Below are 144,179 nucleotides of genomic sequence, written 5' to 3'. Positions count from 1 at the left end.
CAGCTTTTTGTGCCTACCTTCATTCTGCTGCTTGTCTCTTCGCGGCGAGTTCTCAGGCCGGGTCAATAGACAATAGACAATAGGTGCAGGAGGAGGCCATTCAGCCCTTCGAGCCAGCACCGCCATTCAATGTGATCATGGCTGATCATTCTCAATCAGTACCCCGTTCCTGCCTTCTCCCCATACCCCCTGACTCCGCTATCCTTAAGAGCTCTATCTAGCTCTCTCTTGAATGCAGTCAGCGAATTGGCCTCCACTGCCTTCTGAGGCAGAGAATTCCACAGATTCACAACTCTGACTGAAAATGTTTTTCCTCATCTCCGTTCTAAATGGCCTACCCCTTATTCTTAAACTGCGGCCCCTGGTTCTGGACTCCCCCAACATTGGGAACATGTTTCCTGCCTCTAACGTGTCCAACCCCTTAATAATCTTATATGTTTCGATAAGACCTACGCTGCACGCCCTCAATAGCAAGAATATCCTTCCTCAAATTTGGAGACCAAAACTGCGCACAGTACTCCCAGGTGCGGTCTCACTAGGGCCCTGTACAACTGCAGAAGGACCTCTTTGCTCCTATACTCAACTCCTCTTGTTATGAAGGCCAACATTCCATTGGCTTTCCGATCGTCCATTGTTTCGCCTTGTTTTCTGGGAGGAGTTTATTAATTCCCGAGCCCGGCCCATGTTTTTGGTCAGCTTCCCGACCTTGTCCGCCCGCCGTCCGATCCATCGGCTCACCTGGGCTTGAGCCACAGTGGGCGGGAGAGCCCTGAGAATCACACCGGACGGACACCACTTTGAAATTCTTTGTTTTGCGTACCGCACACAAGGTATGCAAAGGGTCGCCACGTAAAGGGCGCCGACAAAGTTACAACAGTATTCAATGTAGACCCCAATAGTTCCCTCTGAGAACGAATAGGGGAGGGGGGGTTGGTTAGGGGGGGGGGTTGGTTGGGGTGGCGGGTTGGTTGGGGGGGGTCCGCCCGTGCGGAGGCAGCCAGGTGATCGGACTGTCGGCGAACCTTTGCAACTTTGTCGGCGCCAGGAACGTGGCGCCTCTTGCGTTCTGCCCAGGTGAGGTCGGCCGTGTGATTTTACCGGGTTGTACGCAAAACAAGGCGTTTCACTATTTTAGGTTTGTAAACTTTAAAGGTGCAGCACGGAAACAGGTCCTTCGGCCCACCGAGTCCGCGCCGACCAGCGATCCCCGTACACTAACTAGCACTATCTACAATCTTTTTGCCGAAGCCAATTAACCTACAAACCCGCACGTCTTTGGAGTGTGGGAGGAAACCGGAGCACCCGGAGAAAACCCACATGGTCACATGGAGAGCGTGCAAACTCCGTACAGACAGCACCCGTAGTCAAGATTGAACCCGGGTCTCTGGTGACAGCTCTGCCGCTGCACCGCCCAATTGGTGCTAGGTATAGGTGACAATAAAGTGTCACTGATATGACCCACTTTTAGCATGTTTAACTCGAAATGAGCTGCTTTGAAGCTGTTCCAAAGACCCCTGTGACAAGTGTATCAACAACAGCCCTTGCATTTGCTCCAGAATTTCGCCGGGACAGAGAGACACTGTTAATTGCAGACTAAGTCATGAAATCCACGTTTGGATTCTCACACCACTTTCCCACAGCTCAAATGTCTGGTGCGGCCGGGAAATTGTAACTATATCTGCAGATTTACCGTGAACTTTGGCATGGTATTTCATTATTTCACAAAAATGGAAAATCAAGAGCGTGTGTTTTCAGTTTAATGTTCTCACAGTCGTAAGCTCCCAAAGTATTAATTGATTGATTGATTGAAGGATACAGTATGGAAACAGGCCATTCGGCCCACTGAGGCCACGCTGACCATCTGTCACCTGTTCACACTTGTTCTGTGTTACCCCACTTCCCACATACTGGGGACAATTTACAGAGGCCAATCAACGAACACATTTGGGATGTGGGTGGAAACCGGAACAGCCGGAGGGAACCCATTTTAATTTAATTAAAAACTAGACCAAGTGGACCCGTTGGGCCCAAACCTCTCCTGCATTGGTGCAGCACCCTCTCCTACCCACTTCCTCCCTCCCTCCCTCCCCCTCCCCACTTCCCCTTCCCCCTCTCCATCCCCTTCAACCCCCCTAATCCACTTTCCTCCCCCCTCCCTCCCTCCCTCCCCCCCACCTCCTTCCCTCCCTCCCTCCCAACTCCCTCCCTCCTCCCTCCCTAGGATAGATTTAAACTTTAAAATGTGAATAACTTAAAAAATATAACACCGATTTCAATAAAACTACTTGCTTTACCATTAAAGAGATGACAGCGAGAAAGGTGGGCCTAAAATTGTCAAGCTATCGTGTACCGTTTTGGTACCGTTTCGATCACAAATAAACAAATAAACGAGAGTTTTAGTATATAGATGTGAAAAAAATCAAAATGTTATTTTAATCAAAATTAAACTTTACTCTCATCACCCCATTATAATGGAGATTTCAAAACTGCTTCAACCCTGTCATACACCTCCACTTTCACTCCCTCCTCCATTTCTCCACTTGACAGCTAAAAACCCTTTCTCCATTCTGAGAAGGAGCTGAGACGTTTCCTGTTTCCCTCTCCACAGATGCTGCCTGACCTGTCGAGCATTTCAGCAGATTGTGCGAGGAAACAAAAGTGGTAGAGGAACCCGGTGGGTCAGGCAGCATCTGTGGAGGGAAAGGATCCTTTCTTTAGACTATGAGAGACTGCATCCGCTTATAGCATCCCCTGATTTATTGAGCAAAGCACGAGTCAAATAAATTGATTCACTTTGTGACAAGCGAGCTTCTTAAAGCCAGGTGGAATTAGACGGTGCATTTTAATTGGTATTTGACTGCTTTCTGCATGTCATCCCTGAATGGAAAATCTACACCGGACAAATGCTGGTGTTTATCTTCAGAACTTTGTGAATCCTTAATGGGCGATTTGACTCTCATTCGAAGCATCACTTGTTGCAGATCAGAAGGAAGCCATTCAAGGCCATTGTGCCCACGTTAGTTTAGTTTAGAGATAAGTGCGGAAGCAGGCCCTTTGCCCCAACTGAGTCCGCGCCGACCAGCGATCCCCAGACACTAGCACTATCCGTCCGACACACTAGGGACAATTTACAATCTTTACCGAAGTCAATTATCCTACAAACTTGTAGACACAAAATGCTGGAGTAATTCAGCAGGTCAGGCTGAGTTTAGTTTTGTTTCGTTTGGAAATACAGAGTGGAAACAGGCCTTTCGGGCCTATCGAGTCTGCACCGACCAGCGATCCCCACTACCCTACACACACTAGGGACATCAACACTACCCTACACACACTAGGGACAATTTTACATTTATACCAAGCCAATTAACCTACAAACCTGTACATCTTTGTGGGAGGAAACTGAAGATCTCGGAGCATTTTGTGTCTATCTTCGGTGTAAACCAGCATCTACAGTTCCTTCCCACACAACCTACAAACCTGCACGTCTTTGGAGTGTGGGAGGAAACCGGAGCTCCTGGAGAAAACCCACGCAGTCAGGGGGAGAACGTACAAATTGTAAAATCGCCCCTGGTGCATAGCATCGTGTTAGTGTACGGGGTGGTCGCTGGTTGGCACGGACTCGGTGGGCCGAAGGGCCTGCTTCCGTGCTGTATTTCTAAAGTCTAAATGAATTTTAAAATTGTTACTATGATCGTGGGCATGAATGGGTTAAAGAAAAGTTGTAATCAGCCTGCATCTCCACAGGCTGAGGGTGCTAAGAGTAGGTGTGGAACTGGGGGACTAGGGGAAGAAGGCTGAGAGGAGCTCTCTTCACAAGTTAATTGCAGTGGAGGGGAATTTCACGGCTGGCCACGCGTGTTAGACATGGAAGTTAAATCACAGCTGGGTCCTGTTCTCTGCCTCTGAAATCCAGTTCCAGTGACTTCCATAAAATTAGGGGGGAAGTGGAGCAAAAAATGTACAGTCACCGCGATTAATGCATGAAACCACAGCTGAATTCACCGCCTCCTAATGGTTGGTTGGAGTGCAGTGATGGTTTAGTTTAGTCTTAGCTTATTGTCGCATGTACCAGCTACAGTGAAGAGGCTTTTATTGCATGCCATCCAGTCAGCGGAAAGACTATGCACGATTGCAGGGCAGGCTAACACTAATTGCTGGAGGGACTCGGTGAGACGGCCGGCACCTGCGGAGAGAATGGACAGGCAACGTTTCGGATTGGGACCCTACCTCAGATTCGAAAATAGTATGGATACTCTGATCAAATTTAGACCAAATGTAACAACATACTAAAAATGCCAAGTATAGTGAACAATTCTCTGTATTCTGTACATGCGAGATGTAAGTGACTTTAGTTTAGTCTAGTTCACAGGGTGGAAACTGGCCCTTCAGCCCCACCGATCACAGGGATGGAGAACTTACAAACTCCATACAGACAGCACCCATAGTCAGGATCGAACCCGGGTCTCTGGCGCTGTCAGGCAGCAACTCTACCGCTGCGCCACCGTGCCGCTCAGGATATGAATCTATGTTCTCTCGATTCTCAGTCCAAGTATCTGAATTGTAGGTCCAGTAACCGATCCATTACCGTTCATGAAGCTGCCCCACAAGTGTTTAGTTTAGTTTAGTTTAGTTTAGTTTAGAGACACAGCATGGAAACAGGCCCCTTGGGCCCACCGATTCCACACCGACCAGCGATCCCTGTACACGAGCACTATCCTACACACACTGGGGACGATTTACAATCTTTATCGAAGCCAATCAACCTACGTCTTTGGAGTGTGGGAGGAAACCGGAGCTTCCTGGTGAAAACCCACACAGATCACGGGGAGAACGTCCAAACTCCGTACAGACAGCACCCGTAGTCAGGATCAAACCCGGGTCGCTGGCGCTGTAAGGCAGCAACTCTACCGCTGCGCCACCGTGCCGCCCCTTGTGTGTCCATGTATACTTCCCGCGGCGAACATGTTCCGCTGAGATACAGTACTTTGCTGAAGTATTATCTTACCACATAACTCCTGTGCGGCAGTCACAACTTCAACTGGGCCTCTGTATTCTGGGTCGAACCACCTGCTCTGAGGATAGTACAGAACATTCCAGAAATTACTTTCTCCATTCAAACATCCTTTCCCAACCAAAGGCTAAATATCCCAGACTGCACACACCCAGAGCTTTGTGTCTAGAGTCAAGAGTGTTTTATTGTCATATGTCCCAGATAGAACAACGACATTCAAACACAAATTAAAATGCAGGACCAAGGAACTGCAGATGCTGGTTTACAAAAAATAGACACAAAGTGCTGGAGTAACTCAGCGGCTCAGGCAGCATCTCTGGAAGATATCTGAGGGATAACTTTTTCACGCAATGGGTGCTGGGTGTACGGAACGAGCTGCCAGAGGAGGTAGTTGAGGCTGGGACTAAAGCAACGTTTAAGAAACATTTAGACAGGTACATGGATAGGACAAGTTTAGAGGGATATGGGCCAAATGCGGGCATAGAAACATAGAAAATAGGTGCAGGAGGAGGCCATTTAGCCCTTCAAGCCAGCACCACCATTCATTGTGATCATGGCTGATCATCTATAATCAATAACCCGTGCCTGCCTTCTCCCCATATCCTTTGATTTCACTAGCCCCTGGAGCTCTATCTAACTCTCTTTTAAATTCATCCAGTGAATTGGCCTCCACTGCCTTCTGTGGCAGAGAATTCCACAAATTCACAACTCTCTGGGCGAAAAAGTTTCTTCTCACCTCAGTTTTAAATGGCCTCCCCTTTATTCTTAGACTGTGGCTCCTGGTTCTGGACTCCCCCAACATTGGGAACATTTTTTCGGCATCTAGCTTGTCTAGTCCTTTTATAATTTTATACGTCTCCATAAGATCCCCTCTCATCCTTCCAAGGTGGGATTAGTGTAGCTGGGTCACGTTGGTTGGCGTGGGCAAGTTGGGCCGAAGGGCCTGTTTCCACGCTGTTTGATTCTATGACTCTATGACATGGAGAGGCGACGTTTCAAGTTGGGACCCTTCTTCAGACTGAAATGCTGGCTGATAGAGTGTGGCACTGTTGTGGGCAGTACAGAAGGAGTGGCACTGTTAAGGGCAGTACTGATATAGTATGGCATTGTTCAGGGCAGTACAGAGAGGGTGGCACTCTCAGGGGCAGTTAGGTTCGCCAACAGTCCCGTATTAGCCGGGACATCCCGTATTTTGGGCTAACTTGGTTTGTCCCGTTCGGGACCGCCCTTGTCCCGTATTAGTAAGGTTGCCAACTTCCTCACTCCCAAAGAAGAGACAAAGGGTGACGTCACCCAGCCAGCGGCCACGTGCTCCCGCTCCACCAATGGCCGCCGCCCAGCCCGGTCTGCCGCCATTGGTGGAGCGGGAGCGCATGGCCGCTGGCTGGGTGAGGTCACGTGGAGCGCGGGGCGGTGACATTAACTTGTCCCGTATTTGGGAGTGAGGAAGTTGGGAGCCCCAGGGGCAGTACTGACATAGGGTGGCACTGTTAGGGGTAGTAGTGATGGAGGTACGCTTGCTTTCATAGGTTGGGGCGTTGAGTGTAAGTGCCAGGGAGTCATGAAGCAGCTTCATGGGACTTTGGTTCGGCTGCATTTGGAATACCGCGTGCAGGTCATAAGTTCACATCCCACACATCCTGGGACAATTCACAATGTTACTGAAGCCAATTAACCTACAAACCTGTTCGTCTTTGGAGCGTTGGGAGGTGACGGGGAGAACGTACAAACTCCGTACAGACAGCACCCGCAGTCAGGATCGAAAGTGGGCCTCTGGCGCTGCGAGGCAGCAACTCTACCGCTGCACCACCGTGCCGCCCTGATGTCTGTGGAAGCTCATTTCTGTGCAGTGAAGTGCGAGCAAGCGTGGACGCATTGATCACGATGAGATGTGGGACTTCAGTGCCTTATACAGTCCCTGGAGACAAAAGCCTTCCATTAGCTCATTCAGCATGTCAGTTTTGTTCTGCTGGTTGGCACGTTGACATTTTATACCGGAGATGGTCGTGTCAGCATCGTTTGGGGGATTTTTTTGGGGATTTAGCCAACCACAGGCTAACGGAAATAAACAAATGAAGATTTCCCCAATAATCTGCGGTGCTGTCGACCCGAAACGTCACCTATTTGTAAGTTCATCAATCATTGGAGCAGAATCAGACCATTCGGTCCATCGCGTTTTCTCCACCATTCATTCATGGCCGGCCCCATAGCAGCAGCGTCCACATTGCGGGGCTGGAAACTGGAAGTGTCCTGAGCTAATTCTGCTACCACCCTCATCTATTGTACAAGTGATGGCTCCCACTGATTGTCGCCTGAAGCTCGAGCCCTTTTCAGGACGGACAATGACAGTGATGTAACATTTGAATGATGGACACGGAAGAAGATGATTCATGGCTGTTCTGTCTTTCCCTCTCAATCCAATTAATTCCCCTGCCTTCTCTCTGTAACCCTTGATACTCTTACTAATCAACTTCCGCTTTAAAAATACCCAACGTCTTTACCTCCACAGCCGTCTGTGGCAAAGAATTCCACAGATTCACCACCCTACTGACTAAAGAAATTCCTCATCTCATTCTTAAAGGTACGTCCTTTTATTCTGAGGCTGTGGCCTCTGGTCCTAGACTCTCCCACTAGTGGAAACACCTTCTCCACATCCACTCTATCCAAGTCTTTCACTCTTCCTTTTCTCCAGAGATGCTGCCTGACCCGCTGAGTTACTCCAGCATTTTGCGCCTATCTTCAGCGTGAATCAGCATCTGCAGTTCCCTCGTGCACAGTCAGTGGTGCTTCCTTTGTGCAGAATGGTATTTGTAAAATGTTTGCTGCAAAATAATATTCGAGCAATACTGGAGCAGGGACATGATTGTACCGACGTGAGTCATACAGTGTGAAAACAGGCCCATTGTCCCAACTTGCCCACACCGAACAACATGTCCCATCTACACTAGTCCCAACTGCCTGCGTTTGGCCCATATCTCTCTAAACCTGTAATAGTTGCAATAGTCCCTGCCTCATCTACCTCCTCTGACAGTTTGTTCCAGCCTTTATGTGGAAAAGTTACCCTTTCAGATTCCTATTAAATCTTTTCCCCTTCACCTCAAACCTATGTCCTCTGGTTCTCGATTTCCCTACTCTGGGCAAGGAACTGTGCGTCTATTCCTCTCATGATTCCTCTGTAAGATCACCCCCTCATCTTCCAGCGCTTCAAAGCACAGAGTCCCAGCCTACTCAACCTCTCCCTCTAGTTCAGACCTTCAGGTCCTGGAAACATCCTCGTAAATCTTCTCTGTACCCTTTCCAACTGGTCAGTCACGAGACTGTGATTGTCACGAGTCACGTCACACCCAGATGTTGCTCCAGAAGATAGAAGTGCTGAAGCAACTCAGTGGGTCAGACAGAACAGGAAAGCAGAGTATTACCTGAATGGTGGCCAATTAGGAAAAGGGGAGATGCAACGTGACCTGGGTGTCATGGTGCACCAGTCATTGAAAGCAAGCGTGCAGGTGCAGCAGGCAGTGAAGAAAGCGAATGGTATGTTAGCATTCATAGCAAGAGGATTTGAGTATAGGAGCAGGGAGGTTCTGCTGCAGTTGTACAGGGCCTTGGTGAGACCGCACCTGGAGTATTGTGTACAGTTTTGGTCTCCTAATTTGAGGAAAGACATTCTAGCCTTAGAGGGAGTACAGAGAAGGTTCACCAGATTGATCCCTGGGATGGCAGGACTTTCATATGAAGAAAGACTGGATAGACTAGGCTTAGACTAGGCTTATCCTAGTCAGATGTGCAGCACTTTGGTCAACGTGGGTTGTTTTTAAATGTGCTATACAAATAAATTGACTTGACTTGACTTGACTATACTCGCTGGAATTTAGAAGACTGAGGGGGGATCTTATAGAAACATATAAAATTTTTAAGGGGTTGGAGAGGCTAGATGCGGGAAGATTGTTCCCGATGTTGGGGAAGTCCAGAACTAGGGGTCACAGCTTAAGGACAAGGGGGAAGTCTTTTAGGACTGAGATGAGAAAACATTTCTTCACACAGAGTGGTGAGTCTGTGGAATTCTCTGCCACAGAAGGTAGTTGAGGCCAGTTCATTGGCTATATTTAAGAGGGAGTTAGATGTGGCCCTTGTAGCTAAAGGGATCAGGGGGTATGGAGAGAAGGCAGGTACAGGTTACTGAGCTGGATTATCAGCCATGATCATATTGAATGGCGGTGCAGGCTCGAAGAGTCGAATGGCCTACTCCTGCACCTATTTTCTATGTTTCTATGTTTCTATGTTAAAAGGCTGGGTGACGATTCAGGTCGGGACCGTTCTCCCAGATGGAGATAGTCGGTGCGATGTCAATGCAGATTATATGAGGATATACAGGTTTAAATGTGACTTTGGAATATGAAGATTAGTGATATTCTGAAGAAGGGTCCTGACCCAAAACGTCACCCATCCATCTCTGGAGAATCAGGATGGGATGACAGGTCTGGTCAGGACCCTTCTTCAGAGGCAGGGTGTCGACCGGAAACATCGCCCATTCTTTTTCTCCAGAGATGCAGCCTGACCCTCTGAGTCTGTACGGAGTCACTCCAGCACTTTGTGTTCTTGACTGAGTTATTTGGTCATTATCTCTGTGCTCTTCAACTGCCTGCAAATTGGCTGTCACATTTCCTGAGCTTCACAACGACTCTACTCCAAAATGCCCAGAAAAGGTTATTAAATGCCTCGAGACGTAGCAAGCAGTATAAATCCGTATCCTTGTTTTCTTTCGAGATGTGAAGCAGATTTGAAGGGAGTAGACACATCTTAGGTGCCCCGGGTCTTATGGTGCTTTGAAAGGACATGTTGGAGAGACCTGATGTTGGACAGAATTTCACAGCAGCGCTGAGGAAACAACACAGTGTCAGAGATGCCAATAATGGAATGTTTTAAGTTTCGTTTAGTTTAGAGATACAGCGCGGAAACAGGCCCTTCGGCCCAATGAGTCCGCACCGACCAGCGATCCCCGCACACTAACACACACACACCAGGGACAATTCACATTTACACCAAGCCAATTAACCAACAAACCTGTACGTCTTTGGAGTGTGGGAGGAAACCGAAGATCTCGGAGGAAATCTGCGCGGTCACGGGGAGAACGTACAAACTCCGTACACACAGCGCCCGTAGTCGGGATCGAACCCGGGTCTCTGGCGCTGTAAGGCAGCAACTCTATCGCTGTGCCATGTTAGTCAAAGTCAAAGTCCCATCCAACCATTCCACTGGACAAAGATCCCACTGCATTACATAACCAAGAGTAGGAGGTTCTTAGATGTCCTAAAAAATATATCCTAATGTCCTAGAAAGGAGACAAGGAGGAATTTCTTTAGTCAGACGGTGGTGAATCTGTGGAATTCATTGCCACAGATGGCTGTGGAGGCCAAGTCAATCGATATTTTTAAGGCAGAGATCGACAGATTCTTGATTAGTAAGAGTGTCAGGGTTTATGGGGAGATGGCAGGAGAATGGGGTTAGGAGGGAGAGATAGATCAGCCATGATTGAGTGGTGGAGTAGACTTGATGGGCCGAATGGCCTAATTCTGCCCCTAGAACTTATGAACATGGAAAAACAAAAGGAATCGCAGGAAAAAAGAAACCCAACATGGGCCCCAAAGCTGAACGCGATACCTTTGCACGAAATGATAATCCAGATACCGATAAACTGCACAATAATTTGTTCCATGTGAAAAGTTTGGAATACACCCAGGAAACTTGGAGTCCTGCTGAAATATATTCCTTACATGGATAAATAAGGATGATTTATTGAGTGCGGGTTGAGAATTGAGCAAAGATTCAAGGCTTGTTTACTTTAGAAGAGAGATGTGACTTCCGGTTATGGAATAAAACTGATAATATCAATCCCTGCAAGTCCTGTTTCCATATTGAGAGATACTAATCCAATAAAATAGGAACTGCAAAATTAGCAATCAAAGTAAGCAAACCTTTTTGTAGTTTAGATTAGATATATAGTATGAAAACAGGCTCTTTGCTCCATCGAGTCCATGCTCACCATCGATCACCCTTTCACACTAATACTATGTGTAGGTAGGAACTGCAGATGCCGGTTTACACCAAAGGTAGACACAAAATGCTGGAGTAACTCAGCGGGACAGGCAGCATCTCTGGAGAGAAGGGGAGAAGGAGTTGGTGATGTTTCAGACTGAAGAAGGGTCTCGACGAAACGTCACCCATTCCTTCTCTCCAGAGATGCCGCCTGTCCCGCTGAGTTACTCCAGCATTTGGTGGGATTACGTAGCTAATACTACGTTATCCCACTTTCTCACCCTCTCCCTACACAGATGCAATTCACAGAGGCCAAATAAGCTACAAACCCGCACATCTTTGGGGTGTGGGGGGGGAAGCCCGAGCACCTGGAGAAAACCCACACAGTCTCAGGATAGTGTGCAAACTCCGCACAGACTGCACCCGAGGTCAGGATCGAACCCGGGCCCCTGGCGCGGTGAGGCAGCAGCTGTACTACTGTGCCACCCCCTAACTGAGGTGGAATCTATTTTCTACATTGAATTGACATGGTTAATTGAATTGAATTAAGAGATACAGCACATAAACAAGTCCTTCTGTTGATTCCTGGGGGTTTTAGGGTGTGTGATTTGAATGCCTATTTAATGCTTCTATTGTTGGACTGTGTTTTGGGGGGTTTTTGGGGTTGGGTAATTTGGGTGCCTGTTTAGTGCTTTTATTGTTGGACTGTGGGTGATTGAATTAACATTTTGTTCAAGATGGCCGCGCCGTTGTGTTTGGCTGCCTGCCACTGTATGTTTCTTTTTTTTTCCTAGTCAGATGTGCAGCACTTTGGTCAACGTGGGTTGTTTTTAAATGTGCTATACAAATAAATTGACTTGACTTGACTTGACTTGACTTGGGATGGCAGGACTTTCATATGAAGAAAGACTGGATAGACTTGGCTAGTACTCGCTGGAATTTAGAAGATTGAGGGGGGATCTTATAGAAACTTACAAAATTCTTAAGGGGTTGGACAGGCTAGATGCAGGAAGATTGTTCCCGATGTTGGGGAAGTCCAGAACAAAGGGTCACAGTTTAAGGATAAGGGGGAAGTCTTTTAGGACCGAGATGAGAAAGTTTTTTTTCACACAGAGAGTGGTGAATCTGTGGAATTCTCTGCCACAGAAGGTAGTTGAGGCCAGTTCATTGGCTATATTTAAGAGGGAGTTAGATGTGGCCCTTGTGGCTAAAGGGATCAGGGGGTATGGAGAGAAGGCAGGTATGGGATACTGAGTTGGATGATCAGCCATGATCATATTGAATGGTGGTGCAGGCTCGAAGGGCCGAATGGCCTACTCCTGCACCTATTTTCTATGTTTCTATGTTTCTGCCCACGCTGACCATCGGTCATCCATTCATACTAGTTATATGTTATTTCACTTTCATGTCCACCCCCTGTACACCAGGGGTAATATAGAGGCCAATTATCCGACAAAGTTGGGCCAAATGACAACAACTTGCACACTTGCAGCCTAAGTTAGTAATCCACGCCAAGGCAATTCACAGCAGGTTTATCAATCAAAACTTGATAACAAGCTACATAAGGATGTGTCACACCTGCTGATCCATTTTGTGCTTTGAGGATGGTGTAGGAACGAATTTCAGAATGATATCTTACCAGCTGAAGACAATCCCCACATTTGGAATGACAATCATGGACTGCTCAGTTTAGTTTACACAGCGAGGAAACAGGCCCTTCGGCCCATCAAGTCCGCGCCGACCAGCGATCCCCGTTACACTAGCTACAATTTACAAGCGTCAATCAGTGGAAGCTGATGGCTGAAGGATAAATATTGGCCAGAGCAATGAGCCAGTGATTTTGATTTACAACGTGTTTTCCAAGGGCCCAGTAGTTAGTAATGTGAATTCTGCTGTTAAATTCACCGGATGAATGTCAAGTTCAGACTAAACATTTTGTGACTTGTACAGATATGCAACATTTTTGGATCGATATTTTAAAAATAATTTCCAAAGTTATCGATAACCAACTGGATTTAGATCCAAAATTAATAATTTTAGGATTATCAGAACACATTACAAACTTTACGTTAAGTCAGAGACGCTTTCTTGACTACAGTTTAATAACTGCGAAAAAATTAATACTTAAATTTTGGAAAAAAACAGTAACCCCCACAATTAAAATGTGGATTACGGAAATGACCGAGACCTTGCATTTGGAAAAAATAAGGTTTGCCTTAATTGACAAACCAGATCTATTTTTTAAAAATATGGTCTCCATTTATTGAATTTTAAAAAAAGTAAATGGGTTTGTCACAAAACTAAAATTTAAAACTAAAGTTAAAACTTGAGTTTAGGGTTGGATGTACGACTATACTCACTAACTCCCGGATCTATCCCCATAATCTTTATGTTTGTGATTCTCTTTTTTCTTTGCTTTCTCTCTATTAGTTTATAGTCTTTTTTTTTCAGTCTCTTTTCATCTTTATTTTTTCTTTAAAAATTTAAAAATTGAAGCTATGTATGAACTCTATAACCAGTTTGTCGTTTATTATTATTTGTACATATGCTTTAAAAAATTTAAATAAAATAAAATAAATAAACATAAATCTAGGAGTTTAGTTTAGTTTAGTTTAGAGATTCAGCGCGGAAACAAGCCCATCGGCCCACCAAGTCTGCTCCGACCAGCGATCCCTGCACATTAACACTATCCTACGCACACCAGGGACAATTTACAATTATACCAAGCCAATTGACCAGCAAACCTGTGCGTCTTTGGAGTGTGGGAGGAAACTGGAGATCCCAGAGAAAACCCACGCAGGTCATGGGGAGAACGTATAAACTCTGACCAGACAGCACCCCATAGTCAGGATCGAACCCGGGTCTCTGGCGCTGTAAGGCAGCAACTCTACCGCTGCGCCACTGTGCAGCTGTACAACAAACGTCCATTTCAAGATGGGCAGTGGTGCATGAATGCAGAGGGGTGGGTGTTCAGGAGCAATTGCATTTGCCTAATTATTGAAAACTTTACAATCAGGCTATTGAGGAGAGACAACTGACTCTTGTGTCAACTCTATTCTGCAAAAGGGTAACTCAGCATTAAATATTCCAGCTTCATTCAAGTCGAGGACAAGCGGCTCCAATTATTCAACAAGTGCAGTGTGTGGGGAGCGACCGGACAATCGGCAGTTCAAGAACACACAGAATTAGTGTTTAATGGTTCAATAACAGCGTCCCTTGTCTTCAGTCAGAGGGCGGTGAATCTGTGGAATTCATTGCCACAGACGGCTGTGGAGGCCAAGTCATTGGATATTTTTTAACAGATTCTTGACTAGTACGGTTGCCCGGGGTGATGGGGAGAAGGCAGGAGAATGGGGTTGAGAGAGGGAGAGATAGTTCAGCCATGGTTGAATGGCGGAGTAGACCTGATGGGCCGAATGGCCTTATTCGGCTCCACGAACTTCTGAACGTGTAGCACGAGACTGTGACTCAATGGCTCACAACATTGCCACCAATGGTGCGTTATTTGCCGCATTTGCAATTGCACCGTGAAATTCTTTTTGCATATTTACGCATGCAGGAGTCGCCATGTTTTGGGGCCGTTTTCCCAACGGCCAAAGTCCAGTCGGCCCCGCGCGCTGGGTCTACTGGAGCGGCGCCCAATCCAGGCGAGCCCCAGGCTCCTGCAGGGCCTTCCTCCGGCCCCTTCATTCGGATAAGTCACGCTCCCCAGAGGGAATCAGTCAGGCTGACACTCCCAGTGAGATAATAGACAATAGGCAATAGACAATAGGTGCAGGAGGAAGCCATTCGGCCCTTCGAGCCAGCACCGCCATTCAATGTGATCATGGCTGATCATTGTCAATCAGTACCCCGTTCCTGCCTTCTCCCCATACCCCCTGACTCCGCTATCCTTAAGATACCCTCACAGAGCTGAGGGAAGGGCTGGTCTTCTGGTCATTAAACGAGATGTTTCCACTCCGTACAAGAGACAACATTGCAGGAAGAGGTACGTGAAGGACGCCACTCATTTACACCTTGAAGAAATCTTTGTCAGGCTCAGACTCCCCCTGCTCAACAGGTCTGCTCACTGGTAAAGTCAAGTCGGGCTGCACGGTGGCGCAGTGGTAGAGACCCGGGTTTGATCCTGACTGCACTCCCTCCCTGTGACCAAGTGGGTTTTCTCTGTGCACTCCGGTTTCTCCCTCATTCCAAAGGACGTGGAGATTTGAAGTCATCTGAAGAAGGGTCCCAACCCGAAACGTCACCAATCCTTTTTCTCCAGAGATGCTGAGTTACTCCAACACTTTGTATTTCTATTTGGTATAAACCAGCATCTGCAGTTTCTTGTTTTTTTACAGGGTTGTAGGTTAATTGGCTTCCGTAAATTGATCCTTGTGTGTAGGATAGAACTAGTGTGTGAGTGATCGCTGGTCGGCATGGGCTCGGTGGGCCGAAGGGCCTGTTTCCATGCTGTATCTCCAAAAAACATATTTAGAGATACACCATCCCCACAAACTAGGGTGGGGACGGAGAGAGAGGAAACCCCGTTCCTGCTTTCTCCCCATATCCCTTGATTCCGTTAGCCCTAAGAGCTAAATCTAACTCCCTCTTGAAAACATCCAGTGAATCGGCCTCCAATGCCTTCTGTGGCACAGAATTGCACCGATTCACAACTCTCTGGGTGAAAAAGATTTTCCTCATCTCAGTCCTAAATGGCCTACTCCTTATTCTTAAACTGTGACCCCCCCGTTTCTGGATTCCCCCAACATCGAGAACATTGTTCCCTGCATCCAGCCTGTCCAAACCCTTAAGAATTGTATATGTTTCTATAAGATCCCCTCTCATCCTTCTAAATTCCATGACTTTCAAGACACAGTAGAAATTCAGGAAAGTGGGGGATAATAACTTGGGATGATAAAAGGCTTTGCTCTCACTGTTCACCTCACCCCGAAACCTCTTGCTGAATTTGATGAGACCACAGAGCATGAGAATGGGCAAATGAAAATCACATGCAAGGATTTTGAAAAAAGGAGATAGTTAGCTCAATGACGTTGTTATCCACACTCCATTTCCCCATTACTTGCTGACAGGAGTTTGCCAGAGGTAAGAGCAAATTGTTATTGATGAGAGAATGGAGAGGAGTTTCTTCGCCTGTCAGCTCCCAGTTCTCAACAGGCTCTGGGAGATAGAGCAGTTCTGGCAGACTGAATGACAGGGCGGCATGGTGGCGCAGCGGTAGAGTACCTGCCTTACAGCGCCAGGCACTCAGCTTCGATCCCCACTAAGGGTGCTTGGTTGTACGGAGTTTGTACGTACTCCCTGTGACCGCGTGGGTTTTCTCCGGGTGCTTCGGTTTCCTCCCACATTCCAAACACAAACAGGTTTGTAGGTTAATTGGCCTTGGTAAAAATTGTCCCTAGTGTGCGTAGGATCATGCTGGTGTGCACAGGGTGATCGCTGGTCGGCATGGACTCGGTGGGCCGAAGGGCCTGTTTCTGTGCTGTAGCTCTAAAATTAAAACATGCCACACCGGGCCAGCACTGATGGCCAGCGCACCCTTGGCAAGACAGTCTCAGCACTGATAGTCAATGTACCCAGTGCCATACAGCACCAATACCTACAGCTATGTATCTGACCAGACAACACCAGTACCAAGTACCCTGCGCCTGCTCCCAGCATCATCAATCCTAACCGTAGATAGACATAAAATGCTGGAGTGACTCAGCAGACAGGCAGCATCACTGGAGAGAAGGAATGCATGACGTTTCCGGTCGAAGCCCTTCTGAAGAAGATCCAGAGATGCTGCCTGTCCTGCTGAGTTACTCCAGCATTTGGTGTCTTTCTTCGATTTAAACCAGCATCTGCAGTTCTTTCCTACACATCAGTACAAACCGTTCCTAGGCAGGAAATGGTTTTGGGTAGACTGATGGGACTGAAGGCTGATAAATCCCCAGGGCCTGATGGTCTGCATCCCAGAGTACTTAAGGAGGTGGCTCTAGAAATAGTGGAAGCATTGGAGATCATTTTTCAATGTTCTATAGATTCAGGATCAGTTCCTGTGGATTGGAGAATAGCAAATGTTATCCCACTTTTTAAGAAAGGAGGGAGAGAGAAAACGGGTAATTATAGACCAGTTAGTCTGACATCAGTGGTGGGGAAAATGCTGGAGTCAATTATAAAAGACGAAATTGCTGAGCATTTGGATAGCAGTAACGGGATCGTTCCGAGTCAGCATGGATTTACGAAGGGGAAATCATGCTTGACAAATCTACTGGAATTTTTTGAGGATGTAACTAGGAAAATTGACAAGGGAGAGTCAGTGGATGTGGTGTACCTCGACTTTCAGAAAGCCTTCGACAAGGTCCCACATAGGAGATTAGTGGGCAAAATTAGGGCACATGGTATTGGGGGTAGGGTACTGACATGGATAGAAAATTGGTTAACAGACAGAAAGCAAAGAGTGGGGATAAATGGGTCCCTTTCGGAATGGCAGGCAGTGACCAGTGGGGTACCGCAAGGTTCGGTGCTGGGACCCCAGCTATTTACGATATACATTAATGACTTAGACGAAGGGATTAAAAGTACCATTAGCAAATTTGCAGATGATACTAAGTTGGGGGGTAGTGTGAATTGTGAGGAAGATGCAATAAGGCTGCAGGGTGACCTGGACAGGTTGTGTGAGTGGGCGGATACATGGCAGATGCAGTTTAATGTAGATAAGTGTGAGGTTATTCACTTTGGAAGTAAGAATAGAAAGGCAGATTATTATCTGAATGGTGTCAAGTTAGGAGGAGGGGGAGTTCAACGAGATCTGGGTGTCCTAGTGCATCAGTCAATGAAAGGAAGCATGCAGGTTCAGCAGGCAGTGAAGAAAGCCAATGGAATGTTGGCCTTCGTAACAAGAGGAGTTGAGTATAGGAGCAAAGAGGTCCTTCTACAGTTGTACCGGGCCCTGGTGAGACCGCACCTGGAGTACTGTGTGCAGTTTTGGTCTCCAAATTTGAGGAAGGATATTCTTGCTATGGAGGGCGTGCAGCGTAGGTTCACTAGATTAATTCCCGGAATGGCGGGACTGTCGTATGTTGAAAGGCTGGAGCGATTGGGCTTGTATACACTGGAATTTAGAAGGATGAGGGGGGATCTTATTGAAACATATAAGATAATTAGGGGATTGGACACATTAGAGGCAGATAACATGTTCCCAATGTTGGGGGAGTCCAGAACAAGGGGCCACAGTTTGAGAATAAGGGGTAGGCCATTTAGAACGGAGATGAGGAAGAACTTTTTCAGTCAGAGGGTGGTGAAGGTGTGGAATTCTCTGCCTCAGAAGGCAGTGGAGGCCAGTTCGTTGGATGCTTTCAAGAGAGACCTGGATAGAGCTCTTAAGGATAGCGGAGTGAGGGGGTATGGGGAGAAGGCAGGAACGGGGTACTGATTGATAGTGATCAGCCATGATCGCATTGAATGGCGGTGCTGGCTCGAAGGGCTGAATGGCCTACTCCTGCACCTATTGTCTATTGTCTATTGTCTATTGTCTCCACTAAAGTAGAATGTTTATCAACACCTGATTTTTTTTTTGTGACTCTTCCTTCCATACAATCATGCTGTATTTACCTTAAAAATCTAAAGCCTTCGGAGTCCAGTGTGGCTGCAATGTGCTTTCTGAATATATTTTGCAACAACTCATTTCAAAAGGAAGGAAACAACAACTTGGGTGCTCCAGCAACTGGGGTAGATGGTAAACACTGGAGGCAGCAAGGTCAGTTGGATTGGAGAAAGATTCTGGGGTAATTTGGGAATGTTAAAAAAAAATGCTCATCTCAATATGGCAAAATGGGAATAAAATTAATTGCACAGTTGATATCCTAAGGTGGCAAAATAGGTACAGGCACAATTTATCAGTTTGGGATAGACACAAAAAGTTGGAGTAACTCAACGGGACGGGTAGCATCTCTGGAAAGGAATGGTGACGTCTCGACCCAAAACGTCACCCATTCCTTCTCTCCAAAGGTGCTGCCTGTCCCGCTGAGTTACTCCAACTTCTTGTGTCTATCTTCGGTTTAAACCAGCCTCTACGGTTCCTTCCTACACTTATCAATTTGGGTCTTAGTTTGGAGATGCAGCATGGAAACATGCCTATCGAGTCCATACTGACCACCAATTACCAATTCACACCAGTTCTATCTTATCCCACTTTCTCATCCACTCCGTACACACAAGGGGCAGAGACCCAGAAACCCACACATCGACATGTGGAGACCTGCAAAGTGCACATGTTTTGGGATGTGGGAGGAAACTGGAGCACCTGGAGGAAACCCACACTGTCACTGGGAAAACATGCAAACTCCACACAGACAGCACCCGAGGTCAGGATTGAACCTGGGTCTCTGGCGCAGTGAGACAGCAGCTCTACCCATTGCGCCACTGTGCCAACTCGTTTGAGAATTGCCAATATCGTAATGTGCAAGGTGGTTATTGGCATCAAAGTAGTTCTCATTTGTGACCATTACAACAATGTACTTCAAAAGTACTTTGAGTCATACAGCATAGATACTGACCATTAGGCCAAACTTGCCCATGCCAACCAAGATGATCCATCTATATTGGTCCCACATCCCTCTGAACCTTTCCAAACCATGTCTTTTAAAATGTTGTTAGAGCACCTGCCTCGTCTATCCCCTCTGGCAGCTAAGTCCATATACACTACTGTGTGTATGAAAATGTTGCCCCCTCAGTTCCCATTAAATCTTTCTCTTCTCACCTTAAACCCATGTACTCTGGTTCTCGATTCCCCAACTCTGAGCAAAAGACTCTCTACCCCTTTCCCCCTATCTATTTTCCTCATGACCTTCTACACCTCTATGAGGTCACCCTCATCCTCCTGCATTCCAAGGAATAAAGTCCTAGTCTGCCCAACCTCTCCCTGTAGCTCAGGCCTTTGAGGCCTGGCAACATCCAATTAAATCTTCTCTGCACTCAATCCAGCTTAACAACATTGTGGAGGCAAGAGCTAGAATGGGGTTCTGCGACTTTATATCATTATTGATGACCGTAGGAATACTCATGTGGAGTATGTGTTGGGTTGAGATATGTGGGATTTTATCTGCGTGCATGGATTGGAGTGCACACGTTTCCTCTGATGCTATTTGCACCATGCGTCTGGCATGGTTTAAGTAGCAGCAGGCACAGGCAACAGGGAAGGGGCAAGTAGCCAGGAAGAGGTTGAACTGGATCCTAACGCGACGGATTGAATCAACTGGCCCTTTGAATGAAATCTCTGGCAGCAACGACACCCTCCATTTGTCACCTCAGTCAACACAGGCACAAAGAGCATGAAAAGCATCTGCTCGGATGTAATGTGAAACAGATTAGGATGACTGCCTGTAATAAATTGACAACTGCAATCAATCACTTCATTGCCGAGAAATTACACTTCGGAAAAAAAAAATGTTGGTCCCAAAGGCCATTTAAGCTTGGCACTTCATCGTTCAGGCACATATGTAACTAAAAGAGACACTCAGGAAGGAGCTGCCTTATCAGTGAGCTGGAGGGTTAATCGTCAACACTGCCAGAGTTTGGGCAAAACTCAAGCCAAGTGCCAGATGAACAGTATTTGGCCCGGGTCCCACTTACAGTCTAGCCATCTTATCCCAAAGGTAGTTGGACTGAAGACGACAGGCTTTTGGTAAGATTTAGCTTCAACAATCCCAGTGTTCTTCGGGCTGTCTTCTATTATTAACACCCCATAAACTTGAACTGTTGCCCACATCCTTATTTGCGCCACAATTGTGTGGGGTACAGGATTTAATCGTTGGCCGACCTTTATTTTCAGTGTGGCAACATTTAGGTTTTAAGATTCTCAAGTTGTTATTAAAACCTTCCACAGCCTCAATCCTCTCTGCCTTCATAACCTGCTGCATCCTTTCAGCATTTGATTACCATTCTTTAGCGTCAGAGTGATATAGAGGAAATAGGCCCTTCTGCCCAACTTGCCCACACCGGCCAACATGTCCCAGCTACACTAGTTTGACCAGCCTGGGTTTGGCCCATATCCCTCCAAACCTGTCCTATCCATGTACCTGCCCAACTGCTTCTTAAATATTCGTATAGTCTCAGTCTCAACTACCTCCTCTGGCAGCTTGTTCTAAGCACCCACCACCCTTTGTGTGAAAAAGTTACCCCTCAGATTCCTATTAAATCTTTTCCCCTTCACCTTAAAGGTGAAAAAGTTACCCCTCAGATTCCTATTAAATCTTTTTCCCTTCACCTTTAAGTCTATGACTCTCAGCTCAGGAATTCTTAACCTAAATATACTGTTCAATCTCGTTTCCCCAAGACCCTCTCTGATACTTCCCATTTTGAATAGGTTTTAGGGCATGTCATGAAGCTGGCTGACAAATTTTGCCTGATAATCCATTGGAAAAATACCATGTCAAAGATGCAATTTAAATACAGATTGCTGTTTCTGCTCTTGGTTCCCATCCACTTAAACCAAAAATGACTGCAAGATTTTAAAAAACAAAACAAGGTCGGCACAGTGGTAGAATTAGGGAAAAAGAAACTGCGGATGCTGGTTTAAATCGAAGGTAGGCACAAAATGCTAGAGTAACTCAGCGGGTCAAGCAGCATCTCAGTCTGAAGAGTCTTGACCCGAAACATCAACCATTCCTTCTCTCCTGAGATGCTGCCTGACCCGCTGAGTTACTCCAGCATTTTGTGCCTACAGTGGTAGAGTTGTTGCTGCTGTGGAGCGCCAGAGCCCCGGATTCGATCCTGACTACTGGTGCTGTCTGCATGGAGTTTGTGTGTTCGTCCTGTGACTGTATCCGTTACCTCCGGGTGCTTCGGTTTCTTCCCACGCTCCAAAGACATACAGGTTTGTAGGTTAATTGGCTTTGGTAAAAATTGTAAATTGTCCCCAGTGGTGTGTGTTGGATAGTGCTAGTTAGTGTACGGGGTGATCGCTGGTTGGCAAGGACTTGGTGAGTCCAATTCTGTACTTCTAGTCTAAATCCTACAGACAATGAATTACATACTAAGAGCCTGGCATAGAATTGGAATTGAAACTCTGGTTGCCCAGTGCCTCTTGTACAAGCAAAGTGAAACTTCAAGCTACAAAGCAATCAATAGTTAAGCATGCTTGCACTGCCAAAGTGAACCAAGACTGCTCACTTTGTACATATATGTGTCTTCATGGAAATATTAAAATACCACAGCCACACCAAAAAGATTGAGGACATTTCCCATTATAATGAAATAATCTTGCAAGGACAGGATGGACGGGTTGAGCAGTGCCAGTAATACACCCCCAAATAACCTGCTCATATGCTGATGCTTGTGTTAAGGAACTTGTTGCAGTAGGCAGAGGCAAAAAGTGGAACTAAAGTTTCCATTGCAGTCTGACCTTTGCAAAAATGTGTTGGAAAGAACTGCAGATGCTGGTCTAAATCGAAGATAGACACAAAATGCTGGAGTAACTCAGCGGGATAGTAACTCATCATCTCCGGGGAGAAGGGATGGGTGACGTTTCGGGTCGAGACTCTTCTTCAGACTCGGACTTTACCAAAAATATATTCAGTTCTGGGTCCTCCGTTCTTGCTCAAGTAACAATTCCATGCATACAAGATTTTCTGTAGAATATAGAAAGTTATTAATAGATAGAGGAAAGTTAGAAATGTGATGCAAGTACACATATTGGATCTTGGCAAGCTCTAAGGTGCATATTTGGAAGAGAAGCAGATATTTGGAAGGCTCCTTCCTGTTCAGTGTTCATCCCTAGGAGATGGTTGCATTTTTCCAGAGTCCTGATCCAATTTTGCAACTTAAGTTTTGTACAATTTGCTTAAGTTCTAAGATGGAGGCAAACTGAAGCTGATTTCTGCCTTGAAGCAACCTGTGATGGCCCTTCTCCAAATGTGGTTTCCGACACGCACTTTTGATCCGATTTGATTTGTAGTTACTTTGACTCTGTGCACCAAAGACACGATTTATGCCCGAGATTGGCATTTTTAGAGGAAAGTATATCGGAAAAACAGTCCAAGTAGATAATGCTCTGAATAGAGATAGGTTAGCTTATCCTTTTTATACGTTACTAGGTCAGAAGACTGACTAGTCATTTCCAGTTGTTTTAGAAGCCCAGGTGTTTTACTGACCTACCTTTAAGTAGTTTAAGCAACTGAATGGCCTCCTCCCGTCTTACCTCCTACACTTGTGCCTCAATACGGACCTGTATCGAGTACCTTGGGGCTCATTTAAAGACGTATGATTCTTGAAGGGTTAACCCACATAGATGCTCCAAATTCAGTGTGACAAGAGCGGTTCAATATAGAGTAAAAGCGTACAGTAAAAAAACCTTCACCTCCAAGTTACTTAAGAGTAGGAAGAGCTAAACAAGACCTTACTTGCACTATGCAAGTAGGACCTTAACTTGCATAGAGAGCATGCAGAAGAGATTTACCAATGGTATGTTGGCATTCATAGCGAGGGGATTTGAGTATAGGAGCAGGGGGGTTCTGCTGCAGTTGTACAGGGCATTGGTGAGACCACACCTGGAGTATTGCCTACAGTTTTGGTCTCCTAATCTGAGGAAAGACATTCTTGCCATAGAGGGAGTACAGAGGTTCACCAGATTGATCCCTGGGATGGCAGGACTTTCATATGAAGAAAGACTGGATAGACTCGGTTTGTACTCGCTGGAATTTAGAAGATTGAGGGGGGATCTTATAGAAACGTACAAAATTCTTAAGGGGTTGGACAGGCTAGATGCAGGAAGATTGTTCCCAATGTTGGGGAAGTCCAGAACAAGGGGTCACAGTTTAAGGATAAGGAGGAAGTCTTTTAGGACCGAGATGAGAACGTTTTTTTTCACACAGAGTGGTGAATCTGGAATTCTCTGCCACAGAAGGTAGTTGAGGCCAGTTCATTGGCTATATTTAAGAGGGAGTTAGATGTGGCCCTTGTGGCTAAAGGGATCAGGGGGTATGGAGAGAAGGCAGGTACGGGATACTGAGTTGGATGATCAGCCATGATCATATTGAATGGCGGTGCAGGCTCGAAGGGCCGAATGGCCTACTCCTGCACCCATTTTCTATGTTTCTATGCTGCCTGGATTAGAGGGTATTACCTATGAGGAGGTTGGACAAACGTGTAATGTATTCTCTGGAGGTTTTTTCATTGGAGGTAGAAGAATCTGACAGAAGTATAAAACTATGAAAGGCATAGATAGAGCAGAAAGTCAGACCCTTTTACCCCAGGATGGAAATGTCAAGAACTATAGCATTAAGAGGGGTAAAATTTAGAGGAGATGCCCAGGGCCAGTGGTTTTTTTAAAAAACAGAGTGATAGGAGTCTGGAATGTGCTGCCAGGGATGGTGGTTGATATGATCATGGCATTTAAGAGGCTTTCCGATAGACACGTGGATATGCCGGGAATAGAGGGATATAGATCACGTGCAGGCAGAGGAGATTAGTTTGACTTGGCATCGGATTCAGCACAGATATTGGAGGGTCGAAGGGCCTGCTCCTGTACTGTTCTAGGCTATACACGGTCTTGGTGGCTAGAGATTCCCAGGATAAATAACAATGCATTGTTTCAAAAGAATGCACCTCTTCAGTGTTTGGTTCAGCCTTGCTTCCCAGTTGCCAGTTCCGCTGCTTCAGTAACATCAGTGCCCATGTGTGAAACAGTGCCCTCCAGTGAGATTGCAGTAATCGTTACATCATGTGAAATTCAGAAGACATTCATATAGATTTATGCCTTTTGTAATGCATGCCCCATCATAATTTACACCAGCCGCCACGCAATATAGAAAACGTTTTTGAAATTATTTCAACACAGCAGGTTCCCACATCCATTATCACAGCTCAAGTTGAATTGCACAGAATAAGTACGGGCCAGAAGTTGAATGTTTTTTTTTTTTGGCGGGGAAGGAAGAATATTGGGTCTAATATCCCACAATATTCAATAATCTCAAGAACTTGCCCAGATCTCTTTTGGTTTAAGAGATCCTTAGGTGAAATTTCTCATCTATCCTGAATTAGTAGCTTCAAGGAGTCAGCCTGACCCAGGGATCTACACAAGGATATACAGGTTTGTAGGTTAATTAGCTTTGGGGAAAAATTGGCCCTCGTGTGTGTTGGATAGCATTTGTGTACGGGGATCGCTGGTCGGCCTGGACTCAGTGGGCCGAAGGACCTGTCTCCACACTGTATTTCTAAACTGAACTAAACTCTAAACAGTCCGTCCACCACACAAATCTCAGGACGCCCTAAAGTACTTTACAACCATTTTCAATGCTGTTGAAATGAGAGGATACATTTTAAGATTAAAATTTTCTTCTCCATTCATCTGAAGCAGCACAAGATTAAACTTCAGTTCAGTGCTGCCATCTTGTGAGGAAAATTGAGCTAGGCTCAAATGATTTAAAATATGAATATTACTTAAGAAAATCAACACTTTACAACAGTTTATCAAATTTGGTTGAGAGGAAAAAATGAAAATTCATTAGGATAATCAGATTTCGACATTTTGAAGTCATAACCTGAAATATTAGCCCTAATAAAGCTTTCAATAGTTTTGCTGGTTGTTATGCAATCTGAAGGTCTCGATTCAAAACGTTACCTATTCCTTTTCTTCAGAGATGCTGCCTGACCCACAGTTACTCCAGCTTTTTGTGTTTATATCCAATCAAAACCATCAGATTTCAAAAGCCTGATTAAGCGAACACACAACCTTTGAATTCTGTGCACATTGGGGAACTCTGACGTCTAAATTCAATTGACCATATTATCAAGGTACCCAATAATGGTAAGATGTGTCAGTTTAGGGACCGAGGGCCTGTATAGGTCTGCATTGAGAATCAAAGGGTTTCAGCTTAGACAAGCAATCTAGGTTCAAGTAATATTTCCCTCAACCAAATCTCATCCAATGGCCATAATTCAATCTCTCCCTTGTGTATATGTGGCATATGGTGCCAGATCCTGAACACTATTGGACTGAGGACCACATTAAAATTACAGCCACCAGCTTTGAATTAAACCCAAGGGCAACGTCGGATTAAATTCCTTTATACAATCCTTTTTAAAGTTACCTTTTTAATGTTTGAAGAAAAATGTCTCAGTCTTCATCGAATAGTTAATAAATCAGAAGACACAAACTGCTGGAGTAACTCAGCGGGACAGGCAGCATCTCTGGAGAGAAGGAATGGGTGATGTTTCGGGTCGACACCCTTCTTCAGACTGAACCGAAACGTCACCCACTCCTTCTCTCCAGAGATGCTGCCTGTCCCTCTGAGTTACTCCAGCATTTTGTGTCTACCTTTGGTGTAAACCAGCATCTGCAGTTTCTTTCTACAAAGTTAATGACCAGAGTTTTTTTAAAACTTTCATTTTCTTCGTCTACACAAAAAATCTCACACTTGCAATGCATTAGAAACGTGGGTGAAGTACATAAGCATTTAGGAATCGGAGAAAAGCAAACCTTGCAACATTAACTTTATTAACATCACTGCAGCTTTAGAGTGATGATTTTGAACGTCCCTTGATGATGACATTTTTTTAAAAAAATCAGTGTCAGTCTCTGTAGAACCTTTTAACCTAACTGGAATTTACAATTTGGCCTATTTAAATAAATTCATTAAATTAGAAACACTATATAAATGCATATATACCCATGTTTTTTTAACCAGTGTATTAAACCATAACAAATTTGGCATGAGGCATAAAGATCAGAATAGATGACAGAAGTTTGGAGTTTAAGCAGAATTTCAATACAAAAAGATAGAGGCAAGAGATTTAAGGATGAATTCCAGAACTTAGGGGACTAGTTATCTGAAAATAGCTGTCATTGCTATTGTAACTAAAATAAGGAAAACACAAGGGCAGCACAGTGGCGCAGCGGTAGAGCTGCTGCCTTACAGCTTGAGACCCGGGTTCACTCCTGAGCTTGCACATTCTCCCTGAGACAGCGTGTTTTCTCCAGATGCTCCAGTTCCCTCACACGTTCCAAAGACGTGCAAGTTTGTAGGTTAATTGACTTCTGTAAATTGTCCCTGGTGTGTAGAACAGCACTAGCGTACTGGACGATCGCTGGTCGGCACGGACTCGGTGGGCCGAAGGGCCCATTTCCACACTGTGTCTTTAATAATAACAAAAATCCAGTATCTGAAAAGTCCAATGACCCTCAAGGCTTAGACTAGAACAAGCTGTGTTGATACAGGCATGGCGGGAAGACCTCAATTTAATTTTTAAATCCTAACCTTATTTTCGAGGCGGAATTAAGGCTAGTAATAATACTAGTAATAAGCATGGAAGGCTTACAAATGTACTCTTGGAAAAAATTTAAGGCACTACATTTTATTGTGAAACACTTTCTCTCAAATTGCTCCTGTCATGGCAAAGTATTGTACTTTTATTCGTCCCGAGACAACCAAAGCTAAAAATGAAAAAAGCTAATTTGTGCTACTGATGCTTACACACTTGTCCCAAAAATCTTGAGCAAAAATTTCACAGGCCATTAACGTTTTTAATAACAGCACTAGTTCAGAAATACCTTGAACTAACAATCGGCAAAAACTCTGATCCGTTTACCATTACACGTGTCCGAGGATGCCTTTGAAACTCATGCTAAGTTCAAGGCTTTGCAGCTGAGAAAGGAGGGGTTTGTATTGTCTGTTGTATAAGAGGACGGGGAGGTGTAAAACAGTGCATGCAGCAGTCTAGTGCCAGGATTTCCCAGTATGAAACATCCTGCCATATCTGCAATGCAACACACTGATCCAAAATGTTAAAGAAACTTAGATTCAAAAGAAAAACAAATGAGACCCAGGAAGCCAATTTAGAGTTGGTTTAGTATAATATATTTCAGCTTTGAGAGAGACATAGAAATCAGCTTTCCACAGTTTTCCTATAAAAGACCCCATTTTCCAAAGCATTATGCACAAAACATTTTAATTAGAATACAATTGTATAGTGAAAGTAAGATGATCCTGCAACATCCCAATATAAAATGGAGTCACAATGACCAAAAGTAGATGTTAACTGTTGGGATAAGTCCATCAAGAACAATATGGACTAAAATGTCAAAAACCAATGAACTATTAGTGCTTGATAGGGAGAAGAGGTGCAATGATAAAAGGCCAATATGTAATCAACTCTTAATTTCACTTGCAACATCTACAACATTGGAAATGTGTCCATGCTTTTTTTTGTATAATCATACAACTAACTCATCATTAAATCCACATTGGCTATAACCACTATGCAAAAAGGTGAAAATACTGTCTGTTCAAGCGATGCACATGGCAAATTTCAGGAACAGTATGTGCAAACGGTCTTCTGAGATCTTTTTAAATTGAAGATATAAAAACGGGTGAAGCCTCTTCAGATATGTTAATTTTCTTTTGAAATTGGAAATGCTGGCACTTTCCAATTAGGCAACAGTTCTTCATACCTGAAAATATAAAAATACAGCTAGTCATTCAGAATCAGACACTCACAAAAACTAAGTTGGATTATTGTTGTAAACATAAACAAGCTGTCTAAACCAGTGTACAACTCATCAATAATTGAACTGCCTCAACAGATGAGAATGCCACAGAAGTGTGAAAACAAGCCACTTTAAAACAATTAACTTTGGCATCTTTATATAAGGTCAGTCCAAGCTGAGACTTTACCCATTCAGAACCAATGTTGACTGTGGATCCAAACTATTAAGAATGCTATCAAATTTCAGTCTACATTGGCACATAATGCTAAAAACTAACTACAAATTGAAGGGAATCAGGTTTAATCAAATAATGGAGGGATACAAATTATATTGTACAGAACCTCTGATCTTGGAAATTGAGCAGATGGATTGCAATGATCACATTCCCACACAAACACTGATCTAGTCATCCATTCAATGCTTGATGCTGCCTTTATAGTTCAGGGTGGCAAGTTTCAAGTTGTAGCAAACACTACCAGTTTTGGGAAGCTAACTTGGCAAACATACGCTTTGCAGCAATTTAAACAGGAAGTTGTTCACAATAATCAGGCCATTTACAGAGTTACTAAAACACAGCCCTGCCTAATCAGACACCATCACCAACCAGCTCAAACAGCATAAATTGGCAAAGAAACAGCAATTAAAACTGCAAAAATGCAAAGTATTATGAGGCCAGAAAAACAGGTTGAAAATTAAAAGGAGCGCAGGGGCGGCTCAGCGTCACAGTGATAGAGCTGCTGCTTTACAGCACCAGATACCTGGGTTCGATCTTGACCACGGGTACTGTCTGTAAGGAGTTTGTACGTTCCCCCTGTAACCGTGCGGGTGCTCCAGTTTCCTCCCACACTCAAGAGATGGTCAGGTTTGTAGGTTAATTGGCTTTGGTAAAAATTGTGAATTGTCCCTAGTGTGTAGGATAGTGTTAGTGTACGGGGGTGTTCTCCGGTCGGCGTGGACTCGGTGGGCCGAGTGGGCCTCTTTTCACGCCATAGCTCTAAAGTAAAGTAAAAGAGTGGATTAGGGTGCATTTAGGGGGTTAGCAAGAAGAGCAGCGCCCCTGATTGAATGAAGATAAATTATTCCCCCACAACCAGATTGTGGATGCCCTACCAGATCTGACAAGCAAATTCCATTCCTCATTTGATTCTGGCAACCTCCTCTTGTGCAAACTCTTAAAAGTCCCAAGCCATTTCAAGGAACTTTACACAAAAATCAATGTTAAAAATCAACTTTACACAAAAAACAGATAAAAGTTTGAGTGAGAGTATTACATTTTTTTTTTTTTAAAGGGTTTGGGTAGGATATTCACCAAAGCTTAAAAATGGCAAGATAGTGTTGCAGCACAAATGGTGAAGCAAAAGGATGAATCGGAAGCCAGGGTTTACAATTTAGATCAAGATAGAGGGCATGTTCTACAGAGACGGGGAGTGGCCCTGGGGAATGCAAAGTAGTCTATTAATGCTGAGCTAATGCACAAAGGTAGTCAGCGATCCTAGGTGACCTCTTTATAGAGAATAAAAGGAGGTTGGTCAAAGAGCCATGGAAAAGTAGAGCAGAGAAGCAACTAATACAGAAATTAGGGTTGCAGCTGATAAGCTGAGGCACAGGTGGAACCAAATGGCATTATGGAGCTAGAAGTCAATATTCATGACAGCAGAATTCTGCGACCAATTTCAGAATACTGTCAGGGATAGGGATAATGTAAATGGATGCTTGATGGTCGCATATCTATCAACAGCCTAACGACCTATTTCCATGATGTGTACTGCTACAATTATGCACAATGGCGGGTGATGGGAAAAAGTAACGTATTAATTCAGAGTTAATGCACTTGACTCTAATTCAGAGTTAACACACTCTTTTACTTTACTTTAGAGATACAGTGTGGAAACAGGCCCTCTGGCCTACCGAGTCCGCGCTGACCACCGATCATCCCCATACATTAGCACTATCCTACGCACTAGGAACAACTTGCAATTTTCACCGAAGTCAATTAACTTACAAAACTGTAGAGTTTGGAGTGATATTTCATGCACCTCCGATGGCGACAAGTGTTGTATACCCACATAATGAATATTCAGCAAGCGTCTAAGAAAGAATTTGAATCAGGGACCAATGATAAGGGTTTATCCTTTCCATTATTAAGCGGGAGGAAAATTCTGCTTATCTAGTATTGGATAATTTAGAAACAGAAGAGGAATCAAGTGATGCCTGTAATGGAGAGGCAAAACTGACGGCAGTCTTCAAGCACAACGGTACAAGATTAAAAGCAGATTTTAAAAAGACCTCGTGAACGGAAGGATTTGCATCTAAAATGGAAGGTTTAGGCTTATTATTGCCACATGTAACGAGGTACAGTGAAAAGCTTTGTATTGCATGCTATCTAATTCGATCGGATAATACTATGCATAGACACAATCTAGCCAAACTCAAGTACATGGGTGGAGCAAAAGGAAAGATAAGGTGTGCAGAATATGGTTGGCAACATTGTAGCCCAACAGTTCGTCTTGCATTGCCACCTTCAGCAAGATGACATTTCAATCACAAACCAATGCAATGAATGACCAACAGATCATACCTGGCTCAGACCTGCTGCACAGCAGAAGTTTAAAGCAGCATACATTGGGATTTCTTCTTTTTACACTTTTCCACTGGCGCTTTCCTATTGATCTGTCTGACCAGGTCATAAAAGATCTGCAGAAAATAGAAAATGTGTTTTACTTAAGCACGCGTACATGCATTATAGGGGAGCACAGAGCACAGTGGTGCAGCCAGTAGAGACTGTCTGAAAACACCAGAGACCTAGGTTCAACCCTGACCCCAAGTACTGCCTACGTAGAATTTGTATGTTCTCCCCATGACCACAAGTGTTTCCATCAGCTGCTCTGGTTTCTTCCTACATCCCAGAGATGTGTGTTATATTAGCCACTTTAATTTGCCCTTAGTCTATAAGTGAATGGTAAAACCTGTTGGGAGTGTAAGGAGAGTTTGTTGACCAAAATACCGTTGGATTGTAGGCTACTCAAACAGAATAAGGTGCTGTTCTTCCAGTCTGCTTGCGACATCATTTGGGCAGTGGAGGATGCCAAGGACAAAGTTGGTTTGGGAATGGAAGTTAAAATGGTTAGCAACTGGGAGCTCCAGCAGGCCCTGGTGGAGCTGGGCAAGTGTTTGTCTATGCTTAGTCTTGTGTTGAAGAGGAGGCCGCACCGGGAGCTCTGTGTACAAGGGACGAGGTTGTTAGTACAACTGAATCTGTCTCACTTGCAAGGGCTGTTGGGGTCCCTGGATGGAAGTGAGAGGGGAGGTATGGAGACATGTTCTGTGGTAGAGGGAGAAAGTATCCGGAGAGGGTGAAAGTTGGGCGGGAAAGTAAAGCAAGGAGTTGTAGGGAGTAGACTCTACAGAAATCGGAAAAGGGTTGCGATTGCAAGGTGACCGATGGTGGTATCATGGGTGGTAAAAATGATGAATGACGTGGTGGATGCAGAGGTTGGTGGGGTGAAAGGAGAGCCAGGGGAACTCTATCTAAGGTACAGGAGTCACCTTGAGGGTTATAACATCTTATATGATATAGATAATATGAATAACCAGTTTTTCCCCAGGGTAGGCAAGTCTAAAACTAGAGGGCATAGGTTTAAAGTGAGAGGGGAAAGAGTTAAAAAAGGATCTGATGGACAATGTCTTCAGAGGATGGAATGAGCTGCTAGAGTTAGTGGTAGAGGCAGTTTCAATTCAAAAGGCACTTGGGCAGGTACATGGATAGGAAAGTGAGAAATATGGGCCAGGTGCAGCAAGTGGGACAAGCTCAGTTGGGCAACTTATCAGAATGGACAAGTTGGGCTGAAGGGCCATTTCCATGCTGAATAGTTCTATCGACTAAAACCTTGTCTAAGAATAGGAACCATGTGCCGAACAGCATTAGAGAATTAGAGAAAGCTACCCGAGTAATATTTTACATTCCCAGGCCAGGAAGAAAACTGCTAGACAAGTAAACCTTGCCTTTCTACATTTAAAGTACATATCTCTGCACTAGTGTGTCAGTCTTTTATTTTCTGAATTAGTTATATGCAAATCAATTAAATAAAACATGTATATTACGTTTAGCCTTACAGAATGGATGTGTGAACCTACCTCATTAACATTGATCTTCGATTTTGCAGAGGACTCTAAAAAGGCACAGTTATTCCATTGTCTTGCTAGGTTCTGCCCCAGTTCTTTTCCCACTACTCGTTCATCTTCCAAGTCGCATTTATTGCCAACCAGAATCATGGGAACCTGAATGAAAACAAGCAGTAAAGTTAGACATTTGGCTGTAAATTCCTACGCATTTAAATTGGATAATGTAACTTTATTTGCAATTATTACATGTTACCAATCAAGCGGAACAAACAAATGCTTCCCATTATTAGTCATACAGCGTGGAAACAGGTCCTTCGGCCCAACATGCCCACACCGACATCTCATCTACACTTGTCCCCCCCACCTGCCTGCGTTTGGCCCATATCCCTCTAAACCTATCCTATCCATGTACTGTCTAAATGCTTCTTAAACGTTGCAATTAAGAAACATTTATTGATTAAAATAATCCTACCCATCGATGCTTCCACATAGAAAACGTTTGCGAGAACCCAAATCATACTGCAGCCCTAAATGTTCAGATTTGCCACAGATATGTTGAGGCCTAATGTCTCAACTACATGGAAACATTTGCCCTTCCCATAGAATGTGAAACTTAACGAAGAATTGCGTATTTAGATTAAAATTTGTACATTTTAGAGCTTAACTTCTTGTGCAGCCAGACATCAACATTAGAACTATTAACCAGGTGACTTGGTGAAACAATTTCTACATTTCAGCAAACTTGCATGAACAGGCTGTGTTCCAACAATTTTTGACTTGCTTCTATAAAGTTTAGTTTTAGTAACAAATTGACACATCGATTTTTATGCCAAAGCATGTCTGTTGTAATAATTGCCTTACATATCATAACAAGTTGTAAAGACAATCTAATTTGACCAGGTTATAGCACAAATTAACATTAGCAAACCTCAATAAATTGACACGGTTGACAAAGAACAAAGGAGTAATGTTTGGCTCCGATTCATAGTTTAGTGCTCAAGTCATCGATAACGCATCCTGTTTGATATCACAATGAAGATTCCACTGGACTGCAGTGGCCCAGGCGATGTAATAAACATGTCATATGTCAAGGCTGAAAAACCTATTTTCTGAACAAAGATTTACCGAATCAGGATAACAGTGAAAAGGTGTGTTTTGCATGCTATCCAAACATCAGATATATCATACATAAATACAATCAAGTCATATTCAAGTAAGATATATAAAGGGGAAGATACAGAGTGCAGACTAGTTCTCAGCATTGTAGTGCATTACTTCCATAGACAAAGTTCAATGTCCTCAATGGGATAGAAGTGATTTGGACAGTATCACAGCTTACAGAAGGGCAATTCTGAAGCCTGATAGAGGGGGAGCAGCTGTTCAAGTCTGGTGGAACGTGCTTTCAAGCTTCATACCTTCTGCAGTGGAAAGGAATGACCAGCATGGGAAATGTCTTTGATTATGTTGGCTTCTTTTTGAGAGGCAGTGTGAAGTGCAATGGGGTCAATGGTGGGAATTCTAGTCTGTGTAATGCACTGGGCTACATGTTTAACTCCTTGCAATTGCTTACGGTAGTGGGCAGGGAATGAAGAACATGAAACCAATGAGGTTTTTTTTTTTTAAGCAGTCTAGCAATATCATTACCAGAAGAAATATACAGTCTTTAGCCTAGCTATCTATTCAAGATTCCCAATACAGAGACACAAATATCTGGTGGCCTGGCGTGCAACAAGGTACAAATTATGTAACAAAATGAAATCAGTTGCTTCACCCAGCAGTATTCAGGGCAAGACATTGATGCAACCAGGACACACCAACCAAAAGACAAGGAACTGGGTATTTATGCCATAATTGAAAAACATCCTAAAGACAATTAAACAATAGCTCTATATGTCAGAGGTAACAGCCCCAAATCCTGATAGAGCCACCAGAGCTTAATGTAGGAATTGACCACGTCCATTGGTTCTAGAAACAGAATAAGTCTACTCCGTCATTCAATCATGACTGATCTATCTTTCCCTCTTCACTCCATTCTCCTGCCTTCACCCCATAACCCCTAACTCCATTACTAATTAAGAATTTGTCAATCTCCACCTTAAAAATATCCATTGACTTGGCCTCTATAGTCATCTGTGGCAATGAATTCCACAGGTTCGCCACCCTTATTCTAACATTATTCGAAGATACCAGCAAGTTAGAACATCAATCAATATGGACAAGAATACCAGCAGTAAAGAAAGCAAGAAAACTTGTACGCTTTCCTTTACCACCAGTTGACAAATTCCGAGCACAGCAGGTACACAATACATTGTCAGCTTACACAGCACTTGAGCCAGCTCTGAAGGACAAGGCAACCAGACAGATGAGAAACAATAAAGCTGCTTTGGATAATAATTCCCATAAAGGTGGGCTCATCCATCTTTAGGGCAGCAAGGTGGTACAGCAGTAGAGTTGCTGCCTTACAACGCCAGAGACTCGGGTTCGATCTTGACTACAAGTACCGTCCGTACGGAGTTTGTGACTGCATGGGTTTTCTCCATGTGCTCTGGTTTCCTCCCACATTCCAAAGATTTCCTGGTTTATAGGTTAATTGGCTTGTAAACTGTCCCTAGAGTGTAGGATAGAACTCATGTGAGGGTGATCGATGGTCAATGTGGACTCAGCAGGGCGATGGGCCTGTTCCCACGCTGAACTAAACCTAACTGAACAAATGTAGAAATCCAGAAAACTTCAGAAACTGCTTGATTGTCAATATCCTTAATTTAATTTTACTTCAATTTAAATTGTCTAATCACTTAATTCTCCAGCTATTGGAAATCAAGACGTGAAATGCTTGCTCCTTGGCATTAGGCAGAAATCAAAACTTACATAAAGGCTCTTGGTTGAAATCTGTACTTCCGAGATTAGCACCATATACATTACCTTATTTGTACAGTGCGGAAATACAAAATAAACAGGATCTGTGTAAATTAAAGAACAGGATGGGCAAAGTGCAGCACAGCAAAACTAGGTAAAGTCTTTGTTTCTATGTACAGTAATACTAAAAACAAAACCTATCACTACAGGCTTGTATAACCAGCTGTGGCAGGGAAGGGAACTATGTGTAAACCAGAATGGCTCCGTTTTAGAATAGTACACTAAACTCAGTGTTTAAAGACTTTTCCTTAAATAGTTTTACTACTCTTGAATTTTAAGGAAGATTTAAACAATATCTGCTCAAGTATTATTTTTAGATACCTCACTAAAGCGCACTAAAAACATTAGACAATAGACAATAGGTGCAGGAGGAGGCCATTCGGCCCTTCGAGCCAGCACCGCCATTCAATGTGATCATGGCTGATCATTCTCAATCAGTACCCCGTTCCTGCCTTCTCCCCATACCCCCTGACTCCGCTATCCTTAAGAGCTCTATCTAGCTCTCTCTTGAATGCATTCAGGGAATTGGCCTCCACTGCCTTCTGAGGCAGAGAATTCCACAGATTTACAACTCTCTGACTGAAAGTTTTTCCTCATCTCAGTTCTAAATGGTCTACCCCTTATTCTTAAACTGTGGCCCCTTGTTCTGGACTCCCCCAACATTGGGAACATGTTTCCTGCCTCTAACGTGTCCAACCCCTTAATAATCTTATACGTTTCGATAAGATCTCCTCTCATCCTTCTAAATTCCAGTGTATACAAGCCTAGTCGATCCAGTCTTTCAACATACGACAGTCCCGCCATTCCGGGAATTAACCGAGTAAACCTACGCTGCACGCCCTCAATAGCAAGAATATCCTTCCTCTAAATTAGTCGATGATTTGTGGACAAGTCATTTTTCTTAAATAAAATCTTTTGAAATATTTGGCTTGGTGGAAGATCTTAAAAGGTCACTTCTCATACTTGATGACTAATTTGGGATTACAACAGGGCGTGGGTCTAGTTTTGGCCTTTTAAACCTCAAACAAAATCTGTCAAATGATCGGCTTTGATTTATAACCAAGCCTATTTTTGATTTTATTTCTAAACAATTCCACAGCAATCATGCCCTAAAGGAAAACTGCCTCTTCACATTTAAATACTTTTTATTTTTTAAAAGGAAGCACACCGCTTTCCTCTCAACAGACACCAACATTACAGCTGGCCAGAAGCGAACTGAATTTCCTTTTTTGGCATCGTGTCACATATCCCATAAATTTTCACGATAAGGCTTTTTGATTTTAATCAAAATCTGGAAGAAATATAAACACTCAGGATCATCCAAACTTCCTCAAATTATCCTGTTAAAGCAAGCTAAACTTTCAAAGAACAAATTTAATTTGGGGCTTAATTGACAAAACCACAATATGTTTGACGCAACGTTTTAAGTGTAGATTAGTTAACTCTCTCGTGGAATTTTAAGACAATAATATCAAAAGTGTAGAAACTCTAACTGCTTTACCATTTAATGTTTCAGTAGATTTACATCTGAACAACATTTGTAAAGTCCATACAAATCATCTAATTAACCAGTTGACATCAGAACAGAAAATATACCAATATTTATCTCAATGTTCTGCAATGAGGCAGTTATTTAAAACTACCTTTTACATTTGTGCCCAAGAAAGTGAACAAGAACCTTCTATTTCAGATACAACACATTTATAGTCTCATTCAATGATTGCATATGGTTTAAAAGTGAAGATTTACACATGAACATTCACTGAAACTGCCTCAGCAATATTGATAATTACAAAGCTTTACTTTTCATCTGAATTCTATTCAAAATTGGTTGTATCCATATTGAAAAAGTACATTGAAGATACACACAAAATGCTGGAGTAACTCAGCGGGACAGGCAGCATCTCTGGAGAGAAGGAATGTGTGGTCGGGTCGAGACCCTTCTCCAGACTGATGTCAGGGGAGTGGGCGGGACAGAGATAGAATGTAGTTGGAGACAGTAAGACTGGTGGGAGAACTGGGAAGGGGGAGGGGCTGGAAAGAGAGGGAAAGCAAGAGCTATTTGAAGTTAGAGAAGTCAATGTTCATACCGCTGGGGTATAAGCTACCCAAGCGAAATATGTGGTGCTGTTCCTCCAATTTGCGCTGTCACTCCGACAATGGAAGGGGCCCAGGACAGAAAGATCAGATTGGGAATGGGAGGGGGAGTTAAAGTGCTGAGCAACCGGGAGATCAGGTTGGTTAAGGCGGACTGAGCAGAAGTGTTCAGCGAAACATTGGTCTCGCCGATGTACAGAAGTTGATATCTGGAACAGCGGATACAGTAGATGAGGTTGGAGGAGGTGCAAGTGAACCTCTGCCTCACCTGAAAAGACTGTCTGGTTCTTTGGATGTAGTCGAGGTGGGAGGTAAAGAGACAGGTGTTGCATCGCCTGCGGTTGCAGGGGAAAGTGCCTGGTGAGGGGGTGGTTTGGGTGGGAAGGGACGAGTTGACCAGGGAGTTGCGGAGGGAACGGTCTCTGCGGAAAGCAGAAAGGGGTGGAGATGGGAAGATGTGGCTAGTGGTGGGATCCCATTGGAGGTGGCAAAAGTATTGGAGGATTATATGCTGTATGCAACAGCTGATGGGACAAGGTGAGGACAAGGAGGACTCTGTCCTTGTTACAAATGGGGGGAGGGGGAGCAAGGGCGAATCTGCGGGATATCAAAGAGACCCTAGTGAGAGCCTCATCTATAATGGAAGAGGGGAACCCCCGATTCCTAAAGAATGAGGACAGCTCTGATGATCTGGTATGAAAAACCTCATCCTGGGCGCAGATGCGGCATAGACGGAGGAATTGTGAGTCGGGGACAGAGTCTTTACAGGATGCAGGGTGGGAAGAAGTGTAATCTAGATATTGAAAAAGGACATTGTTCATTACAAATGTGAATAATGGGGTAGAAGAGCTTAGCAGTCTAAAGAAGGGTTCGACCCAAAACGTCACTGATTCCTTTACTCCAGAGATGCTACCTGACCCAGTTACTCCAGCATTGTGTCTCCACCTCTTTATCTGAATATTCTGATTTTAATTCCCATGTGCAACTCCATGCGAGATTAATCCGTTAAGAGGAAGAAAGTTGCACACACAGGTGTCACTTAAGGGTCGGTGTGCCCGGGAGTCAGAAGGGTAGTGGTTCAAGATCAGTTTGACCCTCAAGCGTGAAGTCTAGAACAACAAGTCATATTTCAAATGAGGCATTTAAAGAAGGCACCATCTGTCCTCCAATGATGGTTTCATAATGAAAGCAAGATAGTTGTATTGGTCAATATTTATCCCTCAAACATTCGTCAGGGCATTACTTTGTGGTTGCGGAAGCTGTCATCACGACGTTAGTTTGAAAGCACATTTGGAGATGGCGGTTTCAAAAAGTACTACACAAGACATTTCTTTCAACCTTTCTTCATGCATTTACATAATGTAGGCTTAATCTAGTTTACCTGCTGCCACAAGACTGAATTGTCAAAAATAAATGACCAACTTTAAATGTAAACTTTCATAGCCCTAGTCATGTGTCATTGCAACTCTGCATTACATGTAGCCCACTTCTTTTCAGTCTTGAAATTTAACTCCAGATAGAGTCATACAGCAAGGAAATAGGCCCTTTGACTCAACTTTATTTATGGCAACCAAGATGCCCCATCTAAGCTAGTCCCATTTGCCCAGCTTTGGCCTATATCCCTCTGAACATTTCACATCCATAGTAGCCGGTTCAACTACCTCTGGCAACACATTCCATATACCCACCATACAAAATAAATGCCCCTTGGGTTCCCATTAAATATTGACCCCCTCACCTTAAACGTACATCCTCTGATTCTGGATTGCTCTACTCTGGGTTAAAAACTGCATTCACCTTCTCTATTCCCCTCGTGATTTTATACACATCTCTAATATCACTCCTCATCCTCATGTGCACCAAAGAATAAAGTCCTAGCCAGCCCAACCTCCACACCCTCTCCAAAGCCTCCAAGTCTTTCCTGTAATGGAGCGACCAGAATGCATACTCCATAACTAATGTCCTCCATCACCGTCTCAAAGCACACAATCAAGTTAGTGAGACATGACCGGCTGTGCTGGCTATCCCCAATTAGCCCATTTTCTTCCAAATGGGAGTAAATCCTACAATTTCCCACATACGAAACTATGCCAATTATCCCTAATCAGCCCTACCCAAATGCATATAAATGCATATGATTAAAAAGAAAATTTGAGATCACTCTCAATACCATCCCCAATGACGTCCATTATCAAAGACAATGGCTTGCAAACTGAAGTCGGAGTCTGAAGAAGAGTCTCGACCCGAAACGTCACCCATTCCTTCTTTCCAGAGATGCTGCCTGTCCCACTGAGTTACACCAGCATTTTGTATCTACCTTCGATTTAAACCAGCATCTGCAGTTCTTTCCTACACAATAGCTTGCAAGTCCTCCTTTAATCTCTCTCAACATACACTGGTACTAGTGAAGCATAACATCAATAATATCATACCACACATTTATTTAATACGAGGAAAAGGGGCTGACAAGTATTTTAAATGGCAACACTGATTGAATTTAAATAGTAAGAAACCATGCCATCCAACAACTCTAAAGAAAGTCTCTAGAGATGCCACTGTTGTTTATTCACACAAACCTCAACTGAGACTATAATGGATGGCTTTTTTTTTTTTAACAGTTCATTTGCACTGCTGGTGAACTGTAACAAAGTGTTCTAATGAGAAATAAATCTACCCATGAGCTACTGTTCAATGGGCATATAACTGGAACAACATCCACCCTAATCATTTCCTTCCATGTTACATAAAACCTACATAAAAAGCAGTGGGAGAGCCAGATGGAGAGTGTTCATCCTGTTAGGACGATGCCATTACGTCAGGACAGAGGGTACGGGGTCCTGCTATTGCTTTTCATGCATGACGCAGAGTGCAGTGTTTGCACAGCCTTTTCTTTCAAAGATTACTACGATTTAAAAGGTATAATTTACCGGCATGAGATTGCTCAGTAACTAAGAGCAGCGGTGCAGGGCAAATGTATGGACGAGCCATCGAGAGGATTGCCCACTTGCTCTCGAGCAACGCCACAGCTCAGGTCAACATGGAAGCTGGGCAGAGTTACTTCAGATAATTCATGCATCACCTAGCAACAGATTAGGGAGTACAATGAGCAGAAAAAATGAGCTAATCAGCTGCTCAACTCTTTGAAACACAGGGAAGCTCAAGAGACCACATGATTGTGCATCCATGGTGAAAAGTACTTAAGCATTCCCAACATGCTATTTTGTAAAATTATAGTTCCATTTGAGTATTGAAGCAAATTTGCCTTTCGCAGGCACACTGAAAGCTTGCCCCACCGCTCATTCAAAACTGGTCCAAGGACTTATGCAAACTTTGCCAGCCATTGGAAATAAATAACAGTACCTTGCTCAGTGTTCAGGATGCACTCCCAGGAACAAGAGTGCTAATGGAATTGGTGTTAAAAGGTCACTAAAGCGCTATGTGGAGTGTCACATTACTGACAGCACTGCAGTGATGGAAATCTGGCACTAACCCCAGCCTTCCAAACTCCTCTGCCCCGGCAGGAACCAGACACAGAGGAACAGTCACAAGGAAGGCTCTCTGACCTAAAGCATTAATTAACTGGTTTCTTGTTCTGCAATAACTATTCGACTGGCTGAGTTCTTCCAGCATTTCTGTTTTTATTTCAGATTCCAGCATTTAAAGAGATTTCCCGGACTCAACATTCCCTTCCATCATGTCCTGTTGGCTGCAAAGTAGGAAATAGCATTACTATATTGTAAAAATCTGTTCTGTTACCCCACACTAAACGATTGCTTAAAAGGCCATGCACTCAGAATTATAGAATCTCACTGCATGCCCACATTTGGTGCTACACTGAGGTGTCTTACTGTATATGGAATAAATGAGAACTCTTGTTACAATGTCACAGAACATGGCTTACAAATAAGATAAACTGTGTCATAAAGCCCTCAATAGCACTTCACTTGTAAAATTAAAATTTATAATCCTCTACATGAAGTGCACTTTAATTCCTTAACATATTTCATGTGGATACAAAATACAAACTAAATTATACAACATATTACTCAGTACTCCTCAATGCTGTGACATTATACTCTGCTGGCTATTTGAAAGGGCTATCCAACTAGTTCCCGCTTCTTTCCTTAGCCCTGCAGGCTAAGCCTTTCAGTTGTATGTCTGCAAACTTAGTTTTAGTTTAGAGATAGAGCATGTAGAGGCCCTTCGGCCACTGACTCCATGCCAACCAGCAATCATCCATACACTAGTTCTATCCTACACACTAGGGACAATTTACAGAAGCCAAATAACCTACAAATTTGCACGTCTTTGGAATGAGGTGGAAACCAGACCACCCAGAGAAAACCCATGCGGTCACAGGGAGAATATACAAACTCCATGCAGACAGCACCCATTGTCAGGATCGAACCAGAGTCCCTAGAGCTGCAAGGCAGCAGTTCTGCACCAATGTGCTGCTCCTCAAAACCCTTCCTGAAAGTTACTACCAAATTCACTCAGTCATTCAGCCAGACCATCCCAGTAAAATAATTTATCATTCTACTTGCCAAGTCCAGTGTTAATCTGAATACTGACTTCAAATTAATCGTTTTTTCCATCCCTGGAATAAGACGTCAATTTTGAACTCTATTACATCTCATCTTAACCTTTTGTTCCAAAGAATAACAATTCTAAGTGTTTCTAGTTTCTTTACATGACTCAATTCTCTATCCCCTGATACTGCTCTGAAAAAATGTTCTCTGCTTGCAATCTAAAGCGTTGGCATCCTTTCTGAAGTACAGACCCCACAAGTGGTCATCACCCACGCCATAAATACGAGAACCACTACATCCCAAATCCATATTGTAATGGTAATGCTGCTGGAAGGGAGTAAACTAAAATCCAAAGTTTCAGGAACTGGGAGATCAACCAGACCAAGTTAAAACATAGGCAACATTTGGTTTACTGACGTTCGATTATTAATAAAAGGCACGTTTCACAAGCCTGTGAAAATTGTATTTTTTACAAAGGTTTCAGTGCTTCAGATAGCAAAATAGATAGATATTCTTCAGCCACATAACTGCCCACAATGAACTTTAAAAGCAGAAATATTAGACAACCAGCCAAAAAGGCAGATGTCCATATAGTAGAATATTAGCATCGAGGCAACCCATCCATTCCTCCAGGAGAAATTTCTCATTAAGTACTAAATATAAGAACCATATCACTTGGGGCAACAACTGCCAAAACATGTGTAAGAAAGAACTGCAGGTGCTGGTTTAAATCAAAGGTAGACACAAAATGCTGGAGTAACTCAGCAGGACAGGCAGCATCACTGGAGTGAAGGAATGGGTGACGTTTCGGGTCTGAAGAAGGGTCTAGAACCGAAACGTCACCCATTCCTTCTCTCCAGAGATGCTGCCAGTCCCGCTGAGTTACTCCAGCATTTTGTGTCTAACTGCCAAAACACACCGTTTATTGCAGATTTACGATGTGCTACATGAAGTTTTGAGGCTTTTGTTAAGATTGTACAAGAAAACTACAACAGCACAGGGAATTAAAAGCCAAGGCTATAAACGCATTCTTGCAAATTAGGTTTTTAAAAAGTGAAGAGACTCAAGAAAAGGTCAATCATTTTTTGCCAAACAGAAATTGAGCCACTCGCAATCACATTCTTAAAGCTACGGCACACAAAACATTCACCAAGAATCAAAACTAGTAAAGCATAAATAGGAACAGTACTAGTTCTTTTAGGTTTGTATGTTCTGGGTACACAGCACACAGCTGTAGAGTCTACCTGACAGCGTCAGAGACCTGGGTTCAATCCTGACTACCAGTGCTGTCTGTAAGGAGTTTGTATGTTCACCTCATGAACATTTTTCTCTGGGTTCTCCGGTTTCCTCCCACACTTCAAACACATACAGGTTTGTAAGCTAATTGGCTTGGTAAAAGGGCAAATTTCTTTAGTGTGTAGGATAGTGTTAGTGTGCGAGAAGTCACTGGAAGGCATGGACTCGGTGGGCCGAAGGGTGGCATGGATTCGGTGGGCCAAAGGGCCTGTTTCCGTGCTGTATCTCTAAAGGTCATGTGCTTAATTAGCATCACTACTGTAACAAAAAAGTTCCACAAGTCATTTCTATTTCCTTGGGTTAATTTACAATCCATTCCAATACCCCAAGTCACACAAACTAACGTGCAAGGTTACCTACAAGAATATAAATCAATGAAGCTAGGATATGATTGGACTCAAATGTCAGAGGAAATGCATTTTAATTTAAAATCATTTGGCTAGTTAGGCTTTCTGTATTTATCTGAACAGTTTTGCAAATTATAGTGTACAAATTTGGAAGTGCAAAAAGTAAAACCTAAAAATAACACTTTAGAATTTACTGTAACATTAAATGTTTAGTAACTTCTCCCCACCCCTACTTAAAATTTAAGCAGCTCTTCAATTAATTAAATTTATCAGAACCCAAAATTTCCCCAATTTTTCCCTCAGTCATCAAAAAGCATACACCAAATTCTGGGTTTGACTTACAAAACAGTGATACTGATCTTGTGTAGAAAGTTTAATTTTGAATCTATGGTTCTGTTACTTCCAGCAATGATAAAAGCAGTGGTGCTCATTACTTATGAGAATTAAGTTTTCCTACAGTAAAATTAACAGATTGCTCAATACTAGCCATTTCCATCTACCTGCAAACAAGTTTCATTTTTAAAAGATCCATAAGCTGATAAATTGGAAATACACAAAATCACTTGATATGGTAATCTTGCCGCAGCAGTATTATAATGAATAGCATCAAAAACACTTATGACCAATGAAGAGGAATTACTAAAAGTGAAGGAAACTAGTTCTGCCGTTTATAGGAATGAATGCATGTACACATATAGGACTTTGAATTTATTAAAGGAACTCGTTCATAAGTCACCCATTCGTAACTGAGGGACAGCATACTGCATTTCAAGTAGATAGTTTTAGCTAAAAGATTTACCAACACCAGCAATTTTTTTTGGTGAATGGATACTTGCAAGCATTGATTGCAGAACTAGTCAATTTGATAAGCTAAGAAGAATTGGCACTCTGCCTTTCACTAATTAACTATACAGAAGGAAACCATTGGGATCTTCCACCCTCCCCCCCCCTCAGTTGGGGAACGACAATAACCGCTGCCGATTCCCACATTCAGAGATTGACAGCAAAATGGGACGTCTGGGGCTTTGGGGGTGAGGAAACCCTCTCCCGCTCCAAGTGTGATTCCCACCGCCAAATCGTTCAGGATGAAAGGACATCAACCTTAAACGTTAACTCCATTTCTCCCTCCAAAGATACTAACCTGCTGAATGTACATGGTTCTTAACAGCTAAAAATAAGTCTTTGTTACTGCAAGCTAAAGATATTATAGGCTGTTTGGTACATTGTTTAATGGAGTTGTGTCAATCAAAGAGATTTCAATGCCATGTCAATTTCTATCGCCTACGCAGTGTAACTGGAATCAGTTATAAAGAGGTCCGTAATAATGAGGATTTACTGTACTAAAGTCACCAAGTCTTCAAACACACTACTACACTTTGTGCTCACTCAATACAGTTCCTACAGCAAATGATTTACTCCAAACCTTCAGTTTGTACATATTACCTTTCCCATTTCTCTCCTCCTAAATTTCCAAGCAGAATAATTTCAACTTCTCTAGTTCCTTATAATTGAGATCCACTGCTGGTACCATTGTAGGAAATCCCCTTATCCTCTCCCATGGCCTCAGCATCCTTCTGAAAGTACCTCACCCTGAATTGGACAATACCTCAGCTGAGATTCAAGGTTTAACTAAACTTCCTTGCTTTTGTACTCTATTTGTAAAGTTACAAATCCTGCTGACATTTAAAAATAGCTTTAACTTCCTGTCTTGCTACTCAAGGATGTTTCAAGGTATAGATCCCATTGACTGTTTTCTGCTTTACACTATGCACTTAAGCATCAAGACTCCAGCCTCCACCTCAAATTTAAAATATCTGGGGCTTTTTAAAAAAACAAAATATGAAAGCAAGACTGTTTAATCATAAAGTCAAGGAATGTATAGGCATTTTCTAGTTTCTCCATCAAACCTATATCAAATACCATGTTTGCAATTAGCAAACTAGAGACCGGTCCTGACTGCCCATCTACCCTATTGGAGACTTTCAAACTCTCTTTAATCAGACTTGACCTTGCACTAAACATTATTCCTTTTATCCTGTATCTGTACACTGTAGGTGTAATCACGCATTGTCTTTCAAGCTGACAGGATAAAGCTTGTCATTGTACCTCAGTACACCTGACAGTAATAAACTAAACAGCTCTTTCAGGGAACACACTGACACTTATTGCCAGTACTAAACCTGTTGAATTCTCCCAAAGAATGCTCTGCTCTTTTATGTGATTCTTTTCATACCTGGAACAGACCAGTAAAGAAAATCAGGCCCTTTGGGCCACCATATTGCCTCAAGTTACGTCAAGCTCATTATGTCAAGTTCAACTAACCTCATTTGCCTGCATCTGATGCTTATCCCTCCATTCCCTGCATGTTCACATACAGCAACAACAGGGACTGAAGTACAATGAATATGACTTTGTTACTAAAGCAGCCATCAAAACAACAACTTATTTCATATTTCTGCAATGTATTAAGGCCAGCTTTACAACGGCAGACCACCAAGCACGAAAGACTGCCCCGGTACCTCTCAAGTGAAGGACACAGGAAAGCACCCACGCTGGACATCATCTTTCACATAGAGGTCACAACTATAACATTAAATTTCATTTAAAATCGATCATAAATACACCCAAATTCATTATTCACTCCATGCCCAGAAGCCAAGTATGCTCATGTTAACTTATTAAATATCCATCTCTGCCAGCAGTGATACTACACATATTTGAAAATATTTACTAAAAGGATGTTTTTCTAAAGTATAATTATTGAATATTTTACCAACATTGGAAAAATTCTAAATCGTCATGAAGCAACAATGCGTGCTTCATTGTAAAAAGCAGAAATAAAGATTTTAGCATGCTCTATAAGTTTCATTGGGGTTAGAAGCCAAGACCACCATTCCAATATTTTAGGTTGAACACCAATCAGGAGTTCCTTTCATGGAACTTGTTTAACAATACTGATTTGGTGGGCAGGGGAAAGTGGGTGGGGTAGCAAATTCTTGAAATAAAATTGTAAAATTTCATCTAGTACAGTTAAATACTGCAGATATCAAGTACGAGTGATGTATTTAAGTCTGGATTTAAGTCGGCTTCCCAAGTTTCTTATAAGCTAGTGAGGTTGAAGAGAAATATTTGTATATAAAAGTAACTATGATTAATTATGACAGAATAAACAACTGCTGTTTGAATAGTTTACACATTACAAAGTCAGCAGCATAATCAAGGACAGTCCCACCCCGGCCACTCCCTCTTCTCCCCTCTCCCATCAGTCAAGAGGTATAGAAATGTGAAAACGCACACCTGCAGATTCAGGGGCAGTTTCTTCCCAACTGCTAGCAGATAACTGAACCATTGTACCAATAACTTGAGAGCAGTCCCGAGTTACCATTTACCTCATTGGAGATCCTCAGACGATCTTTAATCGGACTTCACCTTGCAATAAACATTATTCCCTTTATCATGTATCTGTACCCTGTGGATAGCTCGATTGCAATAGTGTATCGTCTTTCCGCTGACTGGTTAGCAAGCAACTAAAGCTTTTCACTCTGTACTCTTGAGAATAATCTAAATTAAATATCCGCAATGACTAAAAGTGTCAAGGTAAAAAAAGGTTATAAGTGTGCAGACAAATGAAGGTAATCTTACAATTTAAAATAAGAGTGCCATCTAGAAAATAGTTCCATTAGACCAACAGTTAAAAGACAGAAGCATTATTGCCTTATCGAGGCTGAAGGAGCTTACCCATGTGCAGAAGAAATGATACCTCATTAAATGCAACACGATTAGATACCTCAACAAGTGACTTGGATCTTCAACAGATTTGATACGGTTGTACACAAAACAAGATGGGGCTGAATAGCAGATCACATCCTTGATATTATCAGCTGTAGCTATGCACAGATAGCAACAACAATGAATTTGGTGGCTGTGAGGAGGAAGAGGCCTCAGACGTGTCCAGCACAGTTCCATGGAGACGTGTTCTGCAATATTAAAAAATAGTGGAGGCAGGAAGCAACAGCCACGTGCATACGATGAAAGGATGCACTTTTGTAAGAGTGGATATGCCTGTTAATATGACTGAGGCATTACAAGCAACAGGAAATCTTTTGGTTTCTGCTCTGCTGAAACCTTGCAACTTTGTATCCTAGAATATCATATCATATATATACAGCCGGAAACAGGCCTTTTCGGCCCTCCAAGTCCGTGCCGCCCAGCGATCCCCGTACATTAACACTATCCTACACCCACTAGGGACAATTTTTACATTTACCCAGCCAATTAACCTACATACCTGTACGTCTTTGGAGTGTGGGAGGAAACCGAAGATCTCGGAGAAAACCCACGCAGGTCACGGGGAGAACGTACAAACTCCTTACAGTGCAGCACCCGTAGTCAGGATCGAACCCGAGTCTCCGGCGCTGCATTCGCTGTAAAGCTGCGTTACCGTGCCGTATAATACTGCCATTTAAAAGAATTAGCTCAACAGTTCACATTAGTCTTATTCTTGAAGTATAGATTGCACATGCAGACAAAAACTGTTGCATCAGTGTTGAAATTAGAAGGCACAACAATATCTAATATTCATAGTATTTCACTACTCAGATCAGAATGCACAGCATACTTACTACAAAGCTAAACATGAAAACGCATGGCCAACTCAGTACTCACAGTACGATAGGGGTTTTGGAAAACCATGATAACGGCAACTGGCCAAAGATAAATTATTCCCGCCCCCCTTGCAAAAACAAGGGATAACCTCAAGCATGAACCAATGTAACATGACAATTCTCACCTTATTCAACACTAAAATGTGTAGCGAACAAGTATTCCGCCTGCCCAACCACCTGATACAGCTGCATTAAGTGTGGGAACAGATTTCACTGTGGCCTACTTTGATTGGACCATTAATATGACAAAGAAAGAACAAAATTTAAGAAAGGCAAAGAAAGGGCATTCATGAGCAATTTTCAAAAAGAGCTTGGAGGGTTTACAAGTCTCCAGATGAATCTCTCAGTTGAAGCTGCCCTATCAATAAAGGCAAAGGAAATTTGAGGGTGGGGAATAACAAAACCATTGAAGTTGAACTTGGCGAATTTCTATCGCTGCTGGGAACAAACGTTTAGTACATATAGTGCTTTGTCTTGACTTCATATTGAAATGAACCATAAATATCTGTATTTACAAATATTTGGAGAAAAGGTAAATACTGTGTTCCAATGCAAACAATACTGTCATGGATTTAAAAAAATGACATTAAGATAGATAACAATGAGAACAAGTTACACCATTACACAAGGAAAAAAGAACATTCTCAGAACAGCATGTTTGAATTACCTCGCCCTCAATAATCCATTTCAGCCAATAGGACTCTTCATGGATATTAGTTTGAGTATTTTGTGATGGGCTGAATGGACCTGGGTTTTCCCCTTTCAAGCATTTTCGACATCTAATTGTTGCATTCAAAATACATTCCTCAAGAGCCCAATAGCACAGCTGATACTGCAACTACAAGGCAATCCGATAGAAAAACTTATATTTTAATTCACGGAATCCCAAAGCTTGTGCTTTGTGACCATGATTAGCTGCTGGTCCAAGAACAAATCAATATTTAAATTACTTTTCCATTCTCTCCAGGACCTTATCCCTTAGCTCCTCCAGCTCGTTGTGATCTTTGAACTCTATACTATTTTTGACAGCCTTTGCATCCCCAATTATAATCAATGGATCACGTTTAAAGTGGCTGTGCCCAAAGCTCCAAAACTAATCTCCAATCCCAGTTTCTCCACCTCCATTTCTTCTCCCCTCCCCAGGATTCTCTTTATTACCTCCAAGCGTTTAGCTATTTTACGTTGTTGGTGGATTACTGTCAAATTAAAATAATTGTTAAGAGACTTGAAATGTATTAAAAGGGACATGTCACATCACTTTCAATATAGTAGGCTATTGGACCATCAAAACCGGATACCAGAGATGATATTACAAAGTTTAAAACACCAATGTTTGCTTTTGAGAGTGTGGGGGAAGGGGAGGGGGTATAAAGGTGTAAAGCAGAATATAGTTAAATGGCCAAATATTCTTCAGCCATTATACTAGCTATTTGCTGGTTCAATCTGGGCCTACATTGACTGCAATGCCACAATGGATTGTCCGTATTCTCCCCAACCCTCACCCACCCCAGATCAAATGCAAGTTTCAAACACTCTCATTGGGCCTGGCCTTTATAGTATCATGTCTTCGGCTTTATTGTACAGATATAAGTAAGGTTTGCCATGAACATGGCAGAAAAGTAATTTAAAAGTTGCGCCATTTCATGCAAAACATTATATTTTGATGATCAGAGGAAATCCGTTGAAAAGAATAAATAATTTTCTCATCTGCTAGTTTTTTAAAAATGTTATCGCCAAATCTGAATATCCCATGATGGTGCAGAGAGGGGCAGTACATCTCTTGAAATTATATTCTGTTTGGCTAACAAACAAAAACTGGATATTTCATCCACAATAAATCCTTTACATTAATTGATTCTATGCTTTCACCTTCTTTACATCCATTTGTAGAATTGTAGATCAAATTGCCTGCAACTCCTTAAAAAATATGGACTCGTTTTCTGAAAATCTAGTGCTGATAGCTTGGGAACATTTCCAGGAAATTAGATTTATCAATTTAGAAAGGAATTTGACCGAGAAAATAACTCTCACAAATCGTACCAATAAAAAAGTATAAATGTACATTTACACTAACTGACTCAGGATTAAATTGTAAAACTATAAATTAATTTTTCAGTGCATGACACATGTAATAGCAAGAAGCTTTACTTCTACACATGAATGAAGTGGCAGATGCACCTGTAAGATAAGACGTCACCTGATCTACAACGAATGGAACCAAATTGTAACGGCAAGGTGATTGAAATCATAGTAACTACGTAGCAAATCAAGATGTCTGCAGATAGCACACTAAAGAATGGAGAATTTGATCCAAACAGAGTCACTTCCCACCAAGAATTTACCCTCAAGTCAGTTGTTTGCAATCCCATCTCATTTTGCAACATTGCTATGGATACATATCTCCTAATAGCTGGTCCCAAGCACCAATCCCTGCAGTGCCTCACTAGATGTAGCTGATCAACATGAGAATAACTTTATGCCAATTTTCTTCTATCCAATACCAATTCTCTATCCATATCCACTTTTTACCCACAATTTTATGTGTTCATTTTTTTGACCACTCATGAATAGAATGCTGCTGAAAGTTGTGAAAATTTAAATATACTACACCCACCCACTGGCTCTTCCAGCTATTTCGAGCAGTCACATCCTCAAAGAAGTATTTCAATAGACGAGTCAAATACAATTTTTTCCAATAGAGTTTTTAGTTTAAATTTTCAAACTTAACAGAAGCTCAAGAATTGGAATACTTAAATTTAGAAGGCAAAATTAAATCAAGTGTACTTACATCTTCAGTATCCTTCACTCGCAAGATCTGTTCTCTCAGGTCCTGCAAGTCATTAAACGTTGACTGTGCAGTTATAGAATATACTAGTGCAAACCCCTGGCCATTCTTCATATACAGATCTCTCATTGCTGTAAACTGCTCCTGGAAGGAACACAGACAAAACATTTGATCAGTTTAAGGGATTACATAGATTTCTGTGTTTTTCTCTTTATATAGTTTGCCATAAGCACCCAAATATTAATAGACATCATAGTTTTAGTTTTTTTAGGTTTCACATTAGAGATGCAGCATGGATACAGGCCCTTCGGCCCACCAAGCCCTCGCAAACCACCAATCACCCCGTACATAGCACTGTGTTATCCCACTTTTGCATCTGACACACCAAGGTGAATTTACAGAGGCTAATTGACCTACAAACCTGCATGTCTTTGGAATGTGGGACGAAACCAGATGGTCACAGGGAGAATGTACAAACTCCACAACAACAGCACCCGTAGTCAGGATCGAACCCAGGACTCTGACGCTGTGAGGCACCAACTCTACCACTGTGATACTGTGCCATCCAGGATATAGGAAATGCTGTGCATCATTAAACACTAGATGCAACCATCTTTTTAACCAGCAGGAGGAATCAGCTTCTCGCTGTACCTCGGCACATGTGACAATAAACTAAATTAAACTAACTAAACTAAGTATTCTCACAAGTTGTACACAAAAGTTTGTGGAGGGAAACAGAAGGGCCACTCACATCCACGAAATGGGACAATTCCATGGGATGCCAAGCTCCATATTCAGAGGTTCATTATCCATCCACCCAACATCTCATTTGGCCACCATCCCTCTATGTTTTTACAACTTCCATAATTTCCAGCCCCGTCTTCTCCATTTAATTCCCATCCTCAGTTGCCATCTCCTCTCCCTACTTGACCCCATCTCACTCAGACCCATCACCTCCCCCACTTCTCTATACATCTCCCCTCTAATCTCAGCATAGAAGAACAGTCTAGACCTGAAAAATCGATTTTCCATTTCCTTCCACATGATGTCTGACACAGTTCTTCCAGCAGTTTTTTTCCCTCCATTATCTATCAGTGAGATTTGTTTGAGGTTCAAGCCTTGAACCCACCTAGAGACAGTACTGCTATCAGAGTAAAACACTTGTGGCAGAGGTATGAAGGGAATTTGGGTCACAAATTAACAAAAAATGCACCCCTTCGCTGTGCCCCACCTCCAAAAAACATTGCAAATCTCTAATTAAAGCCTGCAACCAAAGCAGTCACAAGTTGGCTGCACACATTCTAAACTATTACAACACACATTACAACTTTCGGTTCCCCATGTAGTGCAGCCCAGTTATGCTATCCGTGCAGTCTCACCACCACTTCCTCCATCTCCAATCAACGCAAATGTAGGCCAAAGAATTACCTACATTCACCAGAGAGCAATTTACAAAAAATAATATTTTCCACTTGGGCTTTGAAGTTTTGATAAGTTAGATTTGAACTTGAATATTGTAATGTTTGTATAAACACCAGAGGGAGCACCAGAGCTCAGTCTGCAGGGCAGAACCACAGTATTGGTCAGTTATAGAGCTACAAAGCAGGGAAACAAGCCCTTGGGCCCAACTCAAAAAACTGGTCATGTTGCCCAACCAAGCTAGCCCCACTTGCATGTACCTTCTCTATATCCCTCCAAATCTTCTCTACTGATGTACCTGTCCAAGTGCCTTTTAAATGTCACACTATCATAATTGTTAGGCTTTCAAGATGGCGCCCACATAGGCGACTATTTGCATGACTATTAACCACAGAAGTAGATCTACAATCACATATTACAATCGCTCCACACTCTTAAATCTCAATTCCTACAGCAACATTTCTTACTTGAACTATGATATCGACACAATGTATAGTACAGAGTTACAGGATTCTAGTAACTTAAGGTCTCTGAACATTTACATAGACTACTTTCTCCCCTACCCAAGAATGTTACAGCCTAAGTTATCCACATTCAGGAAGTCAAACAGGCTGCATCATCCAACTGTCAAGCAGATATTTTGGGCTGGTTCTCCAACACAAGCTTTAATTGATGTGCTGCAAAGATTTGACTTTGATGTTACAAAACATCAGAATGTCCTGGTGTCAGCCATTATTAAACTAACCTTTGGGGAGGGAGGTACTCATGCCAATGAAAATGCCAGTTATGTTCCTGTGATCATACACTGGAATGTTGTGGATTTATTGCAAACCATGGTCAAAGTATGCAGCAGACCAAGGAGAGACTGGCATTGCGAGGCAATGGGCAAATGACATCATTCATTCATATTTCATTGTGCCCACCAATTAAATTTTGATTCTTACTTCCCACAGCGAAATAAAAATTGCTCTGCCAATGTTGCACATGTAAACAAAAATCAAAACTGAAGGTAAAATTATCAGATCAACTTTATGTAATCAGCTGCACATCAAATTACGTGCTTAGTGGTCTGTTCCAGCAAAGATAAACCTCGGCAGGAGAGCAGAACTGAAGACGTCACATTCAAAAGGACAATTAATAAGTGAGCAATTAGCAAAATATTTCCTGACCAGCTACGTAATGTCACACAATATAATACATTTTAAGTGAACTATTTAAAATATTTTCACTAATAATTCTTACTGTTCCCGCCGTGTCGAGGATTTCAAGCATACACTGTTGGCAGTCTACTTCAACTTGCTGCAATAAAAGCAGAATACATCTTAATTAAAACTTCCACAGTTAGCTACTTGCTATAAATTATAATACCTTTAAATGAATTCTCATAAAATTGGCATTTATTTCAGAAAGATGGATACTAGTGTCTCAAGTCTGCTCCGATCAGTTAGATCATGGTTGAATTGTACATCAAGCCCATTTATTTGCTTTTCCATAATCACTTAATCTTCATGCTCAACATTTCAGATTTCAGCTCTGAAATTCAACTGACACATGATAAGCAGCCTTTTAGGGTTGCATTCAAGAGAGAGCTGGATAGAGCTCTTAAGGATAGCGGAGTCAGGGGGTATGGGGAGAAGGCAGGAACGGGGTACTGATTGAGAATGATCAGCCATGATCACATTGAAGGCTCGAAAGGCCGAATAGCCTCCTCTTGCACCTATTGTCTATTGTTATCCAGTTTCCACTCACCAGTGTGGTAAAAGTGCCTTTGATTTTAATGCTGAACATTCTCGTTTCAAGATTGAGGGTCCTTTATAAAGTTACCTATATTGGACTGGGTGGACCTTTGTGTGGAATGGAAGCCAAGAGGGAAACAACCTAGAGCTTAGATTTAAGATTCCAATTACACAATTAGATCCAGTCACAATGAGGTAAAGTCATAGAAAGTTTACCCGAGGCAACCATTTGAAAGTTTACCCGAGGCAAACACCAATGAAAGAATTATGATACTTTTACCCAGGATGGAAATGACCAACACTAGGGGACATAACTATAAGGTGAGGGGGAAAGTTTAATGAAGGTGTGCGGGGCAATTTTATTTGTTTTACACAAAATGGTGGGGGCTGGAACACGTTGCCAGAGGTAGTAGTGGATTCAAATACGATAGTGGCATTTAAGTGGCATTAGATAGGCACATGGGAGTACAAGGAATAGAGGGATATGAATCATGTGCAGGCAGATAAAATCAGTTTAGCTTGGCATCTTGTTCAGTACAATGATAGGGTTGTTCCTGTCCTGTACTGTTCTAATACTGCTATTAGATATACTGTATACTCTGCTAAAGCTCAGTGTCATTATTCAAATCCTGGGTAGAATCACCTAACTCCACAACAAATCTTGGTCATCTGCGGATTAAAACTATTTGAATCTTCATTTTTAATAATATGGTAGTTCCTGTTTTACAATGCAGAAAGACAAAAATAGCAGTGGTGTCATTTTACAGATGTGATGACTTCTTGGGAAACTAATGTAGGATTTTATTTTAGCAGGTTACAAATTAAGGAATTTGTCACTGGAGAATGAAAGAATTTTCTTCTGACCAATTAGCATGTGTGAAAATTTGGGTCAGGTTAATACATAGTTAGATGAGAAGCTAGGCATCTACTGTTGTATAATCTGACATTTTATTAGTGTTTCAAACTAGCCTTCCCAGAAACTGGGCAAAATTGAAAAGGAAGCCAAAGCAAGGCTTTATGTCAGCTTTAGTTTTGTTGAGTTTTGTTATACAGCGTGGTAACAGGCCTTTCAGTTCAACGAGTCCGTGCCAACCAACGATCACTAGTTCGATCTGACACTCTAGGGACAATTTAGAGAAGCCAATTAATCTACAAAACTGTACGTCTTTGGAATGTGGGAGGAAACTGGAACACCCTGGGAAAACCCACACTGTTTAAGAGAGAATGTACAAACTCCGTTCAGACAGCACCCGTAGACAGGATTCAACCCAGGTCTCTGGCGCCATAAGGCAAGAACTCTACCACTGAGCCAATGTGCCACCCCATCTTAGTTTAGTTTATTGTCACATGTACTGAAGTACAGTGAAGAGCTTTTTGTTGGGTACGATCCAAAAAGGCTATACATGATAACAATCAAGCCGTCCACAGTATACAGATAAAGGGTACAACAAAAAGAAAGCCCCTTTGTTGTTGAAGTCGGATACGACAGCCCCACATCATTTTTGTTTTCTTAATCCTCCAGCACAAATCAATGTTAAAAGAAAAGGATATTTAGTTGCCTGGAAATTTATTTCAGAAGCAACGATATAAACACGAGGTAAAAAGAGAAAGGAGATTGACAATTGGGGACGATGAGGACTACATGAAGCAAACATGGACAAATAAGTTGGAACAAACGTCCTGCACGTACTTCACATCAAATTCTATGCGATAAAGGACAGGGAGATTGGAAATCTCAGATCAAGTCCTTCAATCAAGCAAATCTCAAATGCAATTTGGTGCATTCCCACTTGTCTCATCAGAAATGAGCTTTATTTTATTTCTGAAAGATTAATTTGCTCAAATCCTGACCTGAATATTAAGGCTCTCCATCCTAGACTATGGACCAGTTGAATTGAATATGCTGTATTCCGAATTGTCCTTCATGAAATTGGTAGAAATAACTTAATTACTCATTGGCAAATAAAGTGCAGAGCACAATGCACTTGTTCTACTGTGAATTACTGTTCTACTGGGAAACTAATAAAGGGCAAAACCCCAGCTATCTAAATAATGGTTTAGGATTGTTGCTCGCCTCTTTTCATATCCAAACAACACAAAAAGAGAAGCTTTAGGATAAGGTAAAAATTGCAGAAGTGAACTAGAAATTGTCTTTGATCAAAGTTCATCCACCCAAAATATCATCTCCCATCTCTCTGCAGATGCTATTAGTCATGCTAAGTGTCTCCAATACTGAACACTCAGTGTCAGCAACTTATATTTGGCAAAATTGTCAGAACAGGCAATTCAAGGATCATAGAACCAAGCTACAAAGCGAGAGTTAAGAAATATTGGCAGAACAGAATGTTGGAACAGCCGTGGTAATCTGAATGGCATTATGTTCCTGTATTCATAAATGCTTTTTCTTTGATAATAATCTAGCGTGGGAACACTAACATGTTAAAACAATTTATGGATAAGGCTTTTGATACAATCAGTTTTAACTGTTACAGTGGATTATAAGGAAGTTACCAGGAAAATTAATGAGGCAAACAAGTAGACATGGTACACATAGACTTTAGCAATGCTTTGACAAAGCCCCGCATGATAGGCTGGCCCAGAAGGTATTGGATCCAAGGTATTTTGGCAAATTTAATGTTGGTGATTGGAGATAGGGGGTCTTGATGGAGTGTCATTTTTCTGATTGAAAGTCTAACCAGTGATGTGGCCTTTGGTGCTTGCATGTATAGACTGCAAGTGATCCGATTTAAAAAAATTGTTGACGACATGAAGATTGGTAGATTTGTACATAACGAGGATAGTTGTCCAAGGACACAGGGCGGACATAGATCTGGAAAGCTGGACAAAGTAGTGGCAGTTCCACAAAGAGGATGTTGGATATATGGAACAAACTGCCAGAGGTGGTGGCAGAGGCAGGGGGAATCTGCCTTTACAAACATTTGGACAGGATAGGAAGGGGGTGGGGGGGATATGGCCAAATGCAGAAACATGTAATTAGCTGGTTAGACAACTTGGTCATCATGGGTGTGTCAGGTCAAAGTGCCCGTTTCCATGTTGCACGATTCTACAACTAGGGCAACAGTTGCACATGCTGGAGGTTGAAAAAAAAAATATTGCCAAAAATTAGCCAAGTAGTAAAGTCAGCTAAACAGCATGGGAAATTGATCTGTGATACAATTTGAACACTGCTAAAAGCCAAACAAAAGGGCATTTATGATGAGTCAAACATGAACTTTATTGGTTTTAATAGAGAAGTACCAGGCAAGGAAAGTAAATACTTTCCTAGATATAGACAAAGGGATTGAATAGACTGCAACACCAAATCAGTACAATAAACAGCATAGCTTGAAGACTGTGCAAGGTAGGCAAAAAATAATAGAACTTAAAACTAGAGCAGATTAAGCCAAATGAAGCAGCAGTTATTCGGCAAGCAGGCTTGTTGAACAGATTTGTGGCAAGGGAACTGCACTTTATTTTACAAGACAATAATATGGGCTAAACCAGCAAGGAGAATCAGGTAAAGGAAGTGATCAAGATCAGAAAGTAGCTGATCCACAAACAAAATAACCTGCTTCAAAACATTAAAAAAATACTAGTATAATAAACAGTGAAGCAAAACTAAAGGACACAGATCAAGGGAAATATTGCAACGGCATACATTTTGCACTAAAATTGTGGGGCAGGGACTGGCAACAATTCAGTTTTAAGCATAACCTCACACCTCCCAGTCTCATTTATTGAATAAGTCAAGATTTCACCAACACTGAGACCAGAAAAGATGGATGGTTTGTATCTGTGAACCACTGCAGTCCTTGCAACAATTGTTCACCCATAATCACATTAGGCGAATTAACCTACAAACCTGCACATCTTTGGAATATGGGAGGAAACCCGCTGCACCCGGAGAAAACCCACGTGGTTTCAGGCAGAATGTATAAACAGCACCCGCAGTCAGGATCAAACCCAGGTGTCTAGCTCTATAAAGTGACAACTCTACCACTGCCCTGCCCCTGACAAATATAATCTATTGTTAAATGGAAATCAGTGAGCTATAGGTGGTTGCTTTTTCCAAGTCAGAGAAGGCTAACTTAGTTTTGTCATTGTAAACATTATTGTCTAATAGGGGAAAAAACAGCTTGGAACACGGATATGTTGGCTCAGATCATATTGTTCATTTCAAAACAAACCCTTCATAATTGTGCAAATATTATATTTCAAAACGATCATGCAGGAACAGCCATGTTCACTTGCAGACGCAGGTGCACAAGGCCAGAAAGCAGGCTCATCTCAAGAGTCAGCTTTGACATCCAAAGTGAAGATGGGTGCAAATAAAATTTAACTCAAACTATACTTTGGGTTTATTATTGTCATGTGTACTGAAGTACAGTGAAAAGCTTTGTTTTTTATGCTATCCAAAACAACCCTCATCCATCATTTGAAGTAGAAGGTAGGTGGGTTTTGGAAACATGATTTAAGTCCCCACCAAACCCTACAACAGCTCAAGATCAAGGTTAGAGAACCTAGGTCCAACAGTAACAGAGGAACACCCTCCCCACCCGAGGAATCAGAACAAAGGGAAAGCTATGTCTGACAGATCGATCACTTTGCCTTGAGGAGCAGCATACTGTGCAAAGTATCAGTGGTTTAAGTTGACTTTGCAATTAATTTGAATAAAGCTCAGTATACTTTTCGTTAGCTGTATCATCTACAAATGATAATTTGGCACTATCACTTTGAAGGAATGCAAACTCAGCTTGCTCAGTCTCTCCAAATTGCTGAAATGCTCGGTCAAAGGTAACATATTGCTGACTAATCAGTATTGTCTTAGGGTGATGATTCAGAAGCCACAAATCACTAATGACAAATACTAGAATCACGTTATACAGGAAATTTTAATCTTTAAAAAAAATTGACACCTAGTTACAATGCACTCAACAAATCAAGCCTACGCATGAATGCGTCAATTTTTATTTGATGACACAAACAACTTAGTGTTGCCTTGCTAACAATGCTTTAAAATACAAAATTTGTTGTAACTGTCATTTATTTTGCAAGACCACAAGCAGACTCCCTCAATCCCAACATCAACCACACATTATGAAATCTCACCTTTCTGTAGGAGTCTTCTATTGTTGGGTCATACTTCTCAACAAATATTCCCTGAACAAACTGTACAGTCTGAAAAAGGAAAGACAAACCAGTTTAATATACAGTAACCACATCAGACGGTTAGTTAATCCCAACTGGAGCTTCTGGGAAGGGAAAATTGTTTGGAGGGAAAAATAACACAAGTGGCACCTTGTCTATTTAGAACCATAAGTGGTTGGCAAACAACACACGCATTACCACAAAACCAAATAGGCAAGGGAATAGCTGTTGGCAGCAAAATTCAGGGAAAAGACTAAAGGTCAAGAATTCACATAGCATGACAGAACACTGACAAGCCACATAATAATGTCCTACAAACCCCAGAGTTTACAATGCAAGATATAAATGAATAGCAATGGTTTTGGAGATATAAAATTAAGTGGACTTTTAATAGCTATAAAAGAGTTACAATATGTAGACTATTCTGAATCAAATCTGAAAGGCTGTATATATTGTCCAAAGATTATTAATTACCAATGCCCTGGGGTTCTCCCAATTCAGAAAATCAAAACCATAAATCATTTGTGGCAAACATTGGCATATTATTCAGGAAATTCAAATTGCATTGAAAATGTGATTCTTGGTTATATGATACATTTTAAATTATAAATCCAGCAATGTTATTTGAAGCACAAAAACAAGTGTCTGTGGAGAAGATGGTTAACTAATTTGAGTCAATATTCAAGAAACATTTGAACAAAAGATAAATTCCCTGCAAGTGCACTTCGTGCTACCAAGTCCATGCTTACCAACGATCATCGTACACTAGTTCTACCCTACATACTAGGGGCAATTTGCAAAGGCGAATAAACCTACAAACCTGCAAGTCTTTGGAATGTGGGAGGAAACCAGTGCACGCTGACGAAACCCACACGGTTACAGGGAGATTGTACAAACAGCACCCGCATTCACAATACTTTAGGTATATTATTGTCACGTGTACTGTGCAGTGAAAAGCTTTGTTTTTTTGTGCTATCCAAATCGAATATATATACATAAATATAATCATGTCAAACTCAAGTACATTACATAGAGCAAAGAGGAAGATATAGTGCAGAGTGGTGCAGCTGGTAGAGTTGCTGTCTCTCAGTGCCAGAGCCCCAGGTTTGATCCTGACCTTGGGTGCTGTCTATATGGAGTTTGAACTTTCTCCCTGTGACCATGTAGTTTCCTCTGGGTGATGCGGTTTCATCCCACATCCCAAAGATTTTTGTAGGTTAATTGGCCTCTGTAAATTGGATCTAATGTGTAAGGAGCGGATGAGAACGTAAGATAATTGAACAGGTGATCAATGGTTGGCATGAACTAAGGGCGCCGAAGGGCCCCGTTTCCATGCGGTATCTCTAAACTATAAACAAGTAGAATGAGAACAGGACAATTGGGATAGCCTTATTCCTTAGGGAATGGGGCTTCCCCTCTTCCATCAGCAGACAAAGCGAAGGGCAACAGAAAGTAGCAGCAGCAGCTGGTGAGAGGGGAGGGAGCCCCACGGTCACGTGTCCTGTTGGTGGTGGCGGCCTGAAGCACGCGCTGTCCCCAGGGATACAACTCTAGCCGCAACAACAGCGGCATCTCCATGTGGTGGGTGAATGGATGACTGGTGCACCTTGCGAGCCGTGGAATTGCGTCGAAAGCTGGGGCTGTAAGTGGCTGTGGAGACGGTGTCGGCAGTAAAACAATGGTTTACTGTACTTGCAACTTTGTAATTTCTGACTCAAGATGACCTTCAAACATCACCATGTTTAAGATGCCCTATTATCTCCTCTTTACAGCTGCCAGATTAGTCTCATCTAAGACTTGGTTTCTACATATTTTGACTTTTCCAGTGCACTCCGAGCTGGTTTCTCTCATTCATAGTTATTATTATTATTCATCTAAAACTCTGACCATATTTAAACTCCCACAAACTACTTCTCCCATTTCCCCTCTCTTTACTGGTCATGCATATCATAAGATCATAATGGCACATCAATGGCAATTCCTCCAAATTCCTGTCATTTCACTCCTCCCCGATGATGCAATATCCACATTTTGCAGACATTTTGGCAGCAGCAGATAGTTGTGATGGAGGAAAGCTGTTTCTACCCATCAGTGGGCAAAGATCAATAATGGTGCATTGATCTTCAAATTTTATTGCACTCATAAGCCAAAAGTTGAGGCTGTTGACACGGTCCATTTCTAATTCCAAACAAAGGTGCAAGAGGTTTTACCACCATTTGGGGGCTATGCATAATTTTTAGTCAAAAATATTTAGGAATCCTAAATGTTAAATCTACAACCTATTTGGTCTGTAGAGTGGATAAAGCAAGTTCTATCACTATAGAAGTGGTCATCACTATATGACTTTCAAAAGGCATTTGGACAGATACATGGAAAGGGTTTAGAGGAATGTGGGTAAATGGGACGAGCCCAGGATGCCAACTTGGTTTGCATTGACAAGGCAAATCAAAGGACATGTTTCCATGGTGTAAAATTCCATAAATCTAAGTTAATGGAGAGGAAATAGTACAAGTGAAAAACTAAGATTTAAATTTGCTTTTGCACAAATTCTAGATTTTTTCCAGTTGATATCCAAATTGCATGCAATCTGGAAGATTTAGTGGTGTGCTTTAATCAAAACATAGCATCTATTGTCCTGGCCAAATTAAATTTATCTCAGTATTTCTGATAATCAAAAGATTCACATTACTGAAAGACAGATGAATGCCTTAGGATTGTTTTAACACAAGTAATATTTCCCAAATTAGTTTGCATTATAACATTTTATATCCACTGGCTATTCAAAAGGCATTATTCATCTCATGAGCTACGCTCTGAAATACAATTATTGCTTATGATTGTGAAAGTGACAGCCAATTTGTACACGGCATATTCTCAAAAAAATAATTCTAAATGTTTTTGGCAATTTTGTTCAAATTAACATTAGAAAGACTCTGTTTTCTTCCAATAACTATTAGCTGGCAAGTTGTTTATGAACACTAAAAGCACTAAGTATACAAAGTATCACATCTTGATAAGATGCTAATAAAAAAAACTAAACATTGGCTGCGGGATCACAAGCAATTCATTACAATGCCCAGATATTAGCTCCCGCGTAAAACTCTCCAAATCACTCATGTTAAGACATTTCCAACAGGTATTATGGAAGGGATTTAGCAGATTACACTGCCTGCAATACTCAAATCCAATCTCAACAAGCTTGTCAAATGAACTGCACTAACCAGTGCTTCTGATCATGGGAGATAGAGCCAGAAGGAATCAGGGAACTTAGACCACCTTGGGGGAGAGAATGGGGCAAATGGAAGCAAAGGTCAAGAAATCACCCAAGCTTCTGGACACTTTCCAATTGCCCATGTCACAGTATAGGTGCATGATTCGATGTAGAAAGACATGTTCAATTTCACACTTCATCTGCCTTTATTGGCATAATTTAGAAACAAATGTCACCAAGAGGAATGTGCTTACTTATATTTTTCAACCTGGTTCTTTAAGTGACCTGTTGATCCATTCGGAGTGATCAAGGTAAGAACAATGGTTAATTAGGACCCACAAAGGAGATTCGCATGTACTGGATATGACTAGATATTTGCATCTGTTTTCAGAGTAGTTGTAATGTTGATGGGGAAAACTAGTAAGTGAAGGTTTGAAAGTTGTTAAAGTAGGAAATTCACCTGTGTCTATGTTACACAGGAAAGGAAGTGGAAACTGAAATAGCTCCTTGGTTATGTGTGTTTGTTGCCAGCACCCAAAACACTGGAGAATTAAAAATGTGTTACATTTTTTTTTAATTGAGGTAAACTCAATGACTGCAGGCTAATCAGCCTTCCTTTATTGAAGGAAACAACCCGTGGCAGAATGAACTGCCAGTTTAAAAAACATGGACTACAAAATAAATGTCATCATGGAATTATTGAAGTCAAATCATCCTACATGTCTAGATGGAGTTCTTTGACGAGAATTGAGTAGTGCAGGTGCAATGAGGGTCAAAAATTGTTTGAGCAGTATTCCGCTGCTTATTAATCTCATTGCTCTTTTGAATACATCTTATGACAGGGCATTTTACAAAAAAGTGCTCTCAACAATAGATGGGAATAACAAACCACCAGAGGACACGAGGAATTTCTTTAACCAGAGGGTGGTAAATCTGTGGAATTTAATGCGACGGACAGCGATGTAGGTCAAGTCATTATGTATTTTTAAAGCCGAGATGAATAAATTCTTGATTAGGGAAAATGTCAAAGATTAAGGGAAGGCGGCAGGAGAATAGGGTTGCGAGGAATGGCCTAATTTCGCTCCTGTCTTATATTGGCTAAATGGATGAAAATAAAGCAAATGCAACTTAATGCACTTGTACAGTATGGGGTCCAAGAAGAACCAGCCCATTGGCTTCATGGTGGGAAGCAGTGAGTGGAATGTTGCTTTTGAACTGGTGGCTCTGACGAGTGATGTGTCACAAGGATTGGTGCTGGACCTATTACTGTTTGTCATCTGTTAAAAAATTGGATGAGAATGACACCAGGTGGTATCATAGACACTGAACATGGTTTTAAGAATTACAACAGGATCTTGATCAGCTGAGCAAGTGGGTGCAGGAATGGCAAATGTCGTTTAATTCAGGCAAGTGTCAGGTATTACATTATAGGAAGTCAAATCAGGACAGCACCTGCAGTGAATGAGAGTATTGTAGAGCAGAGGGACGAGGAATACAAGTACATAGTTTCCAGAAAATGGTGTCACAGGTACATAGAGCGGTGAAGCAAGCTTTTGGCACAATGGCCTTTAGTCCAGGAATTGAGCTAGAATTTGAGATGTTATGCAACAGTTTTACAAGATGCTGGTGCGGCAGAATTTGGAGTATTATGTCCTGCTTTGATTGCCCTGCTCTCGGAAAGATGCCATTAATCTGGAAAGATTGGAGAGATTTACAGATGTTGTCAGGACTCAATGCACTCTTTCGGGAGAGGCTGGGCAGCGTAGGACTTTATTGCTTGGTGCACCGGAGCTAGAGGGATTGCCCTATAGCAGTGTATAAAATCAGGTGGGAAATAGATAGGGTGAATGCACAGAGTATTCCTCCCTCTTCCCCCACCACCCACAGTAGGGTAATCAAGAAGTAGAGGGCAGGATTTAAGGTGAGATAAGAACAATTAAATAGGAATCGGAGAGACAGCTTGTTCCACACAGTGGGTGACAAGTATATGGAACAAGCAGCCAGAAGTAGTTGAGTCAGGTACAATAACAACTTTTAAAAAGGCATATGAATAGGTGCAGGATAAAGGTTTAGATTGATATAGGCCAAACACGGCAAATGGGGCATCTTGGTCAGCATGGACAATAGACAATAGACAATAGGTGCAGGAGTAGGCCATTCGGCCCTTCAAGCCAGCACCGCCATTCAATGTGATCATGGCTGATCATTCTCAATCAGTACCCCGTTCCTGCTTTCTCCCCATACCCCCTGACTCCGCTATTCTTAAGAGCTCTATCTAGCTCTCTCTTGAATGTAGGCAAGTTAGGTCAAAGGGCCTGTTTATGTGCTGAACGGCAGAGAAGGTACAATATTGGGTAATTTTAAAACCAAGATCAGTGATGTATCAGCACATCCGAATAAACCTAATAGAATACAAAGGGATAATTATGCAAAACATTGTTATATCTCTCAGTTGGGATAATGAATTCACTTCTGTCAACCTCAGAATTCAGAAGAGATCAAGCTGAATGGAACAAGGGATAAGCAGCTTTAGTTATGTCTGCAGACCTGAAATATTGGCAAGATCTGTTTAAAAGCAGAGAAGTTTGATAGGTGTTCAAAATCAAAAAGCATCTGCTGGAATAAATAAGATGAAACTGTTTTCCAGACCAAAAGGTCAGTTGCTTGAGGACAAACAGGGGGAAAAGAGCATGAGAACTTTGAAAAGTTATGATCTAAAATACACTTCCTGAAAGGGTGGTGAACATCTATTAAATTAAGGGAAAAAGCAGCCGAGTAGATTTGCTCCACCAAACAGCCAACATGGGCAGAAGGGTCAAAATAACCACTCTCGCTTTGCCATTCTAGAATATTTAATACAGATGCTCCCCGACTTACGATGCTTTGACTTACGATATTTCAACTTTGCGATGCTGCAAAAGGCAGCGACCCGTTGCGAGCCGCAGCTCGCTTCCGGCCATGTGATCAGGTGTATTAAATGCATTTCGACTTACAATATTTTCAGTTCGCTATGGGTTTCTCGGAACATAACCCCATCGTCAGTTGAGGAACACCTGTACTGCTGGTTACAGAATTGGATGAGTGTTACATCAGAGATGGGATCAGATATGGGAGAATTTCTCAGGTGAAGGACATAAAAATCAGAGGAAATAGAGTCAGAAGGGTGGCATAGCTGATAGAGTTGCTGCCCCACAGCAACAGAGACCCGGGTTCGATCCTGACCTCAAGTGCTGTCTGCACGGAGTTTGCATGTTCTCTCTGTGGCCAGGTGGGTTTCCTATGGTTGCTCAGGTTTCCTCCCACATCCTAAAGATGTGCAGGTTTGTAGGTTAATTGGCCTTTGTAAATTGCCCCTAGTGTGTTTGGAAAGTGGGATTGCATAGAACTAGTATGATCGGGTGATTGAAGGTCAATGTGGACTCGGTGGTCAGAAGAGCCCGTTTCCATGTTCTCTCTCCAAACTAAATTTAAGCAGCTCAACAATGATTCACATAGAGAAAACACAGCCCCAAGTAACATAACAGATGTACAAATCCTTCCAATGGGCTTTGGAATAAAAGTAGAGTACAATTCTGGACTAGCTTTCTTTCTCATACTCACCAGCGCAGACTTTCCCACACCTCCCGAGCCAAGGACGACCAGTTTGTATTCGCGCATCCTGTGACGTTGCTAAACAGCGTCACTATCTGAAAGTGAAAAATAATTTGCTTAGAAAAGGATGTTTGTATGCTACAGTGCTAATTTTTAAATATACATCCTTTTCATATTTCCATCTTGCCCTGAGATCTCCCCATTTTGAAGTTGCAACCGTACAATAATGAGTACACATAAATAACTTAATTAGCAGTACAACACTGGCATTCTGATGTTGCATGGATACCATATAAGTAGAAGTTTCTTATTCCATAAACAGCTTCTTGCAAATCAATTTTCATTTGGCAACGTTACAAATTACTGTCACACAAAAAAACTAATCAATGGCGAGTAAATACAATCTGCAGCCAAGTTGGAGATATTTTTTATGCAATAGTCTGCTAATATTTTAATCTAAGAGTTAATGCCAGACACAGAATTCGAGTTATTACTTTCTCCCAATTCAATTACTTTTGGAGAAATGTGTGCCTTTACCAGAGCTGATAATTACAAGAAAAACAAGCCAACAGTAGCAGCCCAGTTCTTTTGTCATCATGGAATGCTACAATCTTTTGATACTAACAATGCTGCAATGTCAAGCAAAAGGCACATGCTAGATAAAATGGATGCTACATTATGACAAGTACCCAGGGGTTAAATAGAAAAATGGAAGAATGGAAAGTTGCCCCAGAACTCAAATCAGATCAATTGTGTCAGATTGCGAGACTGAAAAAGCTTTCATTGTTTTTAAAAGAAAAATCACACTGGGGTGTAAAATGATTAGTCATTTTGTTAGCAGAATCTTGCTTGAGGAGAGTAAATGCAAATCTGAGCTATATTTTACCAGGGGGAAAGGTAGTTGAATGTTGAAATGAAGATAAAGCTTAAAATATGCACCAAATATCACCTTCACCAGGTATTAATGCAAGTTAACAACTAATTTATTTGATGCCCTAAAGACACTATTTATAATTACATGCAGCACTCAAAATCTCATACATATCCAACATAAATCCAGCACATTTCTGCATATAAGCCTAAAATCCTAAATTCAAATTATGCTCCATACAATGGGAATAACACTGGTCACAATGGATTCTTCCTCGAGTAATTTATGCACATATAGCTGCATGGTGCAAGTACTTTTCAAAATGATGATGTGACATCCTGCTAAAATGCACATTTATTGCATCCTGTAGCAGCCTACTTCAAAACCAGGAAGCCCTAATCAGCATTAAAAACTGTGCAGACAAACTATTCTGAAAATGTACCATTTAAAATATATATAGTTGTAAAAATGGTCTTAACACCTTATTGTACATTTCCTAGCGATGCTGTTTACTGAATTAAACACAGATCAATTAAACACAGATTTATGGCAATGCACAAAGGATTTTTGCTCAGTTGACACCCAAGTTACGATCTGGAATTCACTGCCAGATACAAACGGTAGTAACAGTTGCAAATAGCAACTTTAAAATTGTAATTGTAGGTACACTGAAGGAAACATTTTCAGGGCCATCCCGGGCAGGAGAATCAACTAGATATTTTTTTACAAAGAGCTGACACAACCAAGTACAAATCAGTCTTTTTTTTTTTAACCCAGCTTGAATGTCACATGAAAATGCATCAATTCAAATTTATCCCATAATTTAAGATTAATCCTCATGCAACAATACTCATCCAGATATCAATCTGAAAAAAATATTCAAAGCTCTTGTTAATATCTTAGCTTTCAAACGAAAAAGGCGTAACATGCCTGCTATGGTGATAATAGACAAAAAGCTGGAGTTACTCAGCGGGTCAGACAGCATCTCTGGAGAAAAGGGATTGGTGACATTCTGGGTCTGAAGAAGGGTCTCGACCCGAAACATCACCTATTCCTTTTCTCCAGAGATGCGGTCAGACCCGCAGAGTTACTCCAGCTTTTATTCTCTATCTTCGGTTTAAACCAGCATCTGCAGTTCCTTCCTACACCTCGGCTGTTCTGGTGATGAAATTGAAATGGCACTGAAGTGACTTTTAAAGTCAACAGAGCAAGATGCAAGAAGCACTACAATGATGGTAGGTTATAAAATAAAACTGCTCAAATTGATCAGTTCATTGAGTTTGAGTCTCCAACTCATTTACTCATGGTCACTGAATGCAGGTCAGAATTTAGCCCCAAGTTGCATTTTTTAGAGCAATCACTTTTCATTTTACAAAATAAATGACAACCACTTGCATTGCAGTTGAGATTTGATTTAACCCATAAAACAAGCCCCTTCTTAAATTGAATGAAAGAAACGACTCAAGTTAATCCATTTGCATGTCAGCCATCCAGTTTTATACATCATGTTCTTGGCTTTCTGTACATTACACAATGGACAAATTATTGCAATAAAATCCACCATTTCAATCTGTACAAGTCACAATTAAAGATGCAAAGAAATTATTTTTCTCTATACAATTATGGTTGTGTTTTTTAAAAAAAAACAGGATCCCTCAGGAAATCCACATAATACATTACGGAAAGCAGGACCCAAAACAGTAACCAAATTCTGCAATGAGAATGTCAAATACAAATTAACCAAAGTTTAGAAGTAGAAACAAGAAACAGCAGGTGCTGATTAATACACAAAGGGACATAAAGTGCTGGAGTAACTCAGCAGGTCAGGCAGTATTTCTGGAGAACATAGGGGACGTTTCGGGTCGAGACCCATCTTCAGAACCAAAGTTGTCAGTTGGTACAAACCAGTGAATTACTATATTTTTTAAGCATTTAAAACAAAAATATAATCAATTTGCAACTCTCAAAGGTAAACTTTCTTACAATACCATCTTTTTTCCTTTCTCCACAAGAAATCGTCTGGAGAATAAAGACAACCCCAAAGTTATTGGTCGCCCCTTATCTCTTCTGCACATTCATTCTGATCAATACCAACAAGCCGATTTGAAAATTGCTTCAAACAGTTAACTGCAATTAATCCTCTTCCAATGTCCTACAATTATCAAGCTCTTCGTTGCCAGAAGAGTTCTACATCTTCTACTTTGTCTGATTAAATGGCAATACAAGTACTCAACTGACGTCACTGCTGCAGCTCCATCTTTCAAAATGATTAGTGGTATTTTGAAAGGGCTACTAACACTGGTAAATTAAACCAACTAGATGCCAGAAATCTGAACAATGCTGATAAATGAAAAGATTATGGGTGGAAGGGGTATTTGGAGAAATACAGTACTAAGAGCAACTGCACTGTGGCCCATGGAGTGAAATAAAAAGCATTGCAAGATTAAATCTCAAAGTGAGATGCCAGATCAATGTTGTGTAATCAATGACTCTACATGCACCTCCCTTTGGCTTGGCTTTAGTATTTAAACTACAAATCTTCCGAATAATCTGAAATTGCAAGTGTTCGTCTGTAAACAGAAAAATACGTTTATTATTTCTCTCCAATGTTACCTTCAAAAAGATTATCTTATCAGAACCCGCAGACATTTTAAATATTTCTCAATTGGTGTTTTCTCACTGTAACCTTTGGATTCCTTTCCCTCTCTGCATTGCAGAACACTTATTTGTTCCGCTGTTGGCAACTTCTTCCCACAATGTTAACAATTTTCTCCACAAAAAGCCTTTTTATAGTAATGCATCCCCTCCCGATTTAATTCAAATAGCCAAGAATACTTTGTGGGGAACAGGGGTTAGATAATCTCTTGGTGCTCAAAATTTACTGTAGAGAAAAAAAAAACTGTTGTGATACAGCTTGGAATAAACAATGAATTACATATTTACATTCTACAAGCTGAATCTTGGCAAACCCGATCAACAGATCAGCGCTTTTTTTACAAAAGCAGAATGACATCACTCACCAATTATCTTGGGTTATACAGTAGCCTCTTGGCAAAAAAAGTTCTTTCCATGTAAGGTCATAAAACTGCACAAGTGAAAGAGTCATGAGAGGAAAAGAATATGGCTCAACATTTTGTTCCTACATTTTACTATTTGAGATTGTGTGAACATTCCATTACCAGGAGATTTTTCATGCTTGCAAGTCCTTTAATTATCACTGCTGCTTTTCACTTAGGAAATTTTTAATGTAAATTTCAAACAATGTAGTCATGTGACATTAAGCTACAAAGGCACTGTGGAGAAGAGCGAGCGGCAAGATAAAAGGTGAGGGAGGAGGGTGGGGCAAAACATGTATACACTTTCTTTCACTGTCATAATGTTAAAATGAACCTGTGGCACTGAAGTGACTTCAGAGAAAATTGAAGTAAATTAATATCCCATTAGTCTCAGGTAATGGAACGCACATATGGTGCAGCATTTTATCAAGATGCATCACAACTCGGTTTGGCAGCTGCTCTACTCAAGGCCTCAAGAAAATAAGAGTTGTGGACCAGCCCAGCGTGCCCATTACTATCGCCTCTTCACTTTCCTAAACCACACCCCCTTGGAATGCAGCCAACATAATCAAGGACCACTCACACCCTGGACATTCCTTTTTCTCCTATTTAAAGTCAAGCAGAAAGCATGTTCTACCAGATTCAAGAGGAGCTTCTTCTCTGCTGTTACCAGACATTTGAACAGACCTCACACATGCCAAGGATGAATTCCCGATCTCCCAACCTTGTTGCAGCCCTTGTACTTTAAAATATGCACTTTCTATAGTCATAACACTACGTTCTGCACAGTTTCCTTCTCTTTTTTGTTGTACTTGTGTATGGTATGATTTGTAGAAATAAGGAACTGTAGATGTTGGTTTACACAAAAGGACACAATGCGCTGGTGTAACTCAGCCATGTCATGAGAACATGGATAGGTGGCATTTTAGGTCAGAATCATACTTTGCGTAGCACACAAAGTTTTTCACGTGCCTCGCAATGGAGAAAATAACCCCTACCAGCAAAAAACTTTTGATGAGCTACAGCTTCAGCTGTAATTATAAATTAAGGACAGCCAGATGTTCCTGGATTATTCAGATACAAAACAGTCATCTTTTTGCTTGAAAGAAAGGTATTTTAACTCATTAAGATACTTACGGGTGTAATTTGCTAGTAAAATTATATGCAACCACCAAAACTAGCACAGGAGTTTTCTACACAAGACAGATGTTTATATAATTAATGGAGTGGATGAAGTCAACAAATACGAGAACACAAAATAGGAGTACAATAAGACAAAGTCTGGAGTAACTCAGCAGGCCAGGCAGCGTCACTGGAGAACTTTGATAGGTGACATTTCAGGTCGAGACCCTGTTTCTACAAAGTAGGAGCAATCTACCAGGCCACTTAAGCCAGCTCCACCTTTCAGTATGATTATAGTCGACCTATGCTGGCCTCAACTCTTCTGCGACAGGTCCAGATAAGCCGCAATCTTTTAAATATTTATCTATTTCCACTGCAAGTCTGATGAACTGGCCACCACCACCCTCGGTGGCTGCAAAATCATCTTCACTACTCTAAAGGAAGACATCTCTCCACCTTGGCTTTTAAATAATCAACTTCTTATTTTGTAACTACATCCTTTTGTTCATGATTCTTTCACTAGTGAAATCATTCCAACATCTACCCTGTCAAGTCACGCAATGTATCCCCTAAATTTTTTAGCCTCTATTGACAGGACAACCCGCTCATCCCTAGCATTAGCCTGGTAAATCGAATTTACTTGGTCTCCAATGCTATTCCCGGTAATTCTGCTATAATGCAAGAGTTGTATTCCAAGAAACCTAGCATTATAGAAAATCTTGTAACAAAAACAATTGTGTTTGAGGAAATTAGGGGGTTAGGGGCTGTTTTAGACATGGAATGACAATTTTATACCACCTGGAGAATTTAAAAATAAAAGATCTTTTTAATAGTTAAGAAAATTCCAAGCTAAAAATACTAAAGGTGTATATTACATTGTTTAGAGTAGCATTGCACGTGTCTATAGAAGTGATTCTTGTCAATTTCAATGCCCACTTGCAGTGAAACTGGCACTCTTCTAAATAGGCAATGGGATCTGATTACTGCAGTGGTTACATAGAAAGTGTTCTTTTCTTAGACAGCTTTTTTTCCCAGCTCGTCAAACCCTGAATACATTTTAAGTGATTCTCCAATACCTGATCAAAATTGCATCATAACCAATTCAGCCCATGTAATACAAGTTCAATCGCATCATATAAAATCTGCATTATGGAATATTAACTGGCATCACAGCGGAACGACCGGTATATATTTTAAGGGAGCAACCACTACTTTGACTTTCCAAGTACTATTCTATTCATGCACTAGAATGGTATATTTCCCTCCAAATGGCACCCATTTGCAATCTTCCTACATTAAAAAAATAATCCACCGTTAGATTCCTTTTATCAGAATGCATGACCTGACACTTCCCCACATTAAAATCCATTTGCTGTGTTATTTTCCAATCAGCTTATCTACATCCAGTTATCAAATCACAATGTCCTTTACTCTTTTATTCGAATTTACTCTTCTACCCGTTTCCGTACCGGCAGCAAACAGAGAGCTTGCATTCTGTTCCCACCTCCAATAATTAATTATTGAGTTAATTAACTATTGAGGGCCAAAAATCAATTCCTGGGATACTCTAGTTACAGCCCTCCAGCATGAATTTATTTATTTCATTTTCTATGATAGCCAGTTTTCAATCCATGCTAAAGCATTTTTGCCAAAACCTTGGGGCTTAATGCATCAGTTATCAATCATATCACCCAGAGGCTTATGAAGGAGCATATGGGAGATCTTTAAAGCCTGCAAGATGTCTGTCATGTCATTCTGAAGACGAGGAACATAAAGGCTGTGGGCAATGATGCAATCCCAGCCAAGAATCTAAAGGAAGATGGAGCTGACCTCCTGCACCTCGTCCATGCCTCAATCTTTAAAAATCTGGCAGAAGGAACCTCTGAGATGCCCTAATTGTCACCATCTTTAAAAAAAGGACAGGGTAGACAGTGGAAAGTATAGGGACATTTTCCTCCTATATACTACCAGAAAGATAAAGCGTTCTTTCCAACCGAATCCCAATGCGGCTTCCGACCAGCCAGAGGCATTACAGACAAGATTTTCTTGGCCCGACAGCTACCAGAGAAATGCAAGGCACAAAAACAACCACTGAACATGGCTTTCATAGATCTCACAATAGCTTCTGATTTTAAATAAGCAGGTCTTTCTGGCTGATTATGTATAAATTTGAATGCCTTGATAAAATGCACCACAGTACCGAGGCTGCTTTGTGATTAGTGTAGGAAAATAACTGCAGATGCTGGTACAAATCAAAGGTATCACAAAATGCTGGAGTAACTCAGGTCAGGCAGCATCTAGGAGAGAGGGAATGGGTGATGTTTTGGGTCAAGACCCTTCTTCATTCTGAAGAAGGGACTCGATCTGAAATGTCACCCATTCCCTCTCTCTTAGATTGCTGCCTGACCTGCAGCATTTTGTGATACCTGCTTTGTAATTATGTCTGCAACTATTCTCACTAAAGCAAAAATGGCTTCAAGGATCCCCTCCCAGTCAGACTATGCCCTCTTCTCACTACCATTGGACAGGAGGTACAGAAGCCAGAAGTTCCACGCCACCATTTTCAGGAACAGCTGCTTTCCAACAACCTAACAGGTTCTTGAACCTTCATGCATACCCCTAACCCTATCTTGGCATCAACACGGACTAGACTTTGAAAATGCTGCCAAAACATGGTGACTCTTGCATGCGGGCTCAGTAGACTATTTCTGTACATTTTGCTTATTGGGGATGGGCTCAGGTAGTGCAATACTTTACAGGACTGTATGTACGAAGATAATTTAACCGTGCATTTGCACATGACAATAAAAGTACCATTGTGCACTATGGACCACCTCTTGCGCTACCATGGACGTTTCTAATTTGAATTTTCCATTAATGCCATGTTTTCTTTGCTCAATTTTTTTCTTTTCAGTCTTGGAGAATGTGAAATTTATGTATAATTTACATTTTGCATGCTAGTATGATCCAATGCCTCAAATTCCCACACCTTTTGAAAATACAACACCAAATGTCAATCCTGGATTTAATCCAGCAATTTAAAGTGATTTAGATCTTATTAAAATACTGAAATCACTTGGCATTTAGCTGCAACAGATAAATCCATCAACAATTAGGCTGAATCACCTTGTGATCCATGTACACAATCATAAAATAAAAAGCAACAATCTGTTCCAGGAAACAAAATGGTAGATGCTCAATTAAAAAATAAAATCACTTAAGAGCATGGCACTGGAAATAATAGTTGGAAGACAATTAAAAATTACTTTAAAACATTGAATGCAGGAAAATCTAATGTATATGTGTGGTTAGTATGGATGCAAGATTAATTCTTCCCAGTAGGAGCAACAAAATTGAAGGAGTGCACCACCAGACTTTGAGATAACTTTTCCCCCTTTGTTATCAGCTTCTGAACGTTGCTTCCATAACCTAGGGTTCTGTCCGATTCATCTCTACCTCATTGAGAACATTGCACTTTGTCCAAGGAACCAATGCACCACAATGTTGAGAACTATATTCTGCGCTCTGTATCTTCCCCTTTGCTCTACCTTACTAGAGTTTGAATTGATTGTGTGTACAGTATATCTGAACTGTTTGGATAGCATGCAAACCAAAGCAACTCTCTGTACCTCAGTATATGTGACAATAATAAACCTAAACCTGGCTATAAAGTCAACAAGTCCTAAGCATGGGAATAATGTGAATAGGCATCACAATCAGTATGAACGAGATAGGATGAAAGGGCCTGCTTCTGTGCTGTATGATTCTGTGTGGAGTCTTTGAGAAATTCAATCTGCAATTTTCAGTAGCTAGCAAATAGCAAGTGGCTCAAGAACATTAGCCAATTAACTTCTCCAGTTAAATACACATTTGTTTGCATTTTATTCAAAGTTAGCATCATCACTTTGCCTGCTTCCAGTTCACATTAACATCAGAAACACCAACAGGTTCATGAACTGCTACTTTCCTACAATTATCACATTCAGGAATCAAACTGCACAATTCTAATCTTAGAACGGAAGAATACTACAGACCTCCTCCTGCATTACCATGGACTGGTTTCAACCCCTCACCTTCCCCTTGTATTTTTACACTGTTTTTGTGCTTTTTACTGTAAGTCCGTTTTAGAAATTATGTACAATTTGCTTTAGGGTTTGTGCCTGTGATGTTGCTGCAAACAAGATTTCTCACTGTACCTGTATTTCACAGTTCTTGTGTATATGACAAACTCAACTTGACATAGCACAACTAAATACACGATTAGGCAATTACTGTATTACGAAAGAACCTCCATTTGTTTGCTCTCATTTGTTAGCAATAGCACAGAATCTCATGTCACATAGTCCAATACTCTTTCATGCCAAATGTACTTTAAGACACTTCAAAGATCCAATTCCTTTTTAAAGGCATACTTCAAGAATTGTAATAGTCCTCTTGTTACATAGTCCTGCTGGTCTGAAAACCTGTATCCACTCCAGTTCCGTGAGTTCCAAGGTAGCCAAAAGGCGAAGCATTTTTTTCCAGAATCAGTTCCCCAATATCTAAGAAAAGATGGCCACAACTGCTTCAGAAGAAGAGGAGTCTGGGATTACAGTTGGTCAGTAGATCAGGACCTTTGGGAAAGGACTCCAGAACACCCCTCAAATTTAGCAGGATCAAAATGGTTAATTATGCCAAGTTTTCTTTCGAATTGTCACATAATTAACTTTATGTTCAGAGGATAGAATCCATATGCAATTTAGGAAACAGTTCTTCTGCCACTGGAAAAAGCTGGCGATTGAATTTCCAAGACAGGATGGAGATACCTCTGCCTCCATTTGTTTGCTCTCATTTGTTAGCAGTAGCACAGAGTCTCATGTCACATGGTCCAATACTCTTTCATGCCAAATGTACTTTAAGACACTTCAATGATCCAATTCCTTTTTAAAACCTTTGTTTTTCCAATGAGGTTTCTTTTTATGGAAAAAAAGGTGAGACGGATGCATCTGTAGTATCTCCTACCATGTCAATCTCTTCTCTAACTCTCAACTTTGGCCAGCTTAGAATGCAGAGATCTGGACCAATGACCCAGATTAAAATCAAAATCAGTCTCCACAATGTAAATCAAACTTTAATACGAACGATAACCCAAGTATGAAAAAAACGGCTGGCTACGCTACTATTAAAAGGCAGAGGGGAACATGGAATTGCATAAAATATTTTGTCAAAATGGTATTAAGGATAAAACTTTGGAATAGTCAGCAAAAGAGAGATTCAGAGTACTAACAGTCCCCAAAAAACTGACCAACTGCTGTGCCACCGCACAGCTTCTTCAGCCAACTTGGATAAAATATTCCAATGGGTCACTAAGAATAAATTTCTCATCTGTCCCAAATGGTCAATCCTTTGAGACAAAGGCTTTTAGCCAGGATGAACAGTATTCATTTATTATTCCTATCAAGCTTCATACATTTGAATGTTTGGAAACATTGGAATGCACGGGGTTAGCTACCAGACTAAACCAAGTAATAATTAGGCACATTTAATATACCACGTGCAATACGTGATAACTAGAACTCAAAACAATGCAAAGTCTGAAAAATAATGCAAATCCAAATATCATCCCAGAAGTTAGATATGCATATCCCAAGTGGGAAAAAAATCAAAAGGGAGACTCATCTACTCTCAAGCCATCTATGGCAATTTCTGACTCACTATTGTTAAGAGTTCTACACTACCAATGGCTAACAAAACTACAGTTGACTCACCGGTGACAATCTCAAAGCCAACCACACACATCTAATTCATTCATTTTAACATACTGAAAATTTCAATTACTTTGCACTGTTGCTAGCATTAAAATAACAAACTGCATTCACAACAGCATTGCAAGACTCCCTGTGTACAGTAAAAAAAAAATCTAACTCTGAACAGCCATTAGCACTAAAAATTAATACCATTTAAAAAATATTTGTACTCTGTACAAAAAAAACTGTACTGCCATTGATACGCCCAATGTGCAAGGATGTTTCTTTATCTTCCCCATTCCAAAAATTGACACAAATATACATGGAAAACAGTCAAGAGTGGTCTCAAACAATAAACCAAAGCGTTACAGTTTTAGCGACATTGCTAATTGACAAATGATAGTCAGATCAAAAGGACCCTTCCCCTCAGCACCTCACCCTAACAAGCTATGAAAACCAGAATACAACCAACTTAGCTCAGTCATTGCTAGAATTCTTCCCTGCACAAAGTACTTCTCAATCTAGTATGCTTAACATACACAAGGAAAATTCCAATATTATTCAGTAAATCATATAGTTTATGCAAGATTTTGCATACATTACAAACTTGGCAGCAACAGAAATATCTTCTGCAGTATAATTAATGATTGTTTCCATCACTACCAAAAAGTTCTATCACTAACCAGAGATTTTGTTCTTCTGGCTGGAGCTAAATAATGGCACAGTGTGTGTACTAAGCCCACTCCTTGGCTGACTGACAATTAATTGCCATTCTCATGCTCACTTGAAGTTGAATTTGCATGTAATTTTTGTCTCAGACATCAAGTTGTGTAATTCATTCCTCAAGCAAGTTAGATAGCCAATCATCCTCTTTTGCCGACTGGGAAACCAAATTAGAGTGCACGGTTAATCTGGCATGTTAAAAAAAATTAAACATACAGACCCAATGAAAGATTAAGTCTTTTAGGAGACTAATGAGAGAAGAAAAACCATAACATTCTTAAACATATTATTTCAATGTGGTAAATGCCAAAGTACTGTAATTGCCAAATAATGATGCCAAACAATTGGTTGGTAGGATGAAGGATGAAATTAGATTGGTCAAATGATTCTGGCATTGTGAATGGGACATCAGCAGGTGTCAAGCTTTCAGTAGGCGATATGAGATAACAGCAACATGATTAATGCTTTCTTGGATGCCTTCTGCTTCTTGTACACTGCTCTAAAGTGAGCAAATGAATATTTATTATCCTATGGATCTTCAGAACTTGAGGTCCTGCTAGAAGGCAGTCATTCTTGGCATTGATTTTAAGTCTCATTGTTCCAACTGCATCTTTAAATTTACTGATACCGTCATTCAAACGAATGACAGGTAATGAGTCAGAGTACAGGAGGGAGATTGATAATCTAGTTGAGAGGCACAAGAGCAATCTTACTCTACGTTAGCTCGATGAAGGAGTTGATTGTTGACTCCAGGAAGGTATTGAAAAGGGACCTTACACCTGTCTTCATTGCAGGATTGCAGTGGAGTCAAATGAGATCTATCTTTGATCTGCACATGCAGTCACATGAAAGATCACAGCAACTGTAGCTCCTTAGAATTGAGGTTCAGCGTGTTGCCAAATACTCTATTTAACTTACACAAGTGTAAGTGGACAGTTCACTGCCTGGTTACCCAAGTCTGGTTCAGGAATTTGAATGATCAGGGATAACGGAAGCTGCTTAGAGTCGTGGACATTGTGCGGTCGATCACAGGTATGGACCTCCCCGCCAGAGAAGGGATCTGCAGAAGCAATGCCTCAAGAAGACAGCTAATATCAAAGACCCACACCACCCTTGTCACGCTCTCATATCACTGTTACCATCAGGAAGGCAGTACAGGAGCCCAAGAATCATTACTAATAACGGCTTCTTCCCATTAACTATCATCACGTCATGAACCTCATCAGAACCAAACTACTATGGACTTTGCACTATTGAGGTTGCCCCATGGAATTTATCTTTCAGCAAAATAATTTTCTGCACTTGCACTATAGTGGTTTCGCTGGTTTACCTAGAATATCCTTGCGCTATAGTGGTTTTACTGGTTTACCTGGGATAACTGATAATTTATTGTACATTTATTTGTTATGTTGCATTAATACACCTGTAAATCTGCAAGAACAAATATCTCTGGTCTAGTCCTGGTGCAAATGGCATATGCATAGACTTGCTCAAATAGCTAACAATGCAAGGACTCCATTCCCTTCTCCTTGTTTCTGCATCTCTAGTAGATCCGTTCTAATGTCACCATCTTCTACGTGATACTTCCAAGTGGACAGACTAGCTTCAGTCCCATTTCTTGCACTTGTTTTCATTCCCCACAACTGGACAGAGCAAATACAAAAAATTATTGCTGCTAAAAATAAAGTGTAATTTATTGCATGGCACAGCAGGTACAAGTAGCATACTCACTCCTATTTCATTTCTTGTTACTACCTAACAGACCACCCCATTCACCTCTGAAGGCGATCAAGCTTAGAGTTGTCTGCCACTCAACTCTCCACCTCACTTTCCTTTTTTGGTCTGCTGCATGCTTTGAAAGTTTGGACAGCTTATTTGTCTTGATTAAGTCTTAAAGACTCAAAAATCCCTAATTAGCCATTCTTGCCTTGCACCATATTTCTCATCCCTCTAGAATACACATCATTAATAATTAGTTACATGGCCAGGGCCAGTCCATGATTTCACTGACATTTCTAGAAGATCTAAACAAAATTCATTCCACCAAATATCTCAGCATGTTTTGTTAATCAAAACAGTTTCCTATTGAGGGGAGCTCGCTGGAATTCAAGTAACATTTATGCCTCAATCTTTAGTTGACTCTTTCATATTTGAATCCTCCAACAGGTTAGGAAACTGCACACAAATGTTTCTTTCATGCATTCACCAATACCTTAGAAAAATAAGATAAATACTGAAGACAATGCTTTTCTGCTATTTTTTAAACCAAAAATCTGAGACACAGGGTGCAAGATACTTGACACCAACCAACCAAATGCCCTTAAGTATACAATTCTTGAAAATTGGAAAGGTCTGGTATACTTGGATAATGATCCCAATGGATTATGTGGGGATACTGGAGAGTTTTAGGATCTAAGCACAGTTCTGTTCTCAATGAATAGTTTTAGCAGTACATGTGTACACAGCTGCATTTAGTTTAAAGTTGCATTTAGTTAGGCAATGTTTAATATTACCATTGTGTTGGGGATTCTCTTTATATTTTGGAGGCCTGAAGCAAATCAGTTTCGAGATTCATCCTTCAAAAAACCTTAATGCATTTTGTTTTCTTATCTTGGTGGTCAATTGGTGGTTCCTGGCAGATCAGTATTAATAATTGAAACGGATGCAGAAATAGCATTTCTCAGCCCTCTCCCTCTACCACCACCACCCTCCTCCCCCTTCCCTACATGTAACAATGGCAATTCAGGTGCAGAAGCATGCTGACGAGAGAATATTATTGTACAATTGAACAGACCACAGTTACACCAATTTTGCCCCACACAGAAAGGTAAAACCAGATCTCCCAACAGTAACGAAGATTTCAGTGGTTTAGATTCTTCTATCCATCAAACTGTTGCTCAGCAACTAAAGATCAGCAATTCAGTTTCAGGGACTGCAGTTTCCAAATGAATGCTGTAGACAACTTCAATTGGCCATTAAGTTTGACATGGGTTGAATTAGACTTAACAAGTAGATCTATATGTAGGCTTAATTAAAATGTATACACTTTTAAAACATTTTAGTCTACAATGGTTATACAATTCACCAAAAACATTTTGGCAGAGAGCTTTCAATCAGCAGTCAAGACCCTTACATTTCCAAATTCTTCAAAGCTTTTAGCAAATTGAATCATGTTGCATATTGTAATGCACATCAACCCAAGTCTGATTTTACCACACTTCCCTTGTAATTTGCATAAGCACAGAAGCCACAAGCAGTAAATTTAACCTTCTGAGCTAGGGTTTTTGTTCCTTAAAAACAGGACAGTGTAGAAGACAAAATGTGAAACTATACAACTGCCTAGACATTAGACAAGTCTAGACACCACTCCAGATTTGGCAAGATATCTTTACATTTTTCTAATGCCACCAAGAACTCAGACTAAAGTTAGCTCAAAAGGTTCACCATTCCAACACAAATTACCAAAGCAGTAGCAGAACTTACCTTTTGAAAATAAAGGTAAATGAAATGAAAATAAATTTGGAATTCAGATTATTTTATTCCTCATTTTCCGTAATAAAAGACGGCAGAAATAACTGAACAAATGCTAAAATTCCTTGGGAGAATATGTTTTACAAGGAAGAAAATCATCAAGCGCTCGTTTTGGAGAGCAATGAAGTAGTTAGTGGAGAAGCATAATGCCAAGGCTAAATACAGGAAATTAAGACACAAAAGGCATTGAGCAGTGAGTATGTGACAAAATTAGAGAAATATTATAAAATTTCAGAATGTTGGTGTAAAGCAGCAATCCAATGAATTGCCACCAAGGATACGAGCTAAGCAATCAAAGGCCACACAGACCATCAATTTAAACGCAGGAGGCGAATAAATGGCCAAGAGAAAATTGAAAAAGTAGAACACAAAATCAACACGAAACAGCCCCTGTTGAAGAGAACAGTGGATAATGATGGAAACCTCAATGTTAATATTTGTGAGAATATTAGGCAGCCTGAATCGAGTGAGTCTGTAAATATAACAAAGTCAAGTAACCCATAAATCTGCAAAATTACTTCCTGGTCTATGATGAATCAGTTATACACAGTCAGGGGTTAACTGCCGAAAAATAAAAAAAAGGGGAATGCTGATGTAATTTCTGTTCCATTCTCCAGAATCAGTTACCAGAAGAGTACACAACTGCATTTGGTTACAGCAATAGGCTTGGCTCCGATTAGAAATTCAACGGCGCCAAGATGTACGATTGTGTTTCCCTTTCAATGTCTTAGATCTTTGCTGAATTCTGAAATGTTCACAGTTCTCCGGCTTACTGCTCTTTCACAATATAAACCATTTCCTTTGATACAGCAGCACTCAGCACCCACACCAGACCACTTCACTGATGGTGAAAATAAAAACTGCAGATATGGACATCTAAAATAACAGAAAATATTGGAAATACTCAAGTTTGGGTGCATCTGTGAAAGGGGAAACAAAGCTAACGTTCCAGAGCAGTGGTGAAAATTAAAAAGGCTTAACCAAGCAGGAAAGGTTTTGAGGAAGTCAGTTACCGCACATTAGAAAATACTTCTTTGAAAAGAAACTTGAAGACCTACCTTCCAAAACAAACTGTTTTATCCTTTCTAAATGCACCCATACTGATACAATGGGAACAGAGTTATTACTAGATATTCTAATCACTAAATATTGTAACAAAGGTTTATTAAATGAAGAAATACATTAAGTTTTTGAATTTACTCATGTCATGTCATGTTTAATTTTAGCAAAAATCAGAAATTCAAAACCTATACAAAGCTGATTTGAACGCACATTATTTTTTTTTTAAACTAGTCCAAGTAAAACAAATTTTGTCCTGGTGTTTGCAAGAACTCTGCTCCCTCCAAAAAAAACAGAAAAATAACATTTTCATCACAATCCACAACCAAGTCATTCATTTCAACAGGTTTCCACTGTTGACAGATTCAGGAAGTGACACCATTTGTCTGTACACAAATATTCAGAGAAGATAATCCTACAGGAGCAAATGCTTCAAAATATTTACTCAATACCAAATCTTGACCTTTAAAAATCACACCATCCAGATCAATAATGCCTCTCTTCCCGGTATTGTACAGCACTACATGCTAATTTGTGCATTTCCAATAATCTTGCTGCAATTATCCTACCTTTTGAACTCAAGTGCATAGCTTTCATTTGGCAATTTTTATTTTAGAACAAAAAACTGTTCTGATCTCTGGAGAAATAATAATTTGGATTAAATTTAATTGACATGATTTGATTTTAAATGAAATATTATGTACTAGTGGAACAGAGGAATGCACGCATCCAAAATTGCATTTAATATCAATTATGTTAGTTTACATTTACAGGTCAACAGTCAACTTGGAACACTTGATACAGAGAGTGTTTGCCCATCTACCTGCTTAATGTTATCCAATTAATTCTTAAACAGGATCAAGCTATCAAGGGCAGCTCTCAAGTACATACAGAAGTGCATTTATTGAAACCTCTACCTACAATTTCTCTTCATCCAACTAACAACCAAAAAACAAACAGAAGGAACTCAGCAGGTCAAGCAGTATGTGGAGGGTAGGACATTGTCAACATTTTTGTTGCGGCACGGTAGCGCAGCGGTAGAGTTGCTGCTTTACAGCGAATGCAGCGCCGGAGACTCAGGTTCGATCCTGACTACGGGTGCTGCACTGTAAGGAGTTTGTACGTTCTCCCCGTGACCTGCGTGGGTTTTCTCCGAGATCTTCGGTTTCCTCCCACACTCCAAAGACGTACAGATATGTAGGTTAATTGGCTGGGTAAATGTAAATGTAAAAATTGTCCCTAGTGGGTGTAGGATAGTGTTAATGTACGGGGATCACTGGGCGGCACGAACTTGGTGGGCCGAAAAGGCCTGTTTCCGGCTGTATATATATGATATGATATGATATGATATGATTTTGGGTGAAGATCTGCATCAAGTCGCTGTTGTACATTGTCATACTGTAGGGTCTTGATACAGAATGTGGACAATGTCTTTCCCTCCAGGGGAATGTTACTTGACCTGCTGAGTTCCTGTAAGTTTGTTTTTGCTCCAGATTTCAGCATCTGAAGTATCTTGGGTCCCCACATATTAGTTTAGAAATACAGCATGGAAACAGGCCCTTCAGCCACGGATTCCACGCCAACCAGCAATCACTCGTTCACACTACACACTATATATCCTACACACTAGGGACAATTTACAGAAGTCAATTAACCTACAAACTTGCACGCCTTTTCGGATGTGGGAGGAAACCAGAGCACCTGTGACATCACGGAAAATTCATGCTGTCACAGAGAGAACGTACAAACAGCATCCACGTCAGGATTGAACCTGGGTCTCTGGCGCTGTAGGGCAGCAACTCTACAACTTCACCACTGTGTCACCCTAAAGTGGAGAGATGCAGGGCGGAATTAGATAGGGATGGGTGAAATGTGTGGGTATTCGATGGATCCAGGACATTAAGCCATTTGCTTTTTTTAAGGAAAGCCCTTTGATTTCCACACCAATTTAAGATTGCAAGGCATGCCAACAGTGATCAACTATAATTCTATGATTATGCAAAATCCAAAACAACAAAATTATGACACACACATTTCTTATTTACTTATGACAACAGTAATTTTGGCCAGATTTTTGTGGCTCAGAGCAATTCTATTCCCCAATTTCTTTGTAAAATTCTCAATCTTCCCCCAACCAGATTCTACCGTTCACCTCCACATCAGGGCCAATTCACCCCAAAACATGCACGTCTTTGGGATAGAGTAGAAACTAGACTATCCATGGGGAAACTGACACAATTTCATGAATGTACAAACTCCATATAGGTAAGAGATCTCGATTGAATTCAGTTGCATCACTGTTTCACTATTAGTTCATTGTAGAAACCCAAAACTGGAGGACACATTATGAAGGCATTACTTGTACTCAGTATTCTGCATTGCCCACTATTTTAAAAATGTATTCTGATGTTTTATATTTGTCCAAAGTCCATTTTAAAAGATTGGTATGTTGCAATTTATAATTTCTGTTAGTAATTATTAGCCTGGGCTATAGTGAATGCATAAATTAGGCTCACCACTTCTATTTTGAGGTGATTTCTTCATTCAAGTTTACCCTTCAAAACCATTGGCCATATCCTAACCAGCACCATGGTCACCTCTGTTCACTGGCTTACACTTCAATAATGCCACATACAAAATCATCTTCATCCTATTTAAAAATCCCTCCATGGATCAATCTCCCAAGCCAATAAACTTCTGTGCCGCATTAAATCTACCTTCTTGCACATTTTAAATCATACCACCATTGGCTACCAAGCATTCAACTGCCCAGACCCCAAACTCTGGAATTAACAACACTGCCATGCTACCTCAAACCCATCCTACCCTTTCTCATCCTACCCTTTCTAACCCTCCCTCTCACTCACCCCCCCCCCCCTCCCTCCCACCTCCCTCTCCCCCATCCACTTTAACTGCTGAACAAACCTTTTGTCATATTATCAAATTTTGAGACTTAGCATTTACTATAAAGAATGTAGTACAATTGCAGGATATTGATAAAAATTTGGACGAAGACCCCTACAAGAATCTACACACAATTCAACAAACTCCTGATCCGTTTGACACATTGTCTAGCCACAGAACAGATGGAGTTAAAGGTTTCCAAAATTGGAATAGTTCATACTGATTGCGAGATTGCAAAATCTGCAAGCAAGACAAGAAAATTTTGTTGATTCTGAAAGAGTGCTGGCATAAGACAAGTAGGTTTCCTCCGCTGCAAATCTTTCCATGAAAATTGAAAGATAGCACAAAACTCAGGTGTCACAAAATAAACATGATCAATGGCAAATGAGAGGTGGACACATGGTTATTTTTTTTAAGCAAAAGTGTTCAATACTGTTATAAACTACAGTGACGACACAAGAAAAAAAATGTTTGTGGTTATTTGTTGTGTTCAAGATTGTGCATGTATAACAATCGACTAGATAATGGGATGGAATGTGAGAGTTTTCTGATGAGCACATGCAGATTTTCACAAATGTGAAGTTTCCTTCAGCAAATGTCAGCAATATTTAGTCAATTACCACTTCAGGATGGCAATGGGCCATGGTGTTTAAATCATAGTCAGTCACACATTATAAAATTTATAATGCGGAAATAGGCCAGGCAACTTAAATGTGCATTTACTCTGCAAACAAGCCAGTGGTCCCAATCCGTATTGCATATCTAGTTTCAATCATTAAGAGTGTGTCATGCTGTCCATATCAATTACTAAATCCACAGAGATCAAAGGATAGCCTCTGACAAATGGAGTTCACCCAAAGCATCAGTAGCCTAAGTGAATTAATCCACTGGTTCATGATCTGAGCAAGGGAGAGAAAGAGAAACAGATCAAAATCATGTCCAGTGATAAGTACAAGACTGTTCTTAAAGACTTCATTAAGTCTCCATTTCCTCTCACCCAATGTACACAAGTAAAAACATACACTATTCTCTGTAAGCATCAATTAGGTAAACCACGCAGATTAAAATTACAGACTTTACTGAAATTTTTAAAGAGTTTTGATCTGAAAGGAAGTCACCCCACCCACAAAGTCTTCAGATCTTCCAGTGTTTTGCACAGAAATGGAAAAATATGATAGCTCAATTTTCTTGCAGGTCATCCATAGTCTCAAAGAATGGCAAAGCATGCATAAAAGCACATTTTAGATTGTTATTTAATGCAGTCCAAATCAGAGTAGAAACAAGTCCTTTCCCCATCGGGTCCATGCTGACAATCAAGTACCTACCCATTCTAATTCCATTTTCCAGCTTTTTGCCTCGAGGCTAGTACTTAAAGACTTACTCAGTATCTTATTCCCTCTGATTTTTGAACATCCATATGGGGAGGTTTCTTCCTTTTTATGCCCGCGCAGTTTTGTTTACATCAATCAGGTCCCCCTGCAACCTCATTCACTCAGAGGCTGCAAGGGAACCAGATTGATACAAACAAAACTGAAGGACATAAAAAAGAAACTTCCCCATAACGGAGGGTTCAAAACCAGAGGGCAGAGGTATAAACCAACAGAACAAACCCAACATTTCCAGACTCACTTCAAAATGGTCCATGCCAAACAATGATATGATACGATAAATCTTTATTCATCCCCGGAGGGAAAGTGGTGAACCACTTCTGTACTGTTTAGTACCATCACATCCCTCCTACACAGGTCACCCTCAGGTTATGACAGTCGTTTAATTCCTGAAAACTGATCGTAACCTGATGCAGCCGCCCGGCAATATATTCAAATAACATACGCCAACCAAGGGCAGTGTGTAGTTAAACCAAGGCATTTAAATCTACCATCCAGATATCACTGCAAACAATGTTCCCACATGGCAGATACCTGCAGATTCACAGCAGCCAGCAAATCCATTCCCCCATTCTCACAGACATCCAGTCATATGTAAAATTCTGTAGATACGTTTTTTGTAACTTGGAGAGGATCTACAGTATCGCAACTAGAACTGGATGCCGTACTTAAGTAGTTCCCTAACCGTTGCTTTACAGAGCTGTAGCATAACTCATTGATCTTGCAGCCAGTATCTCTTAACCACTTTACATATGCTGTCACCTTCAGGAATCCTTGTCCAACAACTACCCCTCAATAAAACCCTAGTAGTTACTGGGAGCACTAGTTAAGGTGCCAGTGCCTCAAAACATACTGGGCAAGCCAAAATTACTAAGACATAAACTCCCAAAAACAGAAAAGTGGAATTAAATAAACTCATGCACATTAGCATCAAACAAGCAGCCACTTCAGTCAGGCTTCAAGTATTTCCAGCATTTTGTTTTTGATTTCCAGCTTTTATCCTTTGCTTTTCTGGTGCTACTGTATTTATTCTTACAACACATCACCAACCATCTACTGCAGTCACTCAGAACTTGAAGGTATCTACATTCATAGTGGAAACAAGGCAGTCTATTACAAGTAGTATGCAAATGTTAAAGCTCATGAGTAATCTAATTATACCAGACAAATGTCAGCCGAATCACAGCTGAGACTTTCCAAGCAAGAAAAGATTTTCAGACACTCCAAGTATGTCAACAGCAAAATGACATTTCAATCGCATTGCTAGTGGGAATTGAAGATGGAGAAAAATGATTCAGTTACTTCACATTCAACTTCAATTTGTAGATTACACAAGTATCATTGAGTTGAAACAACAGGCAGCAAAAGAGAGAAATCAAGTAATCGAGAATTTAATTATGCCTAAAGTAATTAATTACAAGTCCAAGTAGAAATTGGGAGTTTCAAAATAAACTTAGAATGGTAGGATTTTCAATATGGAAGACAGATTTTAAAGGAGGCCATTGTCAAGACAGTTCAATACAAGCTTAATCACATCCTGTCCCAATGTCATACAAATGTAGAAAAGGTTGTACAAGGAACAGAGTATGTTTTTACCAGGAAGACAGGCATGGATGCCAGAGAACTCAGATGTTAATAGCGATATCTTGGAAAATCCACATTATAGAAGAGGTAGTACAGGTGGTCTTCAATTGCATTAAAGGTAGATAAATACCCTGCACCAGATCATGACTATCCTAGCCCATTGAAGGACACTAGGGAAGAAATTGCAGGGCCCCAGCAGAGATTTGTATCATTGATATCAGAAGACTAGAGGGTGACCAGTGTTGTGCCTCTATTTACAAAATAACTACAGAAAAAAATTGGGAACTACTAGCCTCACATTTGTGGTAGATAAGTTATTGGAGGGGGATTCCAAGAGACAGGATGAACATGCATTTGGAAAAGCAAGGACAGTTTAGGGATAATCAGCATGGCTTTGTGTCTGGGAAGTCAAGTCTCACTAATTTGAGCTTTTTGAAGAGATGACCAAGATGAATGACAAGGGCAATACGTACATATTGTTTACACAGACAAGGTGGTAACATGGTCTGAAAGTTAGATCACATTGAATCCATGGCCAGCTAGCCCATTGGATACAACAGAGGGTGTGATAGAGGGTTGTTTTTCAAACTGGAGGTATGTAATGAGTGGTAGAATGGTATGCAACAAGGATCAGTGCTGGATCCACCACTGTTCACCTATAATAATGATTTGATGCTGCAGAAAGAGCACCAGGCCCGACCATAGAGAATAAATAGCCTTTAAAAGTTAGACGGCTGAAAGTAGGGAGGATTGGTGCAGGACAAGTTGTAGGGGGAGATGGGGGAGGAGAAAAAAATCAAACTGTACAAGGCAAATACTATGCTCACGTGATCCAAAAGTCTGAAGGCAAGATAATGCAATAATGTGTTTCAACACCAGGCAGTGAGGCTGTGCGCTGAAATGGTGATTGATAAGAGTGATTAAAACTCAGATCAGAATGAAAATGCCTGATATTCATCACCATCTAATTTGGCCTGAACAGGCAAGACAGAACATTTTCAGGTTTCATGGGGTTGAATAGAATAGTTTAAAATCTCTTAAATTATCAGCCTTGCACACACACCTTAGCGTTAGACATGCAATATACAGGGATAATATTTCCCTTACCAGAACCTTGTTTTGCAAGCTTTTCAGTTGCTTACTTTTCAAGTTCAGTCCCTAGTTATTTAAGCAAATGTAGAAAATTGGTATATAGCAATGCCAGTGTTGAGATGTAGCATATCAAAAAGGGACAGAAGAACATAATTAGTAAATGGCCACCTGGACCCTCAAGCGTGTGTTTAAATAACAAAATCACAGCCAAAGTTTTTTTTTAATGAAAAATGAAAGTCAGTAATTGCGAGCTCACATCCCACTCCCTTGGGAAAGCAGCCCAAAATCTCGCAGTCAGTTCAGGAAGATTTATATTGTTCAAGTGGGACAAGGCGACCTCGGCGCATGGATGCAGAGGGGCGGGAGGCAGTTGCAAGAGCCACAGATCGTGGTGTGGAGATAGGAAGACGAGACAACCAGTGAAGGCCCTACAGCAGCTTGGTGAGCGAGCACATCCTGCAGCATCTGCTCGAAGCAGCAGCGGCTGTGAAAGAAACCGACAGCATTACTAGGCCAACCCTACATCATTGACATCCCCACACCCATTTGGTGAAAAATAAGAAATGTATCTTCCCTTAGACCAAGATCAGGTTTGATATTTGAGGCTTGAGAGATACAAGATGATATCAGAGTAAGCTAACTATGTGTGCGCTGTCCAAGAAGAGAAGCTACTATTATCCATTATAATTATTCCACTAGTTTATTTATGTATGATTGTACTCATGTGGGTTGGTGGCGTGAGCAACAGGGTGTTGCATGTGTCTAGTGCCCTGGTATAAATCCAGATGCTGCTGCCTAGCAATTTTTGCGAAAAAGGGAGCCAAGTGCGTAAGCCTCTCCCTGCCAGTACATAACCTCTGCATCATCAAGACTCTCACAGTGCCTCTTCGTGGCAACACATGGTAACTGGGATCACCTTCAGTCCCAGGCTAAACTGCGCAGGGATCTCTGAGGAACTCTGGCCCCCAGACTTGGACGTGCAGGCCCACTGGCATGTGGACATGTCCTGACGTCCATCAACCAGGTCCCAATCATGGGTTAAATAGTACCCCGCTGCCTTGTGGGTAAGGCTCAGGAGAGCCAAAGGCACTGGAGCTGGAGTCCCTAAAGAGGGATCGGCTGATCTCTTGTGCGTCCGCCTTCCGGCAACTCCTGCAACCGAGAAGGCCCCAGACATAGCAGCCACGCCGTTCCTCTGGAATCAGCCTATCAGGTCGAGAGGGGAATGTAGACGCTGGGCAAGTTTGTATTCCCATTTACCTGCCCACTCTCAGCAGCCAAATCAAATGGAGAGGACACTTCATCCTTGCCGAGCACAGTGAGATGTAACCACAGATGGAAAATCTCCCTCTCCAAGCAGGACAACGCCAAGCTGCACCATCATCTCTCACAGTTGGATGGATGCCAGTACCAGTACCATGATTGTACTCATGATGACTGGATAACACACAAAACAAAGCTTTTCACTGTATCTGTATATGTGACAATAATAAACCAAACCCTTACCATTAATTAATACTTCCTTAGATGGTAGCCATTCCACTTCAAATATTGAACTTTCCAGTTTATTATTTCACTTGCAAATAATTTGATCACCTAATATCTATATTTTGTACATATTGCACGACACTGAACCAATCAAATGCAGACTGGATGACCAATTTGTGGAACACCTCTGATCAGTTTACAAGCATCTTTCCACCTTTCCTCAATCCTCTTTGTGCAAGGGGTCACAACAAGGGAGCCATCTAAAAAACAGATTATGAAGTCAATTGCAACATTGTAAACCCCAGTGCATTTTCTGCACGATATCAATATTTTCATAGTTCAAAGATTAACAGGCAAAGAGCAAAGAACTCTATATCCAATTGCAAAGGTTTCAGATAAGCAATGTCCTAAATTCCAACCACCTTACAACAGTCAGAGATCCCTTCTTACCAAAAGACTGGCTACAATGTTATAACTAGAATACAAAAGGTTACAGTTAACAATTTTAGCATTTGGAAAAAAGATCTGATATTAACTGACACTTACAATAAATTTCCATCAATGATATCTGCAATCATCAGCACAGCACTTCCTGGGGCTTAGTACAAACTGTACTTGAACAACCTAACTTTTGAAATTTTGAATTGTTATATAAGTGAAGTAAAAGGGGCAGCGCAGTGGCACAGTGGTAAAGTTACTGCCTTACAGCGTTCGGTCCTGACTACAGATGCTCTCTGTACGGAGTTTGTACATTCTACGTGACCGTGTGGGTTTTCTCCAGGTGTTCCGATTGCCTCCCACACTCCAAAGACATACAGATTTGTAGGTCAATTGGCTTAGGTGAAATTGTAGATTGCCGCAGGTGGAATTGTAAATTGTCTCTAGTGTGTAGGATAGTGGTGGTGTACGGGGTGCACGCTGGTCATAGCGGACTCGTTGGGCCTGTTTCTGCTCTGCATCTCTAAAAGTTAAAAAGAAAGCCTTCCAGAAAATACCAAGAGTTTCCCATCCTCTCAAGGTTTTTTGTTATGGGTGGCACTACACCGCAGCTGGTAAGGTTGCTGCCTCACAGTTCCAGTGAGGCAGATTGTACTCTGACACAAACTGTGGAGTTGGCATATTCACCAAGACCATGTGGATTTCCTCCAAATGTTCTGGTTTCCTCCCACATTTCAAAGTCGGTTAAGGGCCTGTTTCATATACAACTCCATACAACTTTATAACTTGGTGCTGCATGACCTATCCTTACTCTGAAAATGCCATTTGATTTTAGACACCAACCAGGGGAAGAACTTCCCTGCATCTAGCTTGTCAACCACTTGAGAATTTTGCAAGCCTTGAGATGATCTGTGCTGAAGACAGCAAACCCATCAGCCCTCAAACCAAATCTAGTGAATCTTGGCTGTATTCCTTTATGGCAATTAGATTCTTTCTGGCGTAAAGAAAAAACTGTACACAATACTTCAGGTGCCATATCACCAAGGCATTGATTGAGAGACTTCCTTACTCCTGTTTCAAACAATCCAGTTTAATAGCAACACCATCTTTCATTTGATTGCAAGTATCAAAGCTTTTTTTTTTTGCATCCAAAATCAAAAGGATCTGACAGCAGCAGTAAATTAGTGTGCACAGTAAAAAATTGTAAACATCTCAAAACTAACCTGACCCAAATAACTAGTACTTTGCTTTAAAAAAAAAATGCAAATGGCAATGCTCCCTCAATATTGGCATTTCATTTGTCACATGTACCTAGATACTGAGAAACCCTGTTTTGCATGCTATCTAAGCAAATGATACAATGAAGAACAGAATGCAACATTGGGGACAAACAGAATGAAAATAAACAGCTTGTTATAGAGAAAGTGCAGTTAAAAAAACTGAAGGGCCACAAGAGGTAGATTGGAAATTCATCATTAGCATATACACAGACCCTTAGTAGAGTCTGCAGGTTTTACAAAAAAAGCCTTACTATGTGGAATACACTTTTTAAACATGACACACATAGCCCACGATGCGTCAAGCCGGGTGCTTTGTCCTGCACGATGCTGAACACAAGTACTGTTGAAACGATATTTCAGGCAAATGGCAAGCTACAAACTTGAAATAAACTTCCAACTCCACTCTTGCAACCACTTGAAGACTACCATTTATCAGGCAATGCTGGTTTTGTGTCTTAAAGGGATGGGCTACCTAAGAGTTGTACAATGTTCAATTTTATTCTCAATCAAGTGGATAGGCCAATTCAGACCTTAGAAGCAAAGATAATTGTCAAAACAGATATAGTGGGGGCATGGACACCTTTTCAGATTCTTAGAGGTGCCCTGCGATAGAGCCAATTGGGCATAAACTACAACATATTTTCTCTTGGTCTAGATAATCAGAAGAAATCCCCCCACCACTCCAAAGCCAATTCAATTTTTTCCCCCTAAGGCTCCTTATTGCCAAACTCCGTCAACTGCCACTTAGATGTCGAGGACTGGTATTCACACAATGGCACTGGAATTCTGGTCTCTTGGCAATAACGTACAGTAGTTAAATTCAAACCAACTATTGTCACACTTCCCAAAGCTCAACTAAGCATGTGCCAAATGCAAATTACGGGTTTAAGTCTCAAAAGGCAGAAAGAAATACACAATAGTCCAGAATTACAGAGGGACATGTTGAAGGACTAAAGGGATTGGGCAAGGAATGGAATTCTTAAAGATGAGCACTGCTACACCAAAAACACATTACTAATATGCTAAAGAGAAGGTGCAAGTTAGCTGACTGCAATATTCTAGATGGGTGCCAACTTGGTTTTGAAAGCATATAGGGAGCAAAAGGCAAAGTCGAAGGTTTCAGATCAAGAATCAAAACTAGGATAGAATCATATGATTTTAAAATGTTTGGTTGAACATCTGGACAGGAATGAAAGAATAACACTTAGTATTTCAGATGGACACATTTAACAGTTCATTCATTTCACAAAATAATTTAAAATATTACTGCATTCCTATTTCAGTCATGCCGAGTTTAGAATATGACTAATGAACAGCAATTCTCTCAACTTTATTTCATTCACGAGAAAGCATTTCATCTTGATTAGAGACAGATTAGAGTTATACAACATGCCAACAGGCCCTTCAATCCACCTCATCTGTGCCAACCAAGTCACTTGCACCAGCTCATTTCATATGCTTACATTCCTATTCACATACCTGGCTAAATGTCTTTTAAGATTGTAATTGTACTTACCTTTACTACTTCCACTGGCAGCTCATTCCGTATTTTGTATCAAATTAGCTAGCTCCCAATGGATCACCTAGCTCACCTGCACCTCCTCCAACCTCATCTATTGTATCCGCTGCTCTAGATGTCAACTTCTTTACATCGGCAAAACCAAACGCAGGCTCGGCGATCGTTTCGCTCAACACCTTCGCTCAGTCCGCCTTAACCAACCTGATCTCCCAGTGGCTGAGCACTTCCACACCCCCTCCCAGTCTGACCTTTCTGTCATGGGCCTCCTCCAGTGCCATAGTGCCACCAGAAATTGGAGGAACAGCACCTCATATTTCGCTTGGGCAGCTTATCGGTATGAACATTGACTTCTCCAACTTTAGATAGTTCCTCTGTCCCTCTCTTCCCCTCCCCTTCCCAGTTCTCCCTCTATCTTCCTGTCTCCATCTATATCCTTCCTTTGTCCCGCCCCCCTGACATCAGTCTGAAGAAGGGTCTCGACCCGAAACATCACCCATTCCTTCTCTCCTGAGATGCTGCCTGGCCTGCTGAGTTACTCCAGCATTTTGTGAAATAAATACCTTCGATTTGTACCAGCATCTGCAGTTATTTTCTTACACTACCTATGGATCCTGTGTGATCCATCCTTCCAAACTAGCCTGCAGGACATTGTCAAAGGTCTTGCTAAAGTCCTGCCTCTAAAAAAATTCAAATTTATGACACAATTTCCCATGCACAAAGCATGCTGACCAGCCCTAATTAGTACTTGCCCTGACAAATGCATGTAGATCCCCATCTCCAAATCCCCTCCAGCAATTTTCCCACGATGCCAGGCTTTCACCCTGGCTTATCCGTGCAGCCCTTCTTAAAGACACATCAGCCAATCTCCAGTCTTCCAGCACCACCACTGTGGCCAATGGGGATACAAATCTCTGCCACACATTAGTAATTTTGCCACCTTTAATATGCTTTGAAACCACCAGCATCACTTTTTCGTGGATACGTTTCAAGAAACAACGAATTAGTGTTTCATTACCTTTACAAAAAATATTGATGAGAAATATTCATTTAAGATCTCTCCTATGGATCCATACAAACACAACCACATTGATCCTTAAAGGGCCCTATTCTCTCCCTGATTACCCTTTTGCTTTTAATACACCGAGAATCTTAGAATTCTCTTTTATGTTATCTACCAAAGCTATCTCATGTTGTATTTTTGCCTTCGTGGTTTCTCTTTTAAGTGTACTCCTACATCTTGCATATTCCAAGGGATTTGTTTTATTCTAGTATTCTATGCATATACCTAACGTATGCCTCTTTTATTCTGAATAGCTCCCCAATCCGGCCATCCTCTTTCTAGCAGGAACATGCTAGCCCCAAACACTTGGTCTCATTCAATATTATATTATCAAAATTCCACTGCAGACAAGTCTTTATATTATGAAAATTTACATACCCCAGCTTTAGCACAATAGCTACACCCATTGGCATCTCTAGTAGAAATATTAAATTACTGGCTAGCTTTTGTGGTTTTAACAATGCCAAGATTTAGATCATTGATCAGCTCTTTCAGAAGCAGTTAAAGGAGCATTTCATAACTCAAACATAAATCTCGACTTATAATTGCTAAATTCATTACCATTGTAAAACCATTTGTTGTATACAGAATCTAGCACAAGCGGAAACCATGCAGATATCATCTGTGGCTAAAAATTTACATATGGTCTTGAGCAGGAAATGGCAAGAAACATTTATCACAGGAATTAAATGCAAGTCACGTTAAAACAGCAGCCCTTCATTCTGTAAACCCCATAACCCCCCCCCCAAACAGATCAGACCATTGGTTTGCTGGGAAAACTGCAGGGCCCAAAACCAAATCTTTGCATGTGCTGTTATAGTTGTTATACTTGTTACACTTGTTATAGTTATGCCTGTGCCAACAAGAATTTTTATGGGTATCAAGTACAATATCTAGCACTAAAAGATAAAATCTAGAGCAGCATATTTAAGACAACGATGCAAGGGGTGACAATTCTATAGCTACAGTGGAAGAACCTGGGCAATTCCTGTCATTCAAACTCCATACGTATGGATCAAACTCTATACGTAAGGATCATGAAATCCTTTCATGATCAAGTTACATGCATTTATTTTTCATTCACAAAATGCTGGAGTAACTCAGCAGGTCAGGCAGCATCTCGGGAGAGAAGGAATGGGTGACGTTTCAGGTCGAGACCCTTCTTTATTTTTCATTCGCTGCCTTTCCCAGAAAAATAGCCCTGCTTTACCTGGGAGAAGTTGCTGCAATTTTTTTTCCATCTACACTTTAAAAAGATTGCTCATTGAGTGTCTTGAAGTCGTTACTAGGATGCTAAATCGCATGATCAAACCCAACCTCCAATTCATTTGCAAATAATAGCATGCAGAAAGATATGGTTTGATGTTAGAAGTTACTTTATCTCTAGCTTTTTCCATGTGGAAGATCAACCAGGTACAAACATCTCATAAAGCAAACGCATTTATCCTCCGCAATCTGAACTTTGGACAATTGCAAACTACTGTACAATGGGGGAAAGGCCACTTCGAAAAGATTTTATTCTTTATTGAACTACAGATTGCATCTTTTCCAGTTAAAAAAGGTTACCATGCTATTTTTTATTTTATTTTATTGTACAGAAGGCCTGAAACTCAGCGATTTACCGTTGCTCTCTTTCATCACACAAAATGTCAAAGATTTCTTTTGGAATATCCTCCAGTGTTTGCCAAAAAACAAACAAAAAAACACTGAACATCAAAATGAGTAATCTAAAACAGGTCATACCCCGTGCTATAAACAATGCTGCTCAGTTTAAAGCCTGAACTTAGGAGGCTTCAAAGATCAATTCTACTCCTCGTGCATCATTGGAGGACTTGCAACCACAATCAAATTGTTCATTGTGTGCACAGATAAATTCTACAGCTAGTTCTACAGTTCGACATTGTTCTCCCAAAACAGATATGCATAGCTAACATGGTAAACTGCCAGGATACAAAAAACCCAATCAAATAGATCCATCTACTGCCAGGATCTCCCACAGTCAAAATTGAAGAGCCAAATCCTTTCTTATCCCATAAATGGGCTTTAACTACAAACTACAGATCTGCTTGGTTGGGAACAGGGAATTATGTAAGCATCAAATCATCAGTGACTAATAATGCCAAAAAATAGCAAAGCTCTGGCAACTTTCATTCGATGCAAACTTTATTTAAAAAAAGAACAAAATCATTCAAATTCTTTTCAATCAATTTCTCTTCTGATTAGTCACGAGTAAAGGATACAAGGGGAAATTGACGAAAATGTTTTTTTAATTATTCATGTCTAACATTAGAAGTAAAAAATTAATACTGGTGCATGATTTCTGAAGATGGGTCTGAAGAAGGGTCTCGACCCGAAATGTCGCCCATTCCTTCTCTCCCGAGATGCTGCCTGACCTGCTGAGTTACTCCAGCATTTTGTGAATAAATACCTTCGTTTTGTACCAGCATCTGCAGTTATTTTCTTATAATACTGGTGCATGATGTCACTAAATTTCATTTGTACCTATTCTAATCATTGCACTAGATGCAGTTCAGACTTAATTAGCTCATTTTGGTAAAGATCAAGAACAGAACTTGGATCCAGAGTCTACACAGTCGTATTCCATATTAGCATATTAGGAGCCAAGATCATTTATGACACAAATTCACAAATGCTTGCTCATATTACCACTTATGACAACCCTTCAAGATTATTTAATCCGAGCCAATGAATAAAATTCAAGTGAAACTGAAGGATTTTTTTTTAAAAACTGTTGTAATCTGACAAATATAGTAAATGCTCAATATGAACTTTGTGCAAAGCAGCACGAGGTTTTTAATAAAAACCCATACTCACTGTTGATTTATAGAGAGGTTCAGACTAGCTGGCTACAGTAGGAATCACACAACAGGAGTCAAGCAAAGTAAGCAGGCCTTCAAGAATTACACGGCACCACATTTACTTAGCATGTTCATATTGCACCTTGCAAGTTTAATAGTTGCTAAGGCGTGTGTATCGTATTCATGGTGATAGTTAATGTTGTATACAATAAGCTGGATTAAAAGCAAGGAATGTTTACCTCAATTTTCACATTGAAGGTCACATTTGTTCTCTTAAATTATTTAAATTTACTTGGTATTAGCAATTCATTAAGCTACTCATCTACTTTACCAGTTTCAAACTCAGCACATTAATATAAATCCATTGCAGAAACAAAAAACTGCAGATGCTGGCTTATACCAAAGATAAACAAAGTGCTAGAGTAACTCAGCAGGTCAGATAGCATCTCTGGAGGAAAAGGAAATGTGACATTTCGGCTATGGACCCTACTTCAGACGGAACGGTCCTGAATCGAAACATTGCCCATCCTTTTTGTTCAGAGATGCTGCCTAACCTGCTGAGTTATTCCAGCACTTTGTGTGTATCTTTGGTATAAAGTTATTACTAAGCTCCATGTGCAAAAATCACAAGGTGCAAGAATTTCACTGTACAGTGCAAACATGACAATAAATAACCATTGATTGATTAGAAGTATCCCAAATAAAGAAAGTGAAGGTATGGTATTTAGCAAGCCACTTATAAAGCCTAAGACAAATAAGGGAATCTGGTACAATACATGTAATAATTGAGGAAATTATACGTTTTATTTCATTGTACTGCTGTATGCCAATCACTTGCATTCCTAACAGGTGACTACACCCAAATGAAACAGTTTGAGGTTTTGTTTATAAAGTAGTTTACGATGCAAGCCTGTCAGAATTCATTTAGTGCCTAATCCCTAAAAAAAATAACTTGATGTAGACTAGATACAGTGGTGACACTAGGATTTACACAATTAAAAAGGTGTTACTTTAAAAAAAAATACAATACAGATTTGATCCAATTTTTAAACTCAAATTCTATATAGTGACCACACAACGTTCACATCCCTTTAAATTCAACATCTGGTGCATCTTAGAAAGACCTTCACCCACTTTGCCTGTCAGATTACTCAGTTGTGCAGCACAGAAACTGGCCCTTTGGATCACAACAATCATGCTTATCTTTGTGCCCATCTGTAGAAATCCCATTTGCCTGTATTAGTAGGTCAGTATCTTTCGTCACCCTGCCCCTCTAAATAGCTCTTAAACATTCATTTTACTTGATTTCACTACCATATCTGGCAGCAGGATAGCCATCATCTTGTGCAGAAACATCCCCTCAAATCCTCTTTAAAACAGCTTCCTCATCTTAAACCCAAAACATTAAAACATGCTTTTACCATATTCAAAACTCAATTAAAAAATAATGCAGAGTTTTTGTCTTTAAAAGCTTCAGAGCTGCAGTTATTCAAAGTGGGTGTAGATTATTCAAACAAAGTGACTACAGACAATCAAATTAAGATTTGAAAAAAAGAATACATCATTATTTCCATCAGAACACTGATAAATTTATACTCATTATTTGAGAAGATTTTCACCAATTGTTCCCAAAATGGCTAACTGGTTGAACATTGCAAAAGATCGCGGGCATGAAAAGTATTGAAAGTTTAGATCAAAGGCATATTGAACAGTTCTAATATCAACAACAGTACTGCAAATAGTTGTCTAAAACATCAGCAGCAAGAAGGGATATGGTGTCTTTCTGCTGAAATAAAACAGATTCTAAACCAAATGGAAAGTTTAAAATAAACTCAATGGGGTTCAAAGGGACAGCTTTGAATAAGATTCATATCAAAATCCTTTTTATTAAAAATCATGCAATTCAAATTTACACTCAAGCCATTTTTACAGCACTTGCATCGCTTTACAAAAAAAAAATTATGAACCCATCTAATGATTAAGCATAGAGACATGGTAAATGTGTTAATCTCAGTTTTTGGTTCTAACAACTTGAGAATGTTATAGTCAAGATGAGAATTTAAAATTGTAGCCAATTTGACATATTCACATTTTTCTACTGCGGAGAGGACAATTATTTCTCACCAGTATTACATTTGTTTTTACAATTCTATTTAGGCCCAGCTTCAGTCCAAGTATATAGCTTTATAAGCTTTGATAAATGTTACTGCCACAGCAGGGCTTGCAGATAACTTTAATATTGCAGACACCAACATTTTCCAATGTGATTCCTGTCAATTTGATAGCATTCAAGGAATTAAAACCAACTTCCCCACAGTTTAGCATTTCAAAATAGCAACAGGAAAGAAAATTAAACAGTATCCGACTATATCAGCAGATAAAGCTTCATTGCCACTCCTACTCCCAACCTAGATAGACAGCTCTCTTTTAAAAGCACATTTCTGCTTTAGTGACTCCTTGAGCATTGGCAATGGATTGAAGGATAAAGTTTTTTTGTGACCAATTTTCACAAATACTAGATGATTACCTAAAAAATATGCTGGACAAACCTAATGGACCAGGCAACATCTGTGGAAGAAAATGAACAGTTTACATTTTGGGGATAGACCATATAGACTGGATGTATGCGCTGGAAAATATGATCACAATGAAAACAGAAGATAACGAGGCACTACAGACCCATTCCAAGTCATGGTGGCTGCAACATGGCCCAATAAAAAGCAACTGTACAAGTACTACAGATTTTAACAGCATCCTTGAATATGTTGCTCCTTGGGGGGGGGGGGGGGGGGGGGGGGGGGGAGTGCAATTCTCAGAATTTGGCATTTATATTGCTGTAAAAAGATTAGTGGGCATAATTCCAAAAATGACAACTCAAATTGCTTTATAATTTTACATAAAAACTTGTTTTATCATGGAAGGATAAGTTTTAGTAAAATATCTGCTGATATAAAGCTACAGTTACATGTTGATATGAATGTTGGTCAATAAGAAAACATGCAGTGTTAAGCCAATTAATGAAGCAAGCCAACATTTTAACTCAGTCCATCAAATAAACATCATTATGCATAAATGCTTCAATAGTGCTCTCATTTGTCCCAAATGGATAAAAATCCCTTTGGAGAACACCAATTTAAAAATCCACCTATGCTAATTACAATCATTTGCACTAGATTAAATTGTTGCTGCAATGCATTTAATCACCTATGACCATGTGAACTGAAGGCATGGCAAAAATAAAGGTAGGATATATGAATGGGAAGGAACTGCAGATGCTGAAGATACACACAAAATGCTGGAATAATTCAGTGGGACAGGCAGCATCCCTGGATAGAACAAATGGGTGACATTTTGGGTCGAGACCATTCTTCAGACTGGAGAAGGGTCTCAACCCGAAATGTCACCCATCTATTACTTGGACCCAGCGAGGCTGCCTGGTTCACTGAGCTACTCCAGCATTTTGTCCCCATCTTCAAGGTAGGAGATATTCTGCTGTATCATACAAATATATTACATGATCTGGGTTTAAGAGCTGAGCCAGCATTTAATTGCCCATCCTAATTGCTCAATGTGGGGGTGGTGAGCAGCCTTCTTGAACCACTGCAATTCTCAAGGGTCAATGGGTCTACCCACAATGCTGTTAGGGAGAACTTCCAGAATTGTGACCTCATAACGTGAAGCAACAGTACCATGTAGAAACATAGAAAATAGGTGCAGGAGTAAGCCATTCCTAATCTGACACCATTCAAATAGTAATATGCCTTCTTGTTCTTGCCACCAAAGTGGAGAACCTCACATTTACCCACATTATACTGCATCTGCTATGCATCTGCCCACTCACCCAACATATCCAAGTCGCCCAGCAGCCTCGTAGCATCCTCCTCGCAGCTCATCCTGCCACCCAGCTGTGTGTCAACTGCAAACTTGGAGATATTACATTTAATTCCTTCGTCAAAATCATTAATATGTGTATAAATATGATACTGGGACATAGAAGCGTGACATAGACACCCAAAAATTAATTGTTGTAAAAAACAATGCAAACACATTTATTTACAAGTTTGACAACCGTCTGACTCTATCAAAAAGAAAGAAAGATAGTTCCACAACCGCAAGTAGTTTTTTCAGGTAATTTAAAATTTACCATAAAAGTGTTAACGTACGTAACATGGTGTCTCAATGGCATTTTATTGCAATGGTAGAACTTCTTTTTTCTAATTCATTAAAGGGTAGTTATTCATCCTATCCGTGGCGGTCCACAATGAAATTGGACAGTAAACCAATTTATTTACCGTCAGGCCATTTGACAGGTAGATTGGCAGCAACAGTTTGACAGCGTGGGAATTTTCGTGATGTTTTTGGCCTCCGCCATTACATGTAGTGTGCTTCAAACCCAGATATTCAACCCAGAAACCAGATATGCATCTCCCTTACATTTTCAAAGAATGCCCACACACTTTTCACAAAAATTCACGTAACCACTTAAAAAAAATTTTTTTTTTAATACAGCTCTTAGTAAACTGGAAGTAAATCCGGTTTATTCCTCGTTACAGTGAAGCTTGGTTTTCAAGTAACCCATACAAGATGTTATAGTTCAAAACTCTCAAGTACTTACCGACTTGTCAGTGATTTCAGCGAAAATTAGGGCGCCGGAGAAGCATTGATAGTGCGGGAATTTTCGCGATGTTTCAGAAGGGTGTAATCTCGACCTGACTCGGCTAGTATTTCCCCCAAAATACATTTAAAATGCAAACAAAATCTTGCCTTTCAAAACGCAGACAAGATGGTGTCCAATGGGCAGCTTTCATTAGGAAGATAGCGCTGGACAATTGAACGTCTCCTGTATTTAAACAGCAGACGCTCCGAAGACACGAAGGGTCATCAGGCTGCAGCACCGTCAGCAGAAAACTGACAAACTACACTGCCACTTACTTATAAAACGTTTTTATAAGTTGACAAATCCACCAGACATGAAAACAGCGGGTTAATGATGCCTGCTTATGTACGTAACGATTTGGACACGGAGAACAAAGTAAGCACATTATGTCTCGTTTGCTTTAAAGTATGTTGAGTTAAGAATTTTTGGACATGTATATTTTTTACTTGGCTTGAGCATCGTAGAAACAAATGAATATCGATCCGAAAAATATTCATTTTTCATGATTTCCAACGGCATCTTACGTACTTAACTCTCAGGACACGATGAGTTACGTACATGAGCATGATATTTTTTACTCTCCCAAATGAATATGTGCAACTAATTTCTCCAAGCAAAGTCGGGTTTGGAAAGGCATATCAAAGGTCCTCAAAAAAAATTTGTTTAGACAAATGTAGGCCATTACGATACGTATATATTTTCACATAAGTTATGATGTGTAAAAAATGTCACATTTTTGTGTCCAATTATGGGTCAAAATCAAAAACAAATTTTAATTTTACAACAGTTGAAGAACGTCTGGAACCATAAGTTTATATTATGTATTACATGGCTATATGAAGTACCACATACAAGCAAAACTTTCCCATCAAGTAAACACAATATACTTTTGCAGACAAATGAAAATAACATTAAAAAATCTCTCCAGTATCATATTTTTATACATATATATTGTAAATAACTGGGGTCCCAGCACTGGGCCTTGCAGCACCCCACTGGCCACTGCCTGCCTTTCAGAAAAGGACCCATTCTTTGCTTGCTGTCTACCAATGAGTTCTCTATCCATGTCAATACCCTACACCCAATACCATGTGCTCTAATTGTGCAAACTAATCTCTTGTGTGGGACTTTGTCAAATGCTTTTTGAAAGTCCAGATCCACTGGCTCTCCCTTATCCATTCTACTTGTTAAATCCTCAAAAAATTCCAGAAGATTAGTCAAGCATGATTTCCCCATCCATGCTGACTTTGACCGATCCAGTCACTGCTTTCCAAATGCGTTGCTATTACATATTTAATAATCGACTCAAGCATCTTCCCCACTACCAATGTCAGGCCAACTGGTCTATAATTCCCTATTTTCTCTCTCCCCCCTTTCTTAAAAAATGGGTTACATTAGCTACCCTCCGCTCCACAGGAACTGATCCAGAGACTATAGAACTTTGGAAACTCATCACCAATGCGTCCACGATTTCTTGGGCCACCTCCTCGAGTACTCTGGAATACAGACCATCAGACCCTGGGGATTTATCTGCCTTCAATCCCAACAGTTTACGCAACACCATTTCCTGACTAATGTGGATTTCATTCAGTTCCTCCCTCCCACTAGATCCTCAGTCCCCTAGTATTTCTGGGAGATTGTTTGTCTTCCTTAGTGAAGTCAGAACCAAAGTGCTTGTTTAACTGGTTTGCCTTTTCCTTGTTTCTCATTATAAATTCACCAATTTCTAACTGCAAGGGACCTACATTTGTCTTCCCTAATCTTTTCTTCTTCACGTATAGATAGAAACTTTTACAATCAGTTTTTATATTCTCCACAATCCAAGTCAGGATGGTATGTGGCTTGGAGGACAACTTCCAGGTGGTGATGGTGCCTTTGCTGGCTTTGTCCTTCTAAGCTGGTCACGGTCAAAGGTTTCGAAGGTGCTGCCGAAGGAGTCTTAGTGAATTACTTAAAGCATCCTCTGAAAGGTCTAAACTGCTGCAACTGTGCTTAGGTTGTGAAGTTAATGAATGGCTGGGGATGGTGTGTCTATCAAGCAGGATGCTATGTCCTTGTAGTATGAAGCTTCTAATGTTGTTGAAACTGCACTCATCCAGGCAAGCGCTGAGTATTCCATTAGACTCCTATCACAAGCCTTGCAGGAGGCGAGTTACATGCTGTAGGATTCCTAGCTTCTTCCCAGCTCTTAAGCCCACATTGTCTATGCGGCTACTCCAATTAAGTTTCTGGTCAATAGTACTCCCCTCACCCACCCCTGAGATATTAACAGTTGGGGGACTCATTTATGATAATGTAACTGAATGTCAGGCAGTGATAGCTGAATTTACTCCTGTTGGATATCATCATTGACTAGCACCTGGGAATACCTTAAATACCTGGGAGTCCACATCACAGAGGATCTGACATGGACAACACACATTGCCGCACTGGTGAGTAAGGCAAGGCAGTGCCTTTACCACCTCCGACAGCTGAGGAAATTCAGAGTCTCTGAGGATCCTTCAGTGCTTCTACTCTGGGGCTGTAGAAAGCATCTTGTCCGGCAACATCTCAATCTGGTTTGGGAACAGCTCTGCCCTGGACAGGAAGGATCTGTGGAGAGTAGTGCGTTCGGCTGAACGCACTATGGGAACTACACTCACCCCCCTGCAGGACCTATACATCAGGAGGTGCAGATCCAGAGTCAGCAACATTATGGGGGACCCCTACCACCCCAGCAACGGACTGTTCCAGCTGCCACGGTCAGGCAAACGCCTCCGCTGTCACACTGTGAAAACAGAGAAGATGAGACGGAGTTTCTTCCCACAGGCCATCAGGACTGTTAACTCTTATATCACCAGGGACTAATTTACTGTATTAATTTATTTTTTGTGTTAAAAAATTTTCTATTCTGTTTTGCAGTTTTAGCACAATCCACAGGTGTTGCCACTTTCATTTCACTGCACATCTTGTATATGTATGTGACAAATAAAGTAGACTTGACACTTAAGTGACAAGTAACATCAGCTTATACCCAGACACTGCCCAGGTCTTGCTGCATGTGGTTGTGGACTACATTGGAGGAATTGCAAATGGTGCTGAACATTGTGCAACCAGCTAACCAGCATTTCTGAGCTTAGAACTAATGAAAGTTATTGATGAATTTAATTTTAAACTAAACATTACAAGAATTTGAGATTAGTCTGGAATAAGGAACACATTTCTACCAAGCCCTTAAAATTAAAATAAAGTAGTGGAAAAATTTAGCAGATTAGATAGCATCTGTGGAGAATAAAAACTTGTTCCAACTGGATGTTTTTGCCAGGACTGATCAACTCTGACCAAATAGGAAAGGCTGGTTATATGAAAATTATTGAATTCAATAGTTTCTCTCTACACAGATATCACCCAATAGAAAGATATTCCCACCATGATTGCATTCTCATGGTCTTTTTCTTGCAACTGCTGGGTTCTACTACTTCCAGTTCTAATTAATTTGGTTGCCTCCGTCATCCCTTGCTCTCCCTCTTCTTCCTCCCCCCCCCCCCTCTTACTGTAGTAGCCAGTTTTTGAATTAACAGCTCAGAATCACCTGCTTCAATTTTTAAGAAAACCTTCAGAATTAAAATAATTTGATCAATTGGCTGTAAACTTTTATTTACTTGCCATTGCACCATTCAGTTGAAATACCATACGAGATTGACAGAACAGAGGGCATGCCAAAGCAGTCAACCGTTAGTTGAGGATTGGCTCAAGTTGAGAGTGGCCAACCTTGAAAGCAAGGGAATAAAGATACAATGGGAGGAGGTGAAGAATCACTTATGGCAGAGATAGATAGATTCTTGATTAGTACAGGTGTCAGGGGTTATGGGGAGAAGGCAGGAGAATGGGATTAGGAGGGAAAGATAGATCAGCCATGATTGAGTGGCATAGTAGATTTGATGGGCTGAGTGGCCTAATTCTGCTCCCATCACTTATGACCTTATAATCAAGAAGGTGGAAATAGAATCCTGGAAGGGCAGTCCTTTAATGAGGGCACTTAATGTGCTGGAAACCATGGACACGCTGAATTACCATCACTTGAGCATTCCTAAAATGTCCTTTGAAAGTTTACCAGCAGCATCTCCACAACTTTAACCTTGAATATTTTCTTTACATTCAATACATTTCAAAATGCCTTTATCAGTTAATGTAGCAAAATATTCCATGCTCTCTCCGTTGCACAAACATTTATATTTTTTCAGCCTTGTGGACTTGATGCAGATTACGACAACTTGATTTCTGTGTCTATAATCAGTAATCCATCTGCAATGTTAGTTCAGCTTGTTTTTTCTTCAATCTCCTGACCTGCTGGGCTTGTCCTCCTACTCTGCATTTCACAACTGCCATTCTTTGCTAAACAATACTTTGCATAGAAACACAGAAAAATAGGTGCAGGAGTAGGCCATTCAGCCCTTTGAGCCAGCACCACCATTCAATATGATCTTGGCTGATCATCTAAAATCAGTACCCTATTCTTGCTTTCTCCCCATATCCCTTGATTCCTTTAGCCCCAAGAGCTAAATCTAGCTCAGTCTTGAGAACATAATGCTTGAATCTTAAACTCCTACATATAGGATCAAAAACTCTATTCCCACTTGTCCCTCCTACTTCATAAAATCACCTTCTTGTGAAATAGAAACATTTCATTCCTTTCCTCTTATAAACAGTACCAGATCTTGCTCATATTGCAGGGGTACAGAAAACAACAGGAGGAGAATCGGTTGTCATTGCACCACCAGCATCCAACATATCCCTCCTGGAAAGAAGCCTTTGACCTAATTAATGAGATATAGTAGTTTTGAATTGTCTACTGAGTTCCTAAAAGCAATATCTACACAACTTAACTGAAAAGTTCAGTAGACTCAAATTCTAATTTACTTGTGCATTCAAAAATATACCAGTTTACAGATTTAACTGTTTAAATACAAGAATTAACACCATAAAAGCAAATAAAACAGGAACCTCTCCACACAAAAAGACTTCTACTTGAACGCACTCCACCACAGCTGGTGATAAGACACAAAAAGTTGGAGTAACCGAGCGGGACAGGCAGCATCTCTGGAGAGAAGGAAAGGGTGACGTTTCGGGTCAAGACCCTTCTTGTAAATGTAAAAACATTGCACAACAGTCACACGTTGCTAGAATTTAAGAAAATCAGATGCCAAGTAGAACGTTGAGCTAAGATCCTGTATTGAATCAAACAGGAAGGTGATCACAGTTTTAGTTTCCATGATGATGCAAAAGTATCTGATGTGAACTGCCAAAAAATTATCTAGACATATTTTGAAAATATTTAGCAATCAGTTCATTCCATAATCACAAGAACAGCTGACCCCAGTTTGAAGAAGGGTCCTGACTCAAAACACCACCCACCCTTTTTCTCCCGAGGTGCTGCCTGACCCATTGCGTTATTCTAGCACTCTGTGTCTACCTTCGGAATATACAAGCATTTGCAGTTTCTTTCTGCCTAATATTTCACTCCTGCACCATTTTCCTGTATGAAAAATATAGTCAATTGACTGAAATTAAATGGACTCAATTTAAATACTCAAGCAGTTTCGCCAGATACGGCCAGCTCTAAAATATTCTTGCCTTAGCACTAGAATAATTAGAAACATCTTTAATAATTGTTATTAGACTCCTTGGAACATTGGGTCAAGTATGTATTCCTTAAATTATAATCAAATATTCTACCTGATGACTGGTTTATTTAAAGCATAAATTTGGAGGTATTTATTATCCCACATCACTGACAGAATCAAAAATAACTAGTGAATGCAATGCACTAAAATAAATTAATAAATAATTAATCTGCTTTTCATGGTGACAAAGGGGCTCATGTTGTCGACCTCCTCGTGGTGAGCCCTGTCAACTGACCTCAGTCAGAAGCAGCAGCAGCAGAAATAACAACGAACAAACAGCTTGCAGCCCAAATGCAACCTCAGTTGCTGCAGCTTCACGCCCTTCTTAGGGTGGGCACCTAGTGATGTCGAACTGGATGGCATCACCCTGCTGCAGCTGAATGCGGAAGGCCTCACCAAAGGGAAGACCACCATCATCAAACATCTGCTACAGACCCACAAAGTCACTGCAATCCTGCTCCAAGAGACTCACAAAAGGGTATAGCTCCCATCTGAAGATCCCCGATTATACCCTGGCCGCCTACACCGAGCAACACCCACGGGATTGCCACTTTTGTCTACAGCGCCTGGAGGGCGTTACATAACTTCTGCTGCCTCAAACGCAAGAAGACGGTGACAAAATTAAGGACATTATTGGGAAGACAATCTTCAAACAATACCATTGATTTTAAAGATTGGTTGTCCATCAGGTTATCCATTGTTGACAAAGGCATATCCTGACTACAGGTGTTGTCTGTACGTTCTCCCTCTGACCACGTGGGTTTTCTCCCGCTGGTCAGATGTCCTCCCACATTCCAAAGTCATGCAGATTTGTAGGTTAATTGGCTTCCGTAAATCATCCCTGGTGTGTAGGATAGTACTAGTGCATAGGTGATCGCTGGTCAGTGCCGACTTTGTATGCTGAAGGTCCTGTTTCTGCACTCTATCTCATCTTCAATTTTGAATCCAAGCACTCAAATTCCATTCCTCAGAGCCTATGTCAGCAGTACTCTCACCAAGCCGATTTGTTTAATAGTGGCAGAGTAATCAGCACATGAGACTTTTTGCCACACGTTGATCATTGTCTTTGGCAAATTTTAGTGCACTGGGAATCATAAACTGCGCAAATTTAATTATTTGAAAAAACGTTATCCACCGTTCACCAAATATATTGATGTTCACCAAATATATGCAAGGGCATTTCATATAGCGTGTGTAAATATTTTGTATAGAAAAAACACTATTTTGGATGTGCTGATCAAACGTTTTCAACTACAGAAGCTAAGTTCACATTCCACAAGCACACCTACATAAAGACGCAAGCCTGCAAATGCCACAAAATCATCTTTTGCCACGTTTAATATCTCAGTTACCTAAAATGAAGCCTTTCATTGACTAACCCTTGAGCCACAATGTTTAAAACGTGGATATAATGCAATTCCAACAATCTGTATTGGAAGATAAAATTAAATTAGAGAAGGAATGTCAACTTGGGTTGTTACACACTGATTTTTTAAAATCCATTTAAGGGATGAGGACTTCACATGTTAAATCAGCATTTAATTGCCCATCGCTAGTAGTCCTCAAGGTACTGAAGAACTACCTTCATGTATTACAGCAGTCCAAGGTGTGGGTATGCCTACAGTGATGTTGAGGAGAATTCCAGTGTAGTCTCATATCGGTCTGAATATTCAGGGTAACTAAAAAAATAAGTACTTTGAGGAATGCAAAACAATTTCACAATTATTTCTAAATAATGGGATCTAATAGATGATTTGTACTGAGTATGGTCAGGTCAGGAAATTAAACCTGAAGACATTTATAAAGGCAGACAACAAATTACAATTAACCATCTGCACACAAATTTTCCCTCATCTGATTATTTTGTGAAGTGACTAACTGAATTGCATCAGGCACTGGGTAGCCAGATATCCCACCTCACAAAGACAGTGGAGGGACAAAGGGAAAACAGAGTAATCACAATGTGAAAAGAGGCCCTTTGGCTCAACTCATTTGTGCCAGCCAAGATAATCCCATTTGGCCTATATCACTCCAAACCTCCCTCATGCAAGAACATGTCCACGTGATTTTTTTTTGTAATGTTATTGTACCTGCCTCAACCACTTCCTCTGGCAGCTTATTTCATATGCACACCACCCGCTATGTGAAGAAGTTGCCCAGCAGTTGCCGTTTAAATCTTCCCCCTCCAACCTTAAATCTATGCCCTTGAATTTTCAATTCTTCATCCCTGGGGAAAAAGACTGCATTCACTTTATCATAAATCATTCATTCACTTTATGCCCTCATAATTTTACACATCTCCACAAGAACACTCGTCTTCTATGCTCCAGGGAATAAAGTCCTAACCTGTCAAAAGGCCTTGGCAAAAGTTAGATAGACAACATCCACGGCCCCACCCTCTTCTATCCCCTTGGTTACCTCATCAAAAAAAGATTTGAGAACCACAATTTCCCATGCACAAACGAGCCAAATGTTGGTAAATCTTGCCCCTCAGAAATCCCCCAAATAATGCCTCCAAAATTGACTTTGTTCAATTTAGGACCTTAATTTGTGGACCTATCTTTCCCATAGCTGTTTTAATACTAATATAATTATGCTCACTGGTCCCATAGTGCTTCTCCACTGACAGTTCAATCATCTGCACTACCTTGTTTCCCACAAGAAAGGCCAGTGTTTAGTCTTCTCCAGTAGGGCTCTCCATATTGAGTAATGAAGCTTTCTCTTGTATGTTTTTCTTTTAATTCAACCCCTTCTAAGCCCTCTGCACAATGAGAAATTTTGGGATATTTCCATTACTTTTGGTTCTGGTTGATTACTGCACAAACACCTTTTAAAGTGTTATCTCGCGCAGGTAGTTTTGTTCTACCATACTGACACAATAGCCAACACAGGTGATGAAAAACCATAGAGCTTTTTTTTATTAAAACATGGCTCCAAAGGATATTCCACATTGTTTTGACATCAGGAACTTGTGCAAATTTATTTTCTAAATTTGGCTGAATTCAAATAGATTTCAAATGTAGAAATTGTACAGAAAGAAAAGTACTACAAAAAAACTATTTTTCAAGAACAATCACTTCTGAGCGAAATATGCTCTCTCTTAACCCCATCCACCCCTTACACCAGCTCCAATTGCAAATCATACAATGTCGAGAAGATGCCGTTGACCAGAGCACTACAGTGCCCTGCTTGGATAACCTATTGCCCAAGGTTTTCAAATATGTCTCCACAGAAATTTACATAGAGAGGTATATTTGTGATAACATTATGCAAAACAGCCAAGCACAAATCGGAAATACAAGAGTATGGAAAAATATCTTTAAAAGATGTTGAGTAACAATGTAGGTAACTTACATGTAAACTGAATATAACAAAATGGACAGCCAATGCTCCCTTATAGTGGGGAGGTGAATATTTAGTATCCCTGAACTGGTCAGAATTCACAGGCTGGATTAAGGAAGTTAGAGGTCAGTGGGAACCAAACTCAAAAATATTATTACAGATCCCAGGGGAGAAAGGCATGAGTGTGGGAGTCATAACAGGAAAGAAAGATCTAATGCAAGCAAGCCACTTAGGATGGAGCAAGGTTTTGCTACATGGATTTCATGGAGGAAAGTCTGTTACAAAGGATTTATCAATAATGAGAAGAAAACCAAACTACAAGCAAGGGCAAAATTCAGCAACAGTACAATGGGAAAGAAACAGAAAACCAAGATTTGCAATTCAGCCTTTCACCCAATTACTGCACAAGTTGAAATTGTCACAATGCCATTTAAAAATGGTAATTGCATTTTTTAAATAGTTATCCAAAAAATAGGGTGTGTACAAGATATATAGCAGAATGCATCCTCCGAGTTTAAAAAAAATCATTTTCAGTTAATATAAATGCAGGAAGCTTGCACTTTTTTTAGTTTCAAGTCAAAACATGCTGCTTTAAGCGTCTCAGGCTAGGAACACATCCAATAACTTGTCAGTTTTGTAATGACAGTAACCAATCAACAGTCAGTGTGCAATTTCATGCCACAATTGCAGCAAAACAAAGGATGAACTTTACCATTCAATTCATCAAAAGGATCAGATATTCATTGTGCAAAAATCTCATTCCAGGAAGAGGAAAAAATGACTAAAATTTGCAATTCCTCCGTTTTAAAACAGCTTAAAATACAGCCCAACTCTACACTATACCAAAGTTGAGAAGCTTTGCTAGTTTAAAAAAAAAAATCCGCCTCTTTCAAATCGTATAAGCATTTTTAAGATGCTCTATTTGCATGGCAACAGCTTTATGAAGAGTAATTTTCAGTTAGTGGCATTCAATTTCATTATTAAACAAGACGTTCTCTCTAATATGTAGTTGCAGAAGATATTTAATACTGTAGTTATCGACAGCAACATCATATCAAAACTGAATAAAGTTTTAACAAAAACTAATTCTGATCTCATTTGATTGGACAAAACACAGAACATTCCAATTTCATTGAAATGTTAACCACAAAGATTCCTTTATCTTTAAAAGAAAGATGCTAATTAAGTTGCATTGGACATGCATTTTAAACTGATCAACAAACCAAATAACCTCATTCCACTTTTTAAAGATATGTTTTGATCATTGGCAAACTTTTAAAATTTCATTTGAAATTAATGACAAAAATTCATTTAATTGAAAATTTCATGTTGTTGCACTGTACCAACAGAAACAGCACAGAAAACATTTTTAAAACACCATACCAAAAAAATGGTCAGTATTTAACGCTCCACTTGTACTTTTCCTCAATTGAAACACAATTCTAATGCTCTAAACAAATTATAAACCTATATTTCTGCACTGCTCGGTTCAGATGGACATGATATAAAAAGATTTCACACTTACCATTTCACTCACTGAACTCATGCAGGGACACTGGATTTCAAAACTGACGTTAAAAGTGTAACTATAGTTCCAAATTCTACCGTTTTCATGTCAGGACGAGAGCAGCTACTTACGAAGCACTAATCAGAAGCCAATATCACAAAGAGATCCTTGCATAAACATTACAGAATAAGGAAGGAGAGTCGGCAGCCAATCAACACAAAGAAGTCTGAGGCGGAAGCAAATTTCTGACAATACACCACACCTTTAAAATGCGAGCTGAGCCTGCTCTACTCTGAAGCAGTTTATGCTATTTACATTAAAATATAGAGGAAATAAATCAGAAATTAGTTTTTAACATCATAATTCTAAAACCTCTTCATTTATACAATAAAGGACTGGAAAAAACAAAGATCAAACATGGAGATAGACACTAAATGTTGGAGTAACTCAGCAGAACAGGCAGCATCTCTGGATAGAAGGAATGGGTGACGTTTCGGATCAAAACCCTTCTTCAAACATGGAGTATAGATACAACTTTAGTTTTAAGGTATTGTAATTTTATCATTTACAGTTCATTTCAAATTTTGAACCTCTTCACTTTTTCTCCAGTGGAAACCCTTATTACTAACAAATTAAGATGTTTTGAGAATTTAAAACCCCCATCTATATAGCAAGGTATGGTCATTTTCATTCAACTAAAGGTTAATGTAAACTAGATTACAGTGATATTAAGAGTAAAACACAAGATGCTTCACAGGAACATTATCAAGCAAATTTTGACGTTAATCCAACAAGCAGACATTAGGTCAGATTATAATAGTAGTGTTTAAAAATTGTTTTAAAATAGGTAGTGAGAGAATTTCAGAGATTATGCTATTGGCAGCCAATAGCGAAGTTATAATTGGAATACAGTCCCAACCAGAGGCCGACAAGACCAGACAATCTGGGTTCAGTAAGGCTGTGCCAACCCAATATAGTACCTTATCCAGGACAGGGTATTCTTTGTAGTACTACATGTGTTCTTCATTCTTAACGAACAGCACTGAAGCAAGTTTTTTTTCTGAAAACTGCCTCCAGGTCAGGTATGGAAAAAATTACAAGTACTTGGGCTTGGTTTGGATTGATCACGGTCAAGTTATATTTTATGCCGAAGTAGACTTCTAAAATGGAGGGTCACAATATTTCAGAAGGTGCCATAGCTGAAAAGAATTGCAGAAATGAGGGGCAAAGCCGTAGAAGATTTTAAAAATCTTTCTTAAGATGCTGCTTAACTGGGAGCCAATGTAGGTCAGCAAGCAGAGGGATGGTGGGTAAACTGAACAGTTCTAGTTAAGATATGGGCAGCTCATTTGGATGACCTGATTTAAAGGATAGAACATTCAGACTGGACAAAAAACAAGCATTTTATACAAAGTACATACATTCATTTCTGTAGTAACTGCTGTTCTTACTCAATAGGACATTTGTCAAGATTTTACAAATCAGATTAAATAAAACACTCAATTCTCTGAATAATCCAGTCAAAAAGTTTTAAATGCACTAAATTGAAAAGGCATGTTGCCCCTAAAATACTTTACATCTCTTATAAAAAAATAATCTACAATTAGGTTGGCAAACCTACACTAAAAAAATGTAAATACCGATAATTGAGGCCACCTTAATCACCATATCACTCTCCTCTGAAGTGACTCGATGCAATTTCCACCATCTGGATGTTCAGTATGTTTAATTAATCGAAAGGAAAAAACAGAAAGCATTTACACACCATGTCACTACGCAAGATAACATACCCATATGGGCTGGCATGCCAAGAAGCAATTAACCTACAAGGGAGGCAAAAAACAAACCAGATCTTCAAAATTGGCCCCTCAATTTTATGAGGTGGATTGGTGTAAATACTGGAAGTTCTTCCTTAAACTTAAACCAAGCATGTCAACATTAAGTCACTGCAACACAGCTATCTGTGCCTATGACTTTACCCAGACACTGTACAACTTTCAGTTGCATAGTCTTCAGTTTACAGAAACAAATCTTTATTAAAAAGCCAAAAATTGCAAATGCTAAAAACCAGAAACAAACCACTGGATACATACATTCAGGTTAGGCAGGATCCAGAGACAAGTGGAGACTTAACATTTCAGCCGCTGACTTTTCATCAGTTTTCAACCTGAAATGTCCACTTAACCCTGTTTCACTCGCTCTATTTTCTATTTTAAATGCAGCCTGATTTGTGGAGTATTTCCAGCAATAAAGCAGCAATAAAGTTTCACAGGCTTATTACACTTTGCCGGCTGATTTATTTCTGAACTGCATGTTTGATTTTTGCCAGTAAAACTTCAGAAGGATTTCCTGACTGACATTATTTTTTTTATTAAAACAAAATACTTCTGCAAGATACTGCCCAGGCACACTCAGGATTTGCTACACAGGAGGCAACATCAAGCTCTCGGCCCCCCCACCATTCCCCCCTCTAATCCGGGGCAGGGCCTTCACCCCACCCCCCCAATGATCCCACACGTAGCTCAACCCTCAACCCCAAGGTAGTTGGCAGGGCACGTTCCAAAGGGCCCTTGGAGGATACACCCCCCCCCCCTAAAGCCTCCTAGGGTGGTGCCGAGACAGCACCTAAAGACCGTCGTGGGGTGTACCCTCCAGCCCCAAACACTCCCTGAGGTGCCAACCCCCAACCTTGTTTGATATTTGCCAGTAAACATCAAATGGGTTTCCTGGCTGACCTTTTTAATTTGGTTAAAACACTTCTGCAAGATACTTCCCTGGCACCCTCAGGATTTACTGTTCGGCACCCCATCATTTTTTCCCCCTACCCCCCCAAAACCAGGGCAAGGCACACACAGCCCCAAAAAGTCCTAGGGTATTTAATTAGGGCATGCCAAAAGTGGCATCCCCCAAAAAGGGCCCTCTGGTGGCACCCTTCCCAGCCACAAACACTCCCTGGGGTGCCCACCCCACCCCCACGGCCCAAACAAAAGGGACTTTGGGGTGCCCCTCCCAAGCCAAGGGTGGTGCCCACTCCAAAACACCCCAAGGTGCTAGGCTAGGGTGACACCCCATTAGTACAAAAGGCCCCTCGGGGTAGCCCTACACCCCAGCCTCTCCCAAGGGGTGGCACCTTCAACCACAAACACTCCCTGGGGGGGTGCCACCTTCAACCACAAACACTCCCTGGGGTGCCCACCCCAACCTCCCCCAAGGGTGACGTCTCCCCACCCCACACAAACTCCCCCAAGGGTGACGCCTTCCCACCCCACACAAACTCCCCCAAAGGTGACGCCTTCCCACCCCACACAAACTCCCCCAAGGGTGGCTCCTTGAATGTCTCTCCTCCCCCCCCCCCGCTCCCCGCCCGAATCCCCCGGCACCAAAGCAAGAGGGGCCCTAGGGTGCCCACCCCACACAGCCGCAAAGTGTGACAACTGCGCCCCCCCCCCCCCCCCCTCCGGACGAGGGAACGAAGACCCGGTTGTGGGTGCGGGGGGAGAGGAGGGAGTGAGAGGAGGGAGTGAGAGGAGGGAGTGAGAGGAGGGAGTGAGAGGAGGGAGTGAGAGGAGGGAGTGAGAGGAGGGAGTGAGAGGAGGGAGTGAGAGGAGGGAGTGAGAGGAGGGAGTGAGAGGAGGGAGTGAGAGGAGGGAGTGAGAGGAGGGAGTGAGAGGAGGGAGTGAGGGAGTGAGAGGAGGGAGTGAGGGAGTGAGAGGAGGGAGTGAGAGGGGGGAGGGAGTGAGAGGGGGGGAGGGTGGAGAGGGAGTGAGGGGGGGGAGGGTGGAGAGGGTGTGAGGGGGGGGAGGGTGGAGAGGGAGTGAGGGGAGAGGAGGGAGTGAGGGGGGGGGAGGGAGTGAGGGGGGGGGGAGGGAGTGAGGGGGGGGGGAGGGAGTGAGGGGGGGGGAGGGAGTGAGGGGGGGGAGGGAGTGAGGGGGGGGGGGGGAGGGAGTGAGGGGGGGGGGGAGGGAGTGAGGGGGGGGAGGGAGTGAGAGGGGGGGAGGGAGTGAGAGGGGGGGAGGGAGGGTGGAGTGGGGAGGGGGGAGGGAATGAACAGGCCCAGAAGCCTCGCCCCTCGAGTGAGGGCGGGGACGCCTCCCGCGGACCGGGGATCACCGCCCCCTCGACTCTACTCCAGCCGGCAACTGCCCGCCTGGGCTGGGGCTCGGGGTCTGTCTCCCCGCGGGGGCCCGGCGGCGGCGGCGGCGGCGGCGGCGGCATCGCCTCCCTCACGCCTCGTCCACTCTCCCCTCAGACCGCCACCGTCGGCGGGCAGCCGCCACTCTCTGACACCCGTCGGCGGTGACGGCGGACGGCAACAACCCCTCTCTACCCCCCACACTCTCTCTCTCTCTCCCCCTCCAGCCGGTACCTCAGGCTCCCTCGGTCGGTCGGTCCGTCCGTACGCTCCGCGCCGCTCCTGTCACTGCCGCCCGCCCAACGTCAGCCCAGCCTCGCTCTGGCGCGCCTTCAAACGGCAACGCCTCTTAAAAACGTCGGCGGTGGTCCCCACCGCTACACATACTCACACATCCAAAACATGCACACACACATGCACACATACATACACATACACACACACACACGCACACACATACACACACACACATGCGTACACACATGCGTACACACACATGCATACATACACACACACACACAGTGTAAGAAAATAGCTGCAGATGCTGGTACAAATCAAAGGTATTTATTTCACAAAATGCTGGAGTAACTCAACAGATCAGGCAACATCTCAGGAGAGAAGGAATGGGTGACATTTCGGGTCGATACCCTTCTTCAGACTCATACATACACCCACACACCCACATACACACCCACACACACACCCACATACACACACCCACATACACACGCACACACACACACATACACACACACACACACATATACACATACATACACACACACATGCATACACACACATACACACACGCATACACACATGCATATGCACACATGCATACACACACATGCATACACACATACACACACACATGCACACACACACATACACACACACATCTCACACACATCACACATACACACACACACACATACAAAACATACACACACAAAACATACACACACACATACACACACAACATACACACACATACAAAACATACACACACATACAAAACATACACACACACATACACACACGTACACATACACACACATACGTACACACACACAAATACCCCATATACCCACATACACAGCCACACACATACACACACACACATACAAAAGTCAGAGAGTGGTGAAGGTGTGGAATTCTCTGCCTCAGAAGGCAGTGGAGGCCAGTTCATTGGATGCTTTCAAGAGAGAGCTGGATAGAGCTCTTAAGGATAGCGGAGTGAGGGGGTATGGGGAGAAGGCAGGAACGGGGTACTGATTGAGAGTGATCAGCCATGATCGCATTGAATGGCGGTGCTGGCTCGAAGGGCTGAATGGCCTACTCCTGCACCTATTGTCTATTGTCTATTGTCTAAAACATACACACACATACAAAACATACACACACACACGTACAAAACACACACACATACAAAACATACACACATACATACACAACATACATACACATACAAAACATACACACACATACAAAACATACACACACATACATACACACACACACATACCATCCCATCCTGACTACTTAGCCCAGCCACTGAAGAGCTCACAGAGTGATCCTAATTTGAGGAATGAACAAAACATTCTCGCTATTGAGGGAATTGCAGCGTAGGTTACCAGGTTAATTCCCGGGAGCAGTGATCATTAAGGGAAGAGGTTAGAGTGAGTCAGGGGCGTGAAAAATCTGAGGCGGAGAAGGGTCTCGAACCGAAACGTCACCCATTCCTTCTCTCCTGAGATGCTGCCAGACCCGCTGAGTTACTCCAGCATTTTGTGATACCATAGTTTAATTCCCGGGATGGCGGGACTGACATATGACAGGAAATAGAAGGTGGACACAAAATGCTGGAGTAACTCAGCGGGTCAGGCAGCATCTCAGGAGAGAAGGAATGGGTGACGTTTCGGGTTGGGACCCTTCTTCAGACTGATCGTTTCGGGCTGAGACCCTTCTTCAGAAATAAGTGCAGGAGTAGGCCATTCGGCCCTTCAAGCCAGCACCGCCACTCAATATGGTCATGGCTGATCATCCAAAATCAGTACCGGCGTTCCTGCTTTTTCCCCATATCCCTTGATTGCATTAACCCTAAGAGCGATATCTAACTCTCTCTTGAAAACATCCATCTGACCCCTCAAACCTGCTCCGCCTTTCTGTATGATTGCGACTGAACTGCCCAAGATCTACAAACCAGCACGTCTTTGCAATGTGGGAAGAAACCGGAGCACCCAGAGAAAACCCACGCGGTCAGATGGAGAACGTCCATTTTCTCTCCTGCTCATTCTTGGTACATTTCACCGCCAGTCTATCTCAACTTCCAAGTTCAGAAATGTATATTCACTGACGAAAGAATGGATCGACTGGGCTTACATTCGCTGGAATTTAGATGGATGAGGGGGGGATCTTGCAGAAACATAGAAAATTATTAAGGGGTTGGACACGCTAGATGCAGGAAACATGCTCTTGGATATTGTGGGAATCCAGAACCAGGGGCCACAGTTTAAGAATAAGAGATAGGCCATTTAGAACTGAGATGAGGAAAAACCTTTTCACCCAGAGTTTTGTGAATTTGTGGAATTCTCTGCCTCAGAAGGCAGTGGAGGCCAATTCACTGGATGGATTCAAAAGAGAGTTAGATAGAGCTCTTAGGGCTAGCAGAATCAAGGGATATGGGGAGAAGGCAGGAACGGGGTACTGATTGTGGATGATCAGCCATAATCACATTGAATGGTGGTGCTGGCTCGAAGGGCCGAATGGCCTACTCCTGCACCTATTGTCTACAGAGTACAGAGTGGAAACAGGCCCTTCGGCCCAACTTGCCCACACCGGCCAACATGTCCCATCTACATCCAGAGATGCAGCCTGACCACTGTGTTACTCCAGGTTTTTGTGTCTATCTTCATCCTGACTGACCCAGCCACCAGTGAAAGTACATACCTAGATCCCATCCTGACTGAAGATAGACACTGAAGAAGTGTGTAGGATGGAACTGCAGATGCTGGCTTACACTGAAGATAGATACAAAAATGCTGGAGTAACTCAGCGGGACAGGCAGCATCTCTGGATAGAAGGAATGGATGACGTTTTGGGTCCGGACCCTTCTACAGACTGAAGGGTCTCGACTCAAAATGTCACCCATTCCTTCTATCCAGAGTCTAAAGAAGTGTCTCGACCCAAAACCTCACCTATTTCTTTTCTCCAGAGATGCTGTCTGACCCACTGAGTTACTCCAGCTTTTTTTATGTCTATCTTCATCCTGACTGACCCAGCCACTGGTCCAGGTACACGTCTAGGTTCACCCAGGCTGGAGGTAAACAAGAAGTATCTTGACCTGATCCATCCTGACTGACCCTGCCACCGGCGAATGTGCACACCTAGATCCATCCTGACTGACGATAGGCAGTCTGAAGATATGTCTCGACCCGAAACGTCACCTATTCCTTTTCTCCAGAGATGCTGCCTGACATGCTGAGTTACTCCAGCTTTTTTATGTCTACCTTCATCCTGACTGACCCAGCCACCGGCCAATTATTCCCTAATCATGTATCTGTACACTGTGAATGGCTCAAATGTAATCATGTATTGCCTTTCCGCTGACTGGTTAGCATGCAACAAAAGCTTTTCACTGTACTCACTTTAGGTGAGTTTAATGTAACAATAAACTAAACTGAACTGAACAGATTCACCCTGACTGACCCAGCCACCAGCCAATTTCACACAAAGGAGTGATGGGTGTTTGGAACAAGCTGCCAGAGGAAGTGGTTGAGGCTCGGACGATCGCAACGATTAAGAAACAGTTAGACAGGTACATGGATAGGACAGGTTTCGAGGGATATGGACAAAACGCAGGCAGGTGGGACAAGTGTGGATGGGACATGTTGGCCCGTGTGGGCATGTTGGGCCAAAGGGCCTGTTTCCACCCTATATCACTTTATTATTATATTTCCGTTTTTGCGGAAACTCTGTCCCTCTCCTCAGCATGGTGGGGTCAGTAGTTGTAGGGAGAAGGCAGGAAAATGGGGTTGAGAGGGAAAGATAGATCAGCCATGATTGAAATGTGAGTAGACTCGGTGGGCCGAATGGCCTAATTCTGCTCCTAGAACTTTTGTGTCTTTTATTTGTACATCAGCATCTGCAGTTCCTTGTTTCGGCATCGCTGAAGAACATGAATAGGCGACGTTTCTGGTCGGGACCCTTCCTCAGTTGAAATTTGTTCGCGTTGATAGATTGAATGGATTGAACGATCAATTGAAAGGTGCAGCGTGGAAACCGGCCTTTCGGCCCACCGAGTCCGTGCTGACCATCGATCACCTTTTCACACCAGTTATATGTTAGCCCGCTTTCCCATTCACTCCTTACACACCAAGGGCAGTCAATTAACCCACAAACCTGCATATCTTTGGGATGCGGGAGGAAAATGGAGCACCCAGAGGAAACCCCTTGTGGTCACAGAGAGAAGGTGAAAGCTCCGCACAAGTAGCACCCGATGTCAGGATCAAACTGGGGACTCGGGTGCTACAAGGCAGTGTCTCAACCACCTGCATCACGATTCCTTTGTTACAGGGCCTTTGGAAGAAGCAAATGAGAGGAAAGGCGCAAAGTACCAGGAGCTGGTGGAGATGTGCCGGGATGGAGGCTGGAAGACATGCTATGAACCCACAGAGGTGGGATGTAGAGGCTTTGCAGGACACTCACTCTCCAAAGTCCTCAACCAGCTGGGCATTACAGGGCTGGCAAAGAAGAGGGCCATTCAATCCGCAAGCGAAGCCACAGAGAAAGCCACTAGATGGCTTTGGATGAAGAGGGCTGATCCATGGGCGGTTGCTGCTGAGAAGCAAGTCGGGGCCTGGTCAACCCCGGCTGGGTCGCCTGGTGAGGGGTGTCTGATGCTGTGAGACCCGAAACACCCCATGACCCCAGGTCACATCACTGAGGATGCGCCCCAGTGCATCCAGAAGATGTGTCTTGCACACATATGAAAATGTTTGAGTAAAGTGAATAAAAATCTCCCTCACACAATCGCGTAAAAAAAACATATCTGTGCACTCACAGATATAGATGTGATCTATTGCACACTCAGAATCCCCCTCTTGCACATAAACACCCACCTTGACAATCAAGCACCCATAATGTCCCACAAGCACCCAGTCATTCGCAAAATCATACATGAAAAGCCAATTCACACTGACACAAAAACACCACGCACACAGAAAATGCCCAAACCCACAGCCACACCTTTGTGCCACACAGAAATACCTCAACTCATTCTTACGCATCCATCACCAACTATACAAATCCACTCAGACACACACACACATAAACACCCCACAAAATGCACTCAAACTCTACCACAAGGCCAAGACTACCCATGTTCCAAGCCTGAAGAAGTCTTCTCCTGCCTCCCCTCCCTTTCTCCCTGTAATATTTGACGCCCTTACTAATCAAGAACCTCTCACAGGTAGACGCAAAATGCTGGAGTAACTCAGCGGGACAGGCAGCATCGCTGGAGAGAAGGAATGGGTGGGGTTAAGGGTCTCGACCCAAAACGTCACCCATTCTTTCTCTCCAGTGATGCTGCCTGTCCCGCTTAAGTTACTCCGGTATTTCGTGTCTTTCTTCGGTTTTAACCAGCATCTGCAGTTCCTTCCTACACCATGTTCCCAAACTCCCTCGAGCCCCTATAAATTCATACAACCGAATTCATCCCCACATACAAATGCATGCACTTTCCCAAATGCCTTCACCCTCGGAAAACACTGCGACTCACATATATTTGTACCCACACATAACACTTACTTGGGTACCCACCCAAACTTTCAGTGGACACATCAGTGCTCATTCGAACACCCTGACAATCTTTAAACACAATCATACAGGCGAGTGTACACATCCAAATTTAAGACGGCACAGTTGGGCAGCAATAGAGTTGCTGCCTTACAGCACCAGAGACCCGGGTTCGATCCCTACTGTGGGTGCTGTCTGTACGTAGTTTGCACAGTCTCCCTGCGACCACGTGAGTTTCCTCCAGGTATTCTGCTTTCCTCCCACATTTCAAAGACGTGCAGGTTTGTAGGTTAATTGGCTTTTGTAAATTGTTTCCTGTGTGCAGGATAGAAGTAGTGTACTTCTGATCAAAGTAGTGATCGTTGGTCCAAGCATACCTACTGGGCCGAAGGGCCTTTTTCCACGCTGTATCTCTAAACTAAACTAAACTAAACTAAACACACCCTGGCTAACAAGCACATACAGTCCGTAATGTGTATACAACCACAATGATTCACAAACTGTCAACAAACACTGTCACATTCTTAAATGCTTACATCCATCTCAATACACATATACATAAACTACAACGTGGCTAAATAAACACAGATATTTAAACACCAGAAAATCCCGCACACATTCATATAGGCTAATACATGCTCAAATGTGTGCACACACACACAGGCCCAAACACACGTATGCATAGCTTACAGACAAAATATAAAGGAGATGTATAGGGCAGGTTTTACACAGAGGATGATGGATGCCTAGAGCCTCCTGGTACAGGGGGTGGAAGAGGCAGATACCATAGTGACATTTAATAGACTTTCAGATAGGCACACGGATATGCAGGGAATGGAGGGAAATGGAGGCAGAGGTGATTAGTTTAACTTGCCATCACGTTTGGCATTGGAAGGTAGACACAAAATGCTGGAGTAACTCAGCGGGACAGGCAGCATCTCTGGAGAGAAGGAATGGGTGACATTTCGGGTTGAGATCCTTCTTCAGACTGGTCTCAACCCGAAACGATACCCGTTCCTTCTCTCCAGAGATGCTGCCTGTCCCGCTGAGTTACTCCAGCATTTTGTGTCTACCTTCGATTTAAACCAGCGTCTGCAGTTCTTTCCTACACATGTTCGGCATGGACATTTGTGAGCCAAAGGACCTGTTCCTATGTTCTATTCACACATGTAGACTAATGTCCACCGACGTAAACAGGCTCAACACATAAATAAACACATATTGCGGCTCATACAAACAAACAAACTCACACTTTGAAATCCGTGCTTAAACGAACAAGCTCCCATTCACAAACGTACCAAACCTAATTCTCATGCACAAAGTGTTGGAGTAACTCAGCGGGTCAGGCAGCATCTCTGAAAGACATGGATAGGTGACCTTTCGGATCAGGACCCCTCTTGAGACTCAATAGACAATAGACAATAGACAATAGACAATAGGTGCAGGAGTAGGCCATTCAGCCCTTCGAGCCAGCACCGCCATTCAATGCGATCATGGCTGATCACTCTCAATCAGTACCCCGTTCCTGCCTTCTCCCCATACCCCCTCACTCCGCTATCCTTAAGAGCTCTATCCAGCTCTCTCTTGAAAGCATCCAACGAACTGGCCTCCACTGCCTTCTGAGGCAGAGAATTCCACACCTTCACCACTCTCTGACTGAAAAAGTTCTTCCTCATCTCCGTTCTAAATGGCCTACCCCTTATTCTTAAACTGTGGCCCCTTGTTCTGGACTCCCCCAACATTGGGAACATGTTTCCTGCCTCTAATGTGTCCAATCCCCTAATTATCTTATATGTTTCAATAAGATCCCCCCTCATCCTTCTAAATTCCAGTGTATACAAGCCCAATCGCTCCAGCAGAAGGGTCCCGACTCAAAACGCCACCTATCAATGTCTTCCACAGATGCTACCCGACCCGCCTGATAACTCCAGCTATTTGTTGTTTTTTTTTGTAAACCAGCATCTATGTTCCTTGTGTCTACAATTCTCAGGCACAAGCATCAACCTCGAGCACAAACAAAGTCACACCTTGTGACAAGGGCATACGGCACAGTCAGACAATCTGAATTTCAGATGAGATACTTAAAGGAGACACCATCTGTTGTCTGAAAAGAAATTTAAAGATTCCTTGATGCTATTTTGAAGAACTACAGGCGGTTTCTCCATGGTACCTGGCCAATATCGCTTCTTTAAGTTCATAAGTTCTAGGAGAATTAGGTGATTCGGCCCATAAAGTCTACGCTGCCATTCAATCATGGTTCCATCTTTCCCACTCAACCCCATTCTCCTGCTTTCTCCCCATAACCCCTAACACTTGTACTAATCAACAATCTGTCAATGTCCACCTTAAAAATATCCATTGACTTGGCCTCCAGAGCCGTCTGTGGCAGTGATTCACCACAGATTCACCTCCCTCTGACGATAGAAATTCCTCCTCATCTCCTTTGTAAAGGTGCGTCCTTTTTATTCTGAGGCTGTGACCTCTGGCCCTTGGCTTTCCCACTAGTGGAAGCATCCTCTCCACATCAACTTTATCCAGGCCTTTCATTATTCAACCGACATCATTTAAAAAATTAATTATCTGGTGTTTACACCTGCCTTTTGTGAGAGCTTCTTGAGTGTAGAGTGATAATAGTAAGCACATTTCAAAAAGTAGTCTGCTGACTATAAAATATTTTGTGTCATTCAAAGGTGGTAACATGATTTTTAAAGGTGTGCGGCTCTCTAATTTTGTGTCGCTCGAAGTACCCGCGTCGGGGCGGTCGATCCTCCTGTGGCTTGGAGTTCCCGAAGTCGGGCTCGAACCAGAGACCGCGATGTTAATGTCCGCAGGCACTTGCATCATCTTTAATCAAAGTTGCTACATAAATACAAGTAGTTGTCGCTGGCTTACTTACATTTCTGCAACAAAAAAAAATCAACAATGTCCACATTTACACGCGCAACCAGAACCAGAGGAATTCAATGTACAGATGAAAACACACAACCTACATCAAGTGGTTGAAGGCAATTTCACACAGCAGTAGTGCTGCGGAACCTCCAATACAAAGCTCTGCTCAGCAGAGAAATACCACAAAGATAAGCAAAGATAGACACAAAGTGCTGGAGTAACTCAGCGGGTCAGGCAGCATCTCTGGAGTGAAATGTCAGGTGATGTTTGCTCAAGCACTGTCCGACCCGAAACGTCGCCTATCCTTTTTCTCCAGAGATGCTACCTGACCTGCTGAGTTAGTCCAGCATTTTGCGTCTATCTTCGGTGTAAACCAGCATCTGCAGTTCCTTCCTAAACACGAAGGCGACGTTTCAGGTCAGGATCCTTCTTCAGAGGCCTTCTTCAGTCTGAAGTAGGGTACAGAGCTGAAACATCACCCATCCTTTTTCTGCAGAGATGCTGCCTGACCCGTTGAGTTACTCCAGCACTTTGTGTCTATCTTTGGTATAAACCAGCATCTGCAGTTCTTCGTTTCAACGTAAAAGATAAGCATGTTGTTTTATGAGAAATATTCGGCCTCGCCTTGCAATCGAGAGTTACTGAAGTTCTTAAACATGGTTACTAGTAAACACAGACTGGTCAGGACTTAGTGCATCTGCAGAATGACATCAGGCATCATAGATGTCATTGAGTCAACACTTTATACAAATGCAGAATTAGGAGGCACGAAACATGCTTATGTACTGCACAAATCATCCAGCTTCCTGATCATAAAGCCAGTCTAAATGGTGGATCCAGCTTCCTGATCATAAAGCCAGAATAAACAGTGGCTGCAGATAATCACTGACAATTATTAACAATAATAATATTTACAAAACAGACAGTAAAAACATACCCACCACCAAATACAATAATTGCCAATTATTTAGTTTAGACATACGTCGTGGAAACAGGCCCTTCGGCCCAACGAGTCCACACCGACCAGCGATCCCCGCACATTAACACTACCCTGCACACACTAGGGACAATTTTACATTTCTACCAAGCCAATTAACCTACAAACCTGTATGTCTTTGGAGTGTGGGAGGAAACCGAAGATCTCAGAGAAAACCCACTCAGGTCACGGGGAGAACGTATGAACTCCGTACAGACAGCACCCGTAGTCAGGATTCTGCTCCCATCACTTATGAACTTATGAACTTACGCAGCCAGATATCGAGGAGCAGCCCCTTCAACTACTTAAATAGTGGCTGCAGCATCACACACTGCATGTATACATGGAAAACAGGCTCTTCCAGCCCGCAGAATTCTTTAACACACAAGCCTTTCATGCTTAGCTTGCCACAGCCATGTCTGCTTTCTCAGTTGGATATAAAAGATCACACTGCACTATTTATAGAAGAACAAAGGAGATATCCTCAAGTGTTCAATAAATTCTAAATACAGATGACCGAGTCATTTGTCTATTGTTGCTGAGGAATATCAATGTGCGCAAGTTGGCAACCACACCTTTTTAAGAGACGGCATTGAATACAATTCAAACGTTCCTTATTGAATTTTGGAACATCCCACTGTCTGGAATGTCGCGAATAAGTCCACAATCCGTCTTCCTTTCTGAGGAACAGATGAGGTGAAAGCCTGGAGTCTTTTACTGGGAGTAGGGGAATCAAGAGCCAGAGGACATGGGTTTAAGGTGATCGGGGAAAGATTTAATAGGAACCTGAGGGGCATTTTTTTTTCCACACAGTGTGTGGTGGATGCATGGAATGAGCTGCCAGAAGAGGTAGTTGAAGCAGGTACTATAACAACATTTAAAAGACATTTGGACAGATACATGGTTAGGAAAGGGCCAAACGCGGGCAATCTAAGGTGTACCTAAATACTTATGTATAGTCACAAAATGCTGGAGTCACTCTGCGGGACAGGCAGCATCTCTAGAGAGAAGAAATGGGTGACATTTCAGGTCGAGACCCTTCTTCAAACGTCCCGACCCGAAACGTTACCCATTCCTCCTCTCCAGAGATGCTACCTGTCTCACTGACTTACTCCAGCATTTTTTGTCTATCTTTGGTGTAAACCAGCATCTGCAGTTCCTTTCGACATGCTTGTGTACAGTGATATTTTTACTGAGTTGTATACAAAAATGAATTTCATTGTACCTCTTAACATGTCACAAATAAAGAACCATTGCACCATTAAGGTGGGACTAGCATGGATGGGTTGGCGTGGGCACGTTATGCCAAAAGGCGTTTCCATGTTGTATGACTCTATGACTTTATAATCTGGGTTAAAATTCCGCCCAGTTAGTTTTATTGGGTCCCTGCTCCCCTAGTAATAAGATGAACTAAAATTAAGTTAGCAGGAACATCCAGAGATCCAGTTCAATGGTTCTATATTTGTCACATGTTAAGAGGTACAATGAAATTCATTTTTTTATACAACTCAGTAAAAATATCACTGTACACAAGGACACAAAAGAATAGGATCAGGGCTAGGATTCTCGCTCCTCAATCTTCTCCACCGTGAGAGATCCACATTAGCCTCAATTTCTCCTGTACCAGTTCCCTATAACCCTCAATCTTTCACATTTCTTTTAACCATCTTGTTTTAGTTTTAGTTTCAGTTTTAGTTTTAGAGATACAGCGTGGAAATAGGCCCTTTCGGCTCACCGGGTCCGCGCCGACCAGCGATTCCCGCACATTAACACTATCCTACACCCACTAGGGACAATTTTTACATTTACCAAGCCAATTAACCTACAAACCTGCACGTCTTTGGAGTGTGGGCGCAAACTGAAGATCTCGGAGAAAACCCACGCAGGTCACAGGGAGAACGTACAAACTCCGTAAAGACAGCGCCCGTCGTCGGGATCGAACCCATGGTCTCTGGCGCTGCATTCGCTGTAAGGCAGGAACTCTACCGCTGCGCCACCGTGACCGCCCTATTATAGCAAAGATATTGTCAAGCTGGAAAGGGTGCAGAGAAGGTTTACAACGATGTTACCAGGACTCGAGGGTCTGAGCTATAGGGAGAGGTTAAGTAGGCTGGTACTCTATTCCTTGGAGCGCAGTAGGGTGAGGGGTGATCTTATAGAGGTGTACAAAATCATGACAGGAATAGATCGGTTAGACGCACAATCTCTTGACACAGTAGGGGAATCGAGGACCAGAGGACATAGGTTTAAGTGTAGGGCCTCAAAATATTTAATAGGAATCTGAGGGGTAACCTTTTACATAAAGGGTGGTGGATGCATGGATCAAGCTGCCAGAGGAGGTAGTTGAGGCTGGGACTATCCCAATGTTTAAGAAACAATTGGACAGGTACATGGATAGGACAGGTTGCCTGCCTGCCTGCCTGCCTGCCAGCCTGCCTGCCTGCATGGGCCTGTTTCCACGCTGTATGACTCTATGACTCTATCTTCACCTTAAATGTATCTTATGATCTGCTTCCACTGCCCTCAGGAGCAGAGAATTTCAGAGATTCAGAGATTCATTACCCTCTGTGCGAATAAATTTGCATTTAACTGTCCAGTCCCACTGTCAACCATAACATAATTGACAGGCCCAAAGGGCTGAATGGCTTCCTCCTGCCAATATCCTCGGCCTAACACAGCTGGATGCTGTTAATCCTTTAAAATTATTTCACTTGCCATTGCTCAGCTTTGATAAATATTGATGGGGTAAATATTGACATTTTTCGAGGTAAAGAAAGGAAACACCTGTATGTCCAAATATTTCAATGAAACCTATGCTTTTTTCTGGGAACGTGGATGGCTTGAGGCACTTGCCTAATAGTATTTTGTGAAGAAGGAGAAATATTATGTTCACGTACGTTTTTGGCTATTCACCTTTATCCAAAGTTAAGATCAAATAGAAAGGATCTGTGACAATATCCATTATAAATGGTGGGAAATAAATTTGCTACATGATGATGTGCAAGTGTGATTCTAACCAAGGGGTTTACTACAGACCCGATCTCAATGGACTGTGTTGTCATTCCGATACTTTTGAGATGTAATGCTGAGGCTCTGTAAGGCGCTGGTTAGGCCACATTTGGAGTACTGTGAGCAAATGTGAGCCCCATATCTGAGGAAGGACGTGCTGGCTCTGGAGAGGGTCCAGAGGAGGTTTACAAGATTGATTCCAGGAATGAGTGGGTTAGCGTATGATGAGCGTTTGACAGCACTGGGCCTGTACTCGCTGGAGTTTAGAAGGTAGAGGGGGGGCCTCATTGAAACTTACAGAATAATGAAAGGCACAGATAGAGTGGATGTGGAAAGGATGTTTCCACTGGTGGGAGAGTCGTAACCTCAGAATAAAGGGCGCTCTTTTAGAAAGAAGGTAAGGAGGAACTTCTTCAGTCAGAGGTTCTGACGACGGGTGCTGTCTGTGTGGAGTTTGCACGTTCTCCCTGGGAACGTGTGGGTTTGTAGGTTAATTGGCTTCGATAAAATATTGTAAAAATTGTCCAGGGTGTGTAGGATAGTGTCTGGGGATCACTGGTTGGCGCAGACTTGGTGGGCCAAAGGATCTGTTTCCGTGCTTTGTAACTAAACTAAACTATACTAGACTGGATGGCACGCAACAAAATCTTTTTCACTGCACCTTGGTACACTGACGATAAACTAAACTAAACTAAACTAAACTAAACTAAACTAAACTAAACTAAACTAAACTAAACTAATCTAAACTAAACTAAACTAAACTAATCAGTACCATGTAGCGTATGGCTCCCTTTATTTAGGTCCAACAAGATAGATATCAGATTTTAACTATCACCAAAAAACAAGTCCCGCCCCCCTGACATCAGTCTGAAGAAGGGTCTCGACCCGAAACGTCACCCATTCCTTCTCTCCTGAGATGCTGCCTGACCCGCTGAGTTACTCCAGCATTGTGTGAATAAATAGCAAAAAACAAGTGCTCTCTTTGCATGAATGGAGATTGCTGTTATCCTAAAAAGCCATCTTTTAACGTGCTGAGGGAAATTGGAACATTCACGAGGAAAGGGATCACAGTTGCTCACTGGACCACGAGCTCTATTCCAACAGCTTCATCCAAGACCGCAAGAAATTGCAGCGAATTGTGGACGCAGCCCGGACCATCGCACAAACCAACCTCCCTTCCATTGACTCCATCTACACCTCACGCTGCCTCGGCAAGGCCAGCAGCATCATCAAGGACGAGTCGCACCCTGGCCACACCCTCTTCTCCCCTCTCCCATCGGGCAAAAGGTAAGTGTGAAAACGCACACCTCCAGATTCAGGGACTTCCCAGTTTCTTCCCAGCTGTTATCAGGCAACTGAACCATCCTACCACAACCAGAGAGCAGTCCTGAACTACGATCTGTATCTTTAGTGACCCTCGGACTGGCCTTGATCGGAATTTGCTGGCTTTACCTTGCACTAAATGTTATTCCCTTATCATGTATTGATACACTGTAAATGCATTGATTGTAATCATGTATTGTCTTTCCGCTGACTGGTTAGCACGCAACAAAATCTTTGCACTGCACCTCGCTACACGTGACAATAAACTAAACTGAACTGAACTGAATGCACGAGGGAAGTGATTCCACATGAAGGAGAGTCAAAATTGTGGTTCAGAATCACATTTGGAAATGAGGGAATTTCCAGAAGGTATTGAGAATGTGGAACTCACTACCACATGGAGTAGTTGAAATGAATACCATAAGTTTTTTTAAAGCAGAAGCTAAATAAACAAATGAGGAACAACTCAGCGGGTCAGGCAGCACCTCTGGAGAGTAAGGAATGGGTGACCTTTCGAGTCGAGACTCATCTTCAGTCTGGAGAATGGTCTCGACCCGAAATGTCAACCCATTTCTTCTCCCCGGAGATGCTGCCTGTCCCGCTGAGTTACTCCAGCTTTTTGTGTCTGTCATCGGTTTAAACCAGCACCTGCAGTTCCTCCTTAAACAAATGAAGAAGACAGGAATAAAAAGATAAGGTGGATGGCGTTAGTTTTATTAAAGTGAATGACAAGTAAAGCACACATATGTATCAGGTAGACTTCAAGAAACTTCAGACGCTGGTTTACACAAAATAGAAAAAGTGCTTGAGTAACTCAACGGGTCAAGAAGCATCTCTGGAGAACATGAGTAGGTGACGCTTTTAGGTCAGGCCCCTTCTTCGGACTCCACAAACAGTCCTCCAAATCCTTCCCGCATTCCAAAGGAGTGCGGCTTTGTAGGTTAATTGGCTTCTGTAAATTGCCCCGTTTGCAAGGAGTGGATGAGAAAATGGGATTACATTGAACAAGTGTAAAGAAGGCATGGACTCAGTGGGCTGAAGGGCCTGTTTCAACGCTGTAACCCTAAACTAAACTAAACACAGTCGATATATAAATCATGCATCTTCCAATTGAATGGCAAAGTAGATTCCAGGACAAAATTAATTTATTTCATTCCTTGTGCATATTCCACTGTTGAATCTCCCATATTATTGCAATTGACTTCATTAAGCCGTAAGTTGACGAATTGGTGAAAAGTATTTTCTAGAATGTTTCTTTATCAGAAGCCGTAGCTTTAAGCATTGAAATATCCTACGATGTTTCGCTGCGGGCCTCATAAACGCTTACTGTTGAGGGAGAAAACAGGAAACAACAGCATTGGCGAGATAGTCTTATCTTGGATATGTTATGTCTTATAGTATCTTTTATTGTTTGATGGCATGGGATGCTACAGACCTCTGAGGAACGCCACCAGCCAATTAATGGTTCCAGACATTTATTTCCAAAGATAGTTAATAGTAATTAACTTTCACAATGACAGTAAAGATCGACACGAGTAAATACTGATGGGTGTAGCTTCGCGATCCGAATTTTCAAGACGCAGAGCTCCCAATCTTAGAGCGAGTTGTTAACGCAAGGACAGGTCTCTTGCAATTCCTTGGGAAATAGCACCCAACATGAGGAAAGTGATGGCAGACACGCAATGTTGGACTAACTCAGCGGGTCAGGCAGCATCTCAGGAGAGAATGTGTGGGTGACGTTTCGGGTCGAGATCCTTCTTTAGACTTTCAGAGGAAAGTGATGGTGTGGTGTAAAGAGATGAAATGATACTCTAGCGGGGCGGCACGGTGGCGCAGTGGTACCGTTGCTGCCTCGCAGCGCTAGAGACCCGGGTTCAATCCTGACTACGGGTGCTGTCTGTAGGAGGTTTGTACGTTCTCCCCGTGACCGCATGGGCTTTCTCCAGGTGCTCCGGTTTTCTCCCACATTCCAAAAACATACGGGTTTGTACGAATTGTAGATTATACCTAGTGTGTAGGATAGTGCTAATGCACACGGGGATCGCGGGTCGGCGCAGACTCGGTGGGCCGAAGGGCCTGTTTCCGCTCTGTATCTCTAAACTAAACTGAGCTAAAAGTTGGAGGGGCTGCTTTTCTGGAAAATAGATTGTAGCAGGTTTCTCGATCATTTGGTGAAAAATTACCCTTAAAAATCTTCTTTTAAAAAAAATCATATTTGCCAAGTGGGGCAGTATTTGTTACCCATTTTACTCCAGTTAGTTCAACAACAGAGCTTTATTTGTCATTCGGTACCAAGGTACCGAACGAAACTACATAGCAGTCACACACAAAAAAGAACACAAGACACATGACCCCCACACAAACGTCCATCACAGTGACTCCAAACACCCACTCACTGTGATGGAGGCAACAAAACTTCCACTCTCTTCCCCACGCCCACGAACAGACAGCTCGTCCCCGTCCGACCCGCACAGTCCCCACAAGGGGATGGAAGTCCCCGCGGCCGAGTCGCACCGGGTGCTGAGACGTCTCGCGGCCGAACCGGGCGATGGAAGGCCCCGCGACCAAGCCATGCGCAGCTAAGTCCCGCGGCCGAGCCGCACCGGGCGATGTCAGGCCCCGCGGCCGAGCCGCACCGGGCGATGTCAGGCCCCGCGGCCAAGCCGCACCGGGCGATGTTAAGTCCAGCGGCCGAGCCGCACCAGCGATGAAAAGTCCCGCGGCCGAGCCGCGCCAGGCGATGTTAGGCCCCGCTGCCTGGGCACTGTTAAGTCCAGCGGCCGAGTCGCACCAGCGATGTTAGGCTCCGCGGCCGAGTGATGTTGACCTCATAGACCTATCGCTTGTGTAAATGATCTCTGCTCATCTCTTGTTTCCCTAATCCCTAACCAGTCTGAAGAAGGGTCTCGACCCGAAACGTCACCCATTCCTTCTCTCCAGAGATGCTACCTGTCTCATTGAGTTACTCCAGCTTTTTGTGTCTATCTTCGTTGTAAAGCCGAGCAGGTTACGTCATTATTTGACAACCTTTGATGGCTTAACACTTGTAATATCTACTGCTAACAAATAAGAGGATCAATCTGTCTTGTTGTGTTCCTGTTTCAGAAACTCCCTACTCCACCTACTTTCCCTTCCCACAGTCATGTGACCGAGCAAGAGAGATCACATGATTATGGAGAAAGGATAGTAGATAGTATCACATTCTGTTTGAATAAACCCCAGTCTATTTGTTTAAGAACTCACCCTCTGTCTTAGAAACCTTACTATTCACATGTTTATCTCCAATTTGCTTTGCTTGTGGGGCGAGGCATGTGGCCCCAGGGTTTAATATCATCAAGGTCTTGATATTTTTAGCGTTAATTTGCCTGGAAGTTTATCTACTTTGTAAACTCTCAGAAGATTACAGGGCTCCAGGTGTAATAGGAGTGGGAACATGGTATTGTCCCGGGCAACTAAATGATGTTGGATGAACTGGAAAGACTAACAGATATTTTTCTGTTCTTTATTTCTTTATTATATGTAGATAAAAAGCACAAGAGCATTAAATGCTCCACTGTTGCTCCTATATCTCGTTTAGTTTAGTTTAGGGACACAGCATTTAGATTTAGATTTAGAGATACAGCGCGGAAACAGGCCCTTCGGCCCACCGAGTCCGCGCCGTCCAGCGATCCCCGCACATTAACACTATCCTACACCCACTAGGGACAATTTTTTAAAAAAAATTTACCCAGTCAATTAACCTACAAACCTGTACGTCTTTGGAGTGTGGGAGGAAACTGAAGATCTCGGAGAAAACCCACGCAGGTCACGGGGAGAACGTACAAACTCCGTACAGACGGCGCCCGTAGTCAGGATCGAACCTGAATCTCCGGCGCTGCATTCGCTGTAAGGCAGCAACTCTACCGCTGCGCCACAGGGCTTTCACTCACCAAGTCCACGCCGACCATCGATCACCTGTTCACACTCGTTTTATGTTATCCCAGTTTCTAATCCATTCTCTACACACGGGGGGCAATTTACAGAGGCCAATGAACCTACAAACCTGCAGGTCATTGGGATGTGGGAGGAAACCGGAGCACCCGGAGGAAACCCACACAGTCCCAGGAAGAAGGTGAAAACTCCACACACAGACAGCACCCGAGGTCAGGATCGAACTCGGGTCTCTGGCGCTGTGAGGCAGCAGCTCTACCAGCTGTACCACTGTGCCGCCCCAGTTTAGAAATAGAGCATGGAAACAGGCCCTTCGGCCCACTGAGTCCTTGCCGACCTTCGATCATCCATCCGCTCACACTAGTTCCACGTTATCCCACTTTCTCAACCAACTTCCTGCATATTAGAGGCAATTTACTTACAAATTCATACATCGTTGGAATGTGGATGAAAACCAGGGAATCCAGAGGAAACCCACGCGGTCACAGGGAGAATGTACAAGACTCCATACAGACAGGGTTTGAGTTCAGGATCGAACCAGCTGCTGTGAGGCCACTGTGCTGCCCCAAACTAGCGAAAAGTGTATCTTCGTCAAACTCATTTGTGATGCCCAAAAGGATGAATATTGGCAAAGATTTGCCACATACTTTCACATACATTCACAGTTCTTGGAGCAGAATCAGGCCATTTGGCCCATCAAGTCTACTCCGCCAATCAATCATGGCTGATCAACCCCATTCTCCCTCTCAACCCCATTCTCCTGCCTTCTCCCCATAACCCCTGACACCTGTACTAATCAAGAATCTATCTATCACTGCCTTAAAAATATCCATTGACTTGGCCTCCACAGCTTTCTGTGGCTGAGTTCCACAGATTCACCACCCTCTGACTAAAGAAATTCCTCCTCATCTCCTTCCTTAAGGGACGTGCTTTTATTCCGAGGCTGTGACCTTTGGTCCTGGACTCTCCCACTAGTGGAAACATCCTCTCCTGGTCCACTTTACCCAAGCCTTTCACTATTTGCGACTATACGTGACAAAGGCTAAGTGCAGGTGGGTGGAAGGAGTGGAGGGGGAGGGACTCAAAGTTACTCGTTCCACCGGAAACTTAGTAGGAAAAATTGGTTGTCGTTCATCAGTCTGTGGATGGCTGGTAGACTGAGAACTCAGGGCCAGTAGCACACAGCTCGCATCTAATGGCAAAAAAACGGCCTCTGAATTGGCAGGGCCGACATAGTCCTGAAGTGAGGGGAAAACGAGGAAGTTGACGGTCGTCATCAACAGTCATCACTCCAAGGGCAGGAACCGCAGAACACATCCTGTCACTGCAGAGACAGCATTTTTAGAAGTGCAGAGGAACCATTTCGAAAGAGAATTCAAAACCCAAATGTAGGACGTGCTGTGTACAGAGCTTGTGATGTAACATGATGGCAAACGACTGTTCGTCTCTGAGATAGACACAAACTGCTGGAGTAACTCAGCGGGACAGGCAACGTCGTTGGAGAGAAGGGAATGGCGACGTTTCGGGTCGAGACTAAAGAGTTGTGCTTTGCTCCTGCCAAGGTCCCTTTATCAAACGCATTTGCAAACTCAGTCTCCTGTTAAATTCATGAACGCCTCCTCTACCTCCAAGCACATGACCACACTTTCAATTCAAAGTGAGTTTCACAACTAGAGAGCAGTCTCTTTTTTAAGTTGATGAAGCGTTTTGAAAGACTGGGAATGACACCACATTTGCACCAGTCTTCCTGACAATCCTGATCCCCTGCAACTTTAGACTTTAGAGATAAGGCGCAGAAACAATAGACAATACACAATAGACAATAGGTGCAGGAGGAGGCCATTCGGCCCTTCGAGCCAGCACCGCCATTCAATGTGATCATGGCTGATCATTCTCAATCAGTACCCCGTTCCTGCCCTCTCCCCATACCCCCTGATTCCGCTATCCTTAAGAGCTCTATCTAGCTCTCTCTTGAATGCATTCAGAGAATTGGCCTCCACTGCCTTCTGAGGCTGAGAATTCCACAGATTCACAACTCTCTGACTGAAAAAGTTTTTCCTCATCTCCATTCCAAATGGCCTACCCCTTATTCTTAAACTGTGGCCCCTTGTTCTGGACTCCCCCAACATTGGGAACATGTTTCCTGCCTCTAACGTGTCCAACCCCTTAATAATCTTATACGTTTCGATAAGATCCCCTCTCATCCTTCTAAATTTCAGTGTATACAAGCCTAGTCGCTCCAGTCTTTCAACATATGATAGTCCCGCCATTCCGGGAATTAACCTAGTAAACCTACACTGCACGCCCTCAATAGCAAACAGGCCTATCAGCCCACCGAGTCCGCGCCGACCAACGATCCCCTCACATTAACACTGTCCTACACACACCAGGGACAATTTACAATTATACCAAGCCAATTAGCCGACAAACCTGTACGTCTGGAGAGTAGGAGGAAACCAGAGATCCTGGAGAAAACCCACGCAGGTCACAGGGAGAACGTACAAATTCCGTGCAGACATCACCCAGGATCGAACCCGGGTCTCAGGTGCCACAAGAAAGAAACTATACCACTGCACAATCTGGCAGTCCTGGCCAACTATCTACCTCACTGGAGACCCTCGGGCTATCTTTGATCCGACTTTATTGGACTTTATCTTGCACTAAGCGTTATTCACGTTATTCCTTTTATCATTTACCTGTACACTGTGGACGGTTGGATTGTAATCATATATCGTCTTTCCGATGACTGGACAGCACAAACCAAAAAGCTTTTCACTGTACCTCGTTACACGTGACAAGAAACTGAACTCAATACATTTGCAACCCATTGAAATAAACTTAGAATGGCTGTTGGGGGCGAAATGGAAAAATAACACAATGTTGAAGAAGTGAATGTTCCTCTGTGCTTTAGTTTAAGGTCTGTGTAGAGGAAGCTTTAAGTGGGCCAGTGCTCATGAGAAAGAAGGAAGTGCAGGTGCTGGTTTACCAAAAGAATGACACAAAGTGCTGGAGGTAAATCAGCGGGTCAGGCAGCACCTCTGGGGAACGTGAATAGGTGACGTTTTGGAGTCGGGACCCTTCTTCAGACTGATTGTGGTGGGGAGGGGGAGAAAGATGGGAAGGAGGAAGGGCAGAACAAAGCCTGGCGAGTTAGAGACAGAAGATGGACACAAAATGCTGGAGAGAAGGAATGGGTGGCGTTTCGGATCGAGACCCTTCTTCAGACCGAGACTGTGTTTCCCTCTCCCCACTGACTCTCAGTCGGAGAAGGGTCTCGACCCGAAACGTCACCTATTCCTTTTCTCCAGAGATGCTGCCTGACCTCTGCTGAGTTACTCCAACATATTTGTGTCTATCTTCAGTGTAAACCAGCATCTGCAGTTCCTTCCTACGCAAGTTATTGATGGATATTGGGGAGGGGGGAGAGGTCGATAGGCTGGTAGTTGGACCAAGGACAGGGAAGTAAAGGTGTGAGATAAGGATTGAAGATGGGCCTATTGTGATGCCAGAGAAATGAATGTAAGTGGGAGGGGATGGGATGGGCACACATTCAGGTAGGGCACTGGGAAGGGGAGGGTTTGGGGGGAGGTGTGGGGGGTGGGGTTGGGGTATTCAATGTTCATACCGTTTGGCTGGAAACTACCCAAGCGGAATATGAAGAGCTGATCCTCCAGTTTGATATTGGCTATGAAACCAACCGAGCGCAAGATTTACTGAAATCTAATCATAGAAACAGTATTTTTGTTGACAATGGGTTTTCTATCTTTGATATGGCATCTGGGAGAGAAAATTCTTCTTCGGTTCTGATTTGTAGCCCGATGATTGCAGATGCAGAAATGGATTAGTTTATTGCTGTATACTCCAGAGTGCAATGAAGTTCCTTGTGCACATCAAGCTCACACAGTAAGCAGTATACATATAGCATCGATAAATACTACAATAGACACAATAACAGGAGCAAAACTGCAGAACGGTGCAAGATTACAGTGCCAAAACCAAGGGGTGCAAAAACCATATGAAAGTACAATAATGGATTAACAAATGAGATATAGTTCATAAGTCCATAAGGGATAGGAGCAGAATTAGGTCACTTGGCCCATCAAGTCTAGTCCGCCATTCAATTGTGGCTGATCATTCACAAAATGCTGGAGTAACTCAGCAGGTCAGGCAGCATCTCGGGAGAAAAGGAATGGGTGACGTTTCGGGTCGAGACCCTTCTTCAGACTGATTGTGGCTGATCTATCTCTCCCTCACAACCCCATACCCCTGCCTTCTCCCCGTAACCCCAGACACCCGTACTAATCAAGTAACCAATAGGTGATGTTTCCGGCCGGACCACTTCCTCAGGCGTTGTCATTGTTCATCATGGTGTTAGGACAATAACCTATTTTGTTAACGTCGGCAATCGTACTAATCAAGTTAAGAGTTAGGATGGCACAGTCGCGCAACAGTAGAGTTGCTGACTTACAGCTCCGGTGCCCCAGGATTGACCCTGACTACGGATGCTGTCTGTGCAGAGTTTGCACGTCCTCCCAGTAACCTGCGTGGGTTTTCTCCAGGTGCTCCGGCTTCGTCCCGCACTTCAAAGACGTGCAGGTTTGTCGGCTAACTGACTTCAGTAAGTAATAAAATTGTCCCTAGTGGGTGTAGGTTAGTATAATGGGGGGGGGTCGCGGGTCGGCGTGGACTCAGGGGATCGAAGGGCATATTTCCGTGCTGTATTTCTCAAATCCAAAGTAAAGTCTACGAGAAAGAGTAGGGCAGCATCTCTGGGAATAGGGTGTGAAGGAGGTGGTTGTGCAAGCGTTGGATAGCAGTGGAGAAGAGGCTTTTCTTAAGTCTGCATGTCCAAACATTCAAGCTCCTGTCTCCTATCCTAGAAGATAGAAGAGAGGAAAAGGAGTACCTAGGGATGGTAGACCTCCTTAAAACATGAGCCTGTGGTACAAATGAGTGCCATTAGCACTTCTAAACCACTTCATCGTGGTCGATGTTAGAGCCACTGAGCAGTAGTCATTGTAACAGGTCATTTTAGTCTCCTTGGGAACGTGAATGCTGGAGGTTTCCTTGAAGCCGAAAATAATAAGTAGAAAATGCTCTTCGTACTTTAACCTTGCCCTTCCATTATCAAAATGCAAATAATAACACAAGGGCACTCAAGCTACAGATGGGAGAAGTTTAGTTTAGAGATACAGCAGGGACACAGGCCCTTCGGCCCACCGGGTCCACACTGACAAATGATCACTCCTTCACACTAGTTTTCTTTGGTTTAGTCTATTATCACATGTGCCATGGTGCAGTGAAAAGCTTTTGATGTGTGCTAACCAGTCAGCGGAATGACTGCACATGATTAAAACCAATCCATTCACAGTGTGTCGATACATGTTAAAGGGAATAACGTTTAGTGCAAGATAAAGTTTCGTAACGTTCGATTAAAGAGAGTCCAAGGGTCTCCAATGAGGTAGATAGAAGCTCAGGCTCGCTCTCCAGTTGTTGATAGTTGTTGACACTCGTCCAAATTAGTTACATCTCATCCAAATCTGGATCATCCTCATCCGAATGGACACCATGTTATAAGAAAGATGTTGTCAAGGGTGCAGAGACGATTTGCGAGGATGTTGCCTGGATTTGAAGGCTTAGTCTATAGGGAGAGGTTGTACTGTACCATATTATTCCTTGGAGCGCAGGAGGATGAGGGGTGATCTTATAGTGTATAAGATCATGAGAGGAATAAATCGGGTAGATGTACAGAGTCTCCTGCCTGGAGTGGGGGAATCGAGAACTAGAAGACCAGAGAACCAGAGGACCAGAGGACCAGAGGACCAGAGAACCAGAGGACCAGAGAACCAGAGGACCAGAGAACCAGAGGACATAGTGAGGGAATCGAGAACCAGAGGACCAGAGAACCAGAGGACATAGTGGGGGAGTCGAGAACCAGAGGACCAGAGAACCAGAGGACATAAGGTGAGGGGGAAAGATTTAATAAGAATCTTAAGCGGTAACTTTTTCACGCAAAGGGTGGTGGGTGTATGGAGTGGGCTGCCAGAGGAGGTGATTGTGGCAGGTACCATCGCAACTTTTAAGAAACAGTTAGACAGGTGGACACAAAATGCTGGAGTAACTCAGCGGGTCAGGCAGCATCTCAGGAGAGAAGGAATGGGTGACGTTTCGGGTCGAGACCCTACTTCAGACTGATCACACAGGTTTCGAGGGATATAGGCCAAATGCAGGTAGATGGGACTAGTGTAGATGGGACATGTTGGCCGGTGTGAGCAAGTTGGGCCGAAGAGCCTGTTTCCATGCTGTAAGTATCTATGACTCTACAACTCTATTTACCAGCTTTAGGGTTGATTACTCTCCGAGACAGATAATCACCTGTGAAGTGGTCTGGACTGCCAAGTGAGGTAGTGTATAGATCCAAGCTCTTTCCTGCAGGCTTTCCAGTTAACATGATATTAAAATGAAAAGGATGCTGCCTTTTGATGCCAAGAACAAAGCGTGGGTTTTCATTCAAGACGATTCACAATTGAACTTAATTGGCTTCAATGTAAAATCAATAGGCTCTGTGATGCATTAGCAAACTTCACAAATTGTATTTTGGGGGCAATGTGAGTCTCATAAGCAGGTGTATGATGTTTGTATTTCGAGCACCACTCCAAATTAAATAAAAGGCTTGTTAGAATTTACATTTCTATAGTAGCTTTCACATTACCAGGATATCCTAAAGCACTCCAGAGCTAATGACATGCATGCAAAAGATAACAACATCCTACATGATGCAATGATCAGATTAATTTGTAGTTAAGGGATAGATGCTGGATGGGAGCATGGGGAGAAGGCAGGAGAACGGGGTTAGGAGGGAGAGATAGCTCAGCCATGATGGAATGGCGGAGTAGACTTGATGGGCCGAATGGCCTAATTCCACTCCTATCACTTATGACCTTATTCCTCCATTCATAGAAACCTTCCATCCACTGGCAGGGTGGCGCAGCGGTAGAGTTGCCGCCTTACAGCGCCAGAGACCTGGGTTCATTCCTGCTTACGGGTGTGGAGCTTGTACGTTCTCCCCGTGACCTGCGTGGGTTTTCTCCGGGATCTCTGGTTTCTTCCCACATTCCAAAGACCTACAGGTTTGCAGGTTTGGTAAAAATGGCTTTGGTAAAAATGTAACTTGTCCCTAGTGTGCGTAGGATAGTGTTAGTGTGCGGGGATCGCTGGTCGGCACAGACTCAGTGGGCGGAAGGGCCTGTTTCCGCGCTGTATCTCTAAACTAAACCAGACAGACATAAGGGCCTTCATTCAGAATAGCGCAGCGATAGAATTGCTGTGTTACAGCACCATAGACCTGGATTCGACCTTGAAAATGGACGGAGTTTATACATTCTCCTTGTGACCGCATGGGTTTCCTCCTGGTGTTTTAGTTTAGAGATACAGTGGGGAAACAGACCCTTCAGACCAATCAGTCCACACTGAGGACCATATGGTGGGGGGATGAGAGAGTGGGGGTGGGGGGGGGGGGGGGAAGGGGGACAGTGGGGGTCAGGAAAGATGGGAGAGTGGGGGGGGGGTAGGGAGGGGGGGGATGAGTGGGGGGGGTTGAGGGTGCTACACCAATACAGGTGAGGCTTTGGGTCCAGGGCTCACTCACTCACACCCTCTCCCCTTCCCTGTACCCCCCTCTACGAGGAACGGGCCCACTTGGTCTAACTACAAACCTGCACGTCTTTGGAATGTGGGAGGAAACCGGAGCAAGCAGAGAAAACCCACGCGGTCACGGGGAGAACGCACAAGTGCCATACAGACAGCACCTGTAGTCGACGTGCCACCTACTGCGACTGGTGCCACTGGATGCTCCGGTTTCCTCCCACATTCCAAAGACGTGCAAGTTTGCAGGTTAATTGGCTTCTGTAAATTGTCCTTAGTGTCTAAGCGTGTGAGTAATTGCTGGCTGGCGTGGAATCAGTGGGCAGAAGGTGGGCCTGTATCCGCACAGTATCTCCAAAACTATAACTAAAAACTAAAACGGGAGGACACAAAATAGTGGAGTAACTCAGCGGATCAAGCAGCATCTCTGGAGAACATGGTTCGGTGGCGTTTCGGGTCGGGTCGGAACCCTTCTTCAGACTAATATCTCAGCTCTTGCACTGGGCAGTCATCTTAAATTCTGCATGACATGGAACACTACCAACGAGCTAAGGTTGGCATAATTGTCCTGGCAGTCAGACAGTGAATTTAATATGTGTGCTATTGCAAGGTTTAATTTAGTGCACGATAAATATTGATATTTGAAATTGAGTGCAATATTTCCTAATAAAATGTAATTGAATCCAGGATAGAGATTCAGCTTCCAATTTCATTACTGTGTCATTGGCAGAAATCTTGCTCACTAACTGTGGAATTCCTTCCCTTCGCCTCCAGCTCTCTCGCGGTTTTTAGATTAGAGATACAGCGCGGAAACAGGCCCCTTGGGTCCACCAAGTCTGCACCGACCAGCGATCCCCGCACACTAACACCAGCCTACACACATGAGAGACAATTTACAATTAAGCCAAGCCAATGAACCTACAAATCTGTGCGTCTTTTGGAGTGTGGGAGGAGATCGGAGATCCCGGAGAAAACCCACCCGGGTCACAGGGAGAGCGAACATACTCCGTACAGACAGCACCCACAGTCAGGATCGCACCTGGGTCTCTGGCGCTGTGCCACCCTGCCACCATTCCTCAGTGAATAGCTTTTGTCGCGTGCTAACCAGTCAGCGGTTGAAGACAGAAGCAGGGGAATTTATTATGGGGAACAAAGAAATGGCAGACGAGTTAAACCGTTACTTTGGATCTGTCTTCACTGAGGAAGATACACACAATCTCCCAAATGTTCTAGGGGCTGGAGAACCTAGGGTGATGGAGGAACTGAAGGAAATCCACGT

At 42.2% G+C, this 144,179-nt stretch overlaps 1 protein-coding gene across 2 annotated transcripts; it reads right to left on the bottom strand.

The window, feature by feature from the left end:
- Window positions 1–27,358: 27,358 nt before the first annotated feature.
- On the bottom strand, window positions 27,359–117,655 carry rap1aa (RAP1A, member of RAS oncogene family a). 2 transcript variants are annotated; one of them, XM_078420880.1, is made up of 8 exons: window positions 117,568–117,655; window positions 66,382–66,467; window positions 59,532–59,600; window positions 53,929–53,985; window positions 51,271–51,411; window positions 32,646–32,789; window positions 31,090–31,205; window positions 27,359–28,475 (listed from the first exon to the last, which is right to left on the bottom strand). In XM_078420880.1, exons 2-7 carry the CDS (start codon window positions 66,436–66,438, stop codon window positions 31,119–31,121), a joined length of 555 nt encoding a protein of 184 aa, XP_078277006.1. In that variant the 5' UTR covers window positions 66,439–66,467; window positions 117,568–117,655; the 3' UTR covers window positions 27,359–28,475; window positions 31,090–31,118. The 2 variants fall into 2 exon arrangements, with proteins under 2 accessions (XP_078277006.1, XP_078277007.1); XM_078420881.1 differs by lacking the exon at window positions 117,568–117,655 and adding an exon at window positions 113,220–113,358.
- Between the last annotated feature and the right edge of the window lie 26,524 nt (window positions 117,656–144,179).

The sequence above is a fragment of the Rhinoraja longicauda genome, chromosome 24, assembly GCF_053455715.1.
Source record: "Rhinoraja longicauda isolate Sanriku21f chromosome 24, sRhiLon1.1, whole genome shotgun sequence".
Taxonomy (NCBI): domain Eukaryota; kingdom Metazoa; phylum Chordata; class Chondrichthyes; order Rajiformes; family Arhynchobatidae; genus Rhinoraja; species Rhinoraja longicauda.
Note: the sequence above shows the minus strand (reverse complement) of the source record. Positions and strands in the feature narration are given on the sequence as shown.

Coding starts and splice junctions, on each gene's coding strand:
- rap1aa (XM_078420880.1), bottom strand. CDS start 66,438: ATGCGCGAATACAAACTGGTCGTCCTTGGCTCGGGAGGTGTGGGAAAG. Junction 53,986..59,531: donor TAGAAGACTCCTACAGAAAG/GTGAGATTTCAT, acceptor CTTTTATTGCAG/CAAGTTGAAGTAGACTGCCA. Junction 51,412..53,928: donor TCCTCGACACGGCGGGAACA/GTAAGAATTATT, acceptor TGTTCCTTCCAG/GAGCAGTTTACAGCAATGAG.